This window comes from Anolis carolinensis, chromosome 2 (assembly GCF_035594765.1).
Source record: "Anolis carolinensis isolate JA03-04 chromosome 2, rAnoCar3.1.pri, whole genome shotgun sequence".
NCBI lineage: Eukaryota > Metazoa > Chordata > Lepidosauria > Squamata > Dactyloidae > Anolis > Anolis carolinensis.
In genome coordinates this window covers 31927808-32035026 of record NC_085842.1, presented here as the reverse complement: position 1 = coordinate 32035026, position 107219 = coordinate 31927808, and the positions used below count along the sequence as shown (strand labels likewise).

Here is a 107219-nt window from a genome sequence, read left to right as displayed (position 1 = left end):
GCTATTTGGTTAGGCTTTGAATTAAGTGGTATTGGCTTTATGCCTCTCAGATGAGACAATATTGCCATAGGGATGGCTTTCTTGTCTCAGCTCTCAAGTTCATGATTCAAGTGTCTTGTTCTGGTTCATGCCTTTGATCCTTGAAGAGTCTGCCTTAGAAAAAGTTCCTGTTTTCGTGCTTATGGATTTATGTTTGAATAACTGCTGTCGATTTTGGGTCTCTTCACTCCTTGTGCTTCATTTTTCCCCAGACTGTAATTCTCAAAGCAAGGAAATGTGAGTGTATAGTACAGTAGAGTCTTGCTTATCAACCTTCACTTATTCAACGTTCTGTATTATCCAGTGTAGTCTGTCTTTTAGTAATCAATGTTTTTGTAGTCAATGTTTTCAATACATTGTGATGTTTTGGTTCTAAATTCATAAATACAGTAATTACTACATAACATTACTGTGTACTGAACTGCTTTTTCTGTCAATTTGTTGGAAAACATGATGTTTTGGTGCTTAATTTGTAAAATCATTACATAATTTGACATTTAATAGGGTTTTCCTTAATCCCTCCTTATTATTCAACGTTTTCGCTTATCCAACGTTCTGCCGACCCGTTTATGTTGGTTAAGCAAGACTCTACTATATTTATAAGCCACGATGGAAGCTTTTTTGGCTAAGGGCCAGGTAGAAATGCTCTAAATCAGAGCTCTCCAAACAATGTGTCATGACACAATAGTGTGTCAGCTGCAGTGTGTAAGTGTGTAACGAGAAATCTCTGAATCTATATGAAATAAGCAATCAATCATATATTTTAAAAAATATAAATGAAAGATTTTCATGAAGTATGTTGTGTCATTCTACAGTGTGAATCAGGCATGGGCAAACTTGGGCCTACCGGCTGTTAAGAATTGTGAAAGTTGAAGTCCAAAACACCTGGAGGGCCCAAGTTTGCCCAGGCCTGGTTTAATCTCTGGTTTGCTAGTAAAACTGTATGACTCTGTTGTGCAATGATATATGTCTAAAAAGTGAGTCACCAACATGTAATGTTTGGAAAGCTCTGATCTAGAGAAATGCCAAATTATTAATTAATAATAATTAATTAAGCCAAATTATTCTTACCCCAGCAATTAAATGTTAGTGTCTAGAAGCTGGAATTCATTCGTTAAATTCATCTCAAATAAGAACCCCCCCCCCCTCCATTTTTAAAGCTTTACAATATATCATAGGCTGGGTGAAATATTAAACTTGGGAAAATGCCAAGATATTTCCTCCTGACTCCCAGGCACTTATATCTATGAGATTATTCAGGTTATAAAGGAGAGCTTTAAACGCAGGATTACCTATTGCTAGAAGAAGAAAAAAACTGAAAAGAGGGGTGGAGGAAAGCACTCAACACAGAGCAAGATTTTATTGTATTTATTTTTTTAATTTCCCCTAGTCTATTTAATTCACAAACACATACAAATTCCTGCTCACTTTCAGCATGGCTGGATCAGAAAGGCAAGTAATTTTTCAGGACCATCTACCACCAAATTCTTGTTAATCCACCAGAGGTTTTATTTTACAAAGCAACCGCTTTTTGTTTATTTTTTTTCACAGTAGTTGCAACTGATGTGCTATTCCTACATGAGAGGATATAGCTACCTTAAGGTAAACAATTCTAAAATCTAACATAATTTGAGGTGTTCTGTCTCCATCCTGAAGATGCTCAGTATCTGTCTAGCTCAGGCATGGGCAAACTTTGCCCTTCCAGGGGTTTTGGACTTCAACTCCCACAGTTCCTAACAGCCTTAGACCCTGTCCTTTTCACTTAAGTTGCTGAGGGGAAAAGGCCTGAAGCTAATAGGAATTGTGGGAGTTGAAGTCCAAAATACTTGGAGGGCTGATGTTTGCCCATGCCTGGTCTAGCTGCACTCCTGGAAGAAGATGGGAACATAGGGTGCATCTGCACTGTATAATTAATGCAATTTCACACCACTTTAACTGGCATGTCTCAATGCTATAGAAGCCAGGGATTTGTAGTTTGGTGAGCCACAGCACTCTTTGGAGGAGAAGGCTAAAGACCTTGTAAAACTATAACTCCCAGGACTCCACTGAAGTGTTTGAGTTCCCTGGGTCAATTCGCCTGCCTCCTTTGGGAAACACTGGGAAGATCCTCCTGACGGTAAGAGCTTTTCAGCAGTGGAATATGTTGCCTGGGAGAGGGGAGTCTCCTTCTCTGGAGGTTTTTAAACAGAGGCTGAATGGCCATCTGTTGGGAGTGCTTTGATTCTGCCCCTGCCTGGCAGAATGGGGTTAGACTGGATGGCCCTTGGGGTCTCTTCCAACTCTAGGTTTCTATGAAAATGTCGAAACCGTATTTCTCACATATGTGGGCAGTTTGGTACAAACTTATAGTACTAACCATACCACAAAAAAGGTGGGAAGAGAAGCATGAAGTGCTATACGGAAAGAAAACAGGGGTGGTGCACCTATTCTCTAAATAAGAACGATGTGAAATGTGTGCAAGGGTTCAGTGAAGCCAGGTCTCAAACAATCAGAGCACCGAGGCTTTCTAAACCTTAAGGAAGGCCTTATTTTCACTGATCCCTTAATGCAGTTTCAAAACAGTATTTGGTTTCACTGTGTAGATGATTTCATAAGAAATCTTGGAACCAGTTTGAAGCCCGGAGGGTGATTACACAAAGCACAGAGCACTGATGCACATTAAGAGCTTTCTTTTGGAAGGTATTATGGGCATTTGTTGTCTGGATGTCACAATTGAAGCTAGCTTCGAACTGAATTAAATGGTCAGTGTAGATCAGTGGTTCCCAACCTTTGGGCCTCCAGGTGTTTTGGACTTCAGCTCCACACTTCCTAACAGCTGGTAAGGAAGTTCCAGACATGGGAACCAGGGGCAGCTAACGACTCTGAACAAAGGATGCCCCCAGGCAGGAAGAAGCCAGGAGATGAAGCTATTCAATGCTAATTAAGGTGTTTAACTACAACATTCACACTGGCCTCCAACTGACTAGAGTTCTTCTCTCACCCTGGACTTTGCACAGATATATATGCCTTCCTTGCTTAGTTTCTCCATACCTCAAAACCCCTGAGGATGCCTGCCATAGATGTGGGCGAAACGTCAGGAGAGAATACTTCTAGAACATGGCCGTACAGCCCGGAAAACATACAACAACCCAGCTGGTAAGCTGGCTGGGATTTCTGGGAGTTGGAGTCCAAAACACCTAGAAGCCCAAAGATTGGGAACCACTAGTGTAGATGGAGCCGAAGACACAATCATTTGCCAGCCGGTTCCGATCTCCTTGTTCCCTGTAGGTTTAACACCAGTCATCACAACAGTGGGATTGGTATGGGGAGAGCACATTAACATGCCGGTATTCTTGGTGTAGTACTTTGGGGATGTGGCTTCAAAGATGAAAACACACACTTCCATATTTTTCATTACACCTCTGTTTGGGCAGTTTCACCCGTTTAAGACTCTCTTATGAAAGCAAGATTTTTAAAACATAAAATGACCAGAATGGTTTTGCAGACTTTTCCTGCCTTCTTCCAGTTATTTTGCCCCATCTCTTGAGCATTACATTTGCCAGATGCTAAGCGTTGAGACATAGTATAATAGTTAAGTGCTTTTAGTGAGTGGGATTCCCCTTTACAAGAAGATAAGGAATGAAATTGCTTCCGTTGTTCCAGTGCGGTTGTACACAGGGGATGTGAGAAGAGATCCCAAGCCTTGAGCTGCAGGAACCGTCCAGCTCCACATAACATCTGGCCCCTTCCTACTAAGCCATTCTGCCCTACTCCACTATCTACTCTACCCACTTAAATCTATTACCTCCCCCATGGCCAAATCCAAAGTCCATTTCAAAGCAGCGAGTGATTCACTAAACTCCTTCAACTAGGCAGGTTCCAGCTAATTGTAATCTTTGCCATAAGTATGTTGAATAATCCAAAGAATAATCATACATCACTATAAGAATTAGTTATGGAAATTAAGCTTCTTGAAGTAACTTTTTAAAGCACAAAATCTGGATCTTCAAAGCCTATTTTCCTTCTTTTTCTCAGCTACCTAGGAGTTTCCTCAGACACACATATAACCCTGTTCTGCAGCCCTCTGCTCTGGGCTCTTCCACACAGCCATATAATTGAGAAGATCACAGAAGAAAATCCAACAATATCTGCTTTGAAGTGGGTTATCTGAGTCTACACTGCCGTATATCCCAGTTTAAAGCAGATAATGTGGAATTTTATTCAGCTGTGTAGAAGAGGCATCATTTACAAGAACTCCTAGGCAAGGCAGCCATGGAGACAAAAGGTAAAGGTAAAGGATTAGGGTTTACCTTTACCTTTATCTTACCTAGGCAAGGCAGCCATGGAGACAAGGCCCCTTGAAATACTCCACAGCCAACCTGGATCCCAAAAGAGGAGATCAACCAAGCAGGGAAAAAGATGTGCAAGGCCAGGAAGATGCAGTTGTGAGAAAACTGTTGTGTTTGACAGAATGTTGTTTCCATCCAAAGGTGCCTAATGAAAAAGTTAAGACAAAACTTGAGATTTCACTTGTCATTATACTACTCTGTATGTATACCATAGAATCATAGAGTTGGAAGAGACCTCATGGGCCATCCAGTCCAACTCCCTGCCGAGAAACCAAAAATTGCACCTTAGTGACTGAAATCAAATATTGGGCGATTTTTAAAAAGAATAGCCCACTGTGGACTTTGGATTAGGCCAGGATACACCTGGGGAATTTTTGTCAGGACCATGACTACTTGCCAACCAAAGACAGGGTGTAAACTCCCGCCCCTACCGCCACCCCCAATTGCTTCCTCTCTCTTTAGCATGGTTCAATTTCCTTACATTGCGGGGAAGCTGGTATTAGGATAGTGTCCCCTGGCCGGTGGGTACGGAGATGCTGGTAAAGTTGTGATGTGCCACGGAAGTGGCATCCACACTGTGGACAGGGATACAGCCTCTCACCCTCGTGAACACACTGGTGTTTGAGCAGAGCCGAGGCATCGGCAAAGGGCATGCCACAGTCCCGACAAGCGCGGGCAGAGGGTGAGTCATTGTCTGGGTCAAGATGGTGGGTGTGCTGATGACGCTGGAAGTGCAAGGTGCTGTTGAAGCTCTTGCCACAGTCTGGGCAGACGTGTGGTTGGCCACCCGCGTGGGTGCGTTGGTGCCGGTAAAGGTGGGAGGTGCGCCCAAAGCACTTCCCACAGTCCCCACAGGAATAGGGCCTTTCACCCGTGTGGATGCGCCGATGTCGCTCCCAATGGGAGCTCCAAGTGAAGCTGAGCCCACACTCCCCACAGTGGTAGGGCTTGTCGGCAGACATGTGGAGCCGGCGGTGTTGAGCCAGCTGGCCCCGAGAGCTGAAGCTCTGCCCACACTCCCCGCAGCCGTACGGCTTGTCGGCCGTGCCATGGAGACGCCGGTGGCGGGCCAGTTGGGACTGACCCCCAAAGCTTTGCCCGCACTCAGAACATTGGTGACTCTGGTCACCTCCAATCAAATGCAAACGCTGGTGTTTCACCAAAGCCAAACCGTCAGCAAAAGCTTTCCCACAGAGGGTGCACTTGTACGGTTTGCGGCCCCGGTGGGTGCGCTGATGCTGGTCAAAATGCAAAGTGGTGCTGAAGCTGCGCCCACAGTAGGTGCAGATGTAGGCACGGGTGACATTGGCTGCAGCGCTGGTCCCGTGTGTGCGCTGGTGTCGGTAAAGGTGGGAGCTGCGGCTAAAGCTCTTGCCGCACTCATTGCATGGGTAGGGCTTCTCGCCAGTATGGATCCTCAAGTGTCGGGCAAAGTGCGAACTCCACGAGAAGCTCTTGCCACAGTCGGCACACTGGAAAGGCAGGCGTCCGGTGTGAAGCCGCTGGTGGGTCACCAGCTCTGTGTTGCGACGGAAACACTGGCCACATTCGGCACACTGGTAGGGCAATCCGCGACTGGGCAAGAGTGACGGAGCGGGAGTTACAGGCGTGGCACCGGCATTGGCATGTGCCCGCTGGTGCCTGTAAAGGTTGGAGCTGACATTAAAGCTCTTGCCACACTCTCCACAGCGGAAGGGCCGCTCCCCAGTGTGTGTGCGGCGATGCTTGCTGTAGTGCGAGCTGCAGCTGAACACCTTCCCACAATCCTCACACTCATAGCCCTTCTGCAGAACCATGATCGGTGGACCGTCTCCTGTCAGGACCTTGCCACCACCGACCTGCTGCACTACCCTCCAGCGCAGGCTCTTACAGTTCCCTGGGACCATGCTGGCATCCAGCTCTACCACCTTGGGATGGTCTTGTTGCTGAACATCTTCCTCCTCACTCTCCTCCTCCTCCTCACTGCCCAATCCCTCACCTGCTGAAAGAGACACAAAGAATGATAAACTCTTATGAACCTTTTAATCAAATGAATAACTCATGGGTGGTAGGCCACCTACTCTTTGACACTTCCCCACAGGGTCATTGTATTGTTGATGTTGTGTGCCTTACGTTTTCTGTGCCTTGTGTCGTGTGCCTAAGGTAATAATATCAAATGTCTCTTGGTGAGATCTGTTCAGAGAGGCTTGCCATTACCTCTTTCTGAAGCTTTTTTTTTCGTGTCAGGAGCAACCGGAGTTCAGGGTGAGTGAGAGATTCACAAACGTTTCACAAATCTGGTGCAGAATAATAATTGACTTCACAGTCTTACATCTCAATGGAAGTCCCATTGACTTCAGTCACAGCTAAGTGTGAATTAAGAATTTCAATTGCAAGTCAAAAATAAGAAAATTGCATAAGCTTCAGTTGGGTTGTTACCACCAATGCGGGAAGAGTCTTCTAACCTGAAAATGAGAACAGAGAGTCCTCTACTTTAAATATCATTCTGGAGTGAGAGAATTGGCCGTCTACAAGGATGTTGCCCAGGGGACGCCCGGATGTTTTGATGTTTTACCATCCTTGTGGAAGGCTTCTCTCATGTCCCTGCATGGAGCTGGAGCTGATAGAGGGAGCTCATCCGCGCTCTCCCCGGGTGAAGCTGAGAGTGTGTGACTTACCAGTTTCCAAGGCTGAGTAGAGACTGATTGGTCTCCCAGAACCCTGATTCAACACTCAAAGCAAGACCCCACTCAGCATCCAGGCACAAACGCATTCAAGCACACTCACAGGTATATTTGCAAAGAATACTAGATTTGTGGGTGTACAACAGGGTTATCAGGAGTGGAATGTCAGCCGCTCTCCTCCTTATGTCAGAACTTCCAGAACCTCACATACATATACACTGCATGGTACACAGAGCAAGGGAGTCGGGCTGTGCTGCAGCTGGTTAATAGCCAGCTACAATAAATCACTACTGACCAAGAGGTCGTGAGTTCGAACCAGCCCGGATCGGATTGAGTGCCTGATCAATTAAAAAAATAGCCTAGCTCATTGTTGACCTAAGCAACCCAAAAGGTAGTTGCATCTATAAAGTAAGAAATTTAGGTACCGCTTATGCAGGGAGGCTCATTTAACTAATTTAGGACACTGTAAAAATTGTCCAGCAGCATGCAGAAGAATGAGGAAGTATTCCATCAAGGACTCGGTGTCACAGTGGATGATGAAGCAGCAGCTCCCCCCTGTGGCCGGAATCGAGCATACCCTCATGAAGCCGGGAGCTGGAAAATGTTAAATTGCCTCTGTGTCTTTGTCTCTGTCTCTATGTCGTATGTCTAATGGCATTGAATGTTTGTCATGTATATGTACATTGTGATCCACCCTGAGTTCCCTTCAGGGTGAGAAGGACGTAACATAAATACTGTAAATAAATAAATAAATAAATCTGCTAAGTGGGAGGGGTTTCAGGGAATAAGGCAAAAAAAAATTCTGGTTCTGCATTTTTCTCTGCAGCAGAACTTGTCCATTTAGTGGGGTCCCTGACTGTCAAAGTAGCCTTTTTGAGGGACTGCTGTAGTTATAATGGCAAACAGAAATGCTGCTACTATTAGACTTGACTCAATTTGGATTGCATAAATATAGGAGGGAGGTAAAATGGGATCCAGATCTGAGCTTGGAAAATTTTTGAACTACAAATTCTCAAAATGTCCCCAAATTAGATGGGAGCCGCTTTAGAAAAACCACTGTTATTTATGAACTCTGCAGAAAACACCCTAGGGATGAGGACCTCTCCTCCTTTGGGCAAGACTAAGGACAAAGAAGAAGAACTTGGGGATTGTATTGAAGGAAAAGACAGTAATTCACGGTCCATGGGTTGTCCTTACATAAATTGCCTCTTCTTTTGTTTTCCTTATTCCCTGGTTCCGGTATACAAGGCTCCTCTTCATCTTCTATCAAGAAAATTTCACTGGGTTGGGAATTTGGAGGCCCTGCTTGAAGAAGAAAAACAACATTATAAGACTTCACCTTTTCCTGGTCCCTTTTTAGCCAGTATTTGGAAAGTTATACAGTAGAGTCTCATTTATCCAAGCTAAACAGGCCGGCAGAACCTTGGATAAGCAAATATCTTGGATAATAAGGAGGGATTAAGGAAAAGCCTAAAACATCATATTAGGTTATGATTTTACAAATTAAGCACCAAAACATGTTATACAACAAATTTGACAGAAAAGGTAGTTCAATACGCAGTAATGTTTATGTTGTAATTACTGTATTTATGGATTTAGCACCAAAATATCATGATATATTGAAAACATTGACTACAAAAATGCCTTGGATAATCCAGAACCTTGGATAAGTGAGACTCTACTGTATTTTAGATCACATCTCTGAGAATCTTCCCCTAACCAACCTGGACAATGACCATGGTGGCTAGGGGATTGTGAAAGTAGTAATCCAAAAAAGTAACTTTTCCAAACTATGACTTCGCAGCCTGCTTCTTAAATATACCTTCTGATGATGATAACATACTAGAATCTACAAAACTGATGGAAAATTGATACTGCTCCTCAGAAGATATGGCCAAGGTCCTGCATTGGGAGATTTACCTCTGGCAAATAGCTGCACCCTCTCCGAGTACAATGCCTGAAAACCCACCTTTAACAGCCCTCCCCATCATTAACCTCGAGCCTTGAGGAGAGGCAGTTAAGAAGTAAAACTTAGTGCTAGTAATAGTACTAGTAGTATTTGTCCAGCACTTGAACCACTACAGCACACTTGAACTGGATGATCGTTGTGTTCGCTTCCAACTCTATGATTCTACGATTTCATGCATTACTCTGGAACCCCGAAGGGGTGAAAGGCAATGTTTAAATAAATAGGAAAGAAAACAATCAAACTGTACTCTATAACTTCACTTTTCCTTATTCCCAGTTGATTCTGTTCACATACAAACCACCACTATATGCATTGTTCATGGAGACAGAATAAGAGAGACAGGAGCAATTATGCTAATACGGTTTTGATATCAATTAATGTGATGATAAGATGTATCCACCATTGGGTTCCAGGGGACCTGAGAAGGTCAACCAACAATGAGAAGTTGACAACTCGTGTCCCAACAGAGTAAATATAATTCCTGGATAAACAATGCAACCTCTTTTTTAATCTGGGAGGTTGTTATGGGGTGGAGTGAGCTTGGACTACTTACTCAGTGCCACTAGACTTTCACAGTTTTCCTGGTGAGCTTCCTTGTAAACAGGTTTCTGATCAGCATCCACAATCAGCCATTCATCCTCCATGATCTACTCTTAGGTCCCTGGTTCCTGAAAGAAGAGAGTTTACTGGCATCACAAACCCTTACATTCCTACTCTCTTTGCATCACCCTACTCATATAGAGAACAGTCTAACAGAAACATGCTGGCAGGAAAGAATCAATCTAAGTTAAGATGTCTTACCAAACGAATTTGTATTTCAGTTTGTATGTTACTATGTTGTATTGGGCAACTGGCCAAGAGATTGGCCTTGAGGTACGTCTGGGTAAAATGTTACATAATTATCTGTGAAAGATATGCATCTCTGGAGTCAAAACATCATATCAGGCCCTTGAACCTAAACTATAAATCCTCATTACCCCGCTCATAATCACTAATGGGAAATTATATGTCTCAATTTACCAGAACATACACTGAGTATCCTAGCCATCCTAACTGTAACTATGGAAGAGAAACCAAATACTTTAAATGCCCCTATTCTATTGTGGTGGACTAGATGACAGGATTTTTGAAGCCAAATAACACATAGAAGCCCATATTTAGTGAATGGTGTATATCAGGGGTCCCCAAACTAGGGCCCGTTGGCCAGATCCAGCCCTCCTATGTCATTTACTGTGCCTGCCTCCCACCCTAAACTTTAGTCTTTGTGTCTCCTTAAGTCTGAAACGACTTGAAGGCACACAACAATCCCAATTAACTTGACTAACTCATCAGCTAAAAACAAAAGCCCACACTTCCCATTGAAATACTGCTAAGTTTATGTTGGTTAAAATTGTTTTTCATTTTAAATATTGTATTGATTTTGTGGTTGTTGATTTTTGTTTTGTTTTTGTTTTTTGCACTACAAATAAGATGTGTAGTTTGCGTGGGAATTCATTCATGGTTTTTTTTTTTTCAATCTATAGTCCAGTCCCGCAACAGTCTGAGGGACTGTGAAGCGTCCTTCGGCTTAAAAGTTTGAGGACCCTTGTTGTATGTGAATGATAACTGATAATAAGGAATACACATTGCCTGTGTGAACCAGTCCTTAAACCTTCCTACAAGTAGAAGCTCAACCACTTTCTTTTAATGTCATGAGCAACAAACTGAAGGGAACACACAGGAATTGAATACCAGATCAAAATGGCATTGTCATAAAAGACACGCTTGCATTGTGTCTTTCATGACAATCCTGCAAAAAGCCTGAACTGTTGGACAACAGGGAAGCTCAATACAAAAACTGTCCTTCACCTATAGAAACACACACTTTCCCTTTGGTTCAAATCCACTCCTACTGAGTGACCTTGAACAAGTCACATACTTTTAGCCTCAAAAACCTTGTCATGGGTTCACCTTGGGAAATAATTTGGAGGCACAGAACAACAAAACTATCTGTATACTCATGGATTTCCCTTCCAACTCAGTATGAATTGTGACTTCCTATTTCTATGCATGGTTGTGAAAGCTGACAGAAAGAAAATGAACTTATTTGAAGTGTGGTGCTGGATGAGAGTGCTACAGATAACACAGGTGGCTAAAAAGGTGAATGAATTAGTCAAACTTAATTCATCAGTTCATCAAACCTGAACTCTCCCTAGACGCCAAGATGGCTAAATTGACGTTATTGTGCTTCGAACAAATCATGAGATGATGTGGATAATGTAAAGTGGGAGTAAGAGCCTGTGCAAAGGTTGATTGAGTCAATGAAGGATGTCAAGGCCCTGAGTTTCCCAACCTGAGCAGGAGAGTGGATGACCAGGGAATCTGGATATCTTTCATTCATTGGGTCGGCATAAGTCCAAGTCAATATGAAAGCAAATAACAAGACAAAAGAATTGGGAGGTGGGCTACTCTTATTCCCATTTCACAGATGGGCAGAAAGTGGGGCCAAGGGATAGAGATATGGCGATTTCTAGCAAAGACAAATCCTTTTAAACATGGGTCAGTTCCCATCTAACACATATAGTAGAGCTGTCCAAATTTTGAGTTGTGACATGTTAGTGTGTTGGCTGTAGTATGTTGACGTCTCATGCAAATGTAATGAGTCTATGTGAAATAAACAATAAATCGTATATTTTGAATATATAAATAAAAGATTTTCATGAGATTATTGTATCCCCAGAATGGCTTCTGCCCCTCCAGAGGAACAGTGGACATGATCTTCACTGCATGACAGCTCCAAGAAAAATGCAGGGAACAAAACCAACATCTGTACATGGCATTCATTGACCTCGCAAACGCATTCAACACAGTGAATTGCAGTGCTCTCTGGACCATCCTCCAAAACATCAGGTGCCCTGACAAATTTGTGAACATTCTGCAACTCCTATACGGTGACATGATGGCAACAATCTTGGACAGCAATAACTCTCAAAGTGATCCATTTAAGGTGGAATCAGGTGTCAAACAGGGATGTGTTATTGTCCCTACCTTATTTTCCATCTCCATTGCTATGATACTTCATCTTGTTGATGGGAAGCTTCCCATTGGAGTGGAAATCATCTATCGGACAGATGGCATGCTATTTAACCTCAGCAGACTGAAAGCCAAAACCAAGGTCGCAACAACATGTTATAGAACCCCAATATACTGATGACAACGTCGTCTGTGCACATTCAGAAGAAGGCCTACAAGCCACTCTAAACACCTTTGCAGAAGCATATGAGAAGCTCGGCCTCTCATTGAACATCGAGAAAACCAAAGTGCTCTTCCAGCAGGCACCAGCCAATCCCTCTGCAATACCAGAAATACAGCTTAATGGTGTAACATTAGAAAACGTTGACCATTTCTACTATCTTGACAGCAACCTCTCCACAAAAGTCAACACTGACACTGAAATCCAACACCGCCTGAGCTCTGTGAGGGCAGCATTTCTCCGAATGAAACAGAGAGTGTTTGAGGATCGGGACATCTGTAGGGAGACCAAGGTGTTTGTTTATAAAGCTATTGTCCTCCCAACCCTGCTCTACGCCTGTGAAACATGGACCATCTACAGACGTCACACTCAACTCCTGGAATGATTCCATCAGCGTTGCCTCTGAAAAATCCTGCAAATCTCTTGGGAAGACAGGCGGACAAATGTCAGCGTGCTGGAAGAAGCAAAGATCACCAGCACTGAAGTGAAGCTTCTATGCCATCAACTCCACTGAACTGGCCACGTTGTCTGAATGCCCAATCACCATCTCCCAAAGCAGTTACTCTACTCCCAACTCAAGAACGGAGAACAGAATGTTGGTGGACAGGAAAAGAGATTTAAAGATGGGCTTAAAACTTCCCTTTAAAGCTCTGGCATAGACACTGAGAACTGGGGAGCCCTGGCCCTTGAGTACTCTAACTGGAGGTCAGCTGTGACCAGTAGTGCTGTGGAATTTGAAGAGGCACGAATGAAGGGTGAAAGGGAGAAACGTGCCATGAGGAAGGAGTATCAAGCCAACCCTGATCGGGACTGCCTTCTTCCTGGAAACCGATGTCCTTGCTATGGAAGAACATGTGGGTCAGAAATAGGGCTCTACTGTCACCTATGTATCCACCACCAAAACACTACACTTGAAAGGCCATCATACTCGGACAACGAGGGATCACCTAAGTAGTAAGTAAGTAAACTAAGTATTATTACAATTTTTGTATGTGTATGTTTGTTTTACAAGGGATCGTTTTCACCTTTGTTAGTAAACCTGAATTACTGTGTTGCTAATCAATGCATGTCTAAAAAGTGTGTCACTGATGTGAAATGTTGGGAAAGCTCTGACATATACAATACCATTGTCCTTCTTCTTTACAAAGAAATGTTAAAAGCTGAGCCTTGAGGATCAATAAGACCTCAGACTGAATCGGAATCCTTAGGAATTTGACCCAAACCTCTCTTTTCAGCAGACCTTCCAAGTCCAAACCAAGGCAGGAACAAGGCTGAAAACTGGACAAAGGAGCTTCGGAAGGATTGCCCTTGAGGGCAAATTGTGGTGTGTGTGGTTTTCCTGGCAGGTTTTCTAAACATGGGCTTTCGGAAACCTTGCAAGGTCTATGTATGGGAAACTTTTGAAATACAATAGAGTCTCACTTATCCAAGCCTCGCTTATCCAAGTTTCTGGATTATCCAAGCCATTTTTGCAGTCAATGTTTTCAATATATCATGATATTTTGGTGCTAAATTTGTAAATACAGTAATTACAACATAACATTACTGCGTATTGAACTACTTTTTCTGTCAAGTTTGTTGTATAACATGATGTTTTGGTGCTTAATTTGTAAAATCATAACCTAATTTGATGTTTAATAGGCTTTTCCTTAATCTCTCCTTATTATCCAAGATATTCGCTTATCCAAGATTCTTCTGGGCCCGTTTAGCTTGGATGAGTGAGACTCTACTGTACAACCTCAATTCCCCTTTGGGGACTGGCTGGCCCATTGTTCAAAGTAAGCCCCTCCAACAAGGATTTTTTCCAAAGAGCAACCTTTCAGAATTCACCCACCTCCCTTCCCATCACTTCCCCAACCCAGTCCCCCCATTTCCCTGGAAATATCATGCTGGGGAGATGGAAAGGTTGTGTGCCTCCTCCACTCTCCGGCCCATTCAGCCCCATGCAGTTTACCTGGTTCCTCCTGGGCTGCACAACACCAACAAGGGAGCCAGATCTGTGGGAAGAAGCAGAAGCAGAAGGCGCTCCAGGATCCCGACCCCAAGAAAGGGAACAATGAGAAAGTCTCTTGTGTCTGGCTCAGGGTCTCTTCCCCTCCCGGTGAATGCAAAGGCCGATGGGGGGCACCTTTGGGGCTGGGATGGGGAGGAGAAAGGGAGCGAGGCAGGCCAGGAAGGGGGGCAGACCCACCTGGGGCACCCTCGCCAGCCACCCCGCCCTCTTCCCTCTCCCTCCGGCTGGCTTTTCTTTGGGATCCTCCGCCCGCCGCCGCCTCCCCGCCTTCCCCGCTGCCTCCCCCTCCTCCCACTCCCACCCCAGCCTTGCTCCAGCCCCTTCCTGTGTGTCCTCGCAATACCAAACCGATCTGCAACCCAGGGAGAGCCGGAGAGCCTCGGTTGCCCTCGCCGGGCGCGCCTCTGCCTGCCTCCCTCTTGAGCGCCTTGACGCACCAAAGCCCAGGATGGGGAGATGCGGCTCCATGGAACAATAAATGGGGTAAGGACTGGGTCTGGAGAGGATGGAGGGAGGAGGCATGCTCTGAAAGATGCCCTTGGTTCAGCCAAGGAAAGGATGGCGGAGGAAAGAACACCATATCAAGATGCCAGCTCTGTAGCTCTCAACCTCCTGTTGCCATTTATCCTTTCGCAGGCAGAGGGAAAGAGCCAGGGCAAATTGAATCCCACCATCAGAGTCCCCAAGGCATCAAGCCCAGGAAGACTGCATGGAGGCAACACAGGGAGCCTTCAAGGGAGCAGGGCACCCAGAGGGGCTCTCTCAGGCACCCCACAGCTGTCCATAAAGCAGGGGTGGAAAATTAAATCCCACTAAATATGTTGCAGTTCGAAAACATGCCAATGTGAGTAGATCAATAGGTACGGCTCTAGCGGGAAGGTAACGGCGCTCCATGCAGTCACGCCGGCCACATGACCTTGGAGGTGTCTATGGACAATGCCAGTTCTTTGGCTTCGAAATGGAGATGAGCACGAACCCCCAGGGGGAAACCTTTACTTTTTACCTTAAATATGTTGTGGGAGGCTTTCATGGCTGGAAGCACTGGGTTGCTGTGAGTTTTCCAGGCTGTAAGGCCATGTTCCAGAAGTATTCTCTCCTGATGTTTTGCCCACATCTATGGCAGGCATCGTCAGAGGTTGTGAGGTACATGAGGCATCTCTGAGGATGGAGCCCGCAGATGGCGTAGTGGACTAAGTGACTTGAAGGTTGGGTTGCTGACCTGAAAGCTGCCAGGTTCTAATCCCACCGGGGGAGAGTACGGATGAGCTCCCGCTATCAGCTACAGCTCCATGCGGGGACATGAGAGAAGCCTCCCACAAGGATGGTAAAAACATCAAAACATCTGGGCGTCCCCTGGGCAATATCCTTGCAGACAGCCAATTCTCTCACTCCAGAAGCGACTCAAGTTGCTCTTGACACAGAAAAAAAATATCTCTGAGGATGCCTGCCATAGATGTGAGCAAAACGTCAGGAGAGAATGCTTCTGGAACATGGCCATACAGCCCCGAAAACAAACAACAACCCTGTGATTCCGGCCATGAAAGCCTTTGACAACGCAGAAAACAGCTTGTTCCAACTTCATCCATTCCAATACAATAGAGTCTCACTTATCCAACATTCGCTTATCCAACGTTCTGGATTATCCAACGCATTTTTGTAGTCAATGTTTTCAATACATCGTGATATTTTGGTGCTAAATTCGTCAATACAGTAATTACTACATAGCATTACTATATATTGGAACTACTTTTTCTGTCAAATTTATTGTATAACATAATGTTTTGGTGCATAATTTGTAAAATCATAATCTAATTTGGTGTTTAATAGGCTTCTCCTTAATCTCTCATTATCCAACATATTCACTTATCCAACGTTCTGCCGGCCCATTTATGTTGGATAAGTGAGACTCTACTGTATATGTTAACATGGCTGTTAACCTTCTCTTCTCTAGGCTAAACATACCCAATTCCCTAAGTGCTTCTTATAGGGCTTGGCTTTCTCTGGACACATTATAGGTCAGGCATGGGCAAACTTCGGCCCTTCAGGTGTTTTGGACTCCAACTCCCACAATTCCTAACAGCCTCAGGCCCTTTCCTTTTCCCCCTCAGCCGCTTAAGGTCTGGGTTGTTGTGAGTTTTCTGGGCTGTATGTCCATCTTCCTGAAGCATTATCTCCTATCGTTTTTCCCACATCTATGGGAGACATCCTCAGAGGTTGTGAGGTCTGTTGGAAACTAGGCAAGTGGGGTTTATTATTGTTATTTTTTTATTTACATTATTTATATTCTGCCCTTCTCAGCCCAAAGGGGACTCGGGGCAGATCACAATGTACATATATATGGCAAACATTCAATGCCATTAGACATACGACACACACAGACAGAGACACAGAGGCTATTTAACATTTCCAGCTTCTGGCTTTTATGAGGGTATGATCAATTCTGGCCACGGGAGGAGCTGCTGCTTCATCATTCACTGTGATGCCGAGTCTTTGATGGAGTACTTCCTCATCTTCCTGCACACATGCTGCTGGACATTTTTATGGTGACATAAATTAGTTAAGCAGTCCCTAAATTTCCTACTTGACAGATGCAACTGTGTTTCGGGTTGCTTAGGTAAACAACGAGCTGGGGTTATTTAATGGTCAGGCACTCAATCCAACCCGGGCTTTGAACTCATGACCTCTTGGTCAGTAGTGATTTATTGCAGCTGGCTACTAACCAGCTGTGCCACAGCCCGGCATGTCCAGGGTGGGAGAAAGAACTCTTGTCTGTTTGAGGAAAGTGTGAATGTTGCAATTGGCCATTGATTAGTATTGAATAGCATTGCAGCTTCAAAGCCTGGCTGATTGCAGCTTCAAAGCCTGGGGGAATCCTTTGTTGGGAGGTGTTAGCTGGCCCTGAGGATGACTGCCATAGATGTGTCAGGAGAGAATGCTTCTGGAACATGGCCATACAACCTGGAAAACTCACAGCAACCCAGCCTGTGAAATAAGCTATGGAATGCCTAAAGCTGGGAATGGGCTGTCAACCTGAGCTGCTTGGGATGCCCACCATACACATCCTAAAACAGCCTTGAGCAGATTGTGGCCCCCAGGGCTGCATTTCATCCTCAAGGCTGCTACTTTTAAGCCCCCAGATTCCCCTCTCCCAATTTTCTTGAATGACCATGCTTCCCAAAATCTGAATTTAAATGGACGTTTAGTCTCCCTGCACTGTGGGATATTTTTATAGCATCCACTTTTTTGTCAAATTCAGAAGTGGATTTGCACCCATTTGTATGCTCCCATGGTATTTTTTGGGTAGCCTCAGCATCCCATAGAAGAGTTCAGGGGTGCAAAATTGGCCCCCAGATTTGCAGTTGGTATCTAAGCACATCATGTCTCAGGTTTAGCACTATCATTAATTCCCTGGAGTGTGTTCAGGAAAGCCATTCGTCCAGCCTCCCCAGATCAGGGGCCCTTCAAACAGCTGGCAAGGTAGCTTCCAGGTCTGTGAGGTGGTGAATCCACTCTGGGTATTAGTCTGAACTATCCAAGGTGCTGAATCTGAGGGCAGGTATAGGGCTGAGCATCTCAGGCCTCTTTCACACAGCTGAATAAAATCCCACATTTATCTGCTTTGAATTGGAATATATGGCAGTGTGGACTCAGATAACCCAGTTCAAAGCAGATATTGTGGGATTTTCTGTCTTGATATTCTGGATTATATAGCTGTGTGGAAGGGAACTCAGATAGCTTATTTAACATTCAGATCAAAAGCAATAGTAAGTCCCATTCCCCTTTGATAGGGAAGAGATAAACTCGGATTGGGGCATTTGGGTCTCATTAATATCTAGGCTAGGATTTAGGATATATTGAAAGATTTCCGGTTGATAGCTTATTTGTATTTGTTGTATCCTGCCTCTTCACCAAATGCTCATGATGCCAGGCAGAGTGAGTACTTATTACAATACAGATCTGATGGTCTCTAACTCCCATGATGTCTGGAGCTTATGTGAATTGAGGTGCAAGACATTCCTGTGATTTTCAAAACCAAGTATCCAGATCTTTTCAGATTTCAGCATCCAGAAGCCTCAAGAAACATGGCCAGTGATCAGGGAGTTGTGTCTAACTACATCTGTGAATCTGATATTGGCAACCATTGCTCTATTCAGTTTGGCTATGCATCGTTAGGGCTTTGGGTCTTCTTGTCACATTATGAGTTTAACTAGAGGCATCAGACTGAATGTGAATTTTTTTACATGCAAAATTTGTATTCTGCTGCTCAGTTGAGCTCAAGTCCAACATTGGTTGATTGAATGAATTGCCCATGCATAACCTAGTTATTTACCACCCATCTCCCTGAAGATTTAGATCAGAGCTTTCCAGATATTTCATGCTGGGGATATACTTTTTAGACATGCATCATTTCACAACACAGAAATCCAGTTTTACTAGCAAACTGGAGGTCAAACCAACCTGCTTGAGCGGCTGAGGGGGAAAAGGAAAGGGCCTGAGGCTGTTAGGAATCGTGAGAGTTGGAGTCCAAAACACCTGGAGGGACCAAGTTGGCCCATGCCTGACCTATAATGTGTCCAGAGAAGGGCGACCAAAATCATCAAAGGTTTGAAAGCCAAGCCCTATAAGAAGCACTTAGGGAATTGGGTATGTTTAGCCTAGAGAAGAGAAGGTTAACAGCCATGTTAACATATATTGGAATGGATGAAGTTGGAACAAGCTGTTTTCTGTTGTCGAAAGTTTTCATGGCTGGAATCACAGGGTCATTGTGTGTTTTTGGGGCTGTATGGCCATGTTCCAAAAGCATTCTCTCCTGACGTTTTGCCCACATCTATGGCAGGCATCCTCAGAGGTGCCGCATATACCTCACAACCTCTGAGGATGCCTGTCATAGATGTGGGCAAAACGTCAGGAGAGAATGCTTCTGGAACATGGCCATACAGCTCCAAAAACACACAACAAAGCTGTTTTCTGCTGCTCTGAAGACAAGGACACGAAGCAATGGATTCATATTGCAGGGGAAAATATTCCACCTAACTATTAGGAAGAACCTCCTGATGGTAAGAGCTGTTTGGCAGTGGAATATGATGCCACAGAATGTGGTGGAGTCTCATTCTTTTAAACAGAAACTGAATGGCCATCTGTTGGTGGTGCTTTGATTTTGTGATCCTGCAGGACTGGGGTTGGAAAAGAGAGGCAGGGAGGTTGTGATTGCAAGAGTTAATGACCCCATCTACACTGCTGTATAAAATCCTGATTATCTTATTTGACTGGATTGTATGGCAGTGTTGATCCATCCAATGTGAACTGCAAAGATGTGGTTGATGGTGCATTTTTCTCCAGGTGAAGCACTGCAGAAGCTTATCCAGAACCACAGAGTGACGACGACATGCAGGAGAGTTATGAGAATGTGATCTCTCTGGGTAAGAGTTGCCCTCTCTTTGCTATTGATATTTCCTTTGACTTAAAAGTGGTTAAGCAAACCACCTTTGGAGCACTTTTTTATGTTCTGGTTGACACGTCTTTAAATTGACATTAGACTTATGCAATGAGGACAGGTTTATCCAATGCTATTAGTCTTGAACTGTCATGTTCAAGAATATTGTACTGATGATTACTGAGTATTGTATTGCATCAGAGGTAGAACTCAATTGCCTACAGGACTCAGGGTCCTTCTACATAGCTATATAGCCCATCCTACACAGTGGGTTCAACCGCTGAGCTGCTGAACTTGCTGACCGAAAGATTGGCGGTTCAAATCCGGGGAGCGGGGTGAGCTCCCGCTGTTAGCCCCAGCTTCTGCCAACCCAGCAGTTTGAAAACATGCAAATGTGAGTACATCAATAGGTACCACTCAGGTAGGAAGGTAACGATGTTCCATGCTGTCATGCTGGCCACATGACCTTGGAGGTGTCTATGGACAATGCCGGCTCTTCGGCTTAGAAATGGAGATGAGCACCAACTCCCAGAGTCGGATATGAATAGACTTAATGTCAAGGGAAAACCTTTACCTTTATTACTAACAATAATAACAATAATAATGGAAATAATAGTGGAGAAACTGTAGGTGAGGCGGGTAGCACAATATGCATGTTGTTTAGGCATTAGGAATGTTTGTCTGAATGATAGCAGCTAAATTTGGGTAGAAATGACTGAGAAATCAAGACCTTGCATGTAGTATCTTTTCTAAAGTACACCTTTTCTTCTCTACTTTAACCACACAGCAGAGGAAATTGCAATCAGCTGGCCCCGGATAACTGCATTTGCTGAATCACACAGGAGGAGAGGCTTGACATCAGGTAATTTGTTATTCTGGGAAGTCACTCAGGCCCCTTCTACACTGTCATATAATGTGGATTATCTGCTTAATCTGGGTTATATGGCAGTGTAGAAGGGGCCATGGAGCCATTACACACAGCCATATACTGTAACCCAGAATATCAAGGCAGATAATCCACAATATCTGCTTTGAACTGGATTATCTGAGTCCACAATACCATATAACCCGGTTCAGTGTGGATTTTGTACAGCTGTGTGGAAGGCTGCAATGCATCTCTTGTTCTTCCTTTTACTCATTCTCTTTCAGCAGAGAGTCAGTGGGGTGGTGTTCCACTCCAGGATTTGTCTGACCTTTAAAGGAGGTATCAAAGGTGTCAAACACTATCCCCTAAATAAGGTCAGTGCCCTCAGTAGCTGCTTTAAAGTGGAGTGGATTCACCATAACCCTATCACTCCCAACATGAGAGCAACCCTGCAGGGTGTAGAAAAAGTCTGTAGCAAGGATCCTTTTGGACTCACAAACAGATGAAGACTGATAAACAAGAGATTTGTCATTCCAGATAAGATGGGATGAAGAACTTTCCAGTAAGAAGGACAAGGGCCAACAAAAATACTGACTTCTAAACCATACTGTTTGTGACACCTCAGGCAGTGTGAGCACTGGGAATCAGACACGAAGGCCAATAAACAATCTAATATCTTTATTAAGGAAATAAAGGAGTCAACTAAAAATAAGCAGAGTATATAGTCCAGCAGTAGACCTTTCAGGAAAGGTCAAATATAGTCCAGTAATATGAAAGTAGATGTCCAGTATTAGAGTTCAAAGTTTTAAATCCAATAACCGAAACACACTCAAACCTTTAGGCTGTTTGAGTGGGGATTAAGGCAAGATCTATCAAGAGTTCCAGGGCTCAAATCCGAGGCTAGGATGCAAGGCAAGGCAAAGTTGATCGAGGTAAAGCTGAATCGCTGTCCAGGCTTGACAGGGAGCCGAGATGCAATGCTGGTCTACTCGAGAGTAGCGCGCTGCAGAACTAGAGTCGATGTGAATCCCTCAACTGACACGTTGAACACCGCAAAGGCCAGTTGGCGCCCAGAACTTTTATGGGACTTTGCTCTCTTCTCCAGCCAGGTGTCTGAACTCTTTCCCAAGGGAAAATGACTAAAGTCAACAACTTGCCAGATGCAATCCTCCCTGAGAACTCTCAAGGGAACCGGCTTAATTAACGCTTGCTTTCTCCGCTAATCGAGCGCTTCTCCTCAAAATCTGATTTTCCGTGCGCGAAGCCTCCCAAAACAATTTGCGGTCAAACATAGCGTTCTCTGAAGAACCGGGCTGTGAGTCAAGGCCCTTCTTAATTAACTGTGGGCTAAAACTGTCAACAGGGGACATCTGGAAGGGAGCGGAATCGTGCGGAAATGGCAGAAACCCCATCTCTTCTTCGGTCTGATCCATAATGGCGACGGGGTCATGACTCAGGGGTCTCTGAGACACTACACTGTTTCTATATTGAAATTCGAATGGCTTCTGCCTTTCTGAAATGGAGTCTGAGTCCTGAACAGTCCCAGTTCTGGTCACATGGTCTGCAGCCCCTCCCACAACATAGAGTTAAGGAAAACTGCATACCAATACACACATATACAATGCAGTATGTAATCTGAATAACTGTATATACATAACAAAAAATAGTGGAGGCTTGAAGAAGGTTGCTATTTCCAACATAAAGGAGAACTGCTGCTTCTGGAAGTCCCTAATTGAAGCAATTAACCTTTTGAACAGTTGATACGGCCTCCCTGTACTGATTAACATCAAAATAGGCATTTTTTGAGAACCAGAAATGGACTTCCAGGGACTATGAGGGAAATGCCAGTATTTATTTTTGGTAGTAGAAAGCCAGCATGGTGTAATGATTAGAGCGTTAGTCTATGATTCTGTAAACAATCTGAATCCCTGCTTGGCCACAGAAACCAATTGAGTGACACTGGGCAAGTCACACACTCTCAGCTCCAGACATTCCTGCAATAGGGGTGCCTTGGAACCGCCATACGTCAGACACTGTTTAAAGGTGCACAACAACAACAACAACAACGTCCATGTGTATTATTGGTCCAAACCTTCCACAAGATCCTGTTAGTACCTAATGTGGTTCACAGCTAATATGAGAAGTTACTGAAGTACATCGTTGATGGAGTGAAATTAAATAAGATCAACACTACTAAAAATGTCAAGGGGAGTCGGTATGGAAAAGCTTTGCTGGAAGAAGAAACTAAGGAAGAGGGAACCCCGACTTGCTGGTCAAAGGAATAATGACATTCCAGGCAAAATGTTTGCTTCCTCATCTGTCAATTGCCAGATCTAGAAAGGAGTCGGGTTAAGCAGAAAATGCAGAGAGTCACCGAGGCAGAAAGGAAGCAGGTGAGGGGAGGGAGAAAGGAAATTAGGTACAGATTTGGTGGTTGCTAGGCAATGTCCCTTTCTTTGCAGCTCCTCTTTAATTGCTTGCAGATGTGGAGCCGGGTCCTCCAGGTTACTCTGAGAACACAAAGATCATAGTTTAGAACAGGCATGGGCAAACTTAGGCCCTCCAGGTGTTTTGGACTTCTACTCCCACAGTTCCTAACAGCCTCAGCCGCTTTAGCTGTGGGGGAAACATGGCCATACAGACCGGAAAACTCACAGTAACCCACTTGCAAGGAATGTTAGTGGCTTTTGGTGCCGGTACACTACAACAACATGAACAAAACCTTGGGCTCAAAATCCTTTTATTCTTAGTGTTATTTACAAGTTTCTGGGCCTGAATATATTGCACAAGATTTCTCTAACTTAAAATGATACATTTTAATATATTGGGCTTATGGTTCCCGTCCCCTTGATCAGGTCATGTAAATGTTATTTATTTCTACAATTGTATTTTTACTTTGCTTAATAATGTGTTATTATGTTTGTTATGCAATGTTTGTGTTGTTTTTATGATTGGAAACCGCCCTGAGTCCCATCTGGGAGATAGGGCGGTATATAAATAAAGTTTTATTTATTATATTATTTATTACAGGGGTCTTGGTGAATTTTAAATTACACCCAGCAAGCTTCAGCCATTGAAAACCAATGAGTGACTTTGGGTAACTCACACTGTCTCAGCCTTGTAGGAGGGCCATGGCAAACCCTCTCTGAATAAGTCTTGGCAGGAAATTTTTTGATGGGGGAGGGAAGGAAGGAAGGAAGGAAGGAAGGAAGGAAGGAAGGAAGGAAGGAAGGAAGGAAGGAAGGAAGGAAGGAAGGAGGGAGGGAGTCTGGCTAGCCCAGTGGTTCTCAACCTGGGGCCCCCAGATGTTTTTGCCCTACAACTCCCACAAATCCCAGCCAGTTTTCCAAATGTTAGGATTTCTGGGAGTTGAAGGCTAAAAACTTCGCAGGACCCCAGGTTCAAAACCACTGGGCTGGCCAGAGGCATTTAGTTGGTCTCAATAGGAAATGGGTTGGAGTACTTAGATGGGTCTTGGATGTCACCAGCAAGACTCAAGTGTGGGAAGAGGTACGGTTGAGGAAAATCAACATTATATTTTGACAGAATTAAAAAAAGAGTTGTAATATTAGGTCTATAAACCCATGACAGTCTTTTCAATTTCCCTTTTTCCAAGTTTCCTTTCCCAGACCCCAGGAGTTACTGGATTCTCTCGTTGTTCCAGCAGATGATGGGATGGTGGGTGACAATGAACATGGGGATGAGGATGAAGAAGGAGGGGAGAAAGAGGAGGTGACCCAACAGGATGGAGAAAAAAGAGGCGGAGGAGATGGTGATGAAGGTGATATCACAGTTGGGAAGATGGATGCCCAGCAGAATTCAGTACCAGAAAAGTCCGAGGGGACTCTTGGGTTTGAACAGAAGGCCAGCAAAGATGTCTCAGCCCAGCCCAGCTCAGGTGAGCAGCTGAAGAAGCCCTTGGGGAAGAAGCAATGCAAATCACTCACTCACCGTGGCTTAAAGAAGTTCTCACCACGTGGCCACCATGGACTGCTAGGCCACACCAGTCGGTGCCATGATTGCGGCAATGGCTTCAGCTTCAGCAAGCGCTCACGGTTGTACACCAGCACAGAAAAACCCTTCAAGTGCAATGAATGTGGCAAGTGCTTCCGGCTCAATTCTACTTTAGTCACCCACCAGCGACGGCACACCAGCACCAAACCCTACCGTTGCGCCGAATGCGGCAAGAGCTTCAGCGTTGGCTCGGCCTTCATCCAGCATCAACGCACTCATGCAGGCAAGAAGGGCAGCCCAAGCCCGGCCCGGCCCTGTGAGTGCAACGTTTGTGGCAAGAGTTTCAGTCTCCCAGCCCATCTCATCAAGCATCAAAAGCAACACTTGGAGGAAAAGCCCTACAAGTGTGATGAGTGTGGCAAGGGATTCAATTGGAACTCGCACCTGGAGCGCCACCGCCGCATCCACACTGGGGAAAAGCCTTACGTCTGTGAGGACTGTGGCCGGGCTTTCGCCTGGAGCTCCCACCTGGACCGGCACCGGAGGACACATTTCGGCAGCACCCAAATGACTCTCCCTTGCAAATGCTGCTCAGCTGAGCCAGACAGTCCAGTGAGCAAAGCCAACAACAAACCTTACCAATGTGACGACTGTGGGAAAGGGTTTGGCAAGAATGGGGCACTTTCCAAGCACCGGCGGGCTCACCATGCGGCCGAGAAGCCCTATGTCTGCAAAGACTGCGGCAAGAGCTTTGGGCTGAATGGAGCCCTGCTTCAGCACCGCCGGACCCGCCATCCAGATGACTCTGCCAAACCTTATGCCTGCAAGGACTGTGGTAAGAGCTTTGCATGGAGCTCCCATCTGGACCGGCACCAGCGCATCCACGCTGGCGACAAGCCCTACAACTGTGAGGACTGTGGCAAGGGATTCTCACAAAGCTCCCACCTGGAGCGGCACCAGCGTATCCACAGGAGCACTGAGCGCCCACCCTGCCACTGCACAGACTGTGGCCTTGTGGGGACTCGCCGGAAACGTCACTGGGGGGCTTTGCTGCCCTGCAAGTGCAGTGACTGTGGGAAGAATTTCCTCTGGAGGCGTCCAGCCTGCAGCAAGTGTGGGAGAGGTGGGGGGGAAGGGGTGCGCCACCAAGGCACTCAGACTGGCGAGAAGCCCTATTCTTGCCTTGATTGTGGCAAGTGTTTTGCCCAGAACTCAGCACTGGCCAAGCACCGCCGCATGCATACCGGGGAGAAGCCCTACAAGTGTAATGAGTGTGACAAGAGCTTCAGCGTGCGCTCCAACCTTTTGAAGCACCAACGCACCCATCTGGGTGAGAAGCCCTACAAGTGCGGCGATTGCGGCAAAGGCTTCATCCAGAAATCGGACCTCACCAAGCACCGGCGCATGCACACCGGGGAGAAGCCGTACCGCTGCGATGTCTGCGGGAAATGCTTCAGCGTCAGTTCCAACCTCATCAAGCACCAACGCATCCACCTGGGCGAGAAGCCCTATGCCTGCGGGGAGTGTGGAAAGGCCTTCATCCAGCGCTCAGAGCTCACCATCCACCAGCGTACCCACACAGGAGAGAAGCCCTACAAGTGCAGTGTCTGTGGCAAGTGCTTCAGCCGCAGCTCCCACCTCAACCGCCACCAGCGCACCCACAGCAATGACAAGGGCTCTGGGTTAGCTCCCGCCACCTTGCTTTCCACCCACACTACCAAACCTGCCTCATCCTTGCCCGTCTCTGCTTTCTCAGCCTCTTTTCCTTCACCCGGCTCTCTCCCTATGCTACCGTCCTTCCCTTCTTCCCCATCGCCCCTGCCCATTCCCTCTTTGGACCTGCCCTGGGCCCTCTCGTTCCCCTCCCGAGGTTTCCCACACCCGTCCTTCCCTTCTCCGGCCTCTTCGGGTGCCCAGGCCTCTCCTTTAATCAACTAGCCTCTCTCGTTTCCTCCACCAGTCTTTTCTCTCTCGGTGCCCTGCCCTTCTTCCTGGCAAACACTTCTCTTCTGCAGAGTCCATGTTATCTAATAGGAGTGGTAATTGCTGGCACATGTGTCAGTGAATCTGTTCTGAATTTTTGTCAGAAATTTAAAGGATCCGTCCAAAGAACTGAACTCATTTCCCTACATAGATTCACTGCTCCAGTGAGATGAAAGATGCTGGCCTTTGCTGCCTCCTGTGTGTATCTTCTCCGTGGTCCCTTTTCTCTGTTTTTTTTCTTTCAGATTTGTCTTTGCAGCTTTGTGTGGGCCTTCCCAAAAATCGGGTTGGCCACTTTGGGGACTGGGATGCTAAAATAGATGGGCCTGATGCAGCACTGGTCTTCTTACATGTTGATGTTTCTCATTGTTCCTCCAGTTGTCAGTGTTTCCTCCAGTTGTCAGTGTTTGGTTTTCTCCCTGAGTTTAAGCCCTTAATTCTTCTAGCCTTTCTTGCTGTATGATCTGGAGCAGGGGTCCCCAAACTACAGCCCGCGGGCCACATGCTCCCCCACAAAACCATTTATCCAGCCCCACAGAGGCGGCCCCCTCCTCCACCGAGGAAGGTGCATGCGGCACAAGGCTTCGACTCTCAACCTTCCAGTTGGCAAGATTTATTGCAGCTTGGTGATTTACCTGCTGTGCTAAAGCTCAGTTTGGTGAGACTCTACCCCTTGAACTGATCATCCCAGTATCCTATAAAATAGAACTGTGGCAGTCAGTGGAATCATAATGCTGTGACTGTATAGTGTGAAACAGCTCTATAACAGCATCACTCATCAATGGAGTAATCAATTGTAGATGTTGATGCCGGAGGTTCACCAATAATTGATGCTGATGGTGAAAAGGTCTATTGGCTCCTGGCGGTCTTCATCATATCCCTAAAGATTAGCAACATTTCCAGTAACTCTGGTACAATGGCAAATGACCCTATTGCTGTGGTCCCTTGAGAGTGCTTTGTGTTAGAAAGACATCAGTCTCCCTTTGTCTGTCTCTTTCTCTCTCCAATAACTTGTTTGCCTCGTTAAAAAAAAAAAAAAAGACGTCATTCTTCTTAGGCCCCTTCTACACTGCCATATAAAATCCAGACTATCTGCTTTGAACTGGGTTGTATGGCAATGTAGAAGGGGCCTTGAATTTTTTTTCATTCAAAATTGTTCTAGATTCCCACATTTCCTGCCAAAAACTTCAGAAGAACTGAGAGATTAAGATAATGACAAATTGTTTTGTAAATGGCTTGGTTGTTCACTACATTGATCACACATTTTTGTCCTTTATGATTTTACACTGCTTTTAATTTTTTTAAAGGGCATTACTTTTATTCCAGCTGTGTAGGACCTCATTCTATATTTATAAAATCAATGATTATGTTAATTATAGAATATTTACCCCATCTAACAAAACATCAAAATATCTGGGCGTCCTCTGGGCATCGTCCTTGCAGACAGCCAATTCTCTCACACCAGAAGCAAATTGCAGTTTCTCAAGTCACTCCTGACACGAAAAAACCCCATCTAATATTAAACATTACTCCCCACCCACTTGTCCCCTATACTCTACAATAAAGGAGAAAAAACTAGATAAAAACAACTAAGATTAATCCTCACTTCCTTTTTTAAATTATTTATTGTGAAAATATTACTATCATCCTGCTAAATTGTTATTTTAAACTTCTCTTTTTTAACTTTCAATCACTTCATTATATATAAATAATCCTCTACAGTGCTTCTTTAAAATGCTCTAAAGTAGAGTTTCCCAAATGATGGTCTTCCAGGTGTTTTGGACTTCAGCTCCCAGAATCTCAGATCATTGGCTGCAGTTTCTGGGAATTGAAACCCAATGTACCTGGAGGACCAGAGTTTGGGAATCCCTGCAAAAAGGATAATAGAGTGCATCATTGGCCATTGCCCCAAAGCATGTTGAAAACATTCTCCGAATTTAGGTATTTTAAAGAAACAGTCCTTTAATATGGACGATAGGAGGACTACAGCTTGAAAGCAGGCAGATGATTCGGAGACATTTTTTGTGGCATAACTTACATTATGACATAACATTGCTATGTCAGCATGTGCCCATGAGTTGGTCTCTCTGTCTTGTGGGAATGGCTCATCTAATCAGATTCTTGCACAATGTTGGGACAATGTAAGCACTAATTATTTATGTGGGTGTCTGCATTGTAAATATTGGTTTGGCTACCTCGTTTCACTCTGGGAAAAATGCCAGCCCAAAGGAACTGTTTCCTCCCACGTCAAGCAATGTGTATCTATTAAGAAAAAAAGGAACAATTTCACATTCTCTCCTCTTAACTTTGCCTCTTTCCAGACTGTATGTGGGGTGAACCCCACTACTCTATTCACAGGACGTTATGTTATCTGAAGACAAGACTTCGGAAACATCTGAACCCTTGCCTTGAAAGGTGAACTCTTCCAGATGCCATTTGACTCCAGAAAGTGCTGATATTGACCCACATTCATCAGGGATATCCTAGTGTTGCAGCTGCAATTATGGATCTGTGGGTTTCTGTGGAAGCTTCAGTATTGGAAGACAAATACTGGCTGCTACACTAGCAGAATGCTTTGAGGTTAGACTACAACTTGGGATACTTTGAATCCCTGCTGGGCTTTGAAAATCCACTGAGTGACCTTGGGCAAGTCACACGTTCAGCCTCAAAGGAAGGCAAGGACAACTCTTCTCTAAGCACTTTTCTTTTGTCAAAATCTCTTAAGAATTTCTCCTTTGGGTCACCATAGCTCAGAAATGACTCAAAAGCACTCAACCACAACAGCGATATTGGGATTTCTATATTGCCTTGTATATGAATCTTTGCTTTTGTAACTTTGTCATCGTTTCAACCAACTTGGAAAGGCCCGTCTGTTCCTTTGTTGACCTATGGACTTGAAATGCAACAGGTTTAAATTTTGTGCATTTAATTATCTTTTTTCCCCTGGAATAATATTGGAAGGCCATTACACCATCCATCATTATTTAGTCTTTTGTGGGCATAAGGTAAAGGTAAAGGTTTCCCCTGACGTTAAGTCCAGTCATGTCTGACTCTGGGGATTGGTGTTCATCTCCATTTCTAAGCCGAAGAGCTGGCGTTGTCCGTAGACACCTCCAAGGTCATGTGGCCGGCATGACTGCATGGAGCACCGTTACCTTCCCACCGGAGCAGTACCTATTGATCTACTCAATGTGGCATGTTTTCGAACTGCTAGGTTGGCAGGAGCTGGAGCTAACAGCGGCTGCTCACGCCGCTCCCGGGGCTTGAACCTGGGACCTTTCAGTCAGCAGCTCAGTGCTTCAATGCACTTTGCCACCGTTGCTCCTTTTGTGGGCATAACAGATAGGAAATGAAGTCTAGGAAGGGGGGATAGGTGAGTGTGTGCCAATCAGCACAAATATGGCCCCAGTCCCTAGCACACTGGGAAAAAAATAATACTTACTGCTCCCTCACAACCTGAGAAGCACTGGTCAAGATGGCCAGCAAACCCGAGTGAACAGGACACCCAAAGGCCATAATAACCAAGAGAACCAATGACAAGGAATCTTAGGAGTTGCAGTTTGGCCGCCCATGCTATAGATCAGCATTTCTCAACCTGGCAATCGGGATCCCTAGGGGGGTCGCAAGGGGGTGTCAGAGGGATCACCAAAGACCATCTGAAAACACGTATTTCTGATGGTATTAGGAACGCCTTTGGCAGAGAAGGCTGAATATCTCTTCGTCAGTACTTCTTTTCCTTTTTAGAAACGGACGTCGAATCCTCCCACCATAAGCCAAATTTGACCAATTCTATCTATCATTGGTGGGGTTCAAGGGGCTCTATGGTTGTGGGTGAACTATAAATCCCAGCAACTACAACTCCCAAATGTCAAACTCTATTTTCCCCAAACTCCACCCATGTTCATATTTGGGCATATTGAGTATTCATGCAGAGTTTGGTCTAGATCCATCATTGCTTGAGTCCACAGTGCTCTCTGGATGTATGTAAACGACAACTCCAAAACTCAAGGTCGATGCCCACCAAATCCTTCCAGTATTTTCTGTTGGGAGTTCTGTGTGCCAAGTTTGGTTCAATTCCATCGTTGGTGGAGTTCCAAATGCTCGTTGATTGTAGGTTAAGAAGAGGGTGCTGATCCTCCCTTCCAGCTTGTGATCCATGTGAAAAAACATCAGCTGTACTTCTCTGTCAAAACTTGTCATGTCTACCCAAAGAAAACTTCAATTTCAAAACCGGTTTGAGAAAGAGAAAAGATGAAGAGAAGCAAGAAATATTCCATAGGGCATAAAACTTTATTTTAAATAAAATACACAGCAGAAGCCAGTCATACAAATACACACACACACACACAGAGTTACTATCAGGCTGCCTCGAACCGACAACGGGTTCTCATCACAGCCAGTGACCAGCAAAACTGTTTAGATTGCCACCCCACACAAAATGCTGGGAGAGACAAGGGCTGGGGAGATTGCTGGGAGCATAGAGAGAAACTTCCCAGCTCCATCTTTTGCCACCTCTTAGTGCAAATAACATCCCAAGCAGGGGATGTGCTGAGAGGTTGAAACCCACAGCGAGGGAAGTCTGTCATCCCAACAGAACCAGCTTCTTGCTGTGCGTCCTTCTCTTCTGGTAGTGTTGAAAGGCATCAAGATGCCAGCCTCTTCGTAGCTTTGGCTCTGCTAAGACACGAGAGCGGGTCTTCAGCCCTAAGAAGCTATAAAGAGGCAGGCAGCTGCCAACATATATAGAAAATCTGTCGCTAGAGAGGGACAAAGGACATGCCTCTGAGAATACAAGAGTAGTGTGTTCAAAGTAGCCCGGTAGGGGCACCAGAGTTCCATTTAAAAAGGCCATTTTGTTTAGCCTGGATTAGCAATTCAATGAAAGCGGTGAGGGAAGGGTCTCTACAATGCAGTGATAGCAGCAAGGGAGCTTACACTAACATCTCTGCACCCAGCCTCTTCTTTTTCTGGAGATCCAGCCCACCACTACAAAACAACCTGTAAAACCTCCTCTTCACCATGCTTTGCCTCCCATGAGGTCAAGAGGATGGTTTTACCAATAAGCCTACAGGCAGGGCTGCAGAAGCGCTTCCAGCATGTAACACTCCCAGGAAACAGGTGCATGCTGGGGGAAAAGGGGGAACGATGGCCTGATGGACCAAGAACAACGGGACAAAAATGCCGAAGTCTTCAAGCAATGGGGACATGGATGAGCCCCGTTGTGCTTGTAGGGCAGGGAGTAAGGGGCTACACACAGAGAGAAACCATCCACTTGCAGGCTACATGTCAAACGGGCAAGGCCCAATGTTGCTACATAACCCATGCACTCCACAAACCGCCTCCCCCTTGTAACTACTTCTCGGACCTCTGATCCCAAATACCCAGAAGGACCAGAGTTAAAGGAACTGCAAGAGGGTCAGGGGGAGGAGAGGGACGTCAGAGGCTGATGCTGCGGTGGTGCTTGAAGGGGTGCGTCTGGGCGCTCCGGCGCTGCTCCCGCTCCTCCAGCTCGTCACTGTTGAGGCTGGCGGCGTCAGATAGACCCAGCAGGTGCTCCACCGAGTCGAACTTCTGCAGGTCGGAAGCAATGGTCTGGAAGCTGAGCACCGAGAGGGTGTCGGAAGAAGAGGCCGGCTCCGGAGGGAGTGCCGCACTGCCGTACAGTAGGGCCGGGCTGGCCTCTGCCCCCACCGGGGAAGCCCTGCGCCCAACTAGGCGCTGGAGCCGTCGAGCGTGGATCTGCTCGCTGATCTGCTCCAGATTCCTCAAAGCCACCGAGTAGCGCATCTTGGCCTGAGAGACCTGCTTCTCCAGGGACGTCACCCGGGCCTTGTGCTCCTAAACAGCAGAGATAGAGGCACAAAAGCCTGTTATAATCACTGTTGATATAGAAAGCATGGCCAAATCTCTTAGGGGTTTTTACTGTAACAATACAGACGAGCTGTATTTGTATGCTGGCAACTGGGACTCCACATTGGCTTCCAATGAGACTTTGGAAAGATGACTTCCATTGCATACACACCCAGATCTTTTTTACTTTTTCCACACATTTTTAAAGACTAAAATGGCCCCCACTGGGGCCATCTTGGTTGCATTTACCAACCTGTGGTACCCAACTTTTTTTTGACCAGGGAACACTTTGACTAGGGACCACTCTCCAACATTAGTACCAATAGAGTTACACATCAGTTTTTTGTCAACAGCTCCGGATGCTGTTTGTATGTAACATCTGCCCTGGCCAACAACTAACCTTTCTTAGTCAATGGTAGGCAGGAAAAACTGCATGATTCCACACCTCTCTGAGCTCTTTAAGTTATGGTTGTATGGCTGCTTTTTCCTGTAACTATTTTGTCTCTTTTCTTACAGAGGAGATTGGACTAATTGACCATATATACCCAACTATAAGTCGAGTTTTTGGCTAATACTCGAGTGAGGGTCGGTCCTGGCAGGCTTACATTTGAGTCGGCTTATACTCGAGTATAGAGGTAATCACAGGTGGACAGTCTTATCTTATTAAAGTCTTATTGTTCTCTTAAATTACAGTTTTATGTAAATATTCAAAAACATTTAACCTACTGATGCCTCAATTAATGTAATTTTATTGGTATCTATTTTTATTTTTGAAGTTTACCAGTAGCTGCTGCATTTCCCACCCTCGTCTTATACCTGAGTCAAATGTTCCCAGTTTTTTTTGTGGTAAAATTAGGTGCCTCGGCTTATATTCGGGTCAGCTTATACTCAAGTATATATGGTAATTGAGTTTTAGTTATTAATCCAACATTTAGAGTGTTTTCAGCAAATGCATATTGCCTGGGGGACTTGGTGGTTTGAGAAGTTGAATGCTTAAACCAACTTCTGCAGGGCGCATGAATATTTCTCCAGTTTGCTTACTGCTTAAAGGCTCAACGGGGACCAATTTGACAAAAGCAGACACCAATTGGGAAAAAATGTATTCAAACAAGAAAATTATACTCATATGAAACATTTTATTTAAAAAACCCATGTAATATTAAGCAAAAAGTCCCCAAACCCACAAAATAATTAATAGTTATTGTAAAAGATTAACATTTTAATGCATTATTGTATTCTTTCTAATTCAGCTGAGATCAAAATTAATTATAAATTACATTAAATCTATTATGGAGTGATTTTAATTCATTACAGAATAATCTTCCATTCTAAATCAACTCAGGAACCCATAAAGGTAAATTAACTTACTCCAGTAGCACTGGCGGCAGCAGAAGAAGCAAATCAAAGGCCTCTTTACTCCAACTGACTGAGGCCATGCTTTGAAATTCTTGCAAAACCAAGGTCTCTGCTTGACTAGTAATTAACAAGGCAATTGACTGAGTTAGTTAACAGCAGCATCTTGATGTATTTAACAATTTACGTTTCGACTGATAACTGACAAGGTCACTGAAAGTTTTGCCATGCCATTAAAATGACTGGAGGACACAGAAATTTCCTAGGGAGGGCGTATTTTGATGGACGTGCATAGCTGAAGATATGGATACTGATCTCATAGGTATAGGGGTCATATCATATTCCAATTCCATATTCAAATATGGAACTCTGGGAGAGTTGGGGAAAGTTACATTTTAAACTATAATACCCAAATATTTCTAACCGGCAAGAGAAATATTTGCTGGGGATGATGGAAGCTCTAGTCACAAAAGGTATAATACTTCTACGTTCCGACATGGGAGGCTGCAGTGGCAATTATTTACTCATGTATATCTCACCTTTTCTCTATTCTGGGCTCAAGGCAGCTTACAAAAATTAAAACAAATACAGCTCAAACACTAACAAAGTCATTAAAGAAGACATATTTTGGCTAGCATCCTGTTAGTAACCCGAGTAAGTCAATGTACGATTCAGCAGCATCTTATTCACCACTGCAGCAGAAGCAGTACTGCATACTGCATGTGTGCACTGTGTAACAACATGAAGGGCCCTTCCAGCTTTGAAGTGAATTACAGTAGAGTCTCACTAATCCAAGCTAAACGGGCCGGCAGAAGCTTGGATAAGCGAATGTCTTGGATTATAAGGACTGATCAAGGAAAAGCCTATTAAACATCAAATTAGGTTATGATTTTACAAATTAAGCACCAAAACTTCATGTTATACAACAAATTTGGCAGAAAAGGTAGTTCAATACACAGTAATGTTATGTTGTAATTACTGTATTTACGAATTTAGCACCAAAATATCACGATATATTGGAAACATTGACTACAAAAATGGCTTGGATTATCCAGAGGCTTGGACAAGCGAGGCTTGGATTAGTGAGACTCTACTGTATATGAGTCTGCACTACCAGATAATCTGGGATAAACAGAAAACCTGGGATCAGATACTGTCTGGAAGGGCCCCAAGTCATTTGACAAATTGCACAGCATTCCTATCATACATGGCAGAGTGTGTAGTTAGGACGCAGCATATCTCCATATGTGGATATTTATGGAACATTACGGCTTTGACTGTCTGGGTTATTGTGGCCTTATCTCCTCCCTACACTTCACTGACCATTGATTCCATCAATTCTAGGATGTCACACTGAGGAGGAGGTGAACTTGCTTTCTGCTGCTCTGGAAACTAGGACATAGAGCAATGGATTCAAACTACAGAAAAAGAGGTTCCACCTAAACATTAGGAGGGGGGACTCCTAAAGTTAGTAATTGTTAGTGGAATATGCTGCCTTGGAGTGCGATGGAGTTTCCTTTATGATGGTTGGATGGCCATCTGTCCATAGTGCTTTGATTGTGTGTTTTTGTATGGCAGAACGGGGATGGACTGGGGTGCTTTGAATGTGATTTTCCTGCTTCTTGGCAGCGGGTTGGACTGGATGGCCCGTGAGGTCTCTTCCAACTCTATGATTCTATGACTGGATGGCTCTTGGGGTATCTTCCAACTCTATGATTTTATATTAGGAATGTGCAGCCACTGTGGAAAGATTAGCTGAAGTCCCACACAGACTTTCTAGTGGTGGAAAAACCTTCCAGGGCTGTTCCCCATTACAGGAGGGATGTGAGCAAGAGAATCAGGACAGGGTCAGTGGCCTTACCTCAAGGATTTGGTTGAACTGAGCCTTCAGCTCAAAGTAAGGCTTGCTCTTCACAATGACACGCTTCAGGGACTTCTGCAGTGACTGCACCTTGGCCTCAGCTTGCTGGCAGAGCTGAGTGACACGCTGATGCTCCCGTTCGCTACGCAACCGCTCTTCCTCAGCTTCATTCACCTAAAGGACAAAGGTGGGGAAAGTACAGACCAAGATTATACTCAAAAATACTTCTATGGACTTCAACCAAAGAAGCCTTCCATCAGACAGAAATGGGTCTAGACCAATGGCCCATCTATAAGCAGGTATTAATTAGACAACAAAATGAAGTTAATTAAAAAAAAACAAGAAAAGAAGGAATACAATTTATATGGTTTCAATATAGACAAATACAAGAAAGATATTAAATAGACAAAAAATTATTTATTTATTTCCCATGCTTGTATCCTGCCCTTCTCACCCTGAAGGTGACTCAGGGCAGACTCACAACCGGCAGCAATTCAATGCCCAACATATAAATTCCAAAAATAACAATTACAATTAAAACCAAGCATTAAAAACATAAAATATTAAAACAACAATTAAAATCGTAATCCAGAATCAGTCCATTAGTCAACACTTTAAAATTTCTCGATTATTGCACTGCTATAATTATTGCTCAAATGCTTGGTCCCATAACCATGTCTTAATTTTTTTTCCTGAAAGACAGGATGGAAGGGGCTGTTCTGATTTCATTGGGGAGGATGCCACAGATGAGGGGCCATCATTGTCTTTCATTCCCACCAGTCGCCCAGATAGGCATCAATTTGGAAAAGTAACAAAATTGATAATATTTTTTCCAGTCTATGGGAAATTTTGTTTCAAAGTCTATAAAATATTATTAAAATTAAATACAGAAGAACATCTGTTTAAAGATTATATGATTCAATGGTCAACGAATGTGGGTCATAATATTCATTTAGACAAGTGGGAACAGATGTGGAAAACAAAGATTAAATTTACAAGCTGTTACAGACTAGGAGAAAACTTCTACAAGATGATGTACAGATGGTACATGACACCAGAGAGACTAGCAAAGATGGAACCAAATTTTTAAAATGTTTGTTGGAAACGTCAGCAAAAAGAAGGAACCTGTTATCATATGTGGTGGACATGCCCTAAAGCCAAAACATTCTGGATTAAAATACATAAGAACATTGAAAATATATTTAAAATGAAGGTACCACTAGAGCCAGAAACATTTCTGTTGTGATTTACAAATGCAATTTTGGCAACCCCAAAAAATTGGAACTTTTTAATATATGGTGACTGCAGCGAGGATTGTACATGCCTATTATCTGAAACAAGAAGGAATTCCCACCAAAGATCTATGGATTATCAAAATGATGGATCTGGCAGATATGGATAAATTGACTATTATACAATCGCCAGACCCTCCCAAATTTGAAGGAGACTGGCAGCCTTTCATTGACTTTTTAAGAGAATATAAACACTGGGTTTTTTTTTACATTAACAAGAATCATAGAATCATAGAGCAAGTCACTATGGTATTACAGAGATGTAGGAACAAGAAGAAAATAAAAAGAGAGATTAGTGACAAGAATAGCAGGATCCCTTATGATATCCAAGGGATCCTAGAAAGTTAATCAACCAGAAACAAGAAGACAACACGACAAAAAAGATAGATTTTTTTTATTATGAACATGACAGCAGTGACAGGGCAGGAAGTGTTAAGACGGGGCTGTTGTCCTTTTCTTAACTTTTCTATCTTCTTTGCTTCAATACACTCTAACCTGCTTTTCTATCTTTTTGTTTTAGATTAGGTAAGAACTGGATTTTTCCCCTTTTTCTTCTTTTTAACATCATAGAAAATTTTTTCTGTATTAGATGACCATGAAAGAGAATAATTTGTTTGTAAAAAGTCCTTATTTTACATCCATTCTTGTACCAATGTGTTCTCGAAGGCTTTCATGGCTGGAATCACTGGGTTGCTGTGAGTTTTCCGGGCTGTATGGCCATGTTCCAGAAGCATTCTCTCCTGACGTTTCACCCACATCTATGGCAGGCATCCTCAGAGGTTGTGAGGTCTGTTGGAAACTAGTCAAGGCAAGTGTTAATGTAGCAATTGACCATGCTGATTAGCACTGAATGGCCTTGCAGCTTCAAGAATTGGCTGCTTACTGTCTGGGGGAATCCTTAGTTAGGAGGTGTTAGCTGGCCCTGATTGTTTTCTGCCTGGAATTCTCCTGTTTTCAGAGTGTTGTTCTTTACTTACTGTCCTGATTTTTAATACTGGTAGCCAGATTTGGTTCATTTTCATGGTTTTCTCCTTTCTGTTGAAATTGTCCACATGCTTGTTGACTTCAATGGCTTCTCTGTGTAGTCTGACATGGTGGTTGTTCAGAGCGGTCCAGCATTTCTGTATCCTAAAATAATATGCTATGTCCAGGTTGGTTCATCATCAAGTGCTCTGCTACAGCTGACTTAAACAACACTCAATCAGAAAGCAGGAGAATTCTAGACAGAAAACAATCAGGGCCACCTAACCCCTTCTAACAAAGGATTCCCCCGGCAGTAAGCAGCCAGTCCTTGAGGCTGCAAGACCAATCAGTGCTAATCGAGGTGAGTCCTTTCTCCCACCCTGGATTTTCCACAGATATATAAACCCCTCTTGCCTAGTTTTCAACAGATCTCACAACCTCTGAGGATGCCTGCCACAGATGCAGGCGATATGTTTCTAGAACATGTCCATACAGCCCAGACAACTTACAGCAACCCATTCTTGAGCCCTTTCCCACTCCCTATACTTTAAAAAATCATATTACAGGACAAGAAAGGAAAGAAAGGCCATGGTCATAATGCCCCCTGTACTCCCACCCCATCTCCTACCCAACATCAGGACTACAATTCCCACAATGGGTAACCATCACTGACAGGAGCATTCTGGGAATTGTAGTGCCAATAAATAATTATCCTCAGCTCTTTCCCTGAAACTTAGTCCCCAAGTCTAAGATCTAAAAAATGGGGTCAATCTGTAATGAGAGTTGGTAGAATGCTACACCAGAGGTGGAACAGATGACACAGATCCTTTCCTGGGGGGAAATTTCACCTTGCAGGTTGCATGGTTGAGCATCTCCTGCCATGTGGGATCCAGGCGGTTCTTGTCTGCCATTACTCCCTGCTCAGCCACAAAAACCATCTCGCGGGCCGCATTGTGCATGCTCACAGCTCGCTCGTACCGAAGAGCAGCCTTCTGGGTTTCTTGCTGGGCCTGAAAGGATAGGCAAGGGGGGTGGGAAGGTTAATGGATGTAATGTTTTACATTCCCTGCAAAAAGCTGGGAAAACAAGCCAGGTGTCTTGGTTCTCTGTCACATTCCCCCTTTCCCTAACCAGAGCTTAGGAACATTACTGAAAACAAGAAGGCTTAACTACAAGAATAACTGTTGCTTTTCATCAATCGCTTCAGAATCCCAATGGCTGCTTTTTTTTGAGTCTCTTACACAAAACTGACACAGTACAATCACGAAGCCCAGCTCTAATCCTTTAATGTTTCCTGCTCTAAGACAAACCAGGGACAGCAAGAGTCTCAGCATAACGAAATCAAAGAGACATTATTACCTCCTTGGCCAAGCGCCTGGCCTCATAATAAGGACGGGCTTTCTCAATGCAGTTCCCCAGCTGGGAGCCCTGTGCATTCAGCTTCCTGGCAGATTCAGACAAAATCCTCCGGTAGGTGGTACGGGCTTCCTGTGGGAAACAAGGGCACAAACTGCCTCGGGAGAACAGTCAAAACAAAACAGAACCCAACAAACCATACTCCTTATTTCCCCATTCATTTATGGCATGGGCAACCTAAAAGCTTATCAGAAAGACTATATTCTCGCACAAAAACCTGCCCATGTTTTGAGATACGTGGGGAGGCCCTTCTCTGTCTCATCTGACAGGAATGCAGGAGATGGCCTTCTCGATGGCCGCTCCCTGACTTAGGAATCCTCTTCCAAGAGATTTAAATGAAACCTCCACTTTACCTTCACTGCTGGTCCTCCCAAGTCAGAGTTAATAATGAATAGGGATCAAGACATTAGCCAACCCACCTTCCTAACCAAAGAGTAACAGGAGCAAAAAAAAATTCCTATTGTTAGGCCATGCTTTCAAGGCAATGGAAAGACAACAATATTTTCTATCCCTGTGCCCAGAACTCTGTCACTATGTGGAAAGTGACTATTCCCTGTCAACACACACTTGAATACAACTTCTCACTCTCAATGCACATGCACACATCTTACTCCCGCCCCTGAACAAAACAAAAAAAACCCCAAAAACATGGTAGCTAGGGGAAAGAAGGTAGAGCAAAAGGAATTTTCCAAGAGTTTGGTGCCCTATTTCCTTACATCCAGCTGCAGCTCCACACGATTGATCTCCTCATTGGCCTGGTTGAGATGCTCCAATTCCTCCTGTGGTCAGAAAGACAGAAAAGCAAGGCTCAAGAACAGTCAATGGCCAGGACTTTCCCCAAAGAGCTACCTGGCATTGGACATTGTGTCTGTTGATGTCTGTATCCCCTTCTCAGCCCAAACACAAACAAGGAGTGCTATTATACCCATCAACAAACAAGGCTGTTAGGCTTTTGGACACAGGGTCCCAGGATTGTTCCGCCAGCATGGCCCAAAATACTCCCTCCCTGTTATGAATATATTGAAAGAAAAATAAGAAAATGCTATTTTTAAAAAATGTCAAATCAATAATGGGAAATTATGAACAGCTACCTGCCAGACAGATTTCGGTCAGTTTTAATAATTTCCATTTTGTGTTTCACTATGCTGACAAGAACATGGGATGAAATAAGATGAAGGAAGAGAAGGAAACAGCCATACAGCCAAGATTCCACTTTGGATAGAGATGATGGAAAATCAGAGTCCTCTAAAATGCAGATGGTTTTCCGTCGCCTATCTTCAAGGTGGAGCTGGTTTCAGCCTAAATGTAAACTTGATGCTTTTGTTTTGATTCCCACACTTTTCCTGTATCATCTGATGTCAGCTCTTTATCTTTATCTGTTTGTGACACTTATATCCCATTCTTCCTCCAAGGAACTGCAGGTATTCTGATTGAAAGAGCTGTCTGGCAGTGGAATATGCCTCACAGTCCAGTAGAATTTCCTTGTCTGGGGATATTTAAAAACAGGCTGGATGGACATCTATCAGGAGTGCTTTGATTGGGCATTCCTGCATGGCAGACTGGGGTTGGACTGGACGGCCTTTTGGGGCTTCTTCCAATTCTAGGATTCTGTGATCATACATAGTTCTCCTCCCCATTTATTCCTCAGAACTATACAAGAATGAGTTTTATAGCCAAGTAATTTGAAACTTCATTTGCACAATTGTTGCCATTGTACTTGAGGGCATTTCAGCATCGGTTTTATTCGGCAGAGAGAGGTCTCTGTCTTGTCTTTTTTGGAGGAGGCCATATCAAAGACAGAAAGCTAATATTTGTCCCTGTTTTAATAATTTTAATGACTTAAAAGGGTACTATATCGTGACCTGGGAGAAGAGCATTTCTCTGGTGACCACACTGTTTGGGATTACTCAAGAAGACTGACCCAAATTTACACAAACCCAAATCAAACTAAAGCTATTTGGGGTTTTTATTATATGCATACTAAAAATTATTGGCTACAGGTCCCGAAATAAAGGGAAAAAAGTATCTCAAACCATAACTGGCCCTTTCCATTCCTACTTGGCTGGTGACTCTAAAAGCTTTTCTGATGAGAAGAGAGCATTCAGTCAGATTCTCTGCACTTTGTGAATTCACCCAGAAAGAACTTGGTTAAGAGCTTACATGATGCTAGCAGTAAAACACAAAATACCCTAAAGGCCTGCTTTTCAGATGCATGACAGAAAGAAGTAAAAAGGATCTAGCACCGGGGTGGGAACATTAGTCTTCTGGCCCAATTCTGGCCTTCTGCAAGTCTTTTTGAGTTTTCCAGACAGCCGTATTCCCATACCCATATAAATATCATTTGACAATGTTCTAACTATTGTATTGATTTTCCCCATCCTAAAAAGTTAATACGCCTCTCCTAAAGCTTACTATTTCCAATTCTTTCTTTTTTCGTGTCAGGAGCGATTTGAGAAACTGCAAGTCACTTCTGGTGTGAGATAATTGGCCGTCTGCAAGGACGTTGCCCAGGGGACGCCCGGATGTTTGATGTTTTACTAAATCTTATGAATGGATCAAAAAGCTTTGCAGTAAAGGAAGCTGTAGGAAGCAAATCTATTCATTTGAAATGTGGTGCTGGAAGAGAGTTCTGTGGGGTGCCAGAGAGGACAAACAAACTGATCCAAGAACAAATGAAGCCCGAACACTCCCTGGAAGACAAAATGACTAAACAAAGGCTGCCATAATTTGAACATACAATGAGAAAACATGACACATTGGAAAAGACAGTAAAGCTCAGTACACTGGAAGGTGTAGGAAAAGAGGAATATTGCATTACAGGTGATAGACTCGATGAAGGAAATCATAAAATAATAGTTAGAACAGACCACAAGAGCAATCTAGTCCAAACCTGTGGCATGCAGGAAAATACAATCAAAGCACTCCCAACAGATAAGATATCCAGCCTCTGCTTAAAACCTGCAGGTTCCTTGTACTAAGTTTAAAAGTCTTGAGCAGAGCTGTTCATAACAGGATCTCTGGCCGATCTCTCACTCCTAGGGTTGCCATAATAGAACTAAAAACTTAAGTTTTATGGAAGAATGTTTTTTTAAAAGAATGGGCCAAAGGGTGCTATTACAAATTGTTTTCACCAATGTTTGCATGGTTTAAGATTGGGCAACTTGAAAGGCGCTGAGCAGACTGTGCTCTGGCACCACAAGATGCAAAGTCAATCTTAGGAAATGGGACTACAAAAGTGGAGTCCACAATATGCGAGTGTGGAGAAGAGCAAACCACAGACCACTTACTACAACGCAACCAGAGCTCTGCCACATGCATAATGGAGGACTTTCTCACAGTGACATCAGAGGCACTCCATGTGGCCAGCTTCTGGTCAAAGGAAATCTAGTATAATGTCAAGTGTTTAACTTAGTTTGTGTTTTTAAATATACTATAACTGTATCCTCAATTCACTTCTGACACAATAAATAAATAAATACTTGTTTTAATAATTGTGACATTTAATTCTATTTTAACATTTATATTACGTAGGTTTTTAAATTGTACAGTTTGTAAGATTGTGAGCTGCCCTAGCTCCTAGTCCCGGAAGAAAAACAGGACACAAATAAATATAACAACAACAATTATAACAAAAACAGCAGCCATCACCACCACCATTATTGGTAGTAAGCACTTTAAGGTAAAATATGATGGAGCTGTTCCCACTCCAAAAATTTGTACATGGTGCTTGCGCTGAACAAGACCTCCCAGCTGTGATCGAAACCTGTCTCACCTGGATGCGGGGGTCCAGTTCTTCCTCCTCTGCTTCCTCCTCCTCTTTCCTTTCAGGACTCTTGGCGTCCCCATCGCTATCACAGATGGCTTCAGGCACAGGAGTCCTCTGCTCTTCTCCTTCCTCTGTGGGGGTCCGCAACTCCCCGGGAGGCGTCTGCCGCCCATCTCCCCTGTTCATGCCCAGCACCAGACGCTGGCCAGAGCCTTCCATGTGGGGCCTCCGCTGCTGGCCCTCGGCAGCCTCCAATCTCCCTACCTGGACAGGTTGGCCTTTTCACAGAAACACAGGCCCCATTTTAATGGCAGGCCCATCCGCAAGGAGTTGGCACAGGGCTTCCCGTTTCGTGAAGATGCATTTGGCACATACGGGAAGGGAAGGAGGCAGAAATTAGAGCCAAAAGTGGGAGAGCAAAGAGGCACCAATACGAACGTCAAGACAGTCAAATGTCCTTGCAAAATGGCAGTGATCTGGGTTCTACAGGTTTCCCAACACACAGCAGCTTGCTCAGGCACGGAGGGGGTGGAGAAAACTTCCTCCCAGACATATCCTCCACCCCCTCAGCTGCGGACCCCCTTAAGGCACAACTTCCAATGCAGGGTCCAGAAGCAGGGGCTAAAGGAGGGGACACAAAAACAAAAGAGAAGTTAAGAACAAAGCACTTTGGGGGCTTATCTAATTTTTAAAAAATAATATAACAATATGAACATTATGCAATGATCACAATTGGAGTCTTGCATTCAGCTCCAAGATGACATATATACTCCCGTGGTTGTGCCCACAGGTTCATTAGAACACGCAAGCCCCCTCACCACGTCAAGGTGACACTCCATCGAGGGGGACAATCCATCGAGTCACACACTCCCAGGAGTGGCCACAGAGGAGGATCCAGACCAAGAACAATCCGAAGACCCAAAGACCTCAACGGCGGAGCAGGTGGAGGATAACATGGTACATGTAACAACAGCTGTGAAGGCGGAAGAAGGCTGCAACAAACTGAGAAGCCACTCTCGTTGTGTTAATCACACCACTGCTGGGACCTCAATCTATGAAGACTGTGTGTTGACCGGCCGTGCACCGACCTCCACACATTAAAAAAAATCATGCACAGGCGTCTTCCAAGAAATGGAGGACCATCATCCTCGAACTACGAGGAATCGCCTAAGTAAGTAAGTAAGTGACATATACAGCCAACATTAGCTTTGTCTGATGCAAATTGGGTTGCTGTGAGTTTTCTGGGCTATATGGCCATGTTCCAAAAGCATTCTTTCCTGATGCCTCTGCGAATGCATGCCATAGATGTAGGCGAAATGTCAGGAAAGAATGCTTCTGGTATATGGCTAAACAGCCCGGAAAACTCACAGCAACCCAGTGATTCCGGCCCTGAAAGCCTTCGACAACATATGAGAACATGTAAATGTTCTCATTTTTTAATGAAACACATCCTTTCAAATGTTGACTTGTATACTAAACAGGGAAGGCGAAGTTCACTTGATGGGTTAACATGGTTACTAAAGGTATATCATATGATGCAAAACTTTGTCTTAGTCTGTTTATATCTTATGTCTTCTATATCAGAGATTAATTTTTCCACCAGTACGAAATGCCATACTTTTTTCACCAATTTTTCCACATTGCACCATCTATACAAGTCAGTGTCTGCCTGACTGTCTGCCTTTCCCACAAAGACTGTTGCTAGGTGGAGTGGCCCTCTGTGATGTCCCTGGGCTGGCTGTAGCTAGGTGAAGGATTGTCTGTTGCTAGGTCAAGTGACCCTCTGTGATGTGCCTGATGGAGGGGGAAGATGATGGGGAGGAGGAAGGAAGGAAGGAAAGAGCCACAAAGTGAGCCATGTTGCCATTGTGACATTTTAAAGTAGGCCCTCTCAGAGCTGGAGAAGAGTAAAAGGAGAGTAAAAGGAGAGAGGGAGGGAGGGAGGGAGGGAGGGAGAAAAGAATAGAGAGAAAGCAAACGAGGGAGGCGAAGGAAAGAAAAAGAGGGAAGGATGGAAGAGAAAGGAAAGAAGAACAGGTATGAGGGGAAGGAAAGAGAAAGAAGGGATGGAAACAGGGGGGCAGCGGCCCACGGACAGCTGGGCATCCTAATAGGACATTAGAGCTGGAAGAGACCCCAAGGATCACCCAATCTAACCCCCTGCTATGAAGGAAATCGCAGCTAAAGCTTTCCTCAAAAATGTCTTTCGATTTTCAACGTTCTCCAAAAATGGAGAATCCACCACACCCAAAGGCAGTCTGTTGAGCAGCTCTTACAATAAAGAAGTGCTTCTCAATGTTTAGGCTGAATCTCTTTTCATGTAATTTGAATCCGCTGGTTCTCATTTTAGCAAAAGCTCCCTCCATCTTCTACATGCTGTCCCATCAGATGTTTAAATATAACTATCATGTCACTTCTCGGTTTCCTCTTTCTCAGACATAAGAAAACAATCAATTCCTTGAGGTTTAAGGTTCTACGTTGCTTAGTAAAGACTGAAAACACACCCAGTCAATACACAGAAATACATCCTCTTTCCCAGCTACAGAAAAGAAATTACAGTAAACCCACCATCATACTTCCATTTGCAGTTTTACCCTATAGAATTAGACACGATAATGTTATTTTTGGATTACAACTCTTAGAATCCTGGTGCTGGATTCTGTAGTCCTTGTGGTGGAACCTGTCATCCAAAAAGCAATTTTCAAAGAGGCAGCCATGCCATCTGTTTCAGTAAACAGAAAGGAGTCTTTAGATCTAACCAGTTTGAGTCGGCCTTAAGTTTTAAAAGTCTGCAGCTCAGATTTGGAAATGAAACTGATTTACCTTAAAGGGGCTACAAGACTCTTCCTACTTCCTTTAAATTTTAATAGGCTCTTAATAGGAGGGGAAAATTCCAAGTGTATAGCTATCGCACAATTTGATGGTCTGGATAACTTGAACTACTGGGCATTACAGAAATGCAAGAAATAAATAAAAGCATTTTCTTCTATGCAATCTTGAAAACCACCACACCGCTCTAAACACATTGATCTCTGCATCTGGAAACTAAGCAGGGCTGCATTTGGTTAATACTTGGATGGAAAACCACCAGGAAACACCAAGTATCTCCAGAAATGGCTGTGAAGGAATTCTACCTAAAAACCTGGAGAATCATTGCTACGTTGTATATACCTATGGCACCTGAAAAATACAATTCTGAACCCTAAAAAAATGATGCAAATGAACAAAACCAGAAATCATCCACCATATCTGCTACTGACTAAGTCTAAAACAGTATTTACATCTCACAAAAGGATTTTCTCCATCAAATACTGTTAGCTACTTGCCAATGCTGTAAGAGAACATGAAGCCCTGCCAGAAATGCTCTACCCTTCTCCTTAGTGTACAATCAAACATTGCTCCAACAAGAAATCAGCTGCTGGAAAGAAGACAATAATATTACTATACAGTGTTCCCTCACTACTTTGCAGTTCACTTTTTGAGGATTCGCTGTTTCACGGTTTTTCAATAAACTCTAAAAGACTATTATAAATCATAAAAAATTACAATTTACTAAGGAAGGGAGGAAGGAGAAGCCAAAGGGAGAGAAAAGGAGCCCAAGCGGCAACAGGGAAAGGAGGCAATTTATCAACACACGATTGGTTGATAAAGACTTAAAATAGTGTATAACTACTAAAATAATATATAAATATTAAAATACCGGTAAATATAGCATCCCTACTTTGCGGATTCTCACTTATTGTGGGTGGTACTGGAACCTAACCCTAAGTGAGGGACACTGTATTTATTTATACTCTACTTTTTCTCTCTTGATTGAGACCTTATTATTATTATTATTTGAAAGGGCTATTTCCTGTTTAATTGTACAGAACTTGCTTTGAAAGTTTTTGCAATTTAATAACCGTTCCCATGTTTTATGATAGAACCAGTTAGAAAATTTTGTTACATAGTGTAATACCCCTATTTTTTCTCTAAAAAGACCCAAAGCAGCTTACAGTGCATCCAATACAAAATGATATATGAATTAAATATTAACAATAAAAATAAACAGTTAAAACCTTCAAAACCAATTTGCCGCCCCTCAGTAAAGAGTCCAACTAAGTGCATTTTGGTGACACTGGTACATGACAATCAGGGTCTAAGCCAATTCAGACATGACAACCTATTGGTAGGCTGCAGAAACAGTGGTGGAGTCTCCTTCTCTGGGGATATATAAACAGAGGCTGGGTGGCCATCTATCAGGAGTGATTTGATTGGACATTCCTGCATGGCAGAATGGGGCTGGACTGGATGGCTCTTGTGGTCTTTTCAAACTCTATGATTATATGACTTTATGATTTCTGCATTAAATTACTCCAAACAGGAGCCATGTTTATGTATACTTGTTCTAGAAATGGTCTCTTAAAAATAAACTCAGTGTTAATTTTCTCTAAACATTTCAGGGCCTGACAAAGCAATAGTAAGAATAATAAGAAACCAGTGCAGTGCAGTGCAGGTGGTCCCGGTGGTGATCGGCACATTGGGTGCCGTGCCAAAAGATCTCAGCCGGCATTTGGAAACAATAGACATTGACAAAATCACGATCTGCCAACTGCAAAAGGCCACCCTACTGGGATCTGCACGCATCATCCGAAAATACATCACACAGTCCTAGACACTTGGGAAGTGTTCGACTTGTGATTTTGTGATATGAAATGCAGCATATCTATCTTGTTTGCTGTGTCATAATAAAATAATAATAATAATAATAATAATAATAATAATAATAATAATAAACTTTATTTATACCCTGCTACCATCTCTCAGAGGGACTTGGTGTGGCTCATAAAGCACTCAAAGGTGCAAACACCCAAAATACAAAAAACTGCGAAGACAATAAGACAAAAGCAATAACGAAACGAAACAAAAAAATTAGTCATCCGCGATGTAAAAAGGCAACACCCTATTTCTAGCCATTTGGATGCTTCTGTCCCAGAAACAACTCCACTTAGTCCTGTTTTGATCACTCCTTATCAATGATGCAGAGTGTGCTCCTATTGATCCAGCTCTTTGTTTATGGACACATACACTCCCTCACACAGCCTGCTTGCTTGAGCTATAAGGAAATAAACAAAAATGTCTTGCAAACATTGTGGCACAATTTGTTTCTTTCTTATGCATAAACCGGATGGTTCTTGTAGTTACATAAAAATGGATAAGGGCCTATGTTTCCCATCTCCGACAAGTCCTAGCAGATAAAACTGTGTCAAACTGCATTCATTCCACAATGTAGATGTCCTCAAAGGCAAAGCCAACTCTGAACAAATCTTGCCAAGAAAAGCTCATGGTAGATTCACATTAGGATTGCTGTAAGTCAAAAATTACTCCAAGGCATTCAGCAAACAAAAGTACTGAGACCCTCTGTCCCAATGAAAGACATAAAAGCAGGATTATAAATAAGCATAACAACGTTCTAATAATAACAATAATCATGTATGAATTAATTTTATCAATGAGACCCCTTGGGTCTCACTTTGGGTGAAAGGTGACACATGTATTAAATATATACAGGCAGTTTCCTAGTTACAAACATCCGACTCTCTTCCCCGAACTGTGGTGGAGGCTCCTTCTTTGGAAGCTTTTAAACAGAGGCTGGATGGCCATCTGCGGGGGGTGCTTTGAATGCGATTTCCTGCTGCTTGGCAGGGGGTTAGACTGGATGACCCATGAGGTCTCTTCCAACTCTACTATTCTATGATTTTATGATTCTATGACTTACAAATGACTCGTAGTTACAAATGGGGCTGAGACAACAGCAAGTGAGAGAAATCTACCCTTCAGAAATTCACTCCTAGATGAGTTATCATGGGGAAAGGGGGTCTCCACTGAAGTTTATCGCCAATCCTTTTTTCCACAACAAGTCAAATTTTTCAAAATCCAATGATCACAGGGACAAAAAGTGAGGTGGAATCTTCTCAACAAGGGCACAGATGGCAAAACAAATACATATACATATATATATGGCTGGAGTTACACTTAAAAATGTACCTGTTCCAACCTATGGTACATACAAATTCAACTTCAGAACAAACCTATACAACCTATGTTGTTCGTAACTTGGGGGGTGTCTGAATAAGGATTGTCGAAGGCTTTCATGGCTGGAATCACTGGGTTGATGTGAATTTTCCAGGCTGTACGGCCATGTTCCAGAAGCATTCTCTCCTGATGTTTCACCCACATCTATGGCAGGTTTATATATCTGTGGAAGGTCCACAGATATATAAACCTCCCTTGCCTAGTTCCAATATACCTCACAACCTCTGAGGATGTCTGCCATAAATGTGGGCAAAACCTCAGGAGAGAATGCTTCTGAAACATGGCCATACAACCCGGAAAACTCACAGCAACCCAATGCCTGAATAAGTATTTCTAAGATTTTCTTTCATCTCAACAGCACACAAGTCCACTATCAAACAATGCATAAATATACTTGCTAATAAAAATAACATACTGAATGTGTCTGATAAGGCAAATTCTAGTATCATTCATAAATGTCTATTCAATAATAATTTTTTCTCCTTTTGAGAATTTTAAGGTGCCACAAGAATCTGTTTTTTATTTTTTTATTTTTTGCTGCAATACAAACTATCCAGCCACCCTTCAGGAAAGAGATCACAATTTAGGGTCCATCTGCACTGTTGAATTAACGCAGTTTGACACCACTTTGACCGCCTTTACTCAATGCTATGGGATCAACGGAGTTGTAGTTTTACAAGGTCTTTGGCTTTCCCTGCCAAAGAGGGCTGGGCCAAACTACAATTCCCATGGTTTCATAGCACTGAGCCATCGCAATAAAAGGGGTGTCAAACTACATTAATTATACAGTATAGATGCACTTTTAGAGAAAAGGGGCCTCAAAAGCTCGGTCGCCCATTGAGTTTCTAGTTTTGGGAATGGAGTGGAGTAGCCCAGGTCTTAAAATCCAGCCTACACTGGGCTGGGCCACACTGGCTCACTTACCCCACTTCTGAATCGATTTAAAGGGCATCTCCACTTCCACCTCCCCTCACTCCACCATTCAAAGGCACTCCCAGTGAAACCCAGGCAGAAAAAGCATAGAAGGAAGGAGAAGAAATGTTGTATTTACCTTCAGCTTCAACGGCAACCCCCTCCAACCCCAGCCCAAGCGGAAACGGAAATGGGGAGCCCCAGAGAAGCCACCCTTCCCTTGTACGGATTCTCTTGTCCGTACAACATGGCGGCTTCAACCATCGAAGTGAAGTTGCTGGAGAAATTTTTACACGAGGGATGTGTTGGGGGTGCTGCTATCACACTTCTTGAGTTCTAGAAGTTAAGTCTCTCCAGGATGTGATAATAGGAAAGAAACTGGGTAAATATGTGTTTGTTTACTTGTAGCTTAAGGACTCTCAGTGGGGGCCGCCATTTTGGGTTACGAAACTGAGAAAGGTACCATTCGTCGGTGTCCCCCCCCCCCCCCCCTCCGCGCAAGATGGTCTCGCCCAATGAAAGGCCACTGGGGCAAGTCGTAGCAGGATAACGAAAACTTAGCTGTAAATACTCGCATTGTTCATTGTGCACCTCTGAAGACAAATGATTCTAATCAATTCGAGATATATAGAGATAGAGATATACAGACATACACACATATACACACACAATTATTATAAAAGAGCGATAGATGAGATAGATGGATGGATGGATGGTTATGTGTTGCTGCGAGTTTTCCGGGCTGTATGGCCATGTTCCAGAAGCATTCTCTCCTGACGTTTCACCCACATCTATGGCAGGCATCCTCTGAGGTTGTGAGGTCTGTTGGAAACTAGGCAAGAGGGAAAATGTCCAGGTTGAGAGAAAAAAAAAGTCTTGTCTGTTTGAGGCAAGTATGAATGTTACAATGTATCACCGCGATTAGCATTGATTGGCTTTGCAGCTTCAAAGTCTGGCTGCTTCCTGCCTGAGGGCATTTTAAGTTGTTAGTCCATCAAATTATTTCCTCCTGCTTTTCCACCTGAAATACATATAAGTATATTGACATAGAAATATGTGGCTTTTTAATTTGGAAAAAAACCCTACCTTTTAAAAAATATCTTTGTCCAAAAAAGGGCGGTTTAAGAAGTTCATCAAAATATTTTCACCTGCTTTTCAACACAATATACATATAAATATCTCCATCCTTTGAGATATATATATATATATATATATATATATATATACACACACACACACACACACACACACACACACACACACTCACATATACATACACACACACACACACATACTAGCTTGGTTATTTGAAAAAGTCAATTCTTTAATTGTACAAAATGCATAAGGTTGTGGGTGAACTACAACTCACATCATGCCAGGTTAACCCCAAAAAACTCCATCAGTACTTAAAGTTTATGTTGGGCAAGTTTGCTCCAGATGAATCATGTGTGGGGTTCACTGTGCTCTCTGGCTGTAGGGTAAACTACAACTCCCACTATGGTGAGTCGGTCCCCTCAAACCCCTCCAGTAAGTTGAGTTGGTCGTGGGGGTTCTGTGTGCCAAATTTGGTCCAGGTCCACCATCAGTGGAGGCCACAGTTTCTCTGGTTGTGGGTGAACTACAACTCTCAGAAAGGAAGGTCAGTTTCCCCCAAACCACTCCAATAATCAAATTTTGGCATATCAGGTATTTGTGCCAAGTTTGGTCCAGATCCATTGGTGTTAGATTCACAGTGCTCTCTGGATGTAGGTGAACTACAACTCCCTTAAATCATGGTGAATTTCCCCCAAAGACCTCCAGTATTTTTTGCTGGTCGCGGGCTCTATGTGCCAAGCTTGCTCAATTCCATCTTTGATGGAGTTCAGTGTTCGTTAATTGCAGGTGAACTATAAATCCCAGTACCTACAATTCCAAAAACGTCCAATCCAATTCCCCTCAAAACCTACCAGTACTCAAATTTGGGCATATTGGGTATGCATGCCAAGTTTGGTCCAGATCCATTGTTGTTTAGGTTCATACCCTGTTTCCCCGAAAATAAGACATCCCCAGAAAATAAGATATAGGTTTTTCTGGATTGCTAAATATAAGGCCTCCCCCGAAAGTAAGACCTAGCAAAGGTTTTGTTTGGAAGCATGCCTACCGAACAGAACATGAGAGCACACAGTATTGGTAAATGTACATACCATTGAGTGTTGTACATGGAAATAATGGTAGTAACAAATACATTTTTGATAGGATTCACAGTTCGTCTGGTTACGCTGGTTTGTGATGAGAACTACTGTACAGTATATAATAAATGTTAATTTTTTTGTTCAACAATAAATGTGAATTCTTCTTCATGGCAAAATAAGACATCCCCTGAAAATAAGACATAGCGCATCTTTGGGAGCAAAAATATAAGACACTGTCTTATTTTCGGGGAAACACTGTAGTGCACTCTGGATGTAGGTGAACTACAACTCCTATAAATCTCCCCAAAGACCTCCGGTATTTTTTCTTGGCCATGGAGGTTCTGTGTGTCAAGCTAGTTCCAGGTCCATCGTTGGTGGAGTTCAGAGTGCTCTTAGATTGCAGGTGAACTATACATCCCAGTACCTACAATTCCTATAAATCATGGTGAATTCTCTCTAGTATGTTCAGTTGCTGATCAATTCCTCTGTTTGCTGTGTGCCATAGAAAAGAATAGGAAAGGGTTATGGGAGAGGCAGTGGGCGGGGTCAGGCAAATTCCACACCAATTGAGAGAGTAAAAAACACTGGGATGAAAGCCTTCACTTGGGTGGTGGGCAGGATGGTGTTTGTGGCAGGGCTCTTGGACATGTTCATGGTGCTCACTGTAACCTGCAATGTCATTGGAGAGAGGGCCATTGGTGTCTCTAGAGTAGTGCGAGCTATACCCTGTTTTCCCGAAAATAAGACATCCCCGAAAAATAAGACCTAGTAGAGGTTTTGCTGAATTGCTAAATATAAGGCCTCCCCTGAAAGTAAGACCTAGCAAAGTATTTGTTTGAAAACATGCCCAGCGCCTGCCAAACAGAAGACCAGAGCATGCAGGATTGGTAAATGTACATACCAGTTGTACATGGAAATAATGGTAGTAACAAGAAATTCTTGATAGGATTCACAGTTTGTTTGGTTATGCTGGTTTGTGATGACAACTACTGTACAGTATATAATAAATGTTCATTTTTGTAATCAACAATAAATGTGAATTTTTCTTCATGGAAAAATAAGACATCCCCTGAAAATAAGACCTAGCTCATCTTTGTGAGCAAAAATTAATATAAGACACTGTCTTATTTTCGGAGAAACACGGTAGCTATTTATGGAATTGGGAGCTTCTCTGTGTAAGTGAACACCCCAGCCACACACACACACATACATATTTAAACTTTTATGTGTATAGAAGATAATTCTGTACCGTCCATTTCAACCTAATTGGAGGGGAGATGAAAATTGGAGAAATTTCACATTTTTTGGGTGGTCTTGGCAGAAGTATTATTATTACTGGTATTTTAAAATACTTCCCTTTCCATATAAATATATGTGTTTGTGCTATATCTCTTATAAGGGGTTGGCTTGACCTCCGGTTTGCTAATAAAACTGAATTACTGTGATGAATGTATAAAACTTTTGTGTCGCCAACATAAAATGATTGGAAAGCTCGGTTATATAGAATTTTGTGCACAACACCATCTCTATGAATGCAAATAAAAGGATTATGCAGTAAATATCTGTAGCAGCTTCATCTAGTTACAGAACTTTCAAAAGTTACTTCTGGGCAATGATGTCAAAATCTTCCAGCAGGAAATATAATCCAGAAATTTAAAATCTAACACAAGAATAAACTGGGAAAAATCTAGCACATTGCTTGTAATTTGTCTGCACTTTGTAATTTTCAACTGTAGACAGAGATAATTATTTTTGTGATTTCGAAGGCTTTCATGGCTGGGTTGCTGTGAGTTTTCCGGGATGTATGGCCATGTTGCAGAAGCATTCTCTCCTGATGTTTCACTCACATCTATGGCACGCATTCTCAGAGGCTGTGAGGTTGTCAGGAGAGAATGCTTCTGGAGTATGGCCATAGAGCCCGGAAAACTCACAGCAACCCAATCATTATTTTTCTCTCCGTTATTTCCTATTAAACACAATCATGCAAAAGCAAGTTCATTTCTTTTTATTGAATGGTCATACAGTTTACGCTAGGTAGGAGATTGCTAACAACACTAATGGCGCAAGGCTAGTTGCTTGCATGGGATTTTTGAACTCTGCATTTTTCTTATCTATTAAAAACATCATCTTATCTCCATGTAATTGAACCGAAGTATAAAAAGTGATTTCAAAAACATCATCCACCTGAAGGTGAATTCTTAAATGTAGTGTGAATGAGAACTTTTGTGTTAAAAGAGCAAGCATGTGGATCTGTAAATGTTACCCAGCTTGATAAATGGAGCTTTGTTTGTAGTTTAGTTTCCTAGAAAATATAATATACAAAAGATGTAGTAAATAGACAGTAGTCAGTGACCCATAGGAACAGAAACAGTAGTGTTTTTTGTATTGTAACTAAGCTAGGGTTAGCTATAGTTTGGACCAATCTACATTGAAATATAAAGCAGTTTAAAGGCAGACTACACTGACTATATAATGAAATGGGTTGCTGTGAGTTTTCCGGGCTATATGGCCATGTTCCAGAAGCATTTCCTCCTGACGTTTCACCCACATCTGTGGCAGGCATCTTCAGAGGTTGTTGAGGTCTGTTGGAAACTAGGCAGTGGGGTTTATATATCTGTGCAATGTCCAGGGTGGGAGAAAGAACTCTTGTCTGCTTGAGGCAAGTGTGAATGTTGCAATTGGCCAGCTTGATTAGAATTGAATGGCTTCACAGCTTTAAAGCCTGGCTGCTTCCTGCCTGGGGAATCCCTTCTGGGGAGGTGTTAGCAGGCCAAACAGACAAGAGTCCTTTCTCCCACCCTGGGCATTCCACAGATATATAAATCCCACTTGCCTAGTTTCCAACAGACCGCACAATCCCTGAGGATGTGGGTGAAATGTCAGGAGAGAATACTTCTGGAACATGGACATACAGCCTGAAAAACTCATAGCAACCCAGTGATTCTGGCCATGAAAGCCTTCGACAATATATATAATGAAGTTTCAAACATCATTATATGGCAGTGTAGATAGGACCTGTTTTGTTGTTTTTTTTAAGACTGGCAAATATTCAACAGATGCAGCTTCTTCAGCATATAGATTTCACATATAGGATTTCTGTCTGGGCTGCATTTCTTATAGGCACTGTAATATATATATTCAGGACTGACTATAATTCATTTTCAGCTGAAATGTAAACTGAGCCCTTTGCCAGCTAACACTTAATGTGGTCAATATCATCTCTTTCCATTACCATCCCCTTCCTTAGATCATAAAAAAACTGGTTTGCTTTCATGACGGCAGTCAAATTTGCTTCTTGCAAATGAATTTAAAATCAGGATGTTATTAAGCAGCCTGGCATGAAAATGCCTTTGAAATGGACAGGACCCATTGTCTGGGTTGCCAGCTTTCTGCCTAGTTCTAGTAGCTATGATTTTAACAGAAGCTGACATTTATCTCCAAGCTTCCTTCCAAAGAAAATATCTATATATTTTTTTAAAAAGGGTAAAAGTTTCCTTCCAAATAAAGTAACTATTTTTTATTTTTAAAGAGGTTACAAGAACAGGATATTTATGGGGGCTTTTGGGGCGGGGGTCTATTTGAAATACAGAATCCCTAGCATTTAAAAGTATAGTTGTTCTGGAAGAAAAACAGTCACATTAGCAAATCATTTATGACTTGTTGTTGTGTTTCTTGTTGTAGTGGTAAATTCTGAAGTGCAATCCCTCACCATGGCACTCCTTCTTTTCAACACATGTTCAGGGAGCCCCAAATATCTGGAGCACTAAAGGCTGAGAAAACATGTGTGTGTGAAAACCTACCATGAACTTTTCAGATACAAATAGTGAAGCTGTTGTTCAGAAAGTAGGAAGCCTTTCCAATATAATATAGACGGAAATCAAGTCCCAGATAAATCTTGGAATAGTTTGGAAGCATCTGTGTTGGAAGACAATCCCATTCACACTTGCCTCTCAGCCCTACATAAAAAAAACCATTTCAGATTCTGAGCATGGGTAACATCCATTCATGTCCAAAAATATCATTCTCCATCTTACATTGCTCATCCCCACTCATTGGACTTATGCACTTAATCCATTAACCCTATTTTTTAAAGTGAGTTACACTAGCCCTCACATCCATGCCTAGAAATTGATTTTATTTCAGGTTCATTGGCTGTTGGTTAGAGCTTGTTTTTATTTTGTCACAAGCGCTATGTTGTTATAATTGTTGTTGTTTTATTCTGTTTTATGATATTGTGCATGTATTTTAATGTGTTTATATTTTATGATGTTGACTGGGCTTGTCCCTATGTAAGCCGCTGCGAGTCCCCTTGGGGAGATGGAGACGGGATACAAAAATAAAGTTGTATTGTATTATCCACTTTGTTAAATAGGGGTGCATTTACACCAGGAATGGACAAACTTGGGCCAGTTTTGGACTTAACTCCCACAATTCCTAACAGCCAGTAGGAGTTGAAGTCCAAAAGACCCGAGGGCCCCAAGTTTGCCCATGCCAGATTTACACTGTAAAATGAATGCAGTTTGACACTGCTTTAACTGCATTGGCTCAGTGCTATAAAACCCTGTGAGGTTTTTTTTGTGTCAGGAGCAACTTGGGAAAGTGCAAGTTGCTTCTGGTGTGGATGTTGGCCAGAGGATGCCCAGATGTTTTACCATCCTGTGGAAGGCTTCTCTCATGTCTCTACATGAGAAGTTGGAGCTAACAGACAGGAGCTCACCCCACTCCCCGGATTCGAACGCTGACCTCTCAGTCAACAGTCCTGCCGGCACAAGGGTTTAACCCGCTGCACCACGGGAGGCTCTGTGAGTTATAATTTGGTGAGGCACCAGCACTCTCTGGGCAAAGAAGGCTAAAGATCAGGACACTGAGCCATGGCTGTTAAATCAGTGTCAAATTGCATTAATTCTACAAGAAGACCGATGAGAGCACAATGTCCGACTAGAGTTTCATTCCAACAACAAGAGCAAAGCCTGTCTTCCATGTCAGAGAACCGCTCACTGAATTAGTGTCGGCAGGGTATTCGTTTGTGCCATGTGGACTTTATAGTGTCGGGTAAGATGCGAATTCCGACTGAAGGTTTTCCCGCATTCTCCGCACTCGTAGGGCCTCTCTCCCGTGTGGATCCTCTGGTGTTTGGTCAGAGAAGAGCTCTGGCGGAAGCTTTTCCCACACTGCAAACAGGGGTACGGCCTCTCGCCCGTGTGAATTCTCTGGTGCAAGATGAAGTCCGAGATGCCGCGGTAGTTCTTCCCACATATAGCACACAGATAAGGTTTCTCCCCAGTGTGGATTCTGCGATGGACAACCAGGTGGGAGCTCTGGGTGAAGCACTCCCCACATTCCCGGCAAATATAGGGCTTCTCCGACGTGTGGATCCGCTGGTGCCGGATCAGGTGAGAGTTGACTAGGAAGCTTTTTTCGCAGACAGCGCATTCGTACGGTTTCTCTCCCGTGTGGATCCTTTGGTGGGCCGCAAGGTTCGAGCTGACGCTGAAGCTCTTTCCGCAGATCGGGCAAGTATAGGGCCTCTCGCCGGTGTGGGTTCTCTGGTGAGCAATAAGGGTCGAACTCTGAGAGAAGCTCTTCCCGCACTCAGGGCAGCCATAAGGCTTCTCCCCGGCGTGGATTCGCCTGTGCTTCACAAGGGCAGAGCCGTCACTGAAGCATTTCAAACACACGCGGCAGACGTAGGGCTTCTCTCCCGTGTGGGTTCGCCGGTGCCTTATGAGGGGCGAGCAGCGCTTGAAACACTTCCCACAGTCGGGACATATGTATGTTTTTCTTGGTTTGCAGAGGGGATTTTCCATGGCGGTCTTGCTGAGGTCCATGGCAGCTTCTTCCCCTTGCAAGGTTTCCTGCGGACTGTTTCGAGGCTGCATTTCGGGGCCGCATTGAGCCGCATAGTCTTCTTCCTGGTCCAGACTTGGTGGGAAATCTGTGTCACATCTTTCCGGCGACAACTCCTGCTTGATACTTTCCTGAAGGGATGTCTCCTCCTCGCTCTCGCTAAACATCTTCAACCTGCTTAGAAAAGAACAAAAATACAGATTATAACATGATAGACCAGCTATCTTCACATACACCAGACCTCAGCCGAAATAATATTGTGTCCAGTTCTGGGCACAATTCAAAAAGGAAATTCACAAGCTGGACGGTGTCCATAGAAGGGTGACCAAAACTGATCAACAGGCTTGAAAACCAAGCTCTATGAGAAGCAGTTTAGGGAGCTGGATTTGTTTTGCTTGGAAAAGGGAATATATTTATTTATTCATTTATTTACAGTATTTATATTCCACCCTTCTCACCCTGAAGGGGACTCAGAGCGTATCACAATGCACATATACATGGCAAACATTCAATGCCATTAGACATATGACATATAGACAGACACAGAGGCAATTTAACACTCCAGCTTCTGGCTTAATGAGGGTATGCTCGATTCCAGCCACAGGGGGAGCTGCCACTTCACTGTCTACTTGTGACACTGAGTCCTTGATGGAGTACTTCCTCATTTTCCACATGCTGCTGGAAGGCTTTTATGGTGTCATAAATTAGTTAAATTAACCTCCCTGCATAAAGCGATACCTAAATTTCCTGCTCGACAAATGCAACTGTCTTTCAGGCTGCATAGGTCAACAGCAAGCTAGGCTATTTAATGGTCGGGAGCTCACTCCGACCCTGGAAGGCTTCGAATTCATGACCTCTTGGTCAGTGGTGATTTATTGCAGCTGGCTGCTAACCAGCTGCGCCACAGCCTGGTCCTATTTGAAAGGATACCACATTGAGGAGGGGACCAGCTTGTTTTCTGCTGCTCTGGAAACACGGAAGAGAAGGCTAAGAGGAGACATGATAGCCATGTACAAATATGTGAAGGGAAGTCATAGGGAGGAGGGAGCAAGCTTGTTTTCTGCCGCCCTGCAGACTGAACAATGGCTTCAAACTACAGGAAAGGAGATTCCACCTGAACATCAGGAAGAACTTCCTCACTGTGAGAGCTTTTCGGCAGTGGAACTCTCTGCCACAGACTGTGGTGGAGGCTCCTTCTTTGGAGGCTTTTAAACAGAGGCTGGATGGCCATCTGTCAGGGGTGCTTTGAATGCGATTTCCTGCTTCTTGGCAGGGGGTTGGCCCATGAGGTCTCTTCCAACTCTACTATTCTATGATTCTAGGACACAGAGCAATGGATTCAAACTGCAGGAAAAGCAATTCCATCTCAACATTAGGAAGAACCTCCTGATGGTAAGAGCTGTTCAACAATGGAATATGCTGCCTTGGAGCCTGATGGAATTTCCGGCCCTTTCTACACTGCTATATAATCTAGATAATCCACATTATCTGCTTTGAACTGGGTTATAGGAGTCCACACTGCCATATAATCAATTTCAAGCTGGATTTTATATGGCAGTGTAGAAGAGGCCTCCTTCTCTGAAAGTTTTTGAACAGAGTCTGGATGGCCATCTGCCGGGAGGGCTCTGATTGTGTTTTCCTGCATGTCAGAATGGGGCTGGATTGGATGGCCCTTAGGTACTCTTCCACCTGTTGGAACTGACAGAAAATCCTAATACCACCTTTATGAATCTACAATTTGATGTTACTCTTCCCAACTAGCGATGTTGTCTGGAAAAATTTGGAAATGGCAGTCCAGGAATGTAATGTTCTCAATTCTAGCCAAAGGCTGTAGGGAAAAAATGGATTGAAGTGAGGAAATACAGTCAGCCCTCCACATTTGCTGTGATTAGTGGTACAGGAACCCTGTGGAACTACTGTCTACTGTGCTCTCCAGATGTAGGAGAACCACAATTCCAGAACTTAAGGTCAATGCTCCCCAACTCCACCAGTATTCAAATTTGGGTGCATTGGGTATTTGTGCCAAATTTGGTCCAGTGAATGAAAACACATCCTGCATATTAGATCTTTACATTATGATTCATAACATTAGCAAAATTATAGTTATGAAATAGCAACGAAAATAATTTTAAGGTTGGGGGTCACCACAACATGAGGAACTGTATTAAGGGGTTGCGGCATTAAGGAGGTTGAGAACCACTGTCCCAGATCTTTGGCGTTGTTTTGTATACAACCCTATTCCCATGTAGTATGTAGAACACGAGTTTCAAGATACTTCTTGTCCAGTTGGATCTTGATTAAAAAATAAGGTAGAGATACTAAGACTTGAAAACTATGGGTACATCTACAATGCAGAATTAATGCTGTTCAACACCACTTTAACTGCCATGGCTCAATGCTATGGAAATAACAATAACTGAAAATATTAAATATATATTAAATCATTTATCATATTAAACCCAAAAATTTAAAACTGCTTGAAACAGTTTAAAATACAGTAGAGTCTCATTCATCCAAGCCTCGCTTATCCAAGTTTCTGGATTATCCAAGCCATTTTTGTAGTCAATGTTTTCAATATATCGTGATATTTTGGTGCTAAATTCGTAAATACAGTAATTACAACATAACATTACTGTGTATTGAACTGCTTTTTTTTTGTCAAATTTGTTGTAAAACACGTTTTGGTGCTTAATTTGTAAAACCTAATTTGATGTTTAATAGGCTTTTCCTTAATCCCTCATTATCCAAGATATTCACTTATCCAAGCTTCTGCCAGCCCATTTAGCTTGGATAAGTGAGACTCTACTGTAATGCCATCTACAACATACGGGCACGTTTTAAAAAATCTGTGAGATCCCAAAGGGTTTAATAACAAGTCCAGATTCAAATCGTCTTTGGGAGTATTAACACTGTAGAATTAATACGGGCTGACATCACTTTCACCGCCCATCACTCAGTGCTATGGAATCCTGAGAGTTGTAGTTTAGTGAAGCACCAGAACTCTTTAGCAAAGAAGGTTAAAGACCTTGTAAAACTACAACTCTCAGGATTCCATAGCCTTGGGTCATAGCCGTTAAAGTGGTTGGAAAGAGCAAACTCTACATGCTGAACTTATAGAAGTTATAACTTATGGAAGTTATAGCTGATAGGAGTTTACAAAAGCATGCTGATTTCTTTCCTTTTTGTTTGTTCACAGCCTCTCTTCTTCCTGAATCAGTTACAGGCTCCTTTGTTTTCCCTGGGACTGCAGGGCTTTGTCTGCTTCCTTATCCTTTTGCTACCATAAAGCACATGGTGGGAAGTCGGTCCTGGATGAGAGGCCTTCCTGGCACCTAAAGCCCCATCTACACTGATTATACTTAATTAGGTTTCAAACCGGTAATGAAGCAAGTGATTTTGCAGCATTGATGATTATGTACACAGGAAATCCTGAAACCAATTAGAGGCCAAGATGAGATTTAGACAAACCACAGAACACCAATACACATTGTTTCGTCTGCTTTTGTGGGAGTTTGTTGTCTGGACGCCAAAGTTTGAAGATAGTTTTGAACTGCATTTAATGTTCACTCAAACCACTATGACACTGGCCCAAGGTCGGCAGATAGATGGATAGACAGATGGACAGGGAGATAGACAGATGATAGGTAGGTAGGTAGGTAGGTAGATAGAGGGTTGCTGTGAGTTATCCAGGCTTTATGGCCATGTTCCAAAAGCATTCTCTCCTGACGTTTCGCCCACATCTATGGCAGGCATCCTCAGAGGTTGTTGAGGTCTGTTGGAAACTAGGCAAGTGGGGCTTATATACCTGTTGAATAATGTCCAGAGTGGGAGAAAGAAGTCTTGTCTTTTGGAGGCCAGTGTGAATGTTGCAATTAATCACCTTGATTAGCTCTAAAAAGCCTTGCAGCTTCAAAGCCTGTATGATTCCTGCCTGGGGGAATCCTTTGTTGAGAGGTGTTAGCTGGTATTACAAAATTCTAAAATCAGGACAATAAATAAAGAACAACACTCTGGAAACAGGGGAAATCCAGGCATGAAACAACTCCCAGCTAACAACTCCCCAGAAAGGATTCCCCCAGGCAGGAATCAGACAGGCTTTGAAGCTACAAGGCCATTAAATGCTAATCAAGGTGGCTAATTGCAACATTCACACTTGCCTCTTGCAGAAAGGAATTATTTCTCCTAACCTGGACAGTCCACAGATGTATAAACCCTACTTGCCTAGTTTCCTACATATCTAGTTTTCAACAGACCTCACAACCTCTGATGATGCCGGCCACAGATGTGGGTAAAACGTCAGGAGACAATGCTTCTAGAACATGGGCATGCATCCGAGAAAACTCACAGCAAACTAATGATTCCGGCTATGAAAGCCTTTGATGATAGATAGATAGATACCCTGTTTCCCCGAAAATAAGACAGTGTCTTATATTAATTTTTGCTCCCAAAGAGGCACTAGGTCTTATTTTCAGGGGATGTCTTATTTTTCCACAAAGAAGAATTCACATTTATGGTTGAATTGTTTAAAAATGAAAACGTATTATCTACTGTACAGTAGTTGTCATCACAAACCAGCATAACCAAACTGTGAATCCTTTCAAGAATTTCTGTATTATATTTTATGGCTATACTGTTTTTAAATTACTGTTTTAAATTTCTTTTTGTATATAAATTTATGTTGTTGTTGGGCATGTCCCTGTGTAAGCTGCCCTGAGTCCCTTCTGGGAGATGGAGGTGGGATACAAGAAAAGTTATTATATTGCTACTATTTCTTGTAACTACCTTTATTTCCATGTACAACAATCTATGGTATGTACATTGACCGATCCTGCATGCTTCCAGACAAAAATTTTACTAGGTCTTACTTTCGGGGGAGGCCTTATATTTAGCAATTCAGCAAAACCTCTACTAGGTCTTATTTTCTGGGGATGTCTTATTTTCAGGGAAACAGGGTAGATACATAAATATCTTGGTGTGTGTGTGTGTGTGTGTGTGTGTAGCGACTTAAGAAACTGCAAGTCACTTCTGGTGTGAGAGAATTGGCTGTCTGCAAGGACGTTGCTCAGGGGACGCCCGGATGTTTTGCTGTTTTTACCATTTTTGTGGGAGGCTTCTCTCATGTTCCCGTATGGGGAGCTGGAGCTGACAAAGGGAACTCATTCCCGGATTTGAACCGGCAACCTGCAGGTCAGCAACCCAACCTTCAAGTTGGCGGTCCTGCCGGCACAAGAATTTAACCCAGCGGTTCTCAACCCCAGATGTTTTGGCGTACAACTCCCAGAAATCCCAGCCAGTTTACCAGCTATTAGGATTTCTGGGGGTTGAAGGCAAAAACATCTGGGGACCTACAGGTCGAGAACCACTGGTTTAACCCATTGCACCACCAGAGGTTCCTATCTATCTTGATGATTAACCTGTTTTACCACAGCAGGTTCATCACCAAGCTGCAAAAGTCTTGCCAACCAGAAGGTTGAGAGTTCGAAGCCCGGGTCAGGGTGAGCTCCTGACATTTAGCCTAGCTTCTGCCAAACTAGCAGTTCGAAAACAAATGGGAGTAGACAAATAGGAACCGCATTAAAAGCGGGGAGGTATTTAGGTTCGGTGTTTCGATCACCAAAAGGAGGAAGTTTGCAAACAAAGGAAACTCTTCGGCAGGAAAACAGAGCAATAGCCCCCCCCCCCCCGAGCCAGAACTGAGCACAACCTCCAAAGATGCTGAAAGATGGGAAAAGCCTATATATGCCTCCTTTATCTGTTGTCTGTCTTTTCATTATGATAATCTGCATTGAATGCTGTATATATGTGTTCTGTGATTCGCCCCGAGTCCCCTTCAGGGTGAGAAGGGCAGAATATAAATGCTGTAAATAAATAAATAAATAAATAAATAGACAGATGAATAGACAGATGGATAGATACATGGGGCGATAAATGGGGAAGGGGAGGGGAAGACAGATGGATAGGGAGATAGATTTAGGAAGAGGCTCATCCTCATGTCTGGAGCTCTTTAACACCAGCACTACATTTCAGCAGAAGCCTCTGGTGGCACAGCGGGTTAAACTGCTGAGCTGCTGAACTTGCTGACCAAAAGGTTGGAGGTTTGAATCCAGGGAGCGAGGGGGTGCTCCTGCTGTTAGCCCCAGCTTCTGCCAACCTAGCAGTTTGAAAACATGCTAATGTGAGTAGATCAATAGGTACCCCTCTGGCGGGAAGGTAACAGTGCTCTATGCAATCATGCCAGCCAAATGACGTTGGAGGTGTCTATGGACTACCCCAGCTCTTTGTCTTAGAAATGGAGATAAGCTCCAACCTCCAGAGTCGGACACGACTAGACTTAATGTCAGGGGAAAACCTTTACCTTTACTACACTTCAGCCATATTGGCTGTGGGATTCTTAAAGATGTAGTACCAACAAATAATTTTCCCAAACTCTGCTTTCAAAGCAAGGAAACTAGTGGGATCTGATAAAAGGGGAGGAGGAGGAAGGAAGGGGGACCAAACCCACTTCCTTGTGGGTCATCTTGACATACTTCATCCCGGCCAACACCCTCCTCTAAGTTGAGCATTCCTTCCAATGTAATTCCTCCCACAGTATCCTAGAGTTGGAAAAGACCCCAAGAGCCATCCAGCCCAACCCCATTATTCTGCCATGCAGCAACCCACAATCAAAGCACTCCTGGCAGATGGACATCCAGCTTTGTTCCTGCTTTCCTTGCAGCTTGTGCTGTGGATGGTGCTGAACACATCTACAGCATCTCTTTAAAACAGTGGTTCCCAACCTGTAGTCCGTGGACCACCAGTGGTCCACAAGAACTAAAATATGGTCCGCGGCCTCACCGTTACTACACCGTTGTGACAAGAGTGACTGTTCTTGCAGAACCCTCTTATTGTGCTGAGACAACAAAGATGTCGGGAGGGGAGAGACTGACTACCCACGAAAGGCGCAACAACAAGCCTCCTGACTGTTGCTTCTCCTCCTCCTCCCTCCACCTGAGCAGAGCTGTTCCATGTGATGTCTAGAAGATAGGGTTGTCTTCCTTTTCAGGCCTGTTCCTGGTATTATTTGGGGTGCTGATTCAGAACATGGTATTGGATAGACCACGTCAGCTCTAAATTATTAAATACGGTTTTCTTTGGGCGAGCAGATGGCCCACTACTGGATGGTATATGTTCTGTCTCTGAAACTAGAGCTGATGTGGTCTATCAAATGCAGTTTTCTGAATCAGCATCCTAGATTACCAAACCGAATCTGAAGGTGACCAAAAGCGGATTCATAACCCTTTTGGTACTAATGTTGGGGAGTGGTCCCTGGTCAAAATATGGTTGGGAACCACTGCTTTAAAATTATAGATAAAGAGAGCAGGTCGAGGTTGGAATCAAGAAATCTATTATCTGGCTGGGAATGCGGTCTGTCGCTTTGTATCATGACACTAGAGCAGGCATGGGCAAACTTGGGCCCTCCAGGTGTTTTGGACTTCGACTCCCACCATTCCTAACAGCCTCAGGCCCTTTCCTTTCCCCCCTCAGCCGCTTAAGCGGCTGAGGGGGGAAAGGAAGGGGCCTGAGGCTGTTAGGAATGATGGGAGTCGAAGTCCAAAACACCTGGAGGGCCCAAGTTTGCCCATGCCAGCACTTGAGCATCTATCCACTTTAAATCCAGTTGCTGCCTCCTTCCAAATTCTGGGGTTCGGAGTTTATTGAGACCCAGGACCTCTACGATTGAGCAGTTCAAAGGTCCCTTCCTAAACTACAAACCCCAGAATCCTGCAGGAGGAAAAAACTGGATCTAAAGTGGACAAATGCTGTAGTGTGATGAAGTCCTCTTTCTCCCAGCTCTCTCCTCTTCCTGATCCAATGACCCACATTCCCAATATGCTCCTCCTGCTCTTCTCCCAGGGACCCAGAGGCCTACTGGTTAAGTTAAAACTAAATTGTGGGTGCATCCACACTGTAAAATTAATGCACTTTGACTGCTATAGCTCAAATGCTTTGAGTGCGATTTCCTGCTTCTTGGCAGGGGGTTGGACTGGATGGCCCATGAGGTCTCTTCCAACTCTACTATTCTATGATTCTATGAAATGCAATGAAATATTGGAAGTTGTACAGTAGAGTCTCACTTATCCAAGCTAAATGGGCCAGCAGAAGCTTGGATAAGCGAATATCTTGGATAATAAGGAGGGATTAAGAAAAAGCCTATTAAACATCCAATTAGGTAATGATTTTACAAATTAAGCACCCAAACATCATGTTATACAACAAATTTGACAGAAAAAGTAGTTCAATACACAGTAATGTTATGTTGTAATTACTGTATTTACGAATTTACCACCAAAATATCATGATATATTGAAAACATTGACTACAAAAATGGCTTGGATTATCCAGAGGCTTGGATAAGTGAGGCTTGGATAAGTGAGACTCTACTGTAGTTTTCAGAGGTATTTAGGCTTCTCTGCCAAAGAGTCCTAAGCTTCACATTCCATGATTCCATAGTATTGAGCCCTGGAGGTTAAAGTGCTATCAAACTGCATCAATTCTGCAGTGTGGAAGATGCACCCTTTGTCTCATTTACCTTGGATCTCTGGCTCCAGCTGCTCACGGGTTAAGAGGAGGAGAAGGAGGAGAAGAAAGGCTTGGGTTGGTCGATCCAGGCAAGGGATCCAAGAAGCCTGGGGTCTTGGGATTGTTCTGGGGGATCCAAGCTGCTTCCCAATAAAGGCACCCCCTCCTCGTCCTTTCTTCTTTTCCTCCGAAACGGATCCAAAGTGATCGCCTTTTTGGACCCACTGATCTCTCCTCCTCCTTTTCTTTGCTCGCCTCCGCCCCAATCGGCTGCAGCTCCTCCCTTTCCCAGGCTGCACCAGGCAAAAGAGGCTGGGAAAAAAGCAACAAAAAGGGGACAGTGCTGCAGTCGCAGGCCTAGCATGTTGAGTGCATTTGCACTGCAAAATGAGTGCAGTTTGACACCGCTTTAACTGCCATGGCTCTATGCTATCTAATCCTGGGAATGGTACTTTGGTGAGACTGCAGCACCAACACAGTTAGGAATTTTCTAGGTGTTAGGGAAAGCTACCCAAAATAGCAAAGCATCCCAATATATGCAAAAATACTGTATACTTATAGTTGAGCATTCAGCTCACAGCAAGCAGAGCGTGAAGTGCCATGTGGCTGTAAAGGATTTAGAGTTTAGGAGGCAAAGATCCAGAGTGCCATCTTTCAATGACAAAAGATTTTCACTTATACAACATTCTGGATTATCCAACACAGTCTGCCTTTTAGTAGTCCATGTTTTTGTAGTCAATCTTTTCAATACATTGTGATGTTTTGGTGCTAAATTCGTAAATACAGTAATTACTACATAACATTGCTGTGTATTGAACTGCCTTTTCTGTCAAATTTGCAAGGTCTATGTATGGGAAACTTTTGAAATACAATAGAGTCTCACTTATTCAAGCCTCGCTTATCCAAGTTTCTGGATTATCCAAGCCATTTTTGCAGTCAATGTTTTCAATATATCATATTTTCGTGCTAAATTTGTAAATACAGTAATTACTATATAACATTGCTGTGTATTGAACTGCCTTTTCTGTCAAATTTGTTGTAAAACATGTTTTGTTGCTTAATTTGTAAAATCATAATGTAATTTGATGTTTAATAGGCTTTTTCTTAATCCCTCCTTATTATCCAACATACTTGCTTATCCAACGTTCTGCCAGCCCGTTTATGTTGGATAAGTGAGACTCTACTGTATTTATAAAAATAAAACTACATTTTTTGATACAGTACAGTCTCGCTTATCCAACATAAACGGGCCAGCAGAATATTTGATAAGTGAAAATGCTGGATAATGAGGGATTAAGGAAAAGCCTATTAAACATCAAATTACGTTATGATTTTACAAATTAAGCACCAAAACATCATGTTTTACAACAAATCGACATAAAGAAGTAGTTCAATACACGGTAACGTTATATAGTAATTACTGTATTTACGAATTTAGCACCAGAACATCGCAATGTATTAAAAACATTGACTACAAAAACATTGACTACTAAAAATTGACTACAAATAAAAATAGAATTGCATAAAATGAATTTACGATAACAACGTTATCAGAAGTTAAATCCATAAAAGGTTCAGATCTGTAACGATTTTTTAAAAATCTGACACTTGCCTGCCGAGAGAAACAGCTGTGGATCTGAATGGGAGACAGATTGCATTGGATAATACAGAACGTTGGATGAGCGAAGGTTGGATAAGCGAGACTTTGCTGTACATTTAATAGTAAAGAACTCGGAGCCCCCTGGTGGCGCAGTGAATTAAGCCCTTGTGCCAGCAGGACTGATGACTTGAAGGTTGGGTTGCTGACCTGAAGGCTGCCAGGTTCGAATCCCACCCGGGGAGAGTGCGAATGAGCTCCTTCTATCAGCTCCAGCTCCATGCGGGGATATGAGAGAAGCCTGCCACAAGGATGGAAAAAACATCAAAACGCCTGGGTGTCCCCTGGGCAACTTCCTTGAAGACGGTCAATTCTCTCACACCAGAAGCAACTTGCAGTTTCTTGCTCCTGATACCCAAAAAATAAATAGTAAGGAACTGTGTCCTAGCCACTCTAAACTAACCTCATCTCTTCTAGGGTTCAAAGAGAGGGGAAATTTTGTTGGAAAATAACTGCACTCAGTCTCTGGGCACACATCCTTTTGGAAATAAATTGCAATCATAACCTTTTTGAAAAGGAAAAATGATGTCATATCCATTTGGCAAATGTGAATCTCCATGAGCATGTGGAGACCACCTTTTGAAAACCACTAGTCAAGAAAAGCATGATCTTGTTAGAAGTCAACCCTTTGAATAAGTGATATTCACAAATATTCATGGCACACAGGTGATTCAGCTGTTAAGCTGAAGAACCATGCCTTTGAACTGTCAAGGACAAAGACATGCCACTACAAAAATATATTTGGTTAGCAGAGGATGGTTGTTTCTTTTAAGTTGAAACTGTAGTTGCCCAAAAGATATACACTCCCTTGAAACCTCTTAGTTAAAATATGCACTCAGATTTTTAAAAACTCTTCTTTGAAAATTAACATATCGTGTTTACTCACAAACATCTTGTACTAATTCATACAGGCACATTCCTTGTTAAAGTTCAGTTATAGATAGGATGTAGTTCTCTGTGTGTTGAGTACACAGGGTATCATTCTTAATCAATAGTCCATTGTCTTTAAATATAGTTGTACTCAATAAGTCAATAAGCAAGCACGCATCCACCTCCACTGAGGTCTGTTGCAAACTGCTAACACTGAAGTCCAAGAACATACTTCTCCATTGAAGTCCAAACAGCAACAGAACACAAAATGGAGTCCTGAGTCTGAACATGCTCAGTACAATCACATGTCTATAAACCCTCCCACACCAAAGAGGTTCAGTCCAAATGGCAAATCAACTTACACATAGAATACAGGTTAGCGCACACACACACACACACACACACACACACACACACACATATATAAACAAATACAGCAGAGTCTCACTTATCCAAGCTAAACGGGCCGGCAGAAGCTTGGATAAGCGAATATCTTGGATAATAAGGAGGGACTAAGGAAAAGCCTATTAAACATCAAATTAGGTTATGATTTTACAAATGAAGCACCAAACATCATGTTAGACAACAAATTTGGCAGAAAAAGTAGTTCAATACGCAGTAATGCTATGTAGTAACTGTATTTAGGAATTTAGCACAAAAATATCACAATATATTGAAAACATTGACTACAAAAATGCGTTGGATAATCCAGAACGTTGGATAAGTGAGTGTTGGATAAGTGAGACTCTACTGTACTGTAAATAGTGAAAGGCTTAGGAGGTTGCTATTTCCGGCAAAATCTCCAGGCATTACATCTCTCCTGACACACAAGCAGAAAGAGATCTCAATACACATAGCACACACCAAGATGTAAAAATAGAAAGAGAAAAGGCTTGCATTTGCAAAATATCCATACTGCATAACCAATCAGAATGAGATCAGAAACACAGAGCAGAGATGAGAAGAAATAGATACATTCCAACTGTCACTCAGGAGACAGGGGAAGTGATTTCCCTCAGTCTATTCTAAACTAACTATTCATTGAGGACTGGAGACTTGGGCAGTGTGGAGTTGAACTGCATTCATTCTACAGTGTAGATACACCCTTAAGTTTTAAAGGTTGCTAGCTGCAGTTATACACTTGTGTGCCTTTAAACCAAGTTGACTCCACTCCCCAAGCAAAGGTCTCCAGGTGTGGTTCAGGGGGAATACTTTGTGGCCATAAAAAGCAGTGGGTAATCAATCTAGTGACATAGTTTTTTAAAAGAGTATTGATTTTTGAAAAGTTAATATTTATTTAATTTGGCTGACTTCAATCTCCATAACTAATTCAAAGACAACACAGTAGAATTCACATGTGTAAGTGCAACTAGCCATTACAGTAGAGTCTCACTTATCCAACATAAACCGGCTGGCAGAACGTTGGATAAGCGAATATGTTGGATAATAAGGAGAGATTAAGGAGAAGCCTATTAAACACCAAATTAGGTTATGATTTTACAAATTAAGCACCAAAGCATCATGTTTTACAACAAATTTGACAGGAAAAGTAGTTCAATATGCAGTAATGCTACATAGTAATTACTGTATTTATGAATTTAACACCAAAATATCACGATGTATTGGAAACATTGACTACAAAAATGCATTGGATAATCCAGAACGTTGGATAAGTGAATGTTGGATAAGTGAGACTCAACTGTACTATAAACTGTTATTGCTAGCTACCACTAACAGGTCTGAACCTTTGTGAGTTGAACAGAGGACTTTGGGTGCATCTGCGTTGTAGAATTAACACAATTTGCTATTACTTTAACTGCCATGGCTCAATGTTCTGGAACTGTGGGAGTTGTAATTTCACAAGGTCTTTAGCTTTTTCTGCCAAAGAGTGATGACACCTCACCAAACTACAACTCTGCAGTGGAGTTAACCCCTTGTGAATTGTTGACCTGAAGATTGGGTTGGTGACCTGAAGGTTGCCGGTTCAAATCCGCAAGACGGGGTGAGCTTCTATCTGTCAGCTCTAGCTTGCAAGGACATGAAATAAGCCTCCCGGTAATACATCCAGGCATCCCCTGGATAATGTCTCTGTAAATGGTCAATTCTATCACACAAGAAGCGACTTTCAGTATATTCTCAAGTTGCTTCTGGCACGATAAAAATTGGCAATTAAAGTGATGCCAAAATGCATTAACTCCACAGTGTAGATGCACCCCAGAGCTGGCCATATCCCTTCCATTTAACATACCTATTATACTACACTTCCTTGGCCGTGGCTGTGAACATAGAATGATCTTCTGCATAACACTATGTAACACATTTTTTGTTCCTGGGTTATAAATGTCATTTCCTAATTGGTTCTATCATTTTGTGTGTGTGTGTCAGGAGCTACTTGAGAAACTGCAGGTCGCTTCTGGTGTGAGAGAATTGTCCGTCTGCAAGGACGTTGCCCAGGGGATGCCTGGATATTTTGATGTTTTTACCATCCTTGTGGGAGACTTTTCTCATGTCCCCGCATGAGGAGCTGGAGCTGATAGAGGGAGCTCATCTGCGCTCTCCCCAGGTTGGATTAGAACCAGCAAACTTTAGGTCAGCAACCCAACCTTCAAGTCATCAGTCCTGCCAGTACAGGGGTTTAACCCAATGCGCCACCAGGGATTCCTGGTTCTATCATGAAAACATTGGAAGTTTACTAAACTGCAAAACTTTATTTTTGCAGGACATCCTGCACCACATTTTGCTATAGTTTTTCAATAAATATCGAGTCTCAATTCAACATAGTTTGTGGCAGCTGCAAAAATGAAGTTTCTGGGGTATTACAATTACTTTCAAAGTAAGTAAGGCCTTCAGTAAGGTTTTCGACAAGGTCTCCCATGACCATCTGGCAAACAAATTAATCAAATGTGGGCTAGGAAAAAGCTATGATTAGGTGGATCTGTAATTGGTTAAGCGAATGAACCCAAATGGTGCTCACTAATGCGTCCTCTTCATCGTGAAAAGAAGTGCCGAGTGGAGTGCCATAAACAGGGTTCCCTCCTGGGCCCGGTTCTGTTTAACATCTTTATTAATCACTTAGATCAGGGGTCCCCAAACTAAGGCCCGGGGGCCGGATGCGGCCCTCCAAGGTCATTTACCTGGCCCCCGCCCTCAGTTTTATAATATAATATTTTTATATCAGTTTTAATAATATAATATATTGTATATACATATAGTATTGATACTAATATTATGTTACACAATATAATACTAATAATAATATTAATTATCTATATATATAATAAAAGTGAAATCGGAGTATGTATCAGCGTTTTGATTGGCCTGGCGGAATATGTGCTCGCGATTTGATTGGCCGCCACTATCCCAGGCCACTGAGACCAACAGGAATGACGGATCTGCACCAAACTTGGCACACTTTATCCCCACGATGCACTTTATGACCTGCTGCCATTTGGGGGAGGATGGACCACAGATGATGGGATTTGCAGTACTTTCAAACACTTTAACTCCCACAGACTACTGCAATGCCCACCAATGATAGAAATGGACCAAACTTGGCACACAGAACTCCTGTCGACCCCTTTACGTCCTGATGTATATTGGGGCAGGATGGACCAAGGATGATGGAATTTGCAGTACCTTCCCTCACTTCTTGAGACCACAGCAACTGCCACAAATCACACAACTGAACCAAACCAGGCACACATATCCCAAATGACACACTTCACATGCTGCAACAGTTTGACGGAGGGTGGACCAAGGATTATGGGATTTGCAGTACATTCATCCAATTCACCTCCCACAAACCACTGTGATGCCCCTGAATGACAAAACTGTATCAAACTTGACACGCAGGTGCAGGGTAGCCCACTTTACATCCTGGTGCAGTTTGGGGGAAGAGGGACCATGGATGAGGGGACTTACAATATCTTCAGTCACTTCCTGGGACTACTGTGACCCCCACCAATGACTGATCAAGACCAAACTTGGCACAGAGAGCCACCATGGCCCACTCTACATCTTGGTGAGATTTGAAAGAGCTTGGACCTTGGATGATGGGACTTGCAGTATATTCATTCACTTCCTGAGACCACTGTCACCCCCATCAATGTCTCATCAAGACCAAACTTCAAACAGAGAACACCCATGACTCACTCTACACCCAGGTGCAGTTTGGAGGATGATGGACCATGGACGATGGGACTTCCAATACCTTCACTCACTTCCTGAGAGCACCGCGACCCACACAAATGACTGATCAAGACCAAACATGCTACATGGAGCCCTCATGACCTATTCTACATACTGGCTCTGTTTGGAGGGGGATCGACACTGGACGATGGGACTTGCATATGGGAGTTGGAGCTCACCCGCACCCACTGAACCCAGCTGACATTGGATATAGGCTACACTTGGAACACAGGCAAACAATGCCTTTCTCAAATGACCCGGGCATCGCCGGGTCTCCAAGCTAGTATGTTATATATTACATATAATATTACAGTATAGTGGTATAGTTCAATATAGTAATATATAATGCTAATATTGTGCTATGCTAATAATATAATATATTGTATGTACATACATCTGCTCTGAGTCCCCTTCGGGGTGGAATATAAATGTAGTAAATAAATGTAGCAAATGAATAAATAATTTTGGACTTAGGCTTGCCCAAAGTCTGAAATGACTTGAAGGCACACAACAACAACAATCCTAATTAACTTGACTATCTCATTGGCCAGAAGCAGACCCACATTTTCCATTGAAATCCTGATAGGTTTATGTTGGCTAAAATTGTTTTCATTTTAAAATATTGTATTGTTCATTCATTGTTGTTGTTGCTGTTTTGCACTACAAAAAATAAGACATGTGCAGTGTGCATAGGAATTTGTTCATTTTTTTTCCAAATGATAATTCGGCCCCTCAACAATCTGAAGGATTGTGGACCGGCCCTCTGCTTCAAAAGTTTGAGGACCCCTGACTTAGATGAAGGGTTAGAAGGCATGATCATCAAGTTTGCAGATGACACCAAATTGGAAGGGATAGCTAATACTCCAAAAGACAGGAACAGAATCCAAACAATCTTAACAGACTAGAAAGATGGGCCGAAACTAACAAAGTGAAGTTCAACAGGGACAAATGCAAGATACTTCACTTAGGCAGAAAAAATGAAATACAAAGATACAGAATGGGGGAAGATGCCTGACTCAACAGCAGTACGTGTGAAAAAGATCTTGGAGTCCTCGTGGACAAGAAGTTAAACATGAGCCAACAATGCAATGCGACAGCTAAAAAAGCCAATGGAATTTATTTATTTATTTATTTGTTTGTTTGTTTACAGTATTTATATTCCACCCTTCTCACCCCAAAGGGGACTCAGGGCGGATCACATTACACATATAAGGCAAACATTCAATGTCTTGACATAGAACAAAGACAGAGACAAATACAGGCTCCGAGCTGGCCTCGAACTCATGACCTCTTGGTCAGAGTGATTGGTCTCAGCTGGCTGCAGCTGGCTGCTCACCAGCTTGTGCCACAGCCCGGGATTGTGGCCTGCGTCAATAGGAGTATAGTGTCTAGATCCAGGGGAGTCATGCTACCCCTCTATTCCGCCTTAGTCAGACTACATTTGGAATACTGTGTCCAATTCTGGGCACCACAATTGAAGGGAGATGATGATAAGTTGGAATGTGTCCAGAGGAGGGTGACTCAAATGATCAAGGGTTTGGAGAACATGCCCTATGAGGAGCGGCTTAAAGAGCTGGGCATGTTTAACCTGCAAAAGAGAAGGCTGAGAGGAGACATGATGAGGGCCATGTATAAATATGTGAGGGGAAGTCATAGGGAGGAGGGAGCAAGCTTGTTTTCTGCTGCCCTGGAGACTAGGACCCAGAACAACGGCTTCAAACTACAGGAAAGGAGGTTCCACATGAACGTTAGGAAGAACTTCCTCATTGTGAGAGTTGTTCAGCAGTGGAATTCTCTGCCCCAGAGTGTGACAGAGATTCCTTCTTTGGAGGCTTTTAAAGACTGGATGGCCATCTATTGAGGGTGCTTTGAATGTTATTTTCCTGCTTGGCAGGGGGTTGGACTGGATGGCCCACAAGGTCTCTTCCAACTCTACAATTCTGTAAGTTCTGCACAATTAAACAGGAATAACACTTTCAAACCAGTAACAGGAAATCTTTAAAATTTTGTTACATAGTGTAATCCTTCTGCCTCATGACCCCACCCCAGGAGGAGGAGGAGTATATAACTCACCTGTTCCCAGGTGAGAGTCTCTTTCTGAAGAGCAAGAGATAGAAACTGCAGACAATAACTAATAGCTGCTGTAGAAAAACAATCTCAATATTTTGAGAGGTGAGTGAAGTGTTAAGGTGCTATTATATGTGACCCTTTAAAACTGAAAGTTATTCCGTTTGTTTAAAATCTTTTACTTTTGTTACTAGCTTTTGAATTGCAGACTTCACATTTATTCTGAATTAGGACCAACTAGTTTTATCAGTTTTTCCCCCGTTTGTTCTGTTCGCCACTTCATTCATTCCTGGGGGATTGTAATTTAGGTTCAAACCCACTGCCTCTTTACTCTGTTTTTTATACGGTCCCTGCTCCCTCTCCCGACATTATAGTATTTCCTAGCCTTTTACCAACAAATAGAAATATGACCAGTGTTGTTGTTTATTCTTACATTCCTGTGTCAAAGTTGCACTTCCTTGGATCCCGTACAGGGAGAAAGCCGGGATATAAAACTTTAAAAATGTAATGGTTACCTGTTGGAGGAATAGGAGCACTCCTAAACATAAAATATGAGAAAAGATTGTTAAGAGCATCCATAATATAAACAGGATACTTACAGTTGAGCATTCAGCTCACAGCAAGCAGAGCGTGAAATGTTGTGTGCCAAAAATAATTTAGAACTTAGGAGGCAAAGATGAAAAGTTCAGTCTCATTGAGGACTGCAGACATGAGCAGTGTAGAGTTGAATTCCAACATAGGTCAGTTTTGAAACAGGAGATATATCATCCTTCACATGAAGCTAGTTTTTGTGGTTGTCTTGCCAAATGCAAGAGAGGTTCGGCTTTTTGGATTCAGAAGCAGCAAGAGAGACTAGTTATGGATGAAAAAGGGTTTAACTTTATTATGCAGAAGGAAAAATCGCATACCATACAAGGCACCCTCTATCATGCTGCTGGGAGCCCCAGAGAGTAGCAGGATGGACCCCTTGTTGTAGCTGCCTGGAGCCCCCATTTGTGCCCTCATTCAGGGAATGTTTATAACCTCCTGGTTTCCATTGGAAGATGGTCTGAGCATCACGCCATCCTTGGTTATCTGGCACCAGTCCCCAGGGCTAAACTACCAGACCCTTCAAGGTTACTCATTGCTCCTTGCGTTGCATCAGCTGTGTTATCCTACCTAGTAACTAAACAAGGTTAAGCAAAGCGTAAACAACCCCTTCACAGTGGGTTGCTGTGAGCTTTCCAGGCTGTATGGCCATTTTCCAGAAGCATTCCCTCCTGACATTTCACCCACACCTATAACGGGCATCCTCAGAGGTTGTGAGGTCTGTTGGAAACTAGGCAAGTAGGATTTATATATCTCTGGAATGACCAGGCTGTGAGAAAGAACTCTTGTCCGTTTGAGGCAAGTGTGAATGTTGCAATTGGCCACCTTGATTAGCATTGAATAGCCTTTTAGTTTCAAAACCTGGCTGCTTCCTACCTGGGGAATCCTTTGTTGGGAGGTGTTCACTGGCCCTGATTGTTTCCTGTCTGGGATTCCCTTTTTTTAGTGTTGTTCTTTATTTACTGTCCTGATTTTAGAGTTGTTGTTGTTTTTTTAATACTGGCAGGTAGCCAGATTTTGTTCATTATAAACCCCACTTACCTAGTTTTCAACAGACCTTACAACTTCTGAGGATGCCTGCCATAGATATTGGTGAATGCTTCTGGAACACGGCTATACAGCTAGGAAAACTCACAGCAACCCAGTGGTTCTGGCCATGAAAGCCTTTGACAACACAATCCCTTAAACAGCTTAGCAGGACAGAGAGGATATGGAGGAATAACTAGGCAATAAGCCACCCACTCCTCAAAATTGCAAGAAGTCTTCCAGAAGTTTTCCCATACAGTAGTTTGTTGTGTCTGTATCTGTACAGTCTTTGGGTACATCTACACTGTAGAATTTATGCAGTTTGATACCACTTTAACTGCTGTGGCTCAATGCTATGGTATCACAGGAGTTGGAGTTTTACTGAGTCTTTAGCCTTCTTTGTCAAAGGGGGCTGGTGCCTCACCAAACTACAACTATAAGGATTCCATACTGTTAATTAATTCTATAATGTATTATCAACAAAGGTTTTATTTTATTTGGCTTCTGAATTCAATGCAGTTGGGAGAAGTTGGAGGTACTCTGCTTAAAGCAACCAGACAGAAGAACAGGGTCCCTGGACCTTTAATAAGTTTATAACAGAGGAGAAATAGTGCTCCTCATGCAAGCTACAACACCTGCAAATGGCATTATTTGGGCCTGTGGATACTCATCTCTGACATTCCTCCCCAGTGTATGTTTAAAATGTGAGGTTTCCACCCGTCCCTGATGTTTCCAACAATTTGTGTCTGAAGAAAATATGTCTACAACTAAAAGGGGAAAAAAGAACCAGAACTGGAAGTGGTCACCTAGTTTGCACCTACACTGTAGAATTAAGACTTTCAGCTCTTAAAGTCTTGTCCAGCAGGATTCCCAGATTTCAGAGTCTGGCCCTAAGTTTCAAAGGCTGCCTTCTCCTTTCTTTTGGGAGAAGAGAAAGAACTTTCAAGGCAGGAGCGTTGCCTTCAAAAAGCCGACCTCCCCTAATTCATATTTGCAGATTTGAATAATTTTAGTTTTGGGTAATATGATATCTCTAGTCCCATGTGCCAAACGCAAGGCTCAGGGGCCAAACCCAGCTCAGCATGTCATTATATGTAACCTTCCTGTATTCCACATCATTTCACATCATAACTAGAGCTGATGGGAATTGGGATACAGTAACATCTGGAAGGCTGCAGTTTGTTCTGTTTAGTCAGGAGAATGGGGTTTGAATTCAGATACAGGCTTGTGGATATGATGTCTGACTTAAAAATGTCCTTTAACCTTTCCTCAACTTCAGAGCCGCAAGGGCTGTTGGGTTGCAATTCCCATTATCCCCAGTCCATATGGAAGATAAGTGGTAGGAGTTGTCATTCAGTAACACCTGGGGACCCAAATTGGGTAAAGAACTAAGAAATACCAACCACCATGTAAAAAAACCCTATAGTTCTCAATCTATAGATTCAACAGGTGTTTGCAAAGAAGCAGTCTGGCCTAACAGGTGTTCTTCACAGAGGAAGAATGGAGGAGAAATGGTGATGTATACATGAGGATGAATGCACGTACATGTGTGTGAATGCTGATTAAAAACGTAACCTCCCTTTGTTGTTAGCCAATGTAACTGCAGTAGGTTGTTTGGGGAATCCGATGTAGTTGCTGTACATAGAATCTGTATGTCTAATATACCCTCTCACACTGGAGATTGCAATAAAATGAACCTATGCTCTAAAGTTTTTGAAAAGTATTCATGACACTATGCTCCTGATCCCCATGTAAGTTGGGGGGCTACTGTGTTCTTGGCCATAATTTTGGCACCTGTATTAATTTGTTATTATTAGTCACTACTGACCGAGAGGTCATGAGTTCGAAGCCCGGGTCAGGTTAAGCCCCCGACCATTAAATAGCCTGGCTTGCTGTTGACATATGCAGCCCCAAAAGACAGTTGCATCTGTCAAGTAGGGAAATTTAGGTATGCCTTATGCGGGAGGCTAATTTAACTAATTTAGTAAAGGTAAAGGTTTTCCCCTGACGTTAAGTCCAGTCATGTCTGACTCTGGGGGTTGGTGCTCATCTCCATTTTTAAGCCGAAGAGCCGGCGTTGTCCGTAGACACCTCCAAGGTCATGTGGCCGGCATGACTGCATGGAGCGCCGTTACCTTCCCGCCGGAGCGGTACCTATTAATCTACTCACATTGGCATGTTTTCGAACTGCTAGGTTGACAGAAGCTGGAGCTAACAGCGGAGGAATCGTGAAGCTGGAAAAATGTTAAATGCCTCTGTGTCTGTCTATACTGTATGTTTTTTGTCTGTTGGCATTGAATGTTTGCCATATATGTTTTCATTGTAATCTGCCCTGAGTCCCCTTCAGGGTGAGAAGGGCGGAATATAAATACTGTAAATAAATAAATAAATAAATTTGCATGCTGTGCCTCAAACTGCATTTACATTCTTTTCCCTTTCTTTTCCAGCCAACAATGGAGCCCCCCAGCAATGAAGCAATAGAGCAAGGGAATTGTGCTTCTGAAAATGAATCGGGCATCCTTGCCGTAGTCCAGAAGACTTTCCAATGCCTGGAATGTGGGAAAAACTTCCAAAGGGCCCCCAGCCTGTTGACTCACCAAAGAATCCACACGGGCGAAAAGCCATACCAGTGCTCCAATTGTGGGAAAAGCTTTAGTCAGCGGTCAAGCCTGACCATTCACCTGCGAATCCACACAGGGGAGACTCCATACAGCTGTCCTCAGTGTGGGAGATGTTTCCGACAGAGCTCAAACCTGCTGAAACACGAGCAGCTCCACGCTGGGGTGAAGCCTCACCTGTGTGCCGAATGTGGCAAGCGTTTTGCTCAGCGCTCAAACCTTCTCATTCACCAGAGGATCCATACTGGGGAGATGCCTTACCTCTGTTCCGAATGTGGGCAGACTTTCAGGCAGCACCGGAGTCTGCTTATCCACCAGAGGTTTCATAGAGGATATCTGTCTTCAGGTTTCAACTGCCCCGAGTGTGGGAAAAGTTTCATGCAAAGCTCCGACCTGGTGAAACACCTGAGAATCCACACTGGGGAGATGCCCTACAGTTGCCTACACTGCGGGAAAAACTTCCGCTATGTCTCCAACCTCAACCGGCACAACAGAACCCACACGGGGGAAAAGCCGCACGCTTGCCGGCAATGTGGTGAATGCTTCAGCCACTTGTCCAGCCGAAACATGCACGAGAGGATCCACACGGGCGAGAGGCCCTACGGTTGTGCCGAATGTGGAAAGATGTTCATTTCCAGCTCGAAGCTCGCACGGCACCTGAGAACCCATGCCGATCAAGTGTCCTATATATGCTCAAACTGTGGGGAAAGCTTTAGTCAGTACTCACACCTTCTGAAACACAGACGGCTCCACAAAGCTCGGAGCTCCAGCTCAAAAAGAAAAGGGACGTGAATGACAAACCGGTTGGATTGAGATGAGCTTTGTGGATCAACCAGCAGGTAATAGCATTTATCAAAACTATGGGGTCAGGGTTCTCCCAGAGTTTGGAAGTATAGAATCATATACATAGATTGGCCCTGCCAATTAACCCCCTTCTGCTATGCAGGATCACACAATTAAAGCACCCCTGACAGATGGCCATCTAGTCTCTGCTTACAAGCCTCCAAAGAAGGAGACTTCACCATACCCTCCTCAATGTATCACCATTCAAAATTTAAACTAGCTGGAGTTGGTCCTGTTAAGGGTACGGGACCGTCACAAAAATAGTAAATAAACTGTAGTATTTTTCTCACCTGAGGGAACATCTTTCTAGAAGTATCTAGACCATAACTATGTGGTGACTTCCACTGGACACTGACCATTGAACCACACCGGAGGACCTAGAGAATCTGAGAAAGATGTTATCTCTAGGTCCCCCAGCATGACTTTATGGTCAACTTCCAGCATAAGTTGACCATATTGTTGCAGTGAAAGACCTACAGCAGAGCTTTCCAAACATTTCAAGTTGGTGACACACTTTTTAGACATTATTATTATTCCGCCCTATTTCCCCAGGGGGACTCAAGGTGGATTCCAACATACAAAAAGGCAAACCTTCTATGACTTAATAAAAACAAACATGTAGCGGCAAAATAATCCAGAATAACCCCACATGTAAATGTAAAATTAGGACCTAACATTAGTAAATTAAGCAAAACGTGGGCAAACAAAATTATATAACGACATAAAAGCTAACCATGAGACATCTATATTGATTTGCATCATTTCTCAACACAGTAATTGCATCATTTGACATGCATCATTTCTCAACACAGTAATTCAGTGTTACTAGCAAATTGGAGCCCCTGGTGGAGCAATGGTTTAAACTCTTGTGCTGGCAGGACTGCTGACCGAGAGGTCAGCAGTTCAAATGTGGGAGTGGGGTGAGCTCCTGTCTGTCAGCTCCAGTCTCCCACAGGATGGTAAAACATCCAGACATCCCCTGGGCAACGTCCTTGCAGACGGCCACTTCTCTCACACCAGAAGCAAATTGAGAGTTTCTTAAGTCACTCCTGACACACATAAAAAAGCAAATTGGAGGTTAAACCAACCCTTATAAAAGATACAACGCCTACATAAATGGTAAGAACAGAAGTATGGGAACTCAGCACGTCTCATAAAAACTTTTCATTTATATTTTAAAATGAAAATATACATACTCAGAGGTTTCTTATTACATTAGCACGACACACCTACAGACTGCAGCCTATACACTAAAGTGCTGCAACACACAGTTTGGAAAGCTCTGACTTAGAGATTCCTAGAGATAACATTTTCATCAAATCTATGAATAACACTATGTAACATGATTTTTGTTCCTTGATTATGTCATTTCTTAATTGGTTCTATCACAAAAACATGGGAAAAGTTTATTAAACTGCAAAAAAACGTTTTGTGAGACATCCTGCAGCATATTTTGCTATCGTTTTTCAATGAATATCTCATAGAATCTCTATCAATTCAACATAGTTTGTGGCAGACAGAAAAACAAAGTTTATGGAAATTATAACAACTTTCATAGAATCATAGAATCATAGAATAGTAGAGTTGGAAGAGACCTCATGGGCCATCTAGTCCAACCCCCTGCCAAGAAGCAGGAAATCGCATTCAAAGCACCCCTGACAGATGGCCATCCAGCCTCTGTTTAAAAGCCTCCAAAGAAGGAGCCTCCACCACATTCTGGGGGAGAGAGTTCCACTGCCGAAAAGCTTTCACAGTGAGGAAGTTCTTCCTGATGTTCAGGTGGAATCTCCTTTCCTGTAATTTGAAGCCATTGTTCCGTGTCCTAGTCTGCAGGGCAGCAGAAAACAAGCTTGCTCCCTCCTCCCTATGGCTTCCCCTCACATATTTGTACATGGCTATCATGTCTCCTCTCAGCCTCCTCTTCTGCAGGCTAAACATGCCCAGTTCTTTAAGCCTCTCCTCCTAGGGCTTGTTCTCCAGACCTTTGATCATTTTAGTTGCCCTCCTCTGGACGCTCTCCAGCTTGTCAACATCTCCCTTCAACTGTGGCGCCCAAAATTGGACACAGTATTCCAGGTGTGGTCTGACCAAGGCAGAATAGAGGGGGAGCAGGACTTCCCTGGATCTAGACGCTATTCCCCTATTGATGCAGGCCAGAATCCCATTGGCTTTCTTAGCAGCCGCATCACATTGCTGGCTCATGTTTAACTTGTTGTCCACAAGGACTCCAAGATCTTTTTGGAGTCCTTGTGAAGTAAGTACCACACAAGTCAACAGGAAATAACATTCCCAATCCAGGAACATATTTTTTTCAAATTTTGTAATTAAAGCAATCGAAGTTTTTTTTAATCATGTCAGAAGCAACTTGAGAACATATTGCAAGTTGCTTCTGGTGTGAGAGAATTGGACGTCTACAGAGACGTTGCCCAGGGGATGTGTTGCCATCCTGCGGGGAGGCATCTCTCATGTCCTTGAAAGCTAGAATTGACAGATGGGAGCTCACCCCATCTCATGGATTCGAGCTGGCAACCTTCAGGTCAGCAACCCAACCTTCAGGTGAGCAGTTCAGCCTGCACGAGGGTTTAACCCATTCCGCCACCACAATAATCAAAGTCAAACATGCAAAAGTGTAGAGGCCACTTTAGTTACTAGGACTGGTTTACTAGAAAATAGTTCTCTTCTCCACTAACAAAGGTGTAAATATGCAGCAAAGAGACAATGTGACATAATTGTTTGAGTGTTGCATTAGGACTCTGAGAGATCAGGATTCAAATTCCTACTTGGTCTTGGAGAGCCAAGTCTCACACTCTTTAAACAAATCTTGCCCATGAAAACACCATGGTTGGTTTGCCTTGGGGTTGATGTAAGTCAGAAATGCTGGAAGGCCACATAACAGTAGCAAAAAATATGCTGTATTATCGTTGTAAACGTTGTTACTTATGCAACCTTTCTTCCTGGACAGGACTCGGGATGGCCAATGGGACTGAAGGCCAAATGAATCCAGATTGAGTTGAAATTGAAGGACCGCATCACTGCTGACTCTTTATGCTTAAAAAGCTGAAGTGTCGATTATATGGAGAGAGAAATCCAGTAATAAAATTCTTTTGTTTCCTCCTTTTTTCAATATATGGTTTGAGTGTCCATCCTTAAGGGCCCTTCCTCACAGCCATATATATCAAGGCAGATAATCCAAAATATCTGCTTAGAACTGAGTTATCTGAGTCCACTCTGCCATATAATTCAGTTCAATGTGGACTTTATACATCTGTGTGGAAGGGGCCTAAGAAATGTGCTGTATCTGCTGAAGATGTTCTAGGTTTTGCAGGTCTTAAAATCTTTGGAGTTGTTGACGATCAAGGGTCTGGAGAACAAACCCTATGAGGAGCGGCTTGATAAGCTGGGCATGTTTAACCTGCAGAAGAGAAGCCTGAGAAGAGACATGATAGCCATGTATAAATATGTGAAGGGCAGTCATAGGGAGGAGGGAGCAAGCTTGTTTTCTACTGCCCTAGAGACTAGGACGCAGAACCACGGCTTCAAACTACAGGAAAGGAAATTCCACCTGAACATCAGGAAGAACTTCCTAACTGTTAGAGCTGTTCAGCAGTGGAACTCTCTGCCCTGGAGTATGGTGGAGACTCCTTTGAAGGCTTTTAAGCAGAGACTGGATGGACATCTGTCGGGGGTGCTTTGAATGTGATTTTCCTGCTTCTTGGCAGGGGGTTGGACTAGATGGCCCACAAGGTCTCTTCCAACTCTGTGATGGGCCCTCTTTCCATTAACAAATACTTAGAATCATTTTTGTTATTTAAAAAAGAATTAGAGTGGGAATAATAAGCTCAACAATTTTTTTTGGACTGCAGCTCCCAATATTCCTCAGCACTGGCTGCAGAAGTTAAGGCTGATGGGACTTGCAGCTGAACATTTGGAGGGCTGTATGATTTCTGTACCGGCTCTGTATAGAAATATAGCAGAGACAGGATTATGCCAGTCCTAAATAGAGTTTTCCAGCAGTCTAAATAACGATAGTCATAAGCATGCATTTTACATACCTAGCCGCTCATCGACTAGCCTTACTTTGTGTATTTAAATGGTCAGAAATTGATACTGCAGGGAATACTCATATGATCCAGGAATGAAAGTGAGTGCAATGGATTCTACCAAAAGTCTGGAAATGAGAAAAAATCCTTATTGGGTTGTTGTGAGTTTTCCGGGTTGTCTGGCCATGTTCCAGAAGCATTCTCTCCTGATGTTTTGCTCACATCTATGGCAGGCATCCTCAGAGATTGTGAGGTCTGTTGGAAATTAGGTAAGTGGGGTTTATATATCTGTGGAAAGTCCAGGGTGGGGGAAAGAACACGTGTGTTTGAGGCAAGGGTGAATATTGCAATTGGCAACTTAGTTTAGCATTGAATGGTTTTGCAGCTTCAAAGCCTGGCTGCTTCCTGCCTGGGAAAAATCCTTTGTTGGGAGGTATTAACTGGCCCTGATTGTTTCTTTTCTGGAATTACCCTGTTTCTGAGTGTTGTTCTTTGTTTACTGTCCAGATTTTAAAGGTTTTTTTTTTAATACTGATAGCCAGATTTTGTTCAGACAACACAGAGAAGCCATTGAAATCCACAAGCATGTGGACAATTTCAACAGAAAGGAGGAAACCATGAAAATGAACAAAATCTGGCTACCAGGATTTAAAAAAAAAAATCTAAAATCAGGACAATAAATAAAGCGCAACACTCAAAAACAGGGGAATTCCAGAGCAACACTAAAAAATCCAACCCAGTGATTCCGGCCATGAAAGTCTTTGACAACAAAAAAAAAATCCTTATTGTCAGGGCTGAACATGTGGTTCTTTGGATGTTGCTGGACTGTCTACAAAAAAGCAATCGGGGAAAGTTCTGAATCTCATTAGAGAGGAAATATATTTCCTCATAAGATAGGAAATATTATAGATGGACTCTACTAGAAAAAATAGTATGGGAAAATAGTATATAGCCACATAAGTGTGAGAAAGAAAAATAGGAGTAAGGCATAACATTCATTTGGTCTTATGTGTTGCTTTTCCTCTTGATGGGACTATTAATAGCCACCAGTTGATCCCTGCCTCTAAGGGGAATTTGTTTATGAGTTTATCTAATAGCCAAACAATGTTCACATTTTGACCAGGCCTTTGGGCTCAACCAGGGATGATGCTAAATGTGCGTTAGATGCCATGTCAAGATTATAAATAGCAAATGAAGGTGATCAGGGTTACAATGAGATCACACAAGGAGGACAGGTTAATGTGTTGTCGAAGGCTTTCATGGCCGGAATCACTGGGTTGCTGTGAGTTTTCCGAGCTGTATGGCCATGTTCGAGAAGCATTCTCTCCTGACGTTTCACCCACATCTGTGGCAGGCATCATCAGAGGTTGTGTGGTCAGTTTGAGAACACAGAAATGCTGGAACACTCTAACAACCACCATGTCAGACTACACAGAGAAGTCCCTGAAATCCACAAGCCCGTGGACAATATCAACAGAAAGGAGGAAACCATGAAAATGAACCAAATCTGGCTACCAGTATTTAAAAAAAATCTAAAATCAGGACAGTAAATAAATTACAACACTCAGAAAACAGGGGAATTCCAGGCATGAAACAATCAGGGCCAGCTAACACCTCCTAACAAAGGATTCCCCCAGGCAAGTAGCAGCCAGGCTTTGAAGCTGTAAAGCTATTCAATGATAATCAAGCTTGCTAATTGCAACATTCACACAGACAAAAGTTCTTTCTCCCACTCTGGACTTTCCAAGAGGGATATGTAAACCCCTCTTGCCTAGTTTACAACAGACTTCACAACTTCTGAGGATGCCTGCCATTGATGTGGGCGAAATGACAGGAGAGAATGCTTCTGGAACGTGGCCATACAGCCTGGAAAACTCACAACAACCCAGGACAGGTTAATTTTTTTCTCCCCACAGTCCCATTGGAAATAATTATCTGACCCCTGGTTAGTTTCTATTAGCCCTATTAGAAAGAGAGGTCACATTAGTTTGGAATGGAGTCCTGGGAGCTCTAGTTTGGTGAAATACCGTAATTCTTTGGCAGAGAAAGCTAGAGACTTTATAAAACCACAGTTCCCACGATTCCATAGTATTTAGCCATGGTAGTTAAAGTGACATCGAACTGTATTAATTCTACAGTGTAGATGCATCCTTTGTGCCTTGTATCATGCTAGCAATAATTAATTTAGAAATGGTATCAATATTTTACTATTGGAATACATGGAGTCCAAGCTGTCTTCATTTCAGCTTCAGATTGACATTCGGAGTTTATAGAAACCAACAAAACACATTTTAAACAAACTTTATTGACTACCATAAGAAACCGGAATACAGTAAACTTAGAACCGAAAAGTTCAACTCTACAGGGATAATAAAGAAATAAAAGGATTACAGGCAGGACAACAGACAAAAGATATAACCAAAACCGATGCATAAACAAAAAGAGACAGAAATATTGAAAGTTTGGGCTTGGAAAAGTTAAGTTTGGACTAATGACAATATGTCTATCTCTTAACGCAGGCATGGGCAAACTTGGGCCCTGCTTTTAACCTGAACATCTCCATGGATCTTGCACTTTGCATTCAGTGCTGGCCAAGAGAGCTTAGCTTCTATTATCCTTAAAGGTAAACACAGCTTTACATAGTGCAATAGCAGGTTCACTATTAAGAAGACAGCTGGCTGCTGCCAACAATTCCATCTTTGGTGGCAATGTGGGATCGTTCCTTTTTAGTGACAGGTTATCTGTAAGGAGTTATAATTTTCTGATTCAGTTCCAGTTCAAGCACAACTGCGACCAAAATTGTCCTTGTTATTTGGCACACCCAAATCAGTTTAAATACTCACATTAGAGATGCCGATTTGTATATGCAATGGAGTGAGTAATGGCATCACTACAGCCTTAAGACTAGACTAGATGGTTAAACATATAGACTATCTAGAAAAGCTGAAAGATCCACAGGTTGTTGGAACGCAACAGGGAGGAAAGGACAAAAATCAACTCAAAAAAGTGGTACACTAATAGAGTAGAGTCTCACTTATCCAAGCCTCGCTTATCCAAGCCTCTGGATAATCCAAGCCATTTTTGTCGGCAATGTTTTCAATATATCATGATATTTTGGTGCTAAATTCATATATACAGCAATAATAACATAACATTACTGCGTATTGAACTACATTTTCTGTTAAATTTATTGTATAACATGATGTTTTGGTGCTTAATTTGTAAAATCATAACCTAATTTGATGTTTAATAGGCTTTTCCTTAATCTCTCCTTATTATCCAAGATATTCATTTGTCCAAGCTTCTGCCGGCCCGTTTAGCTTGGATAAGTGAGACTCTACTGTACTGTCTTCTGATATGCATTTCAAGGAGCATTAACATGATGCGGAAATGGCGGTTTTCCAAACACAGCTTTCTCATACCCCATGCTAGTCTAATTAAACCTAGTCGGTCTGTGGATTGCTGTGAATTTTCCGGGCTGTATGGCTGTGTTCCAGAAGCATTCTCTCCTGACGTTTCGCCCGCATCTAGATATATAAACTCCACTTGCCTAGTTTCCAATAGAAAAGGGCAAGAGGCCACTATGAACAGAAATATTATCCAATAATATAAACTATAAGATAGTTTTTTCAATATATGCTATAGTGATAGAACATTGAAAGTACAGACAAGGATTGTAGAGGTTCAAAATAAACTAAATGATGCAAAATACAAGTCTCTAAACCAGAATCTTCCTTCCTTATTGGATTATATTTCTGTTTATAGTGGCCTCTTGCCCTTGCACTTCGGGGAATCCCTTCTCCGTATAGTTTCCAACAGACCTCACAACCTCTGAGGATGCCTGCCATAGATGTGGGCGAAACGTCAGGAGAGAATGCTTTTGTAACATGATCATACAGCCTGGAAAACTCACAGCAACCTAGTGATTCCAGCCAGGAAAGCCTTCGACAACACACTAATGCCGTCTGATACCACTTTTAACTGCCATCACTCAATGCTATGGAAGCCTGGGAGTTGTAGCTTTACAAGGTCTTTAGCCTTCTCTGCCAAACAGTGCTGGTGCCTCACCAAACTACAAATCTCAGGATTTAATAGAATTAAGCCATGGCAGCTAAAGTGGTGTCAAACTGCATTAAATCTGCAGTGTAGCTCAGGCATGGGCAAACTTGGGCCCTCTAGGTATTTTGGACTTCAACGCCCACAATTCCTAACAGCCTACCGGCTGTTATGAATTGTGGAAGTTGAAGTCCAAAACAACTGGAGGCCCCAGTTTTCTCATACCTGGTGCAACTGCATCCTTAGTGACATTACTTTCAGGACTTGGAGAATAGTTGCCTTCTGCTTTTTTTAAGCTTTTATAGAAACAACGAACTTTGGGCCCTCTGGATCTTTTGGCCTCCAATTCTCATTCGCACCACACAGCATATACCTCACAACCTCTGAGGATGCCTGCCATAGATGTGGGTGAAACATCAGGAGAGAATACTTCTGGAACATGGCCATACAGCCCGGAAAACACTCAAGAACCACACAGCTTTGGTTTGTGGATGTTAAATATCCAAACATAGGGAAAGCTAAGGTTTTTTGCCCACTTCCCAGTTTGGAATGAAGGACTGATACAGAAACCCGAGCTAACCAGTCCCACCAGGCTTAGGTTGATAATTCATCATTCTCAGAATTTACACTGGTGAATTTTTTTTTTAAACTGTTTTTTAAAGTATGGGCTCAAATAGTTTTTTTAAAATTCTGTTTCAAGATTAGGGGAAATGTATGGTTTTTAATGTCAACAGCCTTTTTTCATCACATTACATTAGATCTAACAGGATTCACAATATCATTACCTGAACCCAAAATTGCCAAAGGGCAATTAATGCTATTAATGTGATGGATATTGGGGCCCAGAAAGAAACGGATGCTTTGTCAAATAAACCAAACACACTTTCAATAGAGTTGCAAGATTGAGGTACCTTTGATTATTTGTGGCAAAACCGATAAGAGGGTGATAGTGACAGTGTAAAGCTGTTTTGTAGCCATAATTGAAAATATATGAAATACACTTCTGTAGATACAATACATGGAAGTGGAGACTGATCAGCTATAGCAGGCATGGGCCAACTTGGGCCCTTCAGGTGTTTTGGACTTCAACTCCCGCAATTCCTAACAGCCGGTAGGCTGTTAGGAATTGTGGGAGTTGAAGTCCAAAACACCTGGAGGGCCCAAGTTGGCCCATGCCTGAGCTATAGTCACCAAGGCAGCTTGTTTATTGCTCATCTCATCCCTATATTTTAAGTGTGCGTTTGAGTATTTTGTGTTAACTTCCTGCCTATTTGGTGCTTGATTTGCAATAATACTGTTATGTTACTAGCTTGCTTCCCTCTATCCTACCATTACTGGTCTATACTGGGAACTGCTTGCCATTACATTTCCTACAACTTACATATGAATCAGATGAATGCTTAAATTTTTACTGACTAAAACTCCTCGTATTATTGCATGAACCCCATCTGCATGGGAATATGTCCTACGAGCTTCTGGAGATATTCTCCATAGCAGGGATAGTCATAATATAAGGTTCATAATAGTGGGTTAAAGTCTTGTGCCGGCAGGCCTGTTGACTGAAAGGTCAATGGTTCGAACCCAGGGAGCAGGGTGAGCTCCCGTCTGTCAGCTCCAGCTCCCCATGCAAGGACATGAGAGAAACCTCCCACAGGATAGTAAAGCATCAAAACTTCATGGTGTCCCCTGAGCAACGTCCTTACAGACGGCCAATTCTCTCACACCAGAAGCTACTTGCAGTTTCTCAAGTCGCTCCTGACATGGCAGAAGCTAGGCTAACAGCAGGAGCTCACCCTGCTCCCCAGATTCGAACCGCTGACCTTTCGGTCAGCAAGTTCAGCAGCTCAGAGGTTTAACCCGCTGTGCCACTCGAATGTCAGCACGCAGTGTAGAAGGGGCCTAAGACTGCCACTCAAGTTAAGGTACTCAAGGCGGAGTTGTTAGCAAACATTTATGACATCTGGACAAGAGAAAAAGGCCATAACACCAATACAAATAAGCAAAGCAAAAGACTTTGAGTGGAACGATTAAGAAGCTAAGTACCGTATATCCTTTTACCATATCACAAGATATGTATTAAAAATTTGTCATACTAGATTTTGTAAGGAAATGTTTTGGGTATTTGGATTGAAATCCTTTAGAAATTATGAAATTAAGAAAAGCAACACCAATGGGTATGATTTTTTCTGCAGAATGGAATCTCTACAAAGCCTAAGAGAGCTTTTCTCCTCCTGTTCAGTATAGAAAGCTGGGCATATGTGTCACCAATTGTAATCAATTAGAGGAAGAGAATTTAAGTACAGTTGTCCCCACACATTTACAGATGTAACTTGGAGGGAATTCGCTTACTATGGCCAATCTCTAAATCAGTGGTGCTCAACCTGTGGATCTCCAGGTGTTTTGGCCTAAAACTCCCAGAAATCCCAGCCAGTTTACCAGCTGATAGGATTTCTGGGAGTTGAAGGCCAAAACATCTGGGGACCCACAGGTTGAAAACCACTGCTCTAAGTCAACCACTGCCATTAAACCTTTGTGTCGGCTGAACAGCTGACCTGAAGGGTGGCAGTTCAAATCCGCGAGACGGGGTGAGCTCCCATCTGTCAGCCTTAACTTCCCATGCGGAGACATGAGATAAGCCCCCAGCAGGATGGTAACACATCTGGGCGTCCCCTGGGCAACGTCTCTGAAGACGGCCAATTCTCTCACACAGAAGCAACTTTCCTCAATTTGCTTTTGACACGGTAAGAAAACCCCATATAATTATGTGGGAGAATCTAGAGATTTCTAAAGATGTTTTTAAAAACCCACTTTATTTGCATTTTTTTACTTTTATGGTGGTCCCCATGGCACTAACCCAGCCAAAATGGAGAGCCTACACTTCTTACATCTACAAGCAGATTCCCTATGTTAGGAAGAACTCTCATTCTTGTGTTCCGCAAAAAACAGAGGTAGGAAAAGCTATTCTTCAGGCTACAGCTCCCAGAATCCTATATCCATTAGTGTCAATAGCCATCCCAGGAGTCCCCAGTAGCGCAGTGGGTTAAACCCTTGTGCCAGCAGGACTGATGATTGAAGGTTGGGTTGCTGACCTGAAGGATGCTGGTTTGAATCCTACCCGGGGAGAGCGCGGATGAGCTCCCTCTATCAGCTCCAGCTCCATGCGGGGACATGAGAGAAGCCTCCCACAAGGATGGCAAAAACATCAAAACATCCGGGCGTCCCCTGGGCAACGTCTTTGCAGACAGCCAATTCTCTCACATCAGAAGCGGCTTGCAGTTTCTCAAGTCACTCCTGACTCGAAAAAAATAGCCATCCCGGCTGGTGAATCCACACAAAAAAAAACCTTTTCCAAACTGGGGTAGCATGGACAGAATGGACAGAGGTGTGAAATAAACACTGTATTAGTCTGGCACAATTCCCCCTACATTTAGTCCAGGAAAAGAAAAATAGTGTTTCTATTCAGTCCTATGAGGATCCCTCTCTGGGACAACCCTATCAGGAAAAAGCATTCCTTATAAATTAAATTAAATATTTTTTATTAATGACTTCAGTCTCTACTTCACTATGCAACTAAAATACTTTATATTATACCAAAATCATTGGGAGTGCAAAAAAAAAAATCACCCAACTTCAGAATAAATTGCTATTACATGACAAACAACTGAGTGCTATTTTTGTGAAGAGAGTAACTGAACTGACGAGGAGAAAAAAACGGCAGCCATGTATATTCTGAGCAATTTTCAGAACCATAGCTCATAAGGAGAGAAGAAATGGGGAAGGCAACGATACAAAATAAACATAAATAAAAAAACTTCGAAGGTGGCAAGTCAGTTTTTTCTTGGTTATTAAATCATTTCCAGGCAATCCATGTCGAGCAGTACTCTTTCTTTTTGTTCCATGCCGCTTTTAATTTTTCTGAAGTTTTTCTTAAACTTCCACTCCATCTTTGTACATCTCCTCACTGCCAAATAAATAAGCATTTTCAAACATTCTAGAATGTCTAGTGACAAATTCTCAACGTTCCCCAACTTATACTACCAAGGATGCCATTGCGGTAAGCAATACCAACCAAACAGCTTTTTAAAAATGGCTTTTAATGAAGATGTGTTTGGTGGTAACCATGCCCTGTGAAGGGACACATTCCAGTTCTTGTGCGAATGCAAACACCCTCCGAAGCCGACACTGAGAAAGACAGCTCCGAGACTCCATAGTTCTGTAAATATGAGACTTACTTCAATCCTCCCTTTAAACTTCCCCAAGTCAAAAGGGATGAAGAGGGAAGAATTTGTGATACGGTTTAGTACTCTGGTAAGTCAGTGTTATTGTATCCCGCTGTTTGCTTCTCTGCTGACATGAGGTCAAGAATCAAGAAAGGCCCTCCATCTTTATTTCACCCATATGGGTTGCTTGAGAAGTATCACTGAGAACAAATTGACTTGAATTTGTAAGTCCAGTGAGAACCGCAGGGTCACCGCTTTGCTTATCGGGCGGTGCAACTTTCTCCTCTTGGTTCCAGAGGCGTTCAGAAGCCGGGGACCAGTTGGTGGCACCGGGAGATGTGTCCGTTTCAGAAAGGGCCATCCCAAGACTCCCATCCTTGACATGGACTCTCTGATGGGATACGAGGCGCGAGCTCCGGGCAAAGCACTTCCCACAGTCGGAACAGGTGTAGGGCTTCTCTCCCGTGTGGATCCTCTGGTGAGTGACAAGGTCGGCATTGATCCGGAAGCTCTTTCCGCAGATGTGGCACTCGTAAGGTTTCTCCCCGGTGTGGATTCTCTGGTGCTTAATCAGGTCAGAGCTGTAACTGAAGCTTTTCCCACAGATGCCGCAGGGGTAAGGCCTTTCTCCAGTGTGGACCCGTTGGTGGCAGATGAGGTGGGAACTCCGCTTAAAGCCCTTGCCGCAGTCGGGGCATTCGTAGGGCTTTTCTCCCGTGTGGTTCCTCTGGTGGGTCACTAAGTCGTAGTTGACGCGGAAGCTCTTTCCACAGATGGAGCACTCGTACGGCTTCTCCCCGGTATGGACCCTCTGGTGCCGAATTAGATGAGAGCAGTCCCGGAAACGCTTTCCGCAGATCCCGCAAGGATAGGGCCTCTCCCCGGTGTGGACTCGCTGGTGGGAGATGAGGTGCGAACTCCGGGTGAAGCTCTTCCCGCAGTCCGAGCATATGTACGGTTTCTCTCCCGTGTGGCTCCTCTGGTGGTTGACCAGGTCGTAGTTAGAGCGAAAGCTCTTCTCGCAGATGATGCACTCATAGGGCTTCTCCCCCGTGTGGACCCTCCGGTGGGACATCAGCTGGGAGCTCTGGGAGAAGCCCTTCCCGCACTCCAGGCAGATGTAGGGCTTCTCGCCTGTGTGGACCTTCTGGTGAGAAACCAGATCCGAGCTGAAGAGAAAGGTCCTCCCGCACTCCAGGCAACAAAAGGGCTTCTCGTCAGTGTGGCTCTGCATGTGCTCCACCAAATCCACCTCCTGGCCGAAGCCCTTTCCACAGACAGGGCACGTATGCGGTTTCACCTCTTTGTGAACTTTTTGATGCTCGACAAGGCAGGAGCTCCCACTGAAGCATTCCCCACAAACAGGGCAGATATACTGCGTCTGTGACAGGTGCACGCCTCCATTGAGGGGAAGGGATTCACTCTCCAGTTCTGGAGCAGAGCTTCTCCCTTCTACCTCCGAACTGGTCTCACTGACTTCATCTCCTTCCACTTCATGGTCCGGAGACGGATGCGTTGGGCAGGTTTCCGAAGGCGTTGGTTTAGGACCTCCTTGATGAGACGGACCCTCCTCTTCCTCATTCACCATCTTTTCACTTACTGCAGGGACAAAAAGAATCCACACAGTAATTAATATTAAATACACATATTTGTATCATGCTTTCAAATGTTCATTTCAGCCCTCCACATTCTCTAGGGTTAGGGACACAGGGCCCCACAAATGTGGAAAAATCACTATTTTTTTTTTACTAAGAGAACACATTTCTAAGAATCTTTAGGTCCTACACTGGACCCACAATGGAAGGCCTAAAGCACACATGGGGAAACTTTGTCTCTCCAGGTGTTTTGGACTTCAATTCCCACAATTCCTAACAGTCTCAGGCCCGTTTCCTTTTTGTCTGGAATTCCCCTGTTTCCAGAGTGTTGTTCTTTATTTACTGTCCTGATTTTAGAAATGTTTATATACAGTAGAATCTCACTTATCCAAGACTCGCTTATCCAACATTCTGGATTATCCAACGCATTTTTGTAGTCAATGTTTTCAATACATCGTGATACTTTGGTCCTAAATTCGTAAATACAGTAATTACAACATAACATTACTATGTATTGAACTACTTATTTTGTCTAATTTGTTGTATAACATGATGTTTTGGTGCTTAATTTGTAAAATTTGATGTTTAATAGGCTTTTCCTAAATCTCTCCTTATTATCCAACATATTCGCTTATCCAACGTTCTGCTGGCCCGTTTATGTTGGATAAGCGATACTCTACTGTACTAGTAGGCAGATTTTGTTCCTTTTCATGGCTTCCTCCTTTGTGTTAAAATTGTCTACATGCTTGTGGATTTCAATGGCTTTTCTGTGTAGTCCGATATGGTGGTTATTAGTGGTCCAGCATTTCTGTGTTCTCAAATAATATGCTGTGTCTAACAAATGCTACGTTCAGCAAAGGACAAGAGGAATCCTCTCACTTCTGCAGGAATCTACCATACAGCATGCAGCTGTGGACAAGTCTACATAGGGACAAGGAAATGCAGCACTGCCCAAACATGAATCAAGCAACATGAAAGGCACTGCAGACTAACTCAATCAGAGAAGTCAGACATAGCAGAGCACTTGATGAACCAATCTGGACACAGCATATTATTTAAGAACACAAAAATGCTGGAACACTCTAACAAACACCATGTTAAGACTACACAAAGAAACCATTGAAATCCACAAGCATGTGGACAATTTCAACAGAAAGGAGGAAACCATGAGAATGAACAAAATCTGGCTACCAGTATTTTAAAAAATGCTAAAATCAGGACAGAAAATAAAGAACAACACTCTGAAAACGGGGGAATTACAGGTATGAATCAATCAGGGCCAGCTAACACCTCCCAATAAAGGATTCCCTCAGGCAGGAAGTAGCCAGGTTTTGAAGCTGCAAGGCCAATCAATGCTAATCAAGGTGATCAATTGCAACATTCACACTTGCTTCAGACAGACAAGTTGTTTATCCCACCCTGGACTTTGCACAGATATATAAACCCTACTTCTTAGTTTCCAATAGACCTCACAACCTCTGAGGATGCCTGCCATAGATGTGGGTAAAACATCAAGAGAAAATGCTTCTGAAATCTGGCAATACAGCCCGGAAAACTCACAGCAACCCAAATACGTAAGCTTTTGAGTTCAGCAGAACACATCATCTGACTAAATGCTACCAAAAAGTGGGGGTAAGAAAATAAAGAAATGGTAACATTAGGGAAGATGTTGCAGCCGTGTGGTCTGCAATTAAATTCATTTCCAGAATAGCAATCACATACTGAATGAATCATGTGTCATTAGTACATTACACCTAGAAATAACTGCTGTGATAAAGAATCACTGACCAGCTTTGATTTATATAGATGTTTAACATGCTGTTGGAAGTTTTACAAGATAGTTGTAAAACTTACCACAGTCTTTAAAAGCAAGTAAATACTACTATCATAACAATGAAAAAGGGGGGAGGTACCTAAGCAGAGAATAACTTAGATTAAATTAAAATAAACAACTTCCGGATTTGTTGCTTGGCCCCACAATTGCCATGCCGTACTATTTACACTCTTCACACACTTTCAGTCAAGTAGCCTTATTACTCTATTGGAGAGAAAATAATAGACCTTAAAGATGAGCTGTTTTCCTCTTTGGACTGGATATGTATCTACATATAGAAGCATTGGGAAAGAGGGGAGAGCAAATGCCAATGAAAAGCAAAAAGTACAGCCTACAACATTTCTATGTAAAGCTTAAGATAAGCAAAGTGACCTTAAGATAAGCATAACAGCAACAACAGGAACTGGCTGGAGCATGGATTGTCCCAGTTTCTCAATGTTCATTAGTAGCTGCAATAAAACTAAAAGCTGTTATTTTTCTGTTCAGTCTTAAAAGAAAGAGAGTGGTTCTACCTTGACAGTTCTTCTTTGACATCCCCTTGTTGGAGAATGGCAACATAGCTTGATTCCATTCATTTAGGCCCAAATAATGATGTTCTAACTCACCCACTGTGTTAGATAAACAGGGACAATCACCAGAATGTTTCACTAAATTCTGAAAAATGAGGTAGATCTCAAAGAGAAGTACAATAGAGTCTCACTTATCCAACATCCGCTTATCCAGTGTTCTGGATTATCCAACACAGTTTGCCTCCTGCCCTGATCCACAGCTGTTTCTCTAGACAGCAAGGATTGAACTTTTTATGGATTTAATTTCCAACAATGTTGCTACTGTAATTTCATTTAATGCAATTCTATCTTTATTTGTAGTCAATTTGTTAGTAGCCAATGTTTTTGTAGTCAATGTTTTCAATCTATTGCAATGTTTTGGTGCTAAATTCATAAATACAGTAATTACTACATAACGTTACCATGTTTTGGACTGCCTTTTTCTGTCAATTTGTTGTAAAGCATGATGTTTTTGGTGCTTAATTTGTAAAATCATAACATAATTTGACGTTTAATAGGCTTTTCCTTAATCCCTCCTTATTATCCGACATTTTTGCTTATCCAACTTTCTGCCAGCCCGTTTATGTTGGATAAGTGAGACTCTACTGTAGGTGGAGGCAGTCCTCTCTATTGCAGGGGGCAAGGGATCCTGAGAATTTCTCTTGCCTCCAAAAGTTCTTATGTTTACAGGATACTGGGCCAGAAAAAGAATTGTGTGTGTATATATGAATCACTACTGCAATAAAATCATTTCATTGCTATTACCTTTATAAAGGGTTGCATTAAACCATTTTTTTGTGTTTTATTCCGTCCTCTATATATACCTGAGTGTGTGTATATGTCATGTGTATACTCACTTACCTGGGAGACAGCCTCACCAAACACAATTATATTAACCTTTGAATAAAATTCCAAAATGAGTTTCAAAGTTCCCTCTAAGTTTCAATAACTTGTTCTTCACGAAGTTACAAGTCCAATTTGTCTACCATAAGGAATGGCATTCAGAATATCAAGAAGAAGATGAGGAAGAGGAAGGAATAGTATTCGTAAGGAATGTATTCTTCAAATGAAAGAATAAGGATAAACTCATCTCCATCTCCATGGTGCTCATCTCCATTTCTAAACCAAAGAGCCAGCGTTGTCCGTAGACACCTCCAAGGTCAAGTGGCTGGCATGACTGTATGGAGCGCATAATAGGCATATTTGAAAGGATGTGGAATATGCTGCCTCGCAAAATGTGGTGGAGTCTCATTCTCTGGAGGTTTTTAAGCAGAAGCTGGATGGCATTCTGTCGGGAATGCTCTGATTGTGTATTCCTACATGGCAGAATGACGTTGGACTGGATGGCCCTTGGGTATTTTCAAACTCTGTGATTCTATATGTCAAAAAATTAACCTCCAAAACCTGGGTCACCATATCTATGGGTCAAACTGAATTACTTAACTCTGATCTACCCTCATTATATATGAGGTCGATTTATACATTAGTATATATGGTTCTTAATATCAGTGCTGATGCTTTTAGGTAATGCTTAAGTATTGTTAAGAGTAAAGGAGATCCTTTGCTATGATTAAGAGAAGAAACACTGTCCTGCAACCATTTCTCCATTTCCTAAGTATGAATTACGAGGACTCTCGGTTACATCTGATCTGAGGCTAGAGTTATGCACTCAGGCAGTTCATCTATACCAGGGGTCCCCAAACTTTTTAAACAGGGGGCCAGTTCATGACCCCTCAGGCCGTTGGAGGCTGGACTATCGTTTAAAAAAAGTATGAACAAATTCCTATGTACACTGCACATATCTTATTTTGAAGTAAAAAAAACCAAAACTGGAACAAATACAGCCTCACTGCTAATTAATAATAATAATAATAATAATAATAATAATAATAATAATAATGGTTGGAAGAGACCCCTTGGGCCATTTAGTCCAACCCCCTTCTGCCTTTGTGCACCAAAAGCACAAGCAAAGCACCCCTGACAGATGGCCACCCAGCCTCAATGTTAATAATAATAATAATAATAATAATAATAATAATAATAATAATGCCAAAAGATCTCAGCCGGCATTTGGAAACAATAGACATTGACAAAATTACGATCTGCCAACTGCAAAAGGCTACCCTACTGGGATCTGCGCGCATCATCCGAAAATACATCACACAGTCCTAGACACTTGGGAAGTGTAATAATAATAATAATAATAATAATAATAATAATAATAATAATAAGAGGGTTGGTGCCTCATCAAACTACAACTTCCATTATTCATAGCATTGAGCCATGGCAGTGAAAAGTGGTGCCGATCTGCATTAACTCAACAGTATAGATGCACCCATGGTTGCTCATAAGCAATGGAAGCACCTTTTGTGTGGCTAGGAAGGTAACGCATACCCCCAGATTTTCCTCAGATTCCCTACACATTTCCCTGCAGATTCTGGCAATGCATTGCTTGCTTTCCCCTGCAAACTGACCTTTGTTTTCTTTCCACATGCATGGCCTCTATGTACTTACATTCCTCTCCCCGGCCATGAGGATTAGGAACTTGCTTTTCAAAATAATGCAAGGCTTGTGTCAAAACACAGAAGCTGAAGAGCAGGCAAAATCTTTGTTTTGGTCTCCTCTTGCCTGGTTCCAGAATATTATTTTGCAATGTAACTTTTGAATGAGTTGTGTCCTTCTTTTCCTCCAATGAGTCTAAGGCAACAGGTCGGTTTTTCCCTCTGCATTTTATTTTCCTAGCAGCCCTGCAAAGAAACTCGCCCATTCCTTTTATTGGATTCAGCCTTATCTCCAACTCTTAGAGATTAAAATATGGCCCATTTTACACTCTTACACAGGTGTGGTCTGACCAAGGCAGAATACAGGGGTAGCGTGACTTTCCTGGATCTAGACGCTATACCCCTATCGATGCAGGCCAGAATCCCATTGGCTTTTTTAGCTGTCGCATCGCATTGTTGGCTCATGTTTAACTTGTTCCCCACGAGGACTCCAAGATCTTTTTCACACGTACTGCTGTCGAGCCAGGCATCGTCCCCCATGCTGTATCTTTGCATATCATTTTTTCTGCCTAAGTGGAGTATCTTGCATTTGTCCCTGTTGAACTTCATGTTGTTAGTTTTAGCCAATTATCTCTCTAATTCAGGCAGGGGCAAACTTGGGCCCTCCAGATGTTTTGGACTTCAACTCCTACAATTCCTAACACCATGAAAACAGGGGAAGGAGGAAAAAAATGATGATGAGGAGAAGAATAGGAACAGGGGAAGGAGGAGAAGGAGGAGAAAGATGAGGAGGAGGAGAATAGGAACAAGAGAAGGAGGAGAAAGATGAGGAGGAGGAGTAGAAGAATAGGAACAGGAGAAGGAGAAGAGAGAGAAAAATGAGAACGGGAAAGGAGGAGGAGAAGAAGAAAGATGAGGAGATGAATGGAAACAGGAGAAGAAAGAGAAGAAGAATGAGAAGAGGGGAAAGAGGAGAAAGATGAGGAGGAGAAGAATGGGAACAGAAGGAGGAGAAGGAGGAAAAATATGAGGAGGAGAAGGAGAAAAGGAACAGGAGAAGGAGGAGAAAGAAAAGATGAATGAGAACAGGGGAAGGAGAAGAATAGGAGCAGGAGAAGGAGAAAGAAAAGAAGAATGAGAACAGGGGAAGGAGGAGAAAGAGAAGAAGAATGAGAACAGGAGAAGGAGAAGAATGAGAGTAGGAGGAGAAAGAAAAGAAGAACGGGAACAGGAGAAGAAGGAGAAAGAGAAGATGAATGAGAACAGGAGAAGAAGGAGAAGAATGGGAGTAGAAGAAGGAGAAAGAAAAGAAGAACAAGAACATGGGAAGAAGGAGAGGAATAGGAGCAGGAGAAGGAGAAAGAAAAAAAGAATGAGAACAGGGGAAGGAGAAGAATAAGAGCAGGAGAAGGAGAAAGAAAAGAAGAATGAGAACAGGGGAAGAAGGAGAAGAAGAGGAGTAGGAGAAGGAGGAGAAAGAGAAGACAAATGAGACCAGGGGAAGGAGGAGAAGAACAGGAGCAGGAGAAGGAGAACGAAAAGAAGAATGAGAACAGGGGAAGGAGGAGAAAGAGAAGACGAATGAGAACAGGGGAAGAAGGAGAAGAATAGGAGTAGGAGAAGGAGAAAGAAAAGAAGAATGAGAACAGGGGAAGAAGGGGCGAGAGGAGAAAGATGAGATGAATGGAAACAGGAGAAGGAGGAGAAAGAGAAGAAGAATAAGAACAGGGGGAGAAGGAGGAGAAAGATGAGGAGGAGGAGAATGGAAACAGAAGTAGGAGAAAGAGAAGAAGAATCAGAACAGGGGAAGAATGAGGAAAATGAGGAGGAGAAGTAGAAGAACAGGAACAGGAGAAGGAGGAGAAAGAGAAGAATGAGAACAGAAAAAGGAGGAGAAGGAGGAGAAAGAGAAGAAGAATGAGAATAGGGGAAAGAGGAGAAAGATGAGGAGGAAGAGGAGAAGAATGGGAACAGGAGGAGGAGGAGGAGATCCTTCTGCCTGGGAGCAGGAATGATAGGCGTCCGCTCCTGGGATCCTTTGTTCGCCTTGGATCCCTTTCAGCCCTGACAGCTGAAGCGAAGGATCCCAGGGAGGCAGCCCAAGCAGGAGGGCCTTTTGGGCCAGACTGGAGAGACTGCCTTTGGCTGGGCAAGAGGAGCCCCGGGGGGCAGCCTAGTAAGAGCCCGGTGGGCTGACTCACCAGGAAGGAGAGCGCGGCGAGGAGCAGCTGGTCCCGCTTTCCCCGCGGGAGGAGGGCATGGGCCCTTCTTCCTTCGTGGGATCCAGGCTGTGTCTCTGTCTCTGGCTGACTCAGGCGGAGGAAGCTGCCGCACAACCGAGAGGCGGCCGAGGAAGGCGAGCCAAGAGAGCGGCCTTCCTCCCAGCCTGGCAGGGCGACTAGTCCAGGGACCTCTGCTGGCCCCGCGCAGCCAAGCAGCCCCGCCCGCCTCCGTCTCCTCCAAATGACTGCAACTCCCAGCATCCCCGGCATCAGGCGAGGTCTCTGGGACTTGCACTCCTTTCCCAAAACTCTCGTCTCCAGTTGCTTGGGGCTCCGGCTCCAAATACAGGACTGTAACTCCCATCATCCCCAATTACTACTATCGGAGAGCCATCTACCTGTAATTGGGAAACCTTTGATCCAGTGTTTGTAGTCCTTTCTCCAGGTGGACTACAACTCCCATTATCCACTGCCATTCTCAGTCTCATCCTGGATTGAGAAGGCATTGCTGCTTCCAATGTTTCTAGTCTTCCAGTCGTTTGGGACTTCGATTCCAAATGGAGATAGACTCCAAGTCCCATCATGTTCAAACCAGTGGTCCTCAATGGGTTCAAACCAATGGTTCTCAACCCATGAGTCCCCAGATGTTTTGGCCTACAGCCAGTTTACCAGCTGTTAGGACTTCTGGGAGTTGAAGGCCAAAACATCTGGGGACCCACAGGTTGAGAACCACTGGCCGGACTGCTGACCTCAAGGTTGGTTGCTGACCTGAAGGTTGCCAGGTCGAATCCGGGAGACAGGGTGAGCTCCCGTCTGTCAGCTCTAGCTTGCAGAGACATGAGAGAAGCCTCCCAGCAGGATGGCAACACATCTGGGCGTCCCCTGGGCAACGTCTCTGTAGACGGCCAATTCTCTCACACCAGAAGCAACTTGCAGTATGTTCTCAAGTTGCTTCTGACACGATAGTGATAATAATAATAATCATCATCATCATCTTTAGCCATTCCCTGGGCGTTGTCGGCTAGGATTAAGAATTCAGTGTTTATAATGGAAACTCTGAAGATGATGGGACCGGTTTGGGGTGGTTGTGTAGTTTTTCATGCGTTTTAATATGTTGACATTTAACAACACAAAGGGGCTGTGTGTTTTTATACCCCTGCTAGAATGCATTGAATTTTAAACTCGATTCATTTAAATGTTAAACTCATGTCATGTGTTTTGCTCTCTGTCCTGTGTGATTAATGTCTATTTTACAGAAATACTTTGATCTGTATATTTTATGGAACTGCATTTTAATATGTGTGTTTGTAGAATTTTTCTAGTACAGTAGAGTCTCACTTATCCAAGACTCGCTTATCCAAGGTTCTGGATTATCCAAGGCATTTTTGTAGTCAATGTTTTCAATATATTGTGATATTTTGTGCTAAATTCGTAAATACAGTAATTACAACATAACATTACTATGTATTGAACTACGTTTTCTGTCAAATTTGTTGTATAACATGATGTTTTGGTGCTTAATTTGTAAAATCATGACTTAATTTGATGCTTAATAGGCTTTTCCTTAATCCCTCCTTATTATCCAAGGTTCTGCCGGCCTGTTTAGCTTGGATAAGCGAGACTCTACTGTATTTGTGACCCGCCTTGAGAGAGGAGAGAGGCAGGTAAAAAATTAAATTATTATTACTATTATGTACATTGTTTTAATTTGCATTGTGTCGTGTTCAGTAGGGTTGTGCATTCAGGGTAAACCTTGACCCGCTTTGTGTACCAGCTGTCGGTGGGCACCCCGATCCATTTTTTTGGAAGCCCTCTAAAATCGGGAGGGCTGATATCTGTTTTTCATTTGGGTCCCCGGAAGATCCGTTTTCTATCAAATCATTATGGGGGGTGGGGGCTTCCCACCCAGGCTCCCCTTCCTGGCGTGCACTTTATGGAGACTTCTTACCTGTTGTTTCTACTCTAGAGGAGTTGCTCAGCTACAAGTAGTGGCAGACTGCGCACTTTCTGGACTTGCCTGTACGCCACGCCACACACGCACTCTCCTTGGAAAGTGTGTGTGTGTGTGTGTGGCGTACAGGCCCAGAAAGCGTGCATGCCTGCCAGTGCCTGCAGCTGAGTGCCTTAATCTGGAACAAGAAGCGCTCGGCTGCAGGTACTGGCAGGCACACATGCTTTCTGGGCCTGAACGCCACACACGCACTCTCTTTCCCACTCAGCTGCAGATGAAAGCAGGCTTGGAGCTAGGATCTGCTCCAGCTTGCTCTCGTGTCGAGCTGATTTTCGTGCAGAAAGGGGGGTTCCTGTTTTGTGCTCCCGAAGAAACGAAAGAAATTGTGGAAATGAATTCTGTGCACAACTCTAATATTCAATGCGCTGCCTTTAATGAGTCCCTATATCAGGAGAACGGCATGATAAAAATCAAGTAAATGAAATCAACTATTATAGGGCAAAAGTGTTTGGAGGGGTATTTTGTTTCTGTAAACTTCCAAGTTGTTCCTGACCTAAGGTGACTCTTAAGGTTTCTTGCTAAGATTTGCTTACATTGCCTTCCTCTGAAGCTAAGAGAATGTGACTTGCCGGCAGTCATCCAATGGGTTTCCATGGCTGAGCAGGGATTTGAACCCTGGTCTCCAGTTACACTATGTAACCAAATTTGAAAAAAAAAATCTGTTCCTGGTTTGAAAGTGTATTTTCCTGTTCAATTCTGCAATATTTACTTTGAACGTAGTCGTTATACTCCAGAAACGTCGTTTTTGTGACTGCCACAAACTATGTTGAATTGGTTGAGACTCAATGAGATATTCATTGAAAACCTATCACAAAATGTGCTGCAGGATGTCCCGCAAAAAAAAACCCCAAAAAAACCCCCAAGTTTTTGCAATTTAATAAACTTTTCCCATGTTTTCATGATAGAACCAATTAGGAAATGGCATTTATAACCCAGGAACAAAGATCATTTTACATAGTGTTATAACAGGCATGGGCAAACTTGGGCCCTCCAGGTGTTTTGGACTTCAACTCCCACAATTCCTAACAGCCTACCGGCTGTTAGGAATTGTGGGAGTTGAAGTCCAAAACACCTGGAGGGTCCAAGTTTGCCCATGCCTCTGTCATAGGATTAGAACGAATGCAGTCTGACACCACTTTACCTCCCTGATGTGGCTCAATGCTCTGGAATCATGGAAGCTGTAGTTTGGCGAGGCACCAGCTCAATTTTGTCGGAGAAAACGAAAGAGCTTGTAAAATTACAACTCCCACAATTCCATATCATTGAGCCACGACAGTTTAAAGTGGTGTCGAACTGCATTGCTTTTAGAAAGAGGCAGTATCGGATGAACATAATCCCTTCTCATTCTGACATTCCCTTTGGTTTTGGTGTAATGCTTTAATTCAGTTGTAAGCCCAAAGGCAGGGAGCTGTTTGGTTCTCTTACTTGCACAGCAGAATATATTGTTGGCTCCCTTTATATATAAACAAACGATGATTAAAACAACAGCCTTGTTGAACTTGGCCGCAATCCTACATCTACTGAACGTAGGAGGACCTCCTGCCGAGCTCAGTAGGATAAAATACTTCTCAGAAGATACACATATATAAAAACACACTGCTACTTGCTCGGCCAAGCCATCTTCAACCCTGCACCTTGTGGAGGGTGCGGACTACAATTCCCATCAGCCACAGCCATAAAGGAATGGGGCCATGGGATCTGTAGTTTTGAAGAGGCAGAGGGCATTCATTGTAAAAGGATGAAATAGACCCCCTATTCCCCCCTTTTGCTTCTTACCTGTTCATTTCTGACCCTCTTCTGTAGGATATCAAGCAACAAAGAACTAAAATACCTCTCCTCTTATTACATCACGACCTGCAAGGAAATCCTGGAACATTCTTCCTATTACATAAACACATGGATTCTCAGCCTGGGGGGGGGGGGGTGTCTGTCTGGGATTTGTAGTCCAAAAGAGATGCCCTTTTCTGCAGCTAACTTTACATCAGTTCTCAAAATAAGGACAGTACAGCAACACTTTTGAGTCTGTCGGGAATATCTTTGTCTGCATCTACAGTGTAGATTTGATCTGGTGTCATGGCTCAATCATGGGATTTTGTAGTTTTACACGATCTTTAGCTTTTTCTGCCTCATCAGCTACAGCTCCCATTATTTTCATAGCATTGAACTGTGGCAGTTAAAAGTGGGGTGAAGCTGTATTTTACAGTGTAGATCAGGCATGGCAAACTTCGGCCCTCCAGGTGTTTTGGACTGCAACTCCCACAATTCCTAACAGCTAGCAGGCTGTTGTGGGAGTTGAAGTCCAAAACACCTGGAGGGCCGAAGTTGATCATGCCTGGTGTAGATGCAACCTATATCAGTGAGAGAAGAAATAACTATGCTTTATCAACCTGGACTATTTACCTTTCACATTGTTATCAAGTACTTATATAAGCTACCATTAAAGAACTGTGGCACTATTTGAATGCTGAATTGTACAAATGTTCTTTTAGCGATACAACAACCGCCATATTCATGGGACTGGTTTCATTTATCCACATCTGATAAAATACATCCTCTAGGCATTTTTAGGCCTCCCAGCACAACTCATATGTTCTTGATGGTCTCCAAGTCCATAATTTCAAACGGGTTCGCAGTTACAGTAGAGTCTCACTTATCCAAGCTAAACAGGCCAGCAGAACCTTGGATAAGTGAATATCTTGGATAATAAGGAGGGATTAAGGAAAAGCCTATTAAATATCAAATTAGGTTATGATTTTACAAATTAAGCACCAAAACATCATGTTATATAACAAATTTGACAGAAAAAGTAGTTCAATACGCAGTAATGTTATGTTGTAATTACTGTATTTACGAATTTAGCACCCAAAAAAATTACGATATATTGAAAACATTGACTACAAAAATGCATTGGATGATCCAGAACCTTGGATAAGCGAGTCTTGGATAAGTGAGACTCTACTGTATCTGTGATTTTGTGTATCTATTATGCATCTTGCCTACCTTATAGGGTTGGTGAGGGTCCTACCTTGCTGGACTAGTGTGTGGCCATTTTCAGGCCTTGTTTGCAAAAGCTCAGCAGAGCAAGGGGGAGGAGTGACCAGGCAGCCATTACTATAAGTGCAACCTGATTGGCTGATGCAAATGGAGAGGAGTTGCTTAGCAACTGGAGGGGGCAGAGCCAAAGTGACAGTTGGAGCTATGCAGGAGAAGAATGTTGAGTTCAATTTGGAATTCAGTCAGTTAGAGAGTTGGTTTTTGAAGTGTGAAGATAGAGATAGGTTTTGGGAATTGCGCTTTTAAAAGGAAGACTCTTTAACAAATATAGTTAAAAGCCTTCAGGAAAGGAAGGGCTGAGAATTATATTGTGACTCTATAGTCTAGAGTATTATTTTTGAAAGCAATCCTTTGCAGTATCCACACGAAGTCCAGGAATGCATCCCCTATAGATAAAGAGGTTGTAGTGTATGTATTCTGTATATTAATTTATATGTATTCTGTCTGATATTCTCCCAGACATGGGCTTTGTAGCAGCCTGGGTACCAAGATCTACACAAATATACTGAATAGATCTCAGACTTAACACTAGGTTGACGTCTCTGCTTGTTGCCATGAATAGGTTTCATGTCCAGAATTGGTATCCCACACTTCAGTTCCTTTAAATTTATCTGGTATGATATAGAAACAGTGGACTCATTTCAAGTGGACTTTGACTCACTTTGTTCCGTCACTTGTTGGCTATGGTCCCAGCATGTTGCGAGTTGCTTCTCCAACAATGTTTTACATTTACAC

General features: G+C 43.1%; 5 protein-coding genes across 10 annotated transcripts; 2 read left to right on the top strand and 3 right to left on the bottom strand.

The window, feature by feature from the left end:
* Positions 1–1392: 1392 nt before the first annotated feature.
* Positions 1393–14451, bottom strand: LOC103278021 (zinc finger protein 436). Of its 4 annotated transcripts, none has more exons than XM_016991777.2 (4): positions 14186–14451; positions 9553–9667; positions 8228–8332; positions 1393–6348 (listed from the first exon to the last, which is right to left on the bottom strand). In XM_016991777.2, exons 2-4 carry the CDS (start codon positions 9641–9643, stop codon positions 4826–4828), a joined length of 1719 nt encoding a protein of 572 aa, XP_016847266.2. In that variant the 5' UTR covers positions 9644–9667; positions 14186–14451; the 3' UTR covers positions 1393–4825. The 4 variants fall into 4 exon arrangements, with proteins under 4 accessions (XP_016847266.2, XP_016847264.2, XP_016847265.2 ...); XM_016991775.2 differs by having other exon boundaries at positions 8228–8335; positions 14186–14450; XM_016991776.2 differs by having other exon boundaries at positions 1393–6345; positions 8228–8335; positions 14186–14450.
* Positions 14452–14568: 117 nt separating this feature from the next.
* On the top strand, positions 14569–29456 carry LOC100564641 (zinc finger protein 497). Of its 3 annotated transcripts, none has more exons than XM_062973705.1 (4): positions 14569–14728; positions 19586–19665; positions 20467–20541; positions 24212–29456. In XM_062973705.1, exons 2-4 carry the CDS (start codon positions 19632–19634, stop codon positions 26434–26436), a joined length of 2334 nt encoding a protein of 777 aa, XP_062829775.1. In that variant the 5' UTR covers positions 14569–14728; positions 19586–19631; the 3' UTR covers positions 26437–29456. The 3 variants fall into 3 exon arrangements, with proteins under 3 accessions (XP_062829775.1, XP_062829774.1, XP_016847258.2); XM_062973704.1 differs by having other exon boundaries at positions 24209–29456; XM_016991769.2 differs by having other exon boundaries at positions 14571–14728; positions 24161–29456.
* Positions 29457–30752: 1296 nt separating this feature from the next.
* On the bottom strand, positions 30753–50261 carry sh3bp5l (SH3 binding domain protein 5 like). Its single transcript, XM_008105508.2, has 7 exons — positions 50109–50261; positions 42989–43603; positions 39933–39995; positions 39160–39288; positions 38649–38810; positions 35546–35719; positions 30753–32319 (listed from the first exon to the last, which is right to left on the bottom strand). The coding sequence occupies exons 2-7, from the start codon at positions 43199–43201 to the stop codon at positions 31918–31920; spliced, it is 1143 nt and encodes a 380-aa protein (XP_008103715.1). The 5' UTR covers positions 43202–43603; positions 50109–50261; the 3' UTR covers positions 30753–31917.
* Positions 50262–54130: 3869 nt separating this feature from the next.
* LOC103278020 (zinc finger protein 271) lies at positions 54131–101806 on the bottom strand. The gene is made up of 4 exons (XM_062973736.1): positions 101399–101806; positions 93123–94318; positions 80020–80024; positions 54131–57861 (listed from the first exon to the last, which is right to left on the bottom strand). Exons 1-4 carry the CDS (start codon positions 101784–101786, stop codon positions 57135–57137), a joined length of 2316 nt encoding a protein of 771 aa, XP_062829806.1. The 5' UTR covers positions 101787–101806; the 3' UTR covers positions 54131–57134.
* Positions 75325–83527, top strand: LOC107982499 (zinc finger protein 239). Its single transcript, XM_016991791.2, has 3 exons — positions 75325–75433; positions 79390–80399; positions 83366–83527. Exon 2 carries the CDS (start codon positions 79396–79398, stop codon positions 80350–80352), a length of 957 nt encoding a protein of 318 aa, XP_016847280.1. The 5' UTR covers positions 75325–75433; positions 79390–79395; the 3' UTR covers positions 80353–80399; positions 83366–83527.
* Positions 101807–107219: the final 5413 nt, after the last annotated feature.

Excerpts from the sequence above, each read along its gene's own strand:
- LOC107982499 (XM_016991791.2), top strand. The coding sequence starts at position 79,396 with ATGGAGCCCCCCAGCAATGAAGCAATAGAGCAAGGGAATTGTGCTTCT.
- LOC103278020 (XM_062973736.1), bottom strand. The coding sequence starts at position 101,786 with ATGATGGGAGTTACAGTCCTGTATTTGGAGCCGGAGCCCCAAGCAACT. Across the intron at positions 94,319-101,398 it reads TCGCCGCGCTCTCCTTCCTG|TAAGTGAAAAGATGGTGAAT; the intron begins GTGAGTCAGCCC and ends TTGTCCCTGCAG.
- LOC103278021 (XM_016991775.2), bottom strand. The coding sequence starts at position 9,643 with ATGGAGGATGAATGGCTGATTGTGGATGCTGATCAGAAACCTGTTTAC. Across the intron at positions 8,336-9,552 it reads TGAAAGTCTAGTGGCACTGA|CAGGGCCTCCAAATTCCCAA; the intron begins GTAAGTAGTCCA and ends TTCTTCTTCAAG. Across the intron at positions 6,349-8,227 it reads CAAAAGAAGAGGCAATTTAT|CAGGTGAGGGATTGGGCAGT; the intron begins GTAAGGACAACC and ends TGTCTCTTTCAG.
- sh3bp5l (XM_008105508.2), bottom strand. The coding sequence starts at position 43,201 with ATGGAAGGCTCTGGCCAGCGTCTGGTGCTGGGCATGAACAGGGGAGAT. Across the intron at positions 39,996-42,988 it reads AACTGGACCCCCGCATCCAG|GAGGAATTGGAGCATCTCAA; the intron begins GTGAGACAGGTT and ends TTCTGACCACAG. Across the intron at positions 38,811-39,159 it reads CCAGGCGCTTGGCCAAGGAG|GCCCAGCAAGAAACCCAGAA; the intron begins GTAATAATGTCT and ends CTATCCTTTCAG.
- LOC100564641 (XM_016991769.2), top strand. The coding sequence starts at position 19,632 with ATGCAGGAGAGTTATGAGAATGTGATCTCTCTGG. Across the intron at positions 19,666-20,466 it reads TGAGAATGTGATCTCTCTGG|CAGAGGAAATTGCAATCAGC; the intron begins GTAAGAGTTGCC and ends TTAACCACACAG. Across the intron at positions 20,542-24,160 it reads GAGGAGAGGCTTGACATCAG|TTTCCTTTCCCAGACCCCAG; the intron begins GTAATTTGTTAT and ends CCTTTTTCCAAG.